The sequence below is a fragment of the Panthera uncia genome (assembly GCF_023721935.1).
Source record: "Panthera uncia isolate 11264 chromosome C1 unlocalized genomic scaffold, Puncia_PCG_1.0 HiC_scaffold_3, whole genome shotgun sequence".
NCBI classification, from domain to species: domain Eukaryota; kingdom Metazoa; phylum Chordata; class Mammalia; order Carnivora; family Felidae; genus Panthera; species Panthera uncia.
The window spans coordinates 32,701,107-32,845,285 of NW_026057584.1; the positions used below are offsets into that span (position 1 = coordinate 32,701,107).

A 144,179-nucleotide genomic window follows, 5' to 3' on the forward strand; every position below is an offset into this window, starting at 1 on the left:
TGGTGAGGACTTCCAGTACTATTTGAAGAAAAGTGGTTAGAGTGGACATCTTTGTCTTGTTCCTGACTTTAGGGAGAAAGCTTTTCCACTAATTTCTATTCTTTTAAATTTGTTAAGGTGTGTTTTATGGCCCAGAATGAGGCCTATCTTGGTGAATTTTCCATGTAAACTTGAGAAGAATATGTATTCTGCTGTTGCTTTGTGAAGCAGTTGATGGATGTCAACTATATCCAATATGATCAACATGGTGATATTGAGTTCAACTATGTCCTTAGGTCAGCCTGATGGATTTGTCCATTTTTTATATACTTGGAGGAGATTTATCTATTTCTCCTTCCAGTTCTATTAGTTTTTCTTCACATATTTTGATGTTTTCTATTTATTTATTTATTTATTTATTTATTTATGTTTATTTATTTTTGAGAGAGAGGGAGTAGGAGAGGGGCAGAGAGAGAGGGAGGCAGAGGATCTGAAGTGGGCTCTGGGCTGACAGCAGACAGCCCGATGCAGAGAGCCCCATGAGATCATGACCTGAGCTGAAGTCAGATGCTTAACCAACTGGACTGAAACACCCAGGCACCCCCCTCCCCCGCCCTTTAAAAAAAATATATTTATTTATTTTTGAGAGAGAGAGTGTGTCAGGAAGGAACAGAGAGAGAGGGAGACAGAGAATCTGAAGCAGGCTCTTCATTGTCAGCACAAAGCCCGACTTGGGGCTCAAACCCATAATGTGAGATCATGACCTAAGCCAAAGTTGGAAACAACCAACTGAGCCACCCAGATGCCCCTTAATGTTTTCTTGTTAAGAACATACACATTATGGGGGCACCTGGGTAGCTCAGTTGGTTAGGTGTCCAACTTCGGCTCAGGTCATGATCTGGTGGTCCATGAGTTCAAGCCCCACATTAGGCTCTGTGATGACAGCTCAGAGCCTGGAGGCTGTTTCAGATTCTGTGTCTCCCTCTCTCTCTGACCCTCCCCCGTTCATGCTCTGTCTCTCTCTGTCTCAAAAATAACTAAACATTAAAAAAAAAAAATTTTTTTTTATTAAAAAAAAAAAAAGAACATACACATTATGGGGGCGCCTGGGTGGCTCAGTCGGTTAAGCGTGTGACTTCAGCTCAGGTCATGATTTCACAGTTTGTGTGTTTGAGCCCTATGTTGTGTTGATGGGTTCGGTGCTGACAGCTCAGAGCCTGAAGCCTGCTTCAGTTTCTGTGACTCCCTTCTTTCTCTCCCTCCCCTACTCACACTCTGTTTCTCTCTCTCAAAAATTAATAAACATTAGTAAAAAAATTTTAAAAAAGAACATACAAATTATGAATTATTATATCATGGATAATTGGCCCCTTTATCATTATGTAATGCCCCTCTTTATCCCTGATAAATTTCCTTGCTCTGAAGTCTGTTCTATCTGAAATTAATATAGCTATTCCTGCTTTCTTTTATTTAGTGTTAGGATGGTTTATCTTTCTCCATACATTTATTTTTCATCTATATGGGTCTTTTTGTATTTAAAATGGGTTGCTTTTTGATGACATATAGTTGAGTCTTATTTTTTGATCCACTTTGACAATTAAAAAAAATTTTTTTTAAGTTTATTTATTTAGAGAGAGAGACTGAAAGTGCATGCATGAGCAGGGGGGAGAGGCAGAGAGAGGTAGAGAGAGAGCGAGAGAGAGAGAATATCCCAAGCAGCCTCCGAGTACTGTCAGTGCAGAGCCCAATGTGGGACTCGAACCCACAAACTGTGAGATCATGACTTGAGCTGAAACCAAAAGTCAGACTCGTAACCAACTGAGTCACCCAGGTGCCCCAACAATCTTTGTCTTTTAAATAGTGTATTTAGCCAATTGGTATTTAAAGTGATTATTGATATTGTGTACTAATATGTACCATCTTTGTTACTGGATTTTATTTGTTGCCCTTATTCTTTGTTCCTATTTTTCCTTCCACTTTTTCCTCCTTTTATGGTTTTAACTGAATATTTTCTTTTATTTTTTTTTTAATTTTTTTCAACTTTTTTTTTTTTTTTAATTTATTTTTGGGACAGAGAGAGACAGAGCATGAACGGGGGGAGGGGCAGAGAGAGAGAGGGAGACACAGAATCGGAAACAGGCTCCAGGCTCCGAGCCATCAGCCCAGAGCCTGACGCGGGGCTCGAACTCACGGACCGCGAGATCGTGACCTGGCTGAAGTCGGACACTTAACCGACTGCGCCACCCAGGCGCCCCTTTTTTTAAATTTTTTAACGTTTACTTTTGAGAGAGAGAGAGAGCAGGAACAAGACAGGAACAGAGAGAGAGAGAGAGAGAGAGAGAATCCAAAGCAGGCTCCAGGCTCTAGGTGTCAGCACAGAGCCCGACGCGGGGCTTGAACCCACAAACCGTGAGATCATGACCTGAGCTAATGTCAGACACTTAACCAACTGAGCCACCCAGGTGCCCCTAACTGAATATTTTATTCCTCTCCTCTATTTTTTTCTTTAGTGGTTGCCTAGAGTTTGCAATATACATTTACAACTAATCCAAATCCAGTTTTAAATAACCCTATACTTTTCACAGGCATTGCAAGAGCCTTATAATAACAAAATATTTCCCAATTCCTCTCTCCATCCCTTGCATTATTCATTTCACTTATACATAAGCATGCATATGCATATATACATAAACACACATAACTGAACATATTGTAGCTATTATTTTAAACAATTGTTAGATCAATTAAAAATAAGAAAAACAAAGTTTTATTTTACCTTCACTTATTCTTTCTCTGATGCTTTTCTTTTCTTTATGTAGACCAGAGTATCTGGCCTCTATCATTTTTCTTTTCTCTGAAGAACTTCTTTTAACATTTCTTGCAAGGGAAGAATTTCCCTTTTCTATTATTTATTTATGTATTTATTTTGTCTAAGAAAGTCTTTATTTCCCTTTTACTTTTGAAGGATAATTTCACAGGTACAGAATTCTAGGTTGGTGTTTTTTTCTTTCAGTGCTTTATTTTTTTTTTCTTTTTCCTTTTTGTTGTTTTTTTTTAATGTTTATCCATTTGAGCTTCATTTTGAGAGAGATAGAGAGCAAGAGGGGTAGGGACAGAGAGAGAGAGAGAGGGAGACAGAATCCCAAACAGGTTCCACGCTGTCAGTGCAGAGCCCAATGTGGGCTCGAACTATGATGACCTGAGCTGAAATCAAGAGTCAGACACTTAACCAACTGAGCCCCCCAGGCGCCCCTCTCTCAGTACTTTAAATATTTCACTCCACTCTCTACTTGCTTGCATGGTTTCTGAAATGAAGTCAGATGCAATTTTTATCTTTGCTCCTCTATAGATAGGTATATTTTCCCCTCTGGCTTCTTTCAAGATTTTTCTTTATCATTGGTTTTCTAATGTTTGAATGTTATATGCCTAGGTGTAGCTTTTTTGGGAGGGCATTTATCCTGCTTGGTGTTCTCTGAGATTTCTGGATCTGTGATATGGTGTCTGTCCTTACTTTGGGGAAATTCTCAGTCTTCATTGCTTCAAATATTTCTTCTGTTCCTTTCTTCCTCCTCTTGTATTCTCATTCCACACATTACACTTTTTGTTGTTGTCCCACAGTTCTTGGATATTCTGTTCTGATTTGTTCAGTCTTTTTTCTGTTTGCTTCCCATTTTGGAAGTTTCTATTAACATATCCTCAAGCTCAAAGGGTCTTAGCCATGTCGTCTACTGATAAAAGTCATGTTTCATTACTGTTATGGTGCTTTTGATCAGTAGCATCTCTTTTTGAATCTTAGAATTTCCATCTTTCTGTTTATGCTGTATATCTCTTTTTTGTACCTATTAGCATATTAATCACAATTTTTTAAATTCCCTTTCTGATCATTCTCAACATCCCTGCCATATTATGAGTCTGGTTATGATGCTTAGTCTCTCTCTTCAAATTGTTTTTTGCCTTTTAGTATGCCTTGTAAATTTTTAATATCCAGACGTGATGTGCTGGGTAAAAGGAACTGCAATAAATAGGACTTTTCTTTAGTGAGGTGGTAAGATGTTAGGGTAAGGGAAGCTTTCTATAGTCCTATCATTAGGTCTCAGTCTTTAGTGAGCTTGTGCCTTTGAACTGTGAACTTCATAAGTGTTTCTAAGTTTTTCCCCCACTTAAGTGGGAAAGGATGGCTAGAGTGGGCTGGAGTTGGGTATTTCCCTAACCCCCGGATCAGTTAGGCTCTGGCAAAATAATTTCTCTTGATGGTGGGCCTTGTTAAAAAGAAAAGAAAGAATGCTCTGGTTATTTGAAAAGGGTTCCTTTCCCCCTTCCCCTGCCAGAGCCATGAGGGGATTTTTCTGCAATATTTACTTTGAGAGGTTGGTTGAGCTCCTAGAAATAAAACTCACAAAATTATGCCCCCCACCATGACTGCACTCCCCTAGAGTTTTTAACTCTCAGACTTACCTGCTTTGAGCCCCCAGCAATTCATCAATTATAGTTTAGATTTTCCTATCACAGTATGGGTTCCAGTTGAGGGTTCTGCTCAGGATTTCTGCTCTGGTAAGTTGTAATTCTCAGTATTTGCCTGTCGCTCCAATTTTGGGGGTAGTTTTTTATCCTGTAACCTCACATCTCTGATGGAGCTAAGCTGTTTTGTTTGTTCAGCTTTTCAGTTGGTATTAGGATGGAGTGATGACTTTCAAGATCTTTACATGCTGATCCAGAAACTGGAAGTCCTGTCCATACCTTTTCGGTAGGTACCATAAAATTGTCTAAGCTTCAGTGTCAGACATGCTAATACAAACACTCTATGATTACACTGATTAGAATGTGGGTGTTTCCAAAATTCCTTAGCCACCAATTTATAATTATTTTATTAAGGTACATTACTTACGTATTCTCATTTAGAATCACAAAACTAGAAGTGTCTGGCTGGTTCAGTCAGCAGAGCATGTGACTTTTGATCTCAGGGTCGTGAGTTTAAGCCCCACATGTGACAAAGAGTTTACTTAAAAAAATTGGGATCACAAAACTGGAAAGCTGGAAGTTACATTAGAGATCATGTAATTCAATATGTCCGTTTTAAATATTGAAAAATCAAGGCCTGAATTTGAATGTAACCAAAATTCTTGACAAGCACTGTTCAACAGAAATTTCTGCAATGATGGGGGGGATCCTGGGTGGCTCGGTTGGTTAACTGTCCAACTTCGGGTCAGGTCATGATTTTGGGGTCCATGAGTTTGAGCCCTGCATCAGGCTCTATTGACAGCTCAGAGCCTGGAGACTGCTTCAGATTGTGTCTCCATCTCTCTGTCCCTCCCCTGCTCATGCTCTGTCTCTCTCTCAAAAATAAATAAAGGTTAAAACATTTTTAAAAGAAATTTCTGGAACGATGGAAACGTTCCACATCTGTGTTGTTCAGTGTAGTAGCCATTAGCCATATATTTCTATTAAACAATTGCAATCGGACTTGTGCAACAGGGAAATTAATTTTTAGTTTTATTTAATTTAAACTTAAAAGACACATGTGGCTAATGACTACTGTACTGGACAGATCCATAGCTAATTTACATTGTAGGAAGCACAGAGGATAGAGAAGTAGGTTAAGTGACTTGTCCTGCAGTGCACCACTTGTAGTCAACAGAACTGAAACTAGAACCCAGAACTCCTTAATCCTAGACTTTTGACTGTGCTGTCTTTTCAGAGTCCAAAGGACAATGAATTTAAAGCAGGGTTTCTCAACCTCAGTACTATTGACATTTTAGACTGGATTTTTTGTCCTGTTCATTATAGACTATTTAGCAGCATCCCTGGCCTCTACCCAGTAAATACTATCTTCCAGCTGTGACAAACAAAACTGTCTCCAGACAAAGCCATATATCCTGGGGGCAAAACTGGGGGCAAAATCATCGCCTTTGAGAACCTTAGGTTACTAGGATTTCCTAGTCACACAAGATGTCCTTCAGGACCCCCGTAAGAGGCAGGTTAGATCCAACTTAACAGTCAAATGAGAACTGTTTGTATATCAATTAAGAATATGATATAGAAAAAGGAGAAGGAACGAGGGCAGGAATGAGAATGGGATGGGGATCGTGACCACACAAAAGAGAGAGACCAGGACCATGATCAGATCAGAGTCGATCAAGAGAAAAGAGCAAGATCATGAAAGGGAACTGGAGCAGGTAAGAGAGAGAGAGAGAGAACAGGAGTGAGAGTGAGAAAAGGAATGGGAACGAGAGAGAGAGACAAGAAGTGGGACTGAGGAGAGGACAAAGAAGATGCTTATGAACAAAGAAAACTTGAAAGAAAACTCTGAGAGAAAGAAGCTGCTTACCAAGAGTACCTTAAGAATTGGGAAATCTGAGAACAGAAGAAAACCCAGGAGTATGAGAAAGAGGCTGAAAGAGAAGAAAGAAGAAGATAAATGGCAAAAGAAGCTAAAGGACTAAAAGAATTCTTAGAAGATTATGATGATGATAGAGACGATCCCAAATATTACAGAGGAAGCGGTCTTCAGAGAAGGTTGCCTGGTAGGCAAAAGGAAATGGAAGCAGATGAATGGGACAGAAAAAGAGAAGGAAGAGCTAGAGGAAATCAGGCAGTGCCTTTCTGGCTGAAGGGCACCTGGATCCAGATGATGGAACAAGAGGCTGAATTGTGCAATCACAGATAAAGCAAGAACCAGAATCAGAGCAAGAGGAAGAAGAAAAACAAGAAAAAGAAGAAAAATGGGAGGAACCAATGGAAGAGGAAGAAGAGTTGGAGCAAAAGCCCTGTCTCAAACCAACTCTGAGGCCCATTAGTTCTGCTCCATCTGTTTCCTCTGCCAGTGGCAATGCAACCCCCAACACTGTTGGGGATGAGTCTCCTTGTGGTACTGTTATTCCTCATGAAAATTCACCAGATCAACAGCAACTTGAGGAACATGGGCCAAAAATAGAGCTAAGTCTTAAACTGGGTGCTTCCAATAGTCCTGGTCAACCTAATTCTGTGAAGAGAAAGAAACTCCCCATAGATAGTGTCTTTAACAAATTTGAGGATGAAGACAGTGATGATGTATCCCCAAAAAGGAAACTAGTTCCCTTGGATTATGGTGAAGATGATAAAAATGCTGCCAAAGGCACTGTAAACACTGAAGAAAAGCTCAAACACATTAAGGTCTCATTGAGAAAATCCCTATGGCCAAACCTGAGCTCTTTGCTTATCCCCTGGACTGGTCTATTGTGGATTCTATATTGATGGAATGATGGATTAGACCATGGATTAATAAGAAAATTATAAAATACATAGGTGAAGAAGAAGCTACAATAGTTTATTTTGTTTGTTCTAAGGTTATGGTTCATAGTTCACCTCAGAGCATTTTAGATGATGTTGCCATGGTACTTGATGAAAAAGCAGAAGTTTTTATAGTCAAAATGTGGAGATTGTTGATATATATGAAACAGAAGCCAAGAAAATTGGTCTTGTGAAGTAAAAATCTTTTTACATGTAGAGTTTCGTTTCAGATTTCTTCTTTTCCACCCTTCAGAAAACTTTGACTTTTTCGGTCTTCAGAGACATTTGGAGATCTGTGCTTTTTTTTTCCAATGCAGAAAATGTGAATTTTTTTGTCCTTTAATGTGGTGATGCCCTGTGTACACCCTTGGTTGTAAAAGACACCTGAATCCTCCTTGGTTCTCTTTATACTCACCAGGTAAAAATTACTGCTATGTTTTGTAAGCCACAGCTACTGTACACAGCCTATCTAATCTTGTTTTGATTTTTTGTAAGTATTAAAATGACCCCCCCCAAAAAAAAGTGCAAATTAACTCAACAGGGATGCCTATTGGTGGCTACGACTTGAATGGGGATTAAAAATCAACTATGCATAATAATTTGTTGAGCACCTACTATGTACATAGTACCATATGCTTTACATATTTTATCTCTAACTATCAAACTAACATTGCAAGACAGATGGAATTCTCTTCATTTTACAGATAATTGTGGTATAGAAGTTTAACTGGCACAAGGTCACACAGCTAGCTAGCAAGAGGGAAATGCAAAATTCATACACACCAATTAGCTATATCTGAATTTAACACCCATGTATTTTCTACTTGAGTATACCTCTAACAATGTCTTTATTACTCAGGACTGAAGAGGCAGATCTGAAACATAAGATAAAGAACAGAATATAAATAGAATGAAGAGAATTCTTAAAGAGGTAAAGGTACATTCAGTGCGGAGAGTTGCAGGGAGATATTACTATGCTTAAGGAAGAAAGTGGTACTTGAGCTAGACCTTGAAAGAATGTCAGAATTTGAGTGTCCAGAAAAAAAAGAATTCTGAAAAGAGACTGCTTAGGTAAAAGATTGACTCCTCAGAAAATTCTCCTCTAAATTTTGAAGAGGCTGTGATTTACGTGAGCAGTCTAGCTAGCGTAGAAAAGGAAGGAGATGAGGTTGGGAAAATAAAGGTTGCAATTAGCTCACAGTGGGTCCTGAATGCTGGATCAATGATTTAGATTTCATTCTGTGTAAAATGAGAGTTTTTAAGCAAGGCCATGACAAGAATAAAATTATATTTGTTGTCCTACATCTTGTGATATCTTTCCCAAGGCAACATGTAATCCTACACTCTTTTCAACACACAGAATACAGTAATTAAAATTTAGTTGAAACATGAAAGAAAGCCACTTCACTTTCATGTAAAATAAACTTTCAATGGTGGCTGGAAAGGTAATTGAAAGTTAAGACTTCCAAAGTCTACAGTAGAGAAAAAATCTTTAATCAAGGAGAAAAAAGAAATTACAGGAAAATTTTACTTATAAAGTAGCAATTTCTCTTTCTAAAATTATTATTTCCTTTTACCTAAATATGAATAAAATAAAAATTTGAGGCTGGGAGAGATTTTCTAAGAAAGCAGCTTTCTTGAAATCCAATTGCTCTAATTCAAATTCAGGTATCTGAGATCTCTTTACTGTTATGTATCAAGGATTATTTCTTTCTTACAGCAATACAATACTATATGAATTAAAAAGAAAATTAAAAAAAACCCACCTCTATGTAATCTCTACCCCATGTATGCTCTACAACCACACATCTCAATTACTTTTTTTCCCCTACATTATTCACAGTAAAGAATGTATGAGGGGCCCCTGGGTGGCTCAGTTCATTGAGCGTCCAACTTTGGCTCAAGTCATGATCTCATGATTTATGGGTTCGAGCCCCACGTTAGGCTCTGGGCTGACAGTTCAGAGCCTGCAGACTGGTTTGGATTCTGTGTCTCCCTCTTTCTCTGCCCCTCCCCTGCTCTCACTCTGTCTCTCTGTCTCAAATGTAAATAAATATTAAAAGGAAATTAAAAAAAAAAGAATATGATATTTCTAACATTAATCTAGTAGTTCTTAGGACCTGCATCTGGTACTAGTTTTCTGTTTTTTTTATAATTCTTTTGATTTGTATATTCGTTTGATTTATTGGCTCCTTACATTTTTTCTGTTTCAGTAATAAAGTGGATTAATAATTATCAGTGTGTTTGGAATTAAGATTATGAAATCTAGAGTGTCAGGGGTAAACAACTACGACTGACTCATAGGGCTTTACTTTTTCATATTACCACGAAATTTTAATAGTAATCAAAAAGTAACACTTATTAAAACATCTGAGTTCAGGTAGTTTGTAAAGGTTAATACATATTAAAGGCAGTCAAGTCAACAATGATGAAAACACAAAATGTTTCACAGTTTTCTGAAGACATTTCTGAAAAAAGTTACCTATTTCACTTTTCCTATTTTATTGTAATGTATTTAATTAAGGAGAAAGATCTTTGCTTACTGAGCATTCCATTCCTGTATTTATTTCCTGCCAAAAGGATCATTAGCTTTTGTTTATCATATGATTCATCATGGTGACACACATTAGGAGATCAAGAAGATTATGGTTTCCAGTTTTGAATAAGCAGATGGAAAATAGTGCCCTAAAGGAATAAGTTGAATGAAACAAAAGCTTGTTTCAGTACAAATTAAGAGGAAGAATAGAAAACTAAAGAAAAAATTTTCCATTTAGCTTTTGGGTTTCCAGATAAGAAATCAAGCAGCCACTGTAAAGAAAATACCCTCAGTTGAATAATTTTACAAATAGAAGTGGCATACACAAGCCTACTTTCCTGGGGTACCTGGATGGCTCAGCTGCTTAAGTCTCTGACTGTAGCTCAGGTCATGATCTCGAGGTTCATGAGTACGAGCCCCCATGTCAAGCACATCCTGCTTCAGATCTTCTGTCCCCCTCTCTCTCAGTCCCTCCCAAACTCATGCTCTCTTTCTCTCTTAAAAAAAAAAAAATTAACATCAAATGCCCACTTTCCCAATTATATCTTATTGTTTGCAGTTATCCACTCAGTCTCATTAAAAGCTTTCTGATGTTTTAGTGGGTATTTTATTACAAAAAAGAGAACCACTTAGGGCAGTGTACAATGGGGAGTTATTATTTAATGGTTATAGAGTTAAAGTTAGAGATGAAGAAAAAGTTCTGGAGACGGATAATAGTTCTGGAGATGGTTGCACAACAGTGTGAATGTACTGAATGGCAAAGAACTGTACACTTAAAAATAGTTAAAATGGTAAACTTTACCTTATGTATAGTTTATCATTAAAGAGAGAGCAGAGAGAGAAAGAAAGAAAGGTGCAGTTATTTTACTTGACTAGGATATGGTAAAAAAGGCAAAAAATGTTAAAAGCCAAAATAGGCATTTATGTAATAATTTAGGCATTATAAATTTTATTTCTCATCAGAATGTTGTAATAGCTATTAAAAACAAGAGAGGTTATGGAAGGGAGTATAAATTCCAGATACTTAAGTGACCAATAACTGACCAAATGAGTCAACATATGATTAAAGACAGCAACCTCCTTTCCTTTTTAGATTCCTGATCTACCCTTTACAGATTTTGATTTAAAGTGGTATCTTGATAATTTCCAACATTGCCAACTTCCTAGGCTGTGCTCGTACAAATCCTATTATCTTTCGGTCTCTCCCCTCCTATTCTTAACTACCTGTGTAAGTTAAGGGGTGGAGGGAGAGTTTAATGTAATATAGATGTAAAATGCAGTGGATTAAATAAGATGGGAATTTTAAATCTTTCTAACAGTCTTAAGGTAGGTAGCGCACCTCGATCCCACAATGAGATTCAAAGGCCCCAGTTCTCCCCTTCTCATTGCTCTTTGAACTCACAGGATATTGTCCTTATCAACCAGCTTACAGGAAGGAAGAAAAAGTGGAAATGAAGGACCATTTCCTTTTGGTTACATAGAAGTGGCACTCACTTCTCAAATTCCATGAGCAAGACTTTAGTCAACACCTACATCTAGCTAGAAAGGATACTGGAAAATTCTATTTCTCACTAGGAGTCCATATACCTAGGTAATACTATGGAAAATGGATTTGGGGAGAACAATGTGTAGTCTGAACACTACCCTATTCCCAACATCATCAGGTGACTGAGCATAGTTTGTTTGGTTCTCTTATAATATCAGTATTTCCAGACACTAAAAACTGTTAGGTTGCATCTATCACAACATTTTTTTTTTAAAGGTTCCCATGGTCTTTTTATTCCACAATTCTTACATAACAAATCATCTTAAGACCTTGTGGTGCCCCTTGAAGGCATTATGCTCAGTGAAATAAGAAAGAGAAAGGCAAACACTGTATGATCTCTCTTTTTTTTTTTTTAAATAAATAGAATCCAAGTTCATAGATACAGAGAACAGATTGGTGGTTGCCAGAGGCAGGGGTTGGAGGGTGGAAGAAATAGATGAACTGTTGCTATTGTTTTGTTTTAACAAATTTAATAAAAAACAAATAATTGGAAAGATCCTCAGGTATCTTTAAATTTGAATGAAATTTCTCTTCCTTTCAGTTAACTTTGTGTCATTATTTGTAAATATGCATGATCCAGAGAAAACCATGACAACTCAGTTATGTGTATTTTCCCCATTTTTCTAAATTTATTCAATGATGCAAGTATATGTTTTTAACAAAATAAAATTATGCTATGCATTAAGCAATACTTAGTAAAACTTAGTGGCATAAAACAAAAATTTTATTGTGTTCACAGACTCTATGGACCAGGGATTTGGGTAGAGCAAAGAAGAGATGATTAGTATCTACTCCACAGTGTCTGGGGCTTCAGCTGGGAGACTCAAAGGCTGGGAGTGACTCAATGGCTGAGGGCTGAAATAATCTGAAGACATCTTCACTTATATGTCTGTGGTTGATGCTGCCTGTTGACTTGGAACTTCATTGGACTGTCAACATAAAATAGGTGGCTGGGTCGGATGGCTCAGATGAGCATCTGACTCTTGATTTCGGCTCAGGTTATGATCCCAGGGTTGTGGGATTGAGCCCTGCATCACACTGAGCATGGAGCCTGCTTGAGATTCTTTCTCTTTCCCTCTGCCCCTCCCCTGCTTACGCTCTCTAAAAACAAAAACAAAACAAACAAAAAACCCACAAAACCTGTTAAATGTGGTCTCTCTGCACAGGCTCGTTTAAGCTTCCACACAGTGATTTCTGAAACAAGAAACAAAGCACTAGCTATAAGGGACAAAATTGATAACTTCCAGTACAATAAGATTTAAAAAGCTTGTTCCTCAAAAGCACTACAGAGAGAGCAAAGACACCTTGGAAAAGGAAAATATATTTGTAAAACATATTTTTAATAAAAGACTCTTACTTGGAATATGTATAGAATCCCAACAAAAAAGTAATAGAAACTATCTAGAAGTTTTTAATTTTTTTAATGTTTTTATTTATTTTTGAGAGAGAGAGAGAGAGAGAGACAGAGCGTGAATAGGGGAGGGGCAAAAAGAGAGGGAGACAGAGAATCTGAAGCAGGTTCCAGGCTCTGAGCTGTCAGCACAAAGCCTGACTCTGGGCTCGAACTCATGAACCATGAGATCATGACCTGGGCTGAAGTTGGATGCTCAACCAACTGAGCCACCCAGGCGCCCCTAGAAGTTTTTAAATGAGCAAAATATTTAGATTGGCTATTCACAGGAAGGGAAATACAAATGGTGAACCAATATTGAAAAGGTACTCAAACTCAGTTGCAATTAAGGAAATGCAAATTAAAGCCACAATTAAAACCCACTATATATTTAGGAAGTCTGACAATAAAAAGTATTTTTAAAGATATGAAACAACTGTAATTATCATACACTGTTAGTGAGGGTATACACTGGTACAATCGATTTGGAAATCAGTTTGGCACTATCTAGTAAAGCTACATGTATATCCAATGATCCAACTACTTCGTATGGAGCTGGAGAAACTGTGCATGTGTGTACCAAAAAATATGTATGACATGTATCATTTAAACATCCATCTATATAGAGAACAAGTTGGGTTAACGTGACGGAGATCAAGGACTGCACTTTTTTTAAATTTTTTTAATGTTTATTCATTTTTGAGAGAGAGAGAGAGGCAGAGTGTGAGCATGGGAGGGGCAGAGAGAGAGGGAGACACAGAATCCAAAGCAGGCTCCAGGCTCTAAGCTATCAGCACAAAGCCCTATGAGGGACTTGAACTTCTGAACTGTGAGACCATGGCCTGAGCCAAAGTAGGGATTACACTTTTGATCAGCACAGGGTGATATATGGAAGGGTTGAATCACTATACTGTACACCTGAAACTAATATACACTGAATGTTAACTAAATGGAATTAAAACAAAACTTTAAAAAACCCATCAGTCTATGCATTTCACCAATTTAATAGACTAAAGGAGAAAAACCATATAATTATCTCAATAGATGCATTACGTGACAAAAGTCAACATCCACTTGTAATATAAATTCTTGACAAACTAGAAAAGATCTGGAATTTAGACAGCTCCAAATGTGTATGAATTACAGAATGAAATGCTTATTTTCCAATTTAAATATCCTCTGAACTATTTGGTATACAAAATCTAAGACAGTAATGGCTTAGAGCCAATGTTCCTTAAAGATTGTCCCTCAGGGTGCCTGGCTGGTTCACTAGGTACAGCATGTGACTCTTGATTTTGTGGTTGTGAATTCAAGCCCTATGTCGGGTGAAGAACTTACATTAAAGAAAGAAAACTTAAATACCGTCCCTCTATTAGATCTTTATAACAACTTTTTAATTAAATATTTTGTTTCAGGAGATTTCAAAGATCAAGGTGGGTTGAAAATAAAAGTGTTAATACTACTCTGAAAAAAATATTTGCTCCCCCATTAATATATTAATCTATATCCTACAGTCCCTTATCTTTTAATTTATAAACACTCTAGATTGGCAGGAAGCATACTCTTCCTCATGGTGAATTTTGATAGTTCATGAATTATTTAATTTAGAGTGAAATCTGATTATAACACAGACTTTGGAGTAAAAAAGTCCTGGGTTTAGATTTTTGATTCTTGCCTTCTTAGCTATGTATAATCTCGGGTAAGGTATTCAATCCCTCTGAGTTTGTTTTTCTTCCATAAAATTGGGATAATAAAACCCAGGCCAGGTGTGAGGATTAAATGATAAATATAAAGCATCTGGCACTCAATAAGTGTTGTCTATTACCATATTTTAGAACTAAGTAAAGTAAATATATGTTAATTGTTGCTGGGTGAATTTCAGAGACCCCAGGCCCTGGGGCCTCGACCCAGCCCAACCCAAAGAGGTTGCCAAAGGTTCTTGTTTTCATCCCAAGAAAGAATTCAAGGACAGACACAGCACACCAAAGGAGTGACACAAGCGGGAAAGTTCAATAAACTGAAAGTACACTCTTGAGATGTAAAAGGAGACTAGCTCAAGAGAAACAGAGAGAACAAAAATCACAAATGAAAGAGGAGAAGTAACAACCAATACCACAGAAATACAAATAATTGTAAGAGAATATTATGAAAGATTATACAAATTGGACAGCCTAGAAGAAATGGATAAATTCCTAGAAACACATAACCTCCCAAAACTGAACCAAGAAGAAATAAAAAATTTGAACACAACATGATTACTGGCAATGAAATCGAATCTGTAATCAAAAAAACTTCCAAGCAAATTCTACCAAACATTTCAAGAAGAGTTAATATCTATTCTTCTCAAACTATTCCAAAAAATAGAAGAGGAAAGAAAACTTCCAAACTCATTCTATGAGGACAGTTATCACCCTGATGGCAAAACCAGATAAAGACACCACAAAAAAAGAGAACTACAGGACAATATCTCTGATGAACATAGATGCAAAAATCCTCAAAAATTACTAACAAATAAAATCCAACAAAACATTAAAAAAAATCATTCACCATGATTAAGTGGGATTTATTCTTGGGATGCAACAGTGGTTCAATACTCCCAAATAAATCAATGAGGTAGATCACATCAATAAGAGAAAGGATAAAAACCATATAATCACTTCAAGAGATGCAGGAAAAGCATTTGACAAAAGTACAACATCAATTTATTATAAAAAACCTTCAATGAAGTAGGTTTAAAAGAAATATTCTTCAACATAATAAAGCCCCTATATAAAAAACCCACAGCTAACATCACACTCAACAGGGAAATGCTTTTCTCTCAGCTTTTCCCCTAAGGTCAGGAATAAGACAAGGATGTATACTCTCACCACTTTTATTCAACATAGTACTGGAAGTCTTAGCCATAGCCATCAGACAACAGAAAGAAATAAAAGGCATCCAAATCAGTAAGGAAGAAGTAAAACTTTCACTATTTGCAGATGACATGATACCATATAGAGAAAACCCAAAAGATGCCACCAAAAACTACAAAACTGATAAATGATTTCAGTAAAGTCACAGGATACAAAATCAATATACAGAAACCTGTTGCATTTCTATACACCAATAATGAAGCAGCAGAAAGAGAAATTAAAAAAAAAAACAATCTCACTGGGGCACCTGGGTGGTTCAGTTGGTTAAGCATCTAACTCCAGCTCAGGTATTGATCTCGTGGTTCCTGAGTCTGAGCCCCACATTGGGCTGTCTACTGTTAGCATAGAGCCTGCTTTGGATTCTCTGTCTTCCTCTCACTGCCCCTCTCTTGCATCTACTTGCATGCTTCTCTCACTAAGATGAAGGAAGGAAGGAAGGAAGGAAGGAAGGAAGGAAGGAAGGAAGGAAGGAAAGAAAGAGAAAAATCCCATTTACAATTGCACCAAAACCAATAAAATACTAGGAATAAACTTAACCAAAGAGGTGAAAGATCTTTATTCTGAAAACTATAAAACTTTAATGAAAGACACTAAAGATGACACAAAGAAATGGAAAGATATTTCATGTTCATGAGTTGGAAGAACAAATATTCTTAAAATGTCAATACTACTGAAATCAATCTACATATTTAATGCAATCCCTATCAAAATAGCAACACTTTTCACAGAACTAGAACAAACAATCCTACAATTTGTATGGGACACAAAAGACCCTGAATAGTCAAAGCAACCTTGCAAGAGAAAAGCAAAGCTGGAGGCATCACAAACCTGGACTTCAAGTTATGTTACAAAGTAATCAAAACAGTATGCTACTGGCACAGAAACAGACACATAGATCAATGGAACAGAATAGAAAGCCCCCCAACTATATGGTCAATTAATCTTTGACAAAGCAGGAAAGAATATCCAATGGGCAAAGGACAGTCTTCAACAATGGTGTTGGGGAAACTGGACAGCTACACATGCAAAAGAAAGAAATGGGACCACTTTCTTACACCATAGACAAAGCTAAACTCAAAATGGCTTGAAGACCTCAATATGAGACCTAAAACCATAAAAATCCTAGAAGAGAACAAAGGCAGTAATTTCTCTGACACTAATAACTGTAGCCACTTTTTTCTAGCTACATTTCCTGAGGCAAGGGAAACAAAAGCAAAAATAAACTTGGGACTACATCAAAATAAAAAGCTTCTTTCTGCACAGCAAAGGAAACAATCAACAAAACTAAAAGATAACCTACAGAATTGGAGAAGATATTTACAAATGACATATCTGTAAAGGGTTAGTGTCCAAAATAAAAAACTTATACAACTCAACACCTCAAAAAATAACCCAATTAAAACATGGGTAGAAGACATGAACAGACATTTCGTCAAAGAAGACATCCAGATGGCCAATAGACACATGAAAAAAAGCTCAACATCACTCATCATCAGGAAAACGCAAATCAAAACTACAATGCAATATCACCTCATACCTGTCAGAAGGGCTAAAATCAGCAAGACAAGAAACAACAGGCGTTGGTGAGGATGTGGAGAAAAGAAAGCCTTGTGCACTGTTGGTGGGGATGCAAACTGGTGCAGCCACTGTGGAAGACAATATGGAGGTTCCTCAAAAAGTTAAAAATAGAACTATTCTACAATCCAGCAATCACAGTTCTGATATTTACTCAAAGAATACAAAGACAATAATTCAAAGGGATACATGCACCCCTATGTTTATAGCAGCATTATTTATAATAACCAAATTATGGAAACAGTCCAAGTGTCCACTGATTGATGAATGGATAAAGAAGATGTGGTATATATACACAATGGAATGTTATTCATCCATAAAAAAATGAAATTTTGCCATTTGCAACAACATGGATAGAGCTAGAGAGGATATAATGCTAAGGGAAATAAGTCAGTCAGAGAAAGACAAATACCATATGATTTTACTCACATGTGAAATTTAAGAACCAAATGAGCAAATGGAAAGAGAGAGAGACAGACAAACCAAGAAACACACTCTTTAGTTATAGAGAATCAGTTGATGGTTACCAGAGGGGAAATGAGTGGGAGGATGGGTGAAATACGTGGATTAAAGAGTACACTTATCATGATGAGCACTGAGTAATGTATAGAATTGTTAAATCACTATATTGTACACCTGAAACTATTATAACCCTGTATATTAACTATACTCAAACTAAATAAAAAAAAGAGCACAAAAGAAAGAGCAAGCACAGGAACTGTGATATTGGGTTTGGGTTTCTATCTCTTATTGACAGTTGTTAACTAGGGCATGGGATATTGGTTGCTTGGGCTGAGGATTTCTTAGAAGCAGGGTTTTGAGCCTTCTCTTCCTTATTTGGTCAGGGGTTTTCTGTCATGGCACCTGCCATCTTGGATCTGTCTGGTCTGATCCAGCTTCTTGTGGAGTGCTGCTAGGACAGGCCTCTGACTTTCCAGATAGCTGTACTTCCTCTTTGCTGGCCTCTAGGCCTCCTGCTAGATCCTAACTAACTGCCTACTCTATCAAAATGAACAATGACTTTATGTTCCACCATTACTGACAGTATGCATGCTACATAATTTGGGAAAGGATAGGGCAAGCAAGTTAAAAAGAAAGTGCACATTGCTAGGTAGCAAATAATTATAATATTTTTCCTTTTTTAAAATGTTTATTTCTGAGAGAGAAGCATGTGCATAGTGGGGGAGGGCAGAGATGGGGGAGGGTCAGGGAGAGGTGGGAGGGGCAGAGAAAGAAGGGGAAAGAGGTTCGAAGCAGGCTCCACGCTGAGAGCTGAGAGCCTGATGAAGGGCTTGAACTCACAAACCATGAGATCACAACCTGAACTAAAGTCAGATGCTTAACTGACTGAACCACCCAGGCATCCCTAAACATTTTTTAAAAAGTACTAGGCCAACAGAAATGGATTTTGTTTAAAAACTAAATTGCAATATTAAAATGGGCTAGTGAAAGATTGTATTTCACATAAAAAATATACATGGAAAACACCTCACTAATAAAAAATGTTAATTTGAAAAAAGTAAAGTATTTCAAATTAGAAAAGTCTTTAAATTATCATATTTAATTCTCATGAGGACATGATCAGATGCACAATCAAAAATTACTTTGAGATAGGGTGCCTGGGGGGCTCAGTCAGTTGAGTATCCCACTCTAGATTTCACCTCAGATCATGATCCCAGGGTCATGGGTGGACCCCCCTGTTAGGATTTATGCTGAGCATGGAGCCGGCTTGGGATTCTCTCTATCTGTCTCTCTCTCTGTCTCTCTTCCCACCCCCATCCCTCTCCCTCACTCACACTCTCTCTCTCAAATAAAAAAAAATTACTTTGAGATAGACTAAAACAATATAACATTTATGGAAAGAAATTTGATAATATTATCAAGAGTAACAATGCTTATGCTGTTTAGTTACTTTATGTCTAGGAATCCAAACCAAAAACATAGTAGTCAGAGATGCAAAAAATGACATCTGATGTTAAAAATATTGAAAATATCTAAATGTTCAACAATCTGGGAATGACTAAAATAAATGTAAAAAAAACATATTATGCAATATTATGCATCAATTAAAAACAATTTTGAAAAAACCTTCAAACCAGTCCCCATTGACAAATGCTCATATCATGAGAAATATTATCAACATATTTGTAGGGCCCACGTGGATAGTTCCCACAAGTCCTGGTCTCCATACAGCCAAGCCATTTCACAGAACCATTGAATTCTTTTTTTTCTCTTTCAATTTATTTAAATTCAAGTTAGTTAACATACGGTTTCAGGAGTAGAATCCATTGATTCATCACTTACATATAACCACTGAGTTCTATCATTCAACCTCACTCTCTCAGGGTGCAGATGAAGAAATTGAGGGCCAGAGAAATGAAATGATTCACCTGAGATAATTCAGCTAAGTGGCAGAGCTAGTTCTCTGCTTTTTCTATTAAAATAGTTTCTGACAACTATTTTACTTATCTCACAAACTACCTATTTTACCAGCATCCATTGCTCAATTTTGCATTGCGGTTTTTTCCTGTGAAAATACTTTTACCTGAAGGGTATAGACAAAAATGGAAAAATTAATTGGACATAAAATTGTAGGGCAGGTTTAGGAGAAATTAGAAATAATCAATATACAGTTAAAGGTTGTAACTAAGTGAAATTCATCATCATTTTAAACCCTTTCTTCCTCCTTTATATTTTTTAAAGTGGAAATGGGTAGAGCTCTAGCTTCTGTGCTTGCTACTACAGTTAAAATCTATGGAACTGTAAACTCTAATGTAATTAAAAATTAAGATGATCTCAGTGTTTCCATGGAAATAAAAAGACTTCATGAATAAATAATTACTATTATGCAACTGATATAGAAGTCTGTTACTCTGAAAACCACAAATTGTTTTATATCTACCACATTGTTTTATTTTGCTCTTTCCTATATCCTTTGGTTAAATTCTTCTTGAAAGTTCAAATACACTCATAGTTTTGATTCATATAATTCTAATATCAAAACATTACAATGTATTGTCAAATGTTAATCAAATCTAAAAAGAGAGGAAGGATCTTCCTAAGAACAGTTAATATATTTATATAATTCTAATCATCTTTTAAAGCCAGAATTTATTACTGCCACCTAAAACCATATTTTAGGTAAAAGCAAAATAAGTTTAAAAAGTTTAATGTTTATTAAACCTAAAATTGAATGTATAAAAAAAACAAAAATTGATCTTTTTAGGTAGTTGCTTTTAGAAAGACTAGATAGAAAGCAGAAAGACTTTTCTGAAATATTTTTTTTTAATTTTTTTTTTTATGTTTATTTTTGAGACAGAGAGAGAGAGAGTATGAATGGGGGAGGGTCAGAGAGAGGGAGACACAGAATCTGAAACAGGCTCCAGGCTCTGAGCTGTCAGCACAGAGCCCGACGCGGGGCTTGAACTCACGGACCGTGAGATCATGACCTGAGCCGAAGTTGGCCGCTTAACCGACTGAGCCACCCAGGCGCCCCTTCTGAAATATTTTTATAATCAAGTCTAGAGATCTGATATCCCTCACTTGTAGGGGAGCATTACACATATACTTGGTATATTAAGGGTTTACTACCTTATATTGTAATGTCTTTTGAACACCACTGTTATAATACACTGAATATGTATTTGTTAACTAAAGGACTGAAGAATTTGCTTTAATTTGCAACTAATCTGAGATACTTCTTGCCCTGACATTTCCTCACAGGTTCCAAAGTGGACTCAACTGACCAGTTCTAAGCATTCGTGGTATTCCTTTTAACTTCTTAGTCATATTTCCTGCTCTAGCTAACCTTTATGTTGGAGGGCCTCAGGGCTAGATCCTGGGCATTCTTTTCTTCTTTATCTGCATTTTTTTTTCCTCAGGTGATCTCTCTGTTCTCTAGTTTTTCATTACCATCTATATGTTGATAAATCACAAAAATGTTTATGTCCAATCCTGACATCTAGAGTTGTATCTGTAAGTGCCAACTTAACAGTTCCATTTGGAATTCAAAACTAACTAGGTTCAAAAACGAGCTCTTGATTTTCTCTTCCAAGTCTATTCTTCCCCATCAGTCTTCCTCAACTCAGTAAAATTTACTACCATTCATTCACACAGTCACTCACAGCTAAAACCCTGGCTGGAGTCATTCTTCATTCCTTCCCTTCCTTCACACACATCCCCACATGCCCTCCCCAACAGCCAACCAATCAGCAAGTCCTGATGATTCTATCTCCAAAATAATCCTGAATTTTTCCATTTCTCTTTGCCTCCTGTATCACTATCACTCTAGATGCAAATCACCTAAGCTCTCATGTGTGTGCCATTCTAATAACCTCCTTATTGCTCTCCCTGTTTCCATTCATGTCCCTGTATAACATATTCTTCTACAACATATAAACCCAGGTATATCACTTCTCCAGTAGAAATCCTGTAATAGGTTCTGTTTTACTCAGAATGAAATTGACACTATGATTACCACTGACTCCACACCATCTTCTCTATTGCCTCTAAGCTAATGCCACACTGCTCTGCTTTCTGCCCTTAAATACCTTTTTTCCACATCAATGCCTTTGCATTTACTGTTCCTCCTACCTGTGAAGATCTTCTCTCTGCTTTCTGAATGATGGCTCCTTTTCATCTGTCGAATGCTATCTGCCTAATAATACCACCAAATAACCTGTTGATAAAGCAAAGCTACGTTTTTTGCTTATTATAGTAAGGAGAATACTACTTTGACAGATCTTAGCAGTGTGTCTGAGGAGAAAGGACAAAGATAAGATATTTATGAGGTTTTGGGGGTCTAATTTGAGTTTTTCAATGCACGGGCCCCATTAGTATTGTGTAAAGTCTACAAGGCTAATGGGGAAAACTCAAGACATGTTACCCATCAGAGTCCTCCTCACAGAAGTGGGACCATCTTAGTACCTTTGCCATGCCCAGTCATTGGCTGAGAGCAGCCTGTGAGAAGCATAGCTTCTGCACAGGCACCATGATAGATCCAGAGCAGCAGCTGTGGCCACTTATTAATCACTCCATCTGCAGCAGGAGCTCTGAGGGCTCATTTTCATTGCTGCCATGGCCTACCTCTTATGCTGAATAGATTTATCTCTCCCCACAGGTCAGATTGCCAGTCTCCCATAGTTCTTCTGGCCCATCTTCCTGAAATGAAGGAAATTCTGATGCTCAGAAGGAACCTCTGATGCTGCAGTTGATCTCTGGAGCTAAAACTGGTATTCATGCTCTCCCATTTTCAGGAGTTATTCTAATTTCCCTCACCCTCAGGTATTACCTCACCAGGTCTTGGAGCCTTACTTACTGGTGTTATGACTCAAATTTTAATTCCTGAGAGGACTGAGTGACCATTTTGTTCTTGTGCAGACACTGCTGCATGCATCCATTCACAGTTACAATGGGGCACAGGAGGACCAAAAGGTGTCCAAATGGATCATCTAGGCTCCACATGTAGTCCCCCTGCTCTAAGTCCTTCTGCTGATCTGGGTTGATCACTCCTGCCAGTATGCTGATGCCTCTTCTTACCTGTTGGTGCCTGGATACAAGGACTTTAAAGTGCACTGACAGCAGCCTTACCTTATAGGTGCATAAAAACTTTGTGTTCCCCCTGGCAAGAGTATGCTCGCTTTGGGGACCAGGACCTCCAAACCTACAGAGCCCAGAATTAAAAGGATGGGAAACAAAATCTCCCAGTATGTCACTGGAAATTAAGGTAAATGGGGCTACTCCTGCTTCTGTCCCATGGTTACTGGACCCATGTATTCTTCCTGTTGGAAACACAGCACTATACAGAGGTCTCTGATTTATGCATATATTACCTCTTCAAGGATGGTATCCACCCTTTCAGAATGTTGCCTCTGAGTTAATGCTGAAGCTCTGCTTTTAGAAGGCCATTTCAGCATCCTATCAATGTATCCTCCTAGGTGCAAAAATTTCTTTAAGAAACAAATGTCTCTCTGTAATTACACTGAATATAGTCTTACTTTCTCCATTTAACCTATGTGATCAATTTTTATTTCTCCCTAGACAAAACTAGAAGACAGAAAATGAGGAATTATTTAGTTTTTTTTTTAATTTTATTTTTTAATTTTATTTTTTAAAATTACATCCAAATTAGTTAGCATATAGTGCAACAGTGATTTCAGGAGTAGATTCCTTACCCATTTAGCCCATACCCCCTCCCAAAACCCCTCCAGTAACCCTTTGTTTGTTCTCCATATTTATGAGTCTCTTCTGTTGTCCCCCTCCTGTTTTTATATTATTTTTGTTTCCCTTCCTTTATGTTCATCTGTTTTGTCTCTTAAAGTCCTCATATGAGTGAAGTCATATGATTTTTGTCTTTCTCTGACTAATTTCACTTAGCAGTTTTTTCTTTTAATTTTTTTTTAACGTTTTATTTATTTTTGAGACAGAGAGAGCATGAACAGGGGAGGGTCAGAGAGAGGGAGACACAGAATCTGAAATAGGCTCCAGGCTCTGAGCTGTCAGCACAGAGCCCGAAGCGGGGCTCGAACTCATGGACCATGAGATCATGACCTGAGCCGAAGTCGGCCGCTTAACCGACTGAGCCACCCAGGCGCCCCACATAGTTATTTTTCTAATGAGCATGTTTGTCATATTGTCTTTATGAATTTTAAGGAAACTATGCATATAACAAAATCCAAAAATATTTTCATGTCCTATAAATGTATTCCCTCCTTCCTTCCTCCTTTCAATTTTTAGAAGTAAGCTCTAGGCCCAACATGGGGTTGAACTCAGAATCCCGAGATTAAGAGTCACTTACTCTACCAACTGAACCAGCCAAGCACCCCAATCTATATCTATTTTTAAATAGATAAGAATAACAATAAAGGGGCACCTGGGTGGCTCAGTCAGTTAAGCATCTGACTTCGGCTCAGGTCATGACCTCGCAGTCCACGAGTTTGAGCCCTGCATGGAGCTCTGGGCTGACAGCTTAGAGCCTGGAGCTTGCTTCAGATTCTGTCTCCCTCTCTCTTTGCCCCTCCCTACTCGTACTCTGTCTCTCTCAAAAATAAAATAAAACATTAAAATTTAAAAAGAAGAATAACAGTAAAATATAACTGTTTAGTGACCAATGTCACTCATTGTTTTCTTTAGATTTTGTCCAAGTATTCAAAGCCTATGTATCAATTAACTCAGTTTAACCTTTATCTGAGGTTTTTTTTTTTTTAATGTTTATTTTTGAGAGAGACACAGAGATAGAACACGAGTGGGGGAGGGCAGAGAGAGACAGAGGCACAGAATCCGAAACAGGCTCCAGGCTCCGAGCTGTCAGCACAGAGCCCGACGCGGGTTTCAAACCCACCAACCGTGAGATCATGACCTGAGCCGAAGTCAGACACGTAACCAACTAAGCCACTCAGGTGCCCCTGTCTGAGGTTTTTAAGTTAGCTGAGGAACTAGAAATTGAAATTTTAGTTAAGTATAAAGTTCTTAAGAACTCTGATATTAAAGTTTTTTTTAAGTTTTTTTTTTTTTTAATTTAAGTAATTTCTACACTTAACATAGGGTTTGAACTCATGACCCGAGATGCAGAACCGCATGCTCTTCTGACTCAGCCAGCCAGGCATCCCAAGAATTTTGATATTATAGAAATAACTTGAGATTATAAACTTTTTAAAGATATCCATCATTACAATTTTATCTAATTAATCATGAATCTAAATTTTTGTAAACTTAATTTATAGAAATAATGATAATAATAATTTGTCCCATAAAACCAATGTAAGATTAGAAAAAAAATTTAAAAAAACCAATGTAAGAAATATATAAAGTTTAAATTATGAGATATACAATCTTCCTGTATAACTAGCATACTGTGTTGGCATTAATTTCATATATTAAAGTCAGGAAGATAATTGTTTTTCAATCCTTTAAACCAATATGATTAACTCATTCTATCAGGAATACTTTATGAATATTTTCTGTATAATATATAAACTTTGTATTCATAAATGAAATTATAATAAAAACCCTTTAAATCCTGGTTCAGAGTCTTTCATCTTGGAAGCAAGAAGTTTTTTCTTCTTTTCTTAGTTTTAACCAAAAATATCTCTTAAAAGCAATTTTTTTTTAAATGTTTATTTGTTTTTGACAGAGAGAGAGACAGAGCATGAGTGGACGAGGGGCAGAAAGAGAGGGAGACGCAGAATCCGAAACATGCTCCCAGGCTCCAAGCTGTCAGCACAGAGCCCCATACGGGGCTTGAACTCACAGACCAGGAAATCATGACCTGATCCTAAGTCAGATGCTCAACTGACTGAGCCATCTAGGCGCCCCTCTTAAAAGCAATTTTAAAGAAACAGAAAAACAGTTTAATAATTTTTCTTTCTATTGTAGAAATTCATTAGATATTTCTAGATTGAGTACATAATGACAGAATAATTTTTTTTGTCAGTTAATCTCTAATGTTTCCCCAGGGAGGGAAAAGAAGAAAAGGAATATGAATTAAAAATGAGAGGGAGCCAACTTTAGTCAAATACAAAATTAGCATTGGAAAAGACTAATTATCTTTCCTTACTTAAAGACAGGGGAAAAGTTTAGATGCAAGAAAACCTATTTTGAAATACATGCACATAAGAGGGGGTGAGGAAGCAGGAGGAAGAGTCAGTCATTACAGCTGGTTTAAAGATTAATTTAGGCCCCCTAGACAATTTGATTTCTTTGATTAAAATGCCAGTAACTGTTAATACTTGAAGTATAAAAATGAAAGGGGTATTTCTTACATTAAACAGAGTGATCTTTCTCTTTTAGACCAACAAGACTATATCCTTATGGGGTATTTTGAAGGGAAGGAGAAAAAGTTAGGAGAGACAGTACAGAGGGAAACAGGAACACAGGATGAGGAAATAGAACAATCAAGGACATCATATTCAAATTGTGATTTGAAAGGATCTAGAGAAGACATTTCTAAATTTTTCACATTTTTTTCTTGCCTTTACCAAAGACTCTTTTAAGGAGGCAATTTCATAATCTCTTGACTATATTGGAAGTTTCCTCTTAAAATGTAGACAACTGTAAGGGCGCCTGGGTGGCTCAGTTGGTTGAATGGCCGACTTCAGCTCAGGTCACGATTTCATGGTCCACGAGTTCGAGCCCCATGTCAGGCTCTGTGCTGACAGCTAGGAACCTGGAGCTTGCTTCTGTGTCTCCCTCTCTCTCTGTCCTTCCCCCGCACATGCTCTGTCTCTCTCTCAAAAACAAATAAACATTAAAAAAATGTAGACAACTGTATATTTGAGATATTGCTTTCTTTTTGCTTCAAAGTACGTCCCCAAAAGAACAATTTTGTTTATATGAGAAGTTCCCCCAAAAAACAATTCTAATTCCAAATAATCCTTTTATCATTTTCAAAGTAATACACAGGCCACCTGGGTGGCTCAGTCAGTTGAGTGTTGGGCTCTTAGTTTCACCTCAGCTCATGAGGTGGGATAGAGCCCAGTATCAGGCTCCATTCTCAGTTGGGGGGGAGGGCTGCCTGGGATTCTCTCTCTCTCTCCCTTTGCCCTTATTCCCTAACTCACATACTCTATCTAAAAAAATAAAAATAAAAGAAAGTAAACAAGACACATTTTGATTCTAGTATAAATACATATAAGATGCAGGAGTCCAGCCCAGAATGGCTATAGAACCAGACTAAAGATAAACCTATGAGTCTGATAATATATAGTCAAATGTGAACCTTGAATCTTAGGGACCCTCTCCTAAAGAGAACCAGACCCTCACGGACAAGATAAAACAAGAGTGGGCAAAGTTCTCATTAAACTTTCATAAATTACTTGAGACAGTTTTTCCAAAGGATGCCAGTTTGAAGAGAAACCTTCTGAACCTACAAGTTTACACCCATTTTTATCCCTATGAACTTCCTCTTAATAGATGCACAATGCAGAAATTACCAGGACAAACAGTATTGACAGTAGTAATGCAGATTTCTACCAAATAAAAGTTTTTCAAACATGATCAATAAATGGAATTTATTCCTAGACACTACTCTCAAACTAAACAAAACAAACTTAAGCATTTGGAGTATTCGATAAAAAAATTAGAAATCAGAGCTCAAACCCAACATGAACTTACCTTACCACTGTTATTGGAGAGACCCTGTGTAGGAGGCTCAAAGGGCCTCAGAAAAGCATGCTGTTTCCAAGGTGACCAGATTTTGATAAGACCTCCATGACCGTCAAATGCTGGCTCCTTTAAAATACCTCCAAAATAACCTGTTGATAAAGCAAAACTGAGTTTTTTGCTTCCTGTGGTAAGGGAGAATACTATCCGGATAGTCTTAGCATTTCACAGGGGATATCAGAGGAGCAATAATTAGGAGTTCTGGGATCTAGTTTAAGTTTCAAAGCAGATCTGATTGGAATTACACAAAGTTTATACATAACACCTTTTTGATTGGAGACTGGGAAGTAACGCTTTGAAAGTGATTCTTTCACAATATTTTGCCTTCTTAGACTAATCTGTTGTTCCTTCCATAACCTGAATTGTTCACTTTGGAACTTCTTTGATTTACAATGTTTTTTCCTTTGTTTGAAATGATAGTACTTATCACACCATTTTACAAATTGATTAAAAAACTGTCTGCCACTACACTGTAAGCCCCCATAGAGCTAGGATTGGGTTTTATTAATCTTTTGTATAACCAACAGGTAACACAGTGTCTGATTCTCAATAAACACTCAGCCACTGTTGATTATGATTGGACAAAAGCACATAAACATGCTGACTAATCTGATTTTCAATTGATGGACATGAACTTTAAGTGAACCCTTAATCAAGTAGACCCATTCATAATACTATATTTCATTTGCCTAATTACTCTCATACTAGCTTTTCTCACCAACACACTTCCCCCCAACATACCCATATTTACAGTTACCTAAGGGCCTGGCTTCTTATCTACTGAGAAAATTGAAGCAATCAAAAGAGATTTCCACAGACTGTCACTTGTACAGTAGTAGCATCTTTACCCATGTAGTCTCCCTTGTCATCCACCCACAGATGAGGTATCCATGGTCCTATCTAGAGTCAAACCCTTTATTTGAACACTAGATCCCATCTCCTTTCTGCTACTCAAAGACATTTCTTCAGCAATTTTCTCCCCTTGACAACTTTCCCTTCTCTCTTTAGGTTGTTTTCCATTTATTTTCTATAAGGACACTCTAAATTCTTAAATGTGGATGGTCATTCATTCAACAATATTTTCTAAGCATCTGCCACTGTCATAGATCAATGAGCAAAAAAAGACAAAGATCCCTAACCCTGAATTTTATAATTTAGTAGAGAGAGACAAACTATAAAGTGTATTCTTAACACAATGGCCAAAATGATCCTTTTAAAGGGTAAGTCATATTATGTTGTCATTCTTCTGCTCAAAACATGCTGTGACTTCCCATTTCCACGCAGAGTAAAAGGCAAAATCTTTATGATGGATTGTAAGACCCTACATGATCTGATTCCCTATTACCTCTCTGACCTCATTTCCTAGTACCCTCTCACTTGCTCACTCCACTCCAGACACATTAGCCTTCTTGCTGACCTCCAGGCACAGCAAGCACTTCCCAATCCTGCAGTTCCCTCTTGCTGCACTACTCTACACGGTATCTGCATGACTCTTACTCTCTCTAAGAATTTGCTTGCATGTACCTTCTCAATGAGGCCCACTCTGGTTGTCCTATTTAAAATTGTAACTCTTACCATACTAACCCCATATTTGCCTCTTTCCCTGCTCCATTTTTATGGAGGCTGTCAACCTAACATATAAGTGTAAAACATACATATAACATACTTACATATAAATATATATATACTTACATATATGTATACTTACATATAAATAATATATATTACTACATATAAATATATATAATGAGCTTAGGTTTATATATACTTATTTACTATGTTTATTTTTTATTATCTATCTCCCTCTACTGGACTGTAAGCTCCAAAAGGGCAGGAAGTATGTCTGTTTTGTTGAATGAATGAATGTCCATATTTAAGATTTTAGAGTGTCTTTGTAGAATATAAATATAAAAAACCCAACAGCTTCTATAAAGCAATTATAGATGCAAGTCACAGCCAGAAACTTATTATACAATTTTATTATAGTCATCAAAAAATTACTCTATCACTTCCATTTGGTCATCATATCTACTTTCAGAAATCTGTAACATTTAAAGTTTCACCCAGATTTTAGGAAAGCTTTTTGACTCAATGGACTCCTTTAATGAATCATTTCAATAAGACTTTAAATGTAACACACACTAAGCAAAACGTAAAATTCTTAGTCTGGCCTTCTAGAATTTCTACCATTTAACCTCTCTTACCATTCCAATCTTTATCCCAGCTTCATTCCTTCATTGAATCTTAAAGTTCTGATCAAAATGAACTTTAAAATGTACTCCCAATGAGCTATATAATTCCATCTACTTGCTCCTTGAATTCTGGACATCTGCACTTTAATCTCATGTTCATATCCTGTCATTAAAGATCCAACTCAAAGATTCTATAATGAAACAATCACTTGTTTTCTGGACTGTGTGGCAAAAGGAATGTGGAATGGTACTGGACAGACCTTGCTACCAATATTATCACTTAATAGTTGTTTAATGACCTCAAGCAAGTTATTGAATTTCTGAATTATAGTTCTCCAATTTGTGGGAGTCACCATTAGTGGCCTCAAAATTCTGTCTTACTAAAATATATTTTTTCTTGGAGTGGTGCCTAGATTTTAAAAGAATTACGTTTTCTAGCATCCCCTGTAACCAGGGTGGTCATATAACAGTTCTGACCAATAAGATAAAAGGGGAAGTCACAGACGGGTCTCCTAAGAAAGACCTTTGGTTCATTCACCCAGCACAGGCCCTTTGCTCATTCCATTCTTCTTGTCTGAACTCTGATCAATGCCGGAGGTGGAACAACCACCATGGACAAAAAAGCAACAAGTATGTAGATGAAAGTCACATTAGAGATGCTTATATGAAAATATTAAAGGTTGCTGTGTTCCTGGTAGCCTATGGAACCACCATACATCCCTGGTGAGACTGTCCTCAGATCTGGTTTCATAAAAAAATAAGATCTCTTTATTTGGTTAAACCACCATAATCATGTCTCTGTTGCACACAGCCAAAGATGCTACCTAACAGACACATCACTTTGAGAATAAGGATAATGTTTACCTTTCAGCATTTAAAATTTCCTTGTTAATATTAATTATAAAAAGGAACATATACTGAGTGGCCTGTTACAGATTCTAAGATCTCAACATAGGTTAACTCATTAAACCCTCATAACAGTTCAATTAAGTAGCTACTACTACTATTTGTTCAGAGGAAAGAAAAATACTAAAAACTGAAAGTTCAAGTAATTTGTCCAAAGTTACACAGCTAATAAAGAGGAAGTGGGATTCCAATCTGTCTGACTTCAGAGCACAGGCTCTTAGCCACCAGTCCAAGCTACAATAATAAGAAACTATTTATGCCAGGTGAAATGCCAAGTGCTTTAACCAAACAATGTAAAGCACCAAGTACAATGTCTGGTGTTTACTGAAATGTCAGTTCTCTTCCTTGTAAGTAATGTCGTCACCCTCTTCTTAATTATTTTATTTTATTTTTATTTTAGAGAGAAAGAGAGAGCACAAGCAGGAGACAGGGGCAGAGGGAGAGAGAGAGAATATTAAGCAGACCCCACACTCAGTGTGAGCCCAACATGGGGCTTGATCCCATGACCCTGGGATCATGGCCTGAGCTAAAATCATGAGTGGGATGTTCAACTGAGCCACCAAGGTGTCCCATCTTATTCTTCACTCTTATATAATTTTATCCATATTCCTATGATCAAATTAACCATTTTCTTTTTAAGTTTATTTACTTAGAGAGAGTATGCTCATGTGTTAATATGTGTGAGCATGGGGAAGGGGCACAGAGAGGGGGAGAGAATCCCAAGCAGGCTCCATGCTGTCAATGTGGAGCCCAACATGGGGCTTGATCCCACAAACTGTGAGATCATAACTTGAGCCAAAAGCAAAAGTCAGACACTCAACCAACAGGGCCACCCAGGCACCCCTCAAATTTACCATTTTCTATCTTGTATAAAGTTATATATGTCATGTAATAGACACTACGTTCCAGTAAGGTAAACTTTTAAATCATTCATTTTGGTATCTTACATGGCCTATATCCTAAAGAAGGCTGAATCATGAGTGGTGGAGCCATGGCAGTGGACACTGGAAACTATACTATCAAAGGTGGTCCTTATACAATCAGACAGTTCTGGAGATTACTTTGGACCAATCCTATACCCTAAATTCCACAATTATATACCTACTTGTCTCACTCAGATTTGTTGTACCTTACTCCATCTTGTAATCTATCCTTGTGCTTCCCTCATAACCTCCTACTTATTCTCCCAACTCTACTGCTCCTGCAGAAACCCAAACGTGACATGGCATCAACATTGTCTGGAGAACTTCTGTATCTAGTCAAGCTGGAGTAAAAGTAACCAGATTTATCCTCCTGCCTGAAACAACTATAAAATTGGATAAAATATATGAAACAATGATTCTCAAAATGTTACACATGATGAGAGAGGACAGTGATCCCTGAGAGATATAAAACAGATGAGATGAGGCCTATGTTATCCCAGAGAGCTGTCCAAAGAGATTCCAGGCTGTGGCACATGGGGTAGAAAACCAGGCAGAACCTCTCAGGGCAGAGGAGATGAAACTTGGAATCGAGGAAGGCCAAAGCAGCTAAAGTTTGTAGGCCAAAGTACTGGAGAGGAGAGAGCTATATAGAAAACTCCAGAGATCTGCAGAAGTTCACTCCCTAGCATTCAAAATACTAATGATTAGTGCATGAGTATAAGGAAATTACTTGAGACTAGGGAAAAGAACAACCTGAAAGGATTTGGGAACAACCCTCTAAGGTTCATAGGGTTCAGAAGAATACCTCTTCCACCAGCCAGAGTAGAAAACCTCATTAGTTCAAAAGCAATGTACTCAGAAGGGATTTGCCTCAATAGTGAGACAAAATTAACACTAGATTAAATGCTGCGTGGTCCTACCTAGCAAAGCTTAAAAGCAAACATTAAAGGAATAATCTGTTTCCAAAAAACTCAATTGTGTCCCAGAACAAAGCTCAAGAATATTTATAAGAATACAAAAATATCCAGCACTCGAAAAAGGTGAAAGTTATGTCTGACATCCAATCAAAAGTTACCAGAAATGCAAAAAAGCAGGAAAATATATAAAAATAATATATACAAGATAACTGATTATTTAAAGTGTAAATAGTAACAATGCATTGTCAGGTTTGTAATCTATATGGAAATAAAATGTGTGACCACAATAGCACAACGAAGGGGAAAGATGTGAGTATATTATTATAAGATTCTTATACTGTATGTTAAATGATGGAATACTACTTGAAGGTAGACTGGGATAGTTAAAGATGTACAGCATAAACACTAAAGCAATAATTAGCTAACAAGTCAATAAAGGAGGTAAAATTGAATCATAAAAAAAGGGCAATTTCACCAAAGGACAGAAAAAAGACAACAAAGTACAGATGGAACAAATAGAAAGATAGAAGGGAAGACATAAACACAACAATTTCAATAGTAACATTAAATGCAAATGAAACCCAACATTTGTGAAATATGTAAAATATGTAAAACAGGATAATGCATCCTGATGAACAAGTATGATTTACTCCAGGAATGCAAGAATACAAGGCCTTTACCCTTCAAAATTTAATCAAATCTTAACATATTGAGAGACTAAAAAAAGAAAATGATCGTATCAATATACACAGGAAAAGCACCTGACAAAATCAAATATCCGTTCCTAATAAAAATTCTCAATAAGCTAAGAACAGAAAGAATCTCATTCAATTTGACAAAGGACATATACAAAACTTATGGTTAACACCATAACAGTGAAAGACTAAATGCTTTTCCCCTAAAATCAGAAACAAGGCAAGGATGTCTACCCTAAGCCATTCTAATCAAAATTGTACTCTAGGTTCTAGTCAGTATAACAGTTGAGAAAAAGAAATATAAGCCATCCAGATTGGAAAAGAAGATGTAAAATAGCACAACTGTCAACGTAGAAAATCTAGAAGAATCTACCAAAAAGCTATGAAAACTAATAAATGAGCTACCAAGGTTGCAAGATAGAAGATCCATATAAAAAATCAACTGTATTTCTATATTAATGCAAAAATAAGACATTGAAATTAAAAAACAATGTCATTTATAACTTCTTAGTGATAAATCTGATAAAAGACATGAGACCTATACGTTAAAAACTCTAAAACATTGCAGAGAAAAAAACAAAGTATCAATATTAAGATTTCAATTATCCCCAAATTGATCTATAATATTCTACATGATCCCAATCAAAATCCCATCAGGCTTTTTTAAAAAAAGAAACTGATCAGGTGATTCTAAAATTCACATGGAAAAACAAAGAACTAAGAATAGCCAAAACAAAGCTGAAAGGAAGAATAAGGTTCAAAGACTTTATTACCTGACTTCAAGATTTATTATAAAGCTATAGTAATCAAGACAGTGGTATTGGCATCAAGAGGGACCAGAGCTTCTCAGTCTCAGTACTACAGACATTTTGGGCCAGATAATTCTTTGTTGTTCAGGCTGTCCTATACATTGTACAATGTTGAAGAGAAGCTCTTGCTTCTATCACAAATCAGTATCTCCCTAGCTGTGAGAATTTAAACTGTCTCCAGACTTTGCCCCATGTTTTTTAGAGGCAAAATTGCCCTGGTTGAGACCATGGAGATAAATAATAAATCAATGAAAAAGAACAGAGTCCAGAAATTCACCCATATGTATGTGATTAGTGGATTTTTCATCAATGGTATAAATTTAATTCAATAGAAAAATAGTCTTTTCAGAAAATGGTGCTGAAACAACTGGATATTCATATGCCAAAAAAAGTCTTGTACTATGTATATAAAAATTAACTCAAAATAGATCATGCACCTAAATGTAAACTCAAAAGTTATAAAATTTCTTAGATGAAAACAGGAGAAAATCTAATCTTGGATTAGGCAAAGGTCTTTTAGATACAACACAGAAGTATGATCCATAAAGGGGGGAAAAAGGTACACTGGACTTAATCACAATAAGAACTTCTGATCTTCTACTCTTTGAAAGATACTGTTAAGAAGGTGAAAAGATAAGCTACAGATCAGGTGAAAATTCTTGTAAATAACATTTCTAAAATGGACTTATATCTAGAATATGCTTTTTAAACCTCTATAAGAAGAAAACATTTCCATTTAAAAATGAGATAAAGATCCAAACAGACACTTCACTAAAGAAAATATACAGATGGCAAATAACTCATGAAAAGATGTTTAACAGCATTGGTGACTGTAGAACTGGAAGTTAAAACCACAATGAGATACTACTAGACTACAAAGCATTGTAATATGCCTACAATATCAAAAGCCTGTCCATACCAAGCATTGGCTGGAACTCACATACACCCCTGAAAGGATCGTAAAGGGGTACAATCACATTGGAAAAACCATTTGAGAGTTTCTTAAAAAGTTAAATATATACCTACCATATGACCCAGCTATTCCTCTCCTAGATATTTACTCAAGAGAAATGAAAGCATCATAAGTTCATACAAAGACTTTTATACAAGTGTTCATAGCAACTTTATTTGTAATAGCCAAGAACTGTAAACAACCCAGCTGTCCATCAGCAGGCAAGTGGATAAGCAAATTATGGAATATTCATACAATGGAATACTATTCAGTAGTAAAAAGGAACGGACTATTCAGACATCTTGCGACACAGATGAATCTGAAAATAACTATGCTGAGTGACGGGGTGCCTGGGTGGCTCAGTTGGTTAAGTGACTCTTGGTTTCTGCTCAGGTCATGATCTCATGGTTTCATGAGTTCAAGCCCCACTTGGGGCTCTGTGCTGACAGTGTAAAGCCTGCTTGGGATTCTTGGTCTTCCTCCCCGCTCCCCTCACTCACACTGTCTCCGTCTCTCTCAAAATGAACTTAAAAAAAAAACAAAACATATGCAACATTTGCAACTCATATATGCTGAGTTACAAAAGTCATATATAAAAAGGTTCATACTATATGATTTTTATAAAATTATAGACAAAGCAAATTGATCTCTAATGACAGAAAGCAAATCAGTAGTTGTTTGGGGATGGTGAAGTGTGAGTGGGAGGCAGGGAGAGGAGGGGATTACTAAGAGGCATTAGGAATCTTTTCGAGGTGATGGATATGTTCATTACCTCAACTGTGGTGATGCTTTCATAGATGTATACATTTATCCAAACTTATTAAACTGTACACTTTAAATATGTACAGTTTGTTGTATATCAATTATACCTCAATAAAAATATTTTTAAAACCCTCTGCTGGTATCTGATTCCTACTTTGTACTGTGGTTTTAGAATTCTTTATTTTCTTGAGATATGATTGACATATAACATTAAGTTTAAGGTATACAATATGTCAATTAGGTAATTTATATTTTGCAATATAATTACCACCATAGTGTTAATTAACATCACTATCAGGACACAGAATTATTCTCTCCTTTTTGTGGTGAGAACAATTTAGATGTAGTCTCTGAGCAATTCTGAATTTTATAATGCAGTATTATTGACTATAATTACCAGGCCATACATTAGAATTCCAGGATGTATTTACTAATTGCAAGTTTGTACCCATATAATATTTTCAAAGGTTTTCAATATTAACCATACTATTTATTTTTCTAATGAATCAAAGTTAGAATTCCTTAGGGGCACGTGGGTGGCTCAGTTGGTTAAGCATCCAACTTCTGCTGAAGTCATAATTTCACGGTTCGTGAGTTCAAGCCCTGCATCAGGCACTGTGCTGACAGCTCAGAGCCTGGAGCCTGCTTCAGATTCTGTGTCTTCCTCTTTCTCTGCCCCTCCCCTGCTCGCATTGTCTCTCTCAAAAATGAATAAACGTTAACATTTTTTTAAAATTTAGAATCCCTTAGCGAATTTTTCTTTAATTCTGATTTATTCCTGAAGTTTTAAGAATTCAATGAGCAATGAATATTTGTATTTAATGATTGTATTCATAGCTAACATGTATTTGGCAAAATTACACTAAGGCTTTGCCATTACAACTAAGTTAATTAAGTAGAATTACTGATACTTAGATATCAAAGTAATACACCAATCAAAATGTCTAAAGCCTAAATTAGCTGATGGGGAATAGTTAATAGAGTGCCCCTTCTGGAGAGAGTCAGATTTTCTATGGTCCCATAAAATAGGCAGGGAAGAATAAAGCAAAAGAAGCAAAGAGGAAAAACATTAATGATCTCTCCTTTTAAAATCACATATTTCTGTCATTACACCAAAAATATAAAGCTGTACTTAAAGATGTCCAGTGTCAAGATGTGAGAAAAAAAGAATTACTAATATTACAGGGATTGTTTTAAAATGTTGATGGTTGGCTGAGCTGAGAGTACTAAATGTGTATATATACCTAATGTAATGATAATAGGAGTTACTGGTAGTTATGCTGAAAAACTTTCAGGTTCCAAATTGAACATAAATCTCTAGCCAAAGTTCTCAGGTATTTAAGGTGTTTATTCAGCATCTTAAAGATGAACAAAACTACCACTATCCCCAGAAAAAGTATTAAAAAGAAAACTAACAAATTTAAGAAAAAAAACCACAGGATTCTTTTAATGAAAAAATTACATTATAACAAAGACACTATACATTGTTACAATATATATATATATATGTATATACACACACACATTTTAAAACTTTTTAAAAAACCTGGTACAAATTAAATGACATCTTTCTCATACTCACATGATTAAGTATTTTGACAGGATGTAAAGATGAAACACAAGCTGGTGGGCCTCAAAATTAGAAACTCTAATGCAGGACCAGATCCCATTTTCTACCATTTTTGTGACTTTTAGAAAACATTTACCTTGGATAAGACAAGGTACTTCATGTAAAAACTTTTTCTTTTAAGCATGTTAACTGCTTGTGGAGAAAATTATTATTGAGGGAAAAGCCCACCATGGTGGTGTTTATCTATAATTCACTGTAGCATATATAAAATTCACTGGGAGGCTTTGGAACATGAAAACTACAATGATGAAAAAAGCTCAACTGTAATTATAAATTTCTAACTGCTTATTTTGAATGTCCAACTTACTACTACAGATATTACACCTTGTAATACATGACACAAAAGAGCATATATCAAACTTTGCTGTAGAGCTGTTAGGAGAATGCCAAATATAGATACTGAAAATTTTATGCACTTGTATTTAACACCCTGTGCATTTAAAAATTAATCAAATATTTAAAATATGTAAACACACTTTTATAAAAGCGATGCTAAGCACCCTTAAAATACAATACTGATATACTGTGACTGAACATGCACTTAGAGGGGAAATGAATTTTTAAAAATTTAGAAACCATTTTTAAAGAGCTACTCATTGAAATACTTACATGAAAATATTGATAGTTCCAGTTTCTACCTAAAAACCAAAAGAGTATACAATTAGGGATTTAAACCTTCCTTCATGCTCTTTTTTAATTTTGTTTTTTGTTTGTGGGAAGGATGCACTGTAACTTTCCTCCTCCTAGTGAAAAAAACAGTACCAGAAAGAGACATTCACATAGAATGAAGTGAGAGAAATATTTTAAAACTATATTTTGTTCTTGTTCAAATGTCAAAGTCTGAACTCTCTAACGTCTCTTATCCTCACAGGTAACTGACTGGAGTTTGTATCTTAACAAGCATTTCTCCTTAGCAACTCAACATCAAAAAAGAAAAGAATGTCTCCAAAGGAATATAGTTCAATTGGTAAAATATTTAATAATAAGCTATTGCCATTAATGAAAAGTGAATATTATTTAAAATCCTGAAAAAAGTTTCCATAAAAATTAGAAATAATAAATTAAAAGAATATTACCTACAAATGCAATAAAACTATAAATTCAGACTTATACCCTTTACATACACACAGACTACGAGAAAGCTGGGTTTGAGGTAACTAAGAGCTATGTTTAACTTAGAGTAACATAATCAGATTTGGCAGACTGCCTCTGAAATGCTGACATCAAATATTTTCAGTTCTTAGGAAAAAGAAAAGCTATTCTAATTAAAAATCATATATGTAACTAAATATCCACTTTGTATTAAATAGGGGTATAAATAATAAATTTTATATTAAATAGGGTATAAATCTAAAGAGCACGGATTTTTAAGAGTTCCACTCACGTCTAATTTAACAATGCTTTACTTAGGTACATGTTGTATACTTGCAACAATTAAAGTGAATTAAGAATGGGAGACTGGACTTTAGAAAAGCCAAAAAGGATTCAGTCATGTAAAAGAGTAAGGTTAAATTTCATATTACATTCCATATACTTTGAATATAAATATTAATATCCATTTGAAATCCTTATTACTTTTACATAAAGTCCTAAATATACCCACAAACGGTCCCTGGGGTGAAAAAAAACTTTAAATTGATTTCTTGACAGCTAATAATTGACATTTCTAGTTCACCAACCTTCCAGAAAACAGAAGCTTATAATGAATACAGTGATTAGTACTTATTCAGTATTTCAAGTAAATATACTTACTCAGCAAGCAAATATAACACATCAGTTGTTTTAAATATGAACTAAATTTTAAACTACAAATACTTACCTTGAAAATACCACTAATTCAGTAAGAGCTCTGGCATAGAAAAATAAATACAACTCAAATTATTTTCTAACCAGAGCTAAATCTTCAATACAAAGTAGGGAAAAAAAAATCTTTTGTGGATATCAAAAAGTTCCTCAAATTATCTGTCAACACCAGGGAAGTTTATTATTCTTTCTGAATTCTCTCAATTTCTATAGTTTTCTATCCACATGTAGTGTTTTACCTAAAATACTATATAAATCCATGCAATATGCATTTATTTCTGTTGCTTAGCTGATTAATTCAAATTAAAACTCTAAGTACTTACCAAGACATTTTAAATTTCTACTAGATAACTATTAGTATGCTATTGGTTTGTAGTTATAAGTATAAAAATTATAATGGAAGAAGCCAAAATGCAATTACAGTTTCCACAGATGTGAATACTGAGCTTTATGTTATGATGTAAAATCTACTATGGTTTTATCTTTCCTAATGAGACAGACTACAAATATTCTCTCCCCTGTGCTAATTTAATGAATTTCTTCACAACTTTAAAGAGGAAATAATTTCTTTTATAACTTTAAAAAAAAGTCAACACACATACACACACTCACACACACACAAACTCACACACTATTTTTGTTGTTGTTCTTGTTTGTCTTTCCAGAACCCAAATCAGATATTTCCAAGGGATTAGATAACTATTTGTGTTCAGACTATATTGTCATGGATAATTTCAGATGATCTTTGGAAATACTGGCCTTATCAGATAATCAAAAAGCATAAGAATTATACAAAATAAGAGGAATAAAATAGGTTCCAAAAATATGGACTTGGCAACAAACATATCGGTTTTAAATCAAAGTTGCTCATTGAACCGGTCTTCAGTTCACTTATCACAATGCTGCGCTTTGATAATATTCACCTTCTTTTTTATGACATTATAAGTCACCCAAGTTGTAAATCCTGAAAAGCTTCAATAATTTATGTAGTAGATAATTTCTTACAGTCCAAATTTTTTTTTGCTTCCATAGACAATGCTGGTTCTTTGGGTTCTTGCTTAACTTGGTTCACAGAAACGGTACCTTCTGGATTTTCTCCAACTTTAAAACCAAACATAAAAGAAAAACCCTAAAGGTTAATGTAACTTATAACACTGAAATCTTTCTATGAATTTAGAGGCAAAGCAAAAAATAGTAGTTTTCTGAAAAGCAGTGTATTTGAGAACTCAGTACTTCTGATATCTTAATAGTCATTCATAATTCTTTCAGTATATGTACACCTTAAATTAATGTAACAGTGTGTGTCAACTAAACTTCAATAAAAAAACTAAAAGAAAAAGAATAGAAAATTAAATGTTGAGAAGTAAAAAAAAAAATTCTTTAATGCTTCTGGTAGTGAAAAAAAGAAGAGACTAAGAAAATCATAGTTATTTTCTTCTAAAGATACTTTGACAAAAAAGCAGTCCATAATTTGATAAAATTATGAGGAGTATCTCATATTTAAACTTAATTGCCTCTGGGCGCCTGGGTGGCTTAGTCAGTTGAGCACTGAACTTTTGCTCAGGTCACAATCTCTCGGTTCGTGAATTCAAGCCCCACATCAAGCTCCACACTGGCAGTGTGGAGCCTGCTTGGGATCCTCTCTATCCCTTTCTCTCTGCCCCCCTCCTATTCATGCTTTCTCTACCTCTCAGAATAAATAAATAACTTAAATACTTTTTTAAAAATAAACTTAATTGCCTTTAATAAAAATATGTGTGAATAAAAGTCAGGAAGCCTCCCATTATTTGAAAATGATGTTCTGCAAAGAGCAGGCATATATATTACAAATTTACCAATATGTTACTACCCCCATATGGTTTCCATATGTGATCATATATCAAGGAAAATTTTCCCTCCTTAAAGAAACTCCACTACATTAGTACGTTAGAAAAAAATATGCCACATCTTAATGGATAGCTCTGACTTACCTACATAAGCTATGTGTTTGCTTACTTGAAACACTGCATAATGCACTTACCATTCTGATTTTAAATAAAGTACTTATGACCAAATTAATCAGAATGTAGCATACCAGAAACACTATTATCTTGAACAGGCAGGTGGGATATCTAAGATGAAATCTTTTTCTTTTTCAGGGATACCAGTTTTTCCATTGCTACAGGGAACTGAGATTAAGGGGACCAAAATTTGCTCTGGAAAGTGTGCTGAACACACCTAATGCTTGTCACATGTGAGTGTATTGGGAGAGTTTAGCCCACACCATAGAGAAAACCAATAGAAGATGGATTTGAGTGACCCTGAGAATTCATATGCAGGTGAGGGAGTCCCTCAGATCATGATCTAACTTGATAAATCATGCAGGTTCAGATCCAAAGAGGGTCTCCTTTAAAGCAATCTGAATTAGAGCTCTCAGAAATATCTTGGTACAACACAGAGGGAGGAAGCATGTTAGAATGTAAAGAAACTTTTGAGGCAGATAGATCTGGGTTTAAATCCCTGCTCTATCACTTTAGGCAATTACTTAATCTTCCTGAGCCTTGGTCTCCCTATCTGTAGCATGGGGACATCATCAACTATTTCATGCGGTTGTGAGGATTAGTCTCCATATATTCCTTTTCCTTCTCATCTATTGTCACAGCCCTCTGGATAAATTTTCTTAAAAGTAATGTTTCCAATAAATTTAAAATATAATGATTCTTTTCTGGAAGGAACTATTTTATACTTTTCCTTACCCAAAAGAATGATGACTAAGAATGGAAAGTAAATACTTTGTATGTTCTAAGGATAATTTCTATGAAAATTTATGTTCTTCAAAGTAAAATGCAAATCTTTTCCCACAAAAGTGCCCAATCCAGAACAATCTGTGTGAATGGAAGTGACACAGGTCAAGTAGGAGTCAGAATTTATTACTAGGTTGACTGGGTTTGTTACAAAGTGAATGTAACAAAGTCTTGGATTAAGTTAAGTCCTTAAGACTTAACTAGTTTCGTTTCAATTTCTACAGAACTCTGTATTTAAGTCTAGAACTCAAAATTTTAAAAATTTTATAGCTGCCCGCCCCATCCCATTTTTCCTTTTAACAAATTTTCCATAATAACCTTTACACTAAATCTTTTCCTTTTAAAGTTTCTCATTTTTTTCATACATTCTAAAATGACCCTCTGATTTCATATCACCACAGATTTTCCACGTAAACTGAGGTAATCAGAGAATGAATAACTTTGCTAGAGACAAAAAAATTTTTAAAGTTTAAAAATTATTATGCTCTTGACATTTTTCCCTTTTTCTGGTAGTTTTACTTTATCAACTTATGTATTATAAACCCCTGAGTAGAAATGACAGTTTTTTTCTGTAGTGTAATAGTAACGATACAATGGAATATTACTCGGCAATCATAAAGAATGAAATCTTGCCATTTGCAACAATGTGGATGAAACTCTAGTGTATTATGTTAAGTGAAATAAGTCAGAGAAAGACAAGTATCATATGATTTCACTCATTTGTGGAATTTAAAAAACAACATATGAACACAGGGGAAAGGAAGAAAAAAATAAGATAAAAACAAAGAGGGAGGGAAACCATAAGAGACTCTTAAATACAGAGAACAAACTGAGTGTTGCTGGAGGGGAGGTAGGTGGGGGGTATAGGCTAAATGCATGATGGGCATTAAGGAGGGTACTTACTGGGATGAGCACTGGGTGTTATATGGAAGTGATGAATTATTGGATTCTACTTCTGAAACCAATACTACACTGTTAACTAACTCAAATTTAAATTAAAAACAATAGCACTGATAGTCCATGAAGGTTAAAAAAAATAAAATCACAAGTTGCTTTTAACTTACTAATAGCTGGGTGGTTATCTATAATTTGTATTGGGATGGTCTGCACATTTCCCAACAGAATCCGATGAACACTTCCTTCCATATTCTCTGTATCCTCAACATCTCCAACTTGCACCAGCTGGTCCATTGCAGCTAGATTTTGATCTGGTCCTGGAAGGTTACCCATGGTAGAGGTAATAATGCTATTGTTTGGGGTCAGGCATGTATCTGTTTGAAGGCTATGACTTTGACCAAGCAGTAGAGAATTATTATTCATTACAGTACTTTCTAATGAGTCCAGAAGTCTTGAAGGACTGGAGGAAGGGTGGTTATTTACTGATATCAGAGTCGGTGATCCATCAGGAGAAGTGAATCTTGGTTGCAACTGCAAACCCTTTTAAACCGAAAAGAGTTACATCAATGTTTAAATTTACTAAGTATAATTTTTTCATAGGATATATTATTCTTTTCACACACAATTAGAATAAAATATAATGGCACAGCTACTAGCAAATATTGAGGACAGAAACAAGAATCAAAGGAATAGTAGTAAACTAAATTTTATTGCATGCATGGTCAACTCCAACTTTTTCAAAATGTATTGTTTAAATTATCTTATATCAAGATACAAAAAAGTCAGGAAATTAATAATAAAAACATCTTTGATCATTATTACGATTCTATAACAATTCTATAAAATACCTAGAAGAGGAGAGATTGAGGAAGAAAGGGAAAGGCTTCAAATTTGTTTATTTCACTGGCTACCTACCTGCAGTTGAGTGAATACTTTTGGCTGAAATGAGGAAAGTGAAGAGAGCAAGTGGGCTGGCTCTGGAGACAAAGAGCCCCTTGTCTGATTTGTTTCCACTTTGGTGCTAATTGATTCTCCTGGTGAATTTCCTAAGTTATATAAAAAAATAAGCCGTCAAAATAAAATAACATTTATAGCTTCTAGCATGCTACATTTTATTACAACACTTACTATCACAATTGGAATAGGAAATAAAGTCAAAGGTTTGGAAATGACTTTAAGAAGTTATTTTTTCCACTATGGGGCACCTGGGTGGCTCAGTCGGTTAGGCATCCGACTTCGGCTCAGGTCATGATCTCACGGTCCGTGAGTTCCAGCCCTGCGTCAGGCTCTGTGCTGACAGCTGAGAGCCTGGAGCCTGCTTTGGATTCTGTGTCTCCCTCTCTCTCTGCCCCTCCTCCACTCATGCTCTCTCTCTCAAAAATAAATAAATATTTTTTAAAAAGTTATTTTTTCCACTAAAAAAAAAAATTATTTTGTCCACTATTTCCAGAAACATAGGAAACAGTATTTTTCTTTCCTTGAAAGATTCTGTAACTCTAATCTAGACCATTTTCCGTGCTATGATGCTGAACTACACCTAAACTTCTCTAGATGTGTGAAACCTATTGAGTCTCAATTACAAAGACCAAACTTAATTCATCTTCGGTAGCCCTAGTGCCTGGATAATGCCTGACATAAAGTGGGTCCTCAATAATAACAGTACTAAATTTCTTTCAATAACTCATTTTGGAATAAATGAGGAGTACAAATCTCTGTTTTCTTAATACTTCAATGGCTAAAGTAATTGTCCTTAGGGAATGTAGTTCCTCTCATGTAATTTTTATGTACTAAACCCAAATAAATTCATCTCAATCAAAAACCAATTATCAGCAACTGTTTACTGTTTTCACACTAAGTAATTTTAAAAAATGGCCCTAATGTCAGACAAGGATGGATTTAAGCACTAGCTTTTCTCTGTAACTTTCAACATGCTACTTAACTCGGTTTCTAACTTCAGTTTCTTCATTTGCAAAATAAAAATCTTCTTCAAAGGACTGCTAAGAGGATTAAACAACACTCTCACATTTCTTGGCTTCTTCATTCCCTCTTTTTTAAACTGAAGTATAGTTGACACACATTGTTACATTAGTTTCAGGTGTAAAATATAGTGACTGAATAAGTTTATATGTTGTGCTATGCTCACCCCAAGTGTAGCTACCATCTGGCACCATACAATGCCATTACAGTACCAATGACTATATTCCATTTTATCCGCATGACTTGTTTATTCCAGAACTGGAAGCCTGTATCCCCTTCACCCACTATGCCCATCCCTGTACCACCCGACCCCCTGGCAACCATCAGTTTGTTCTCTGTATATATGTGTCTGTTTCTGCTTTTAATTTGCTTATTTGTTTTGGTTTCAGATTCCACATACAAATGAAATCACATGGTATTTTTCTTTCTCTGATTTATTTCACTTTTTGGCTTCTTCATTTCTAATTGTCATTCTACTTCACTCTGTTGCTACTACTACTGTCATAACCTCATCTATTCTACATCTAAAAATCTCTAATTCAAATATCCCATTCTTTGATCACAGCCTCTTATTTTTCCAAAGATTTTGCTCAAGTACTTCACTACAATTGTTGTTCAACCTCATGTGACCCTCCAGTCCATTGATTTCTCAGTTTTCTTCAGATCAACCTCTTCCTTAATAAAATTCTCTCTCCATTTAGCTTAGTAGAGTCTTAAGTTTATAATTTCAGTCACTCCTTGCAAATACCCTAAACTCCTTTGCCTCTCTGTACTTTGTTATAACCCCTGATAAAATCCTAACATTGAATGAAAATGGCTTCCAGTGCCTATATGTGCGAAGTTGAATGCCACTGAAAAAGAAACTTGCTACTACTACTAATACCAATTCATGATCATCAACTTCAACAGGACCTTCAGCTATACTGACAACCTTACAGTGTTCTTCTCACTCTATGTTATAAAGGATTTCAAATGTCCAATCTTGGCCACACTTCCTGAGATTTTTCATTCTTAGCACTTTTACTTAAAGAGAAAAGAAACTATCAGATAGAAATTTCCTCAGCTTCCCATCACCAAAGCTATCAAGTACCTTCATCTTCATCCATCTCTTCAGATATTTCTTATCTGAAAATCCCTTCCCTCAACTCCATATTCCCTTCACAGCACACTGTCTCTACTTCTTCATTCATCACCCATTCACTTTTCAACCATCCCAAGATGGCTTCTTCCTAATCCACTCCATTGAAATGGCTCTGATACCCAAGGTTTTCAAACCTGATCTTATGAGCTTCTTTTCTCTTCCCCTGCCACCACCAAATCCTATTCTTATGCCAGTGTTGCCTAACTCAGTAAATGTTACTATCAGTCAGTTGCTCTTGGAAGAAACTCACGAGTCATCCCAGATCATTCCCATTCTTTTTCCTCTCACACCTATTCAATCAACAATCAAACCTTTGAATTCTACTTTTTAAAAAACTCTTAAAATCTGTCCAATTATAGTATAAATGCCACCAACTGTGCACCAAACCACTATCACTTTTCATTTGGACAGCTTGAAAGGGCCTCCTAAGCCCATTTTGCATACCCATTTTTATCCCCAAGCATTTTCTACTCTTAGAACCATACCAGCTTTTTAAGTTCCTTGAACATGACCAAGCTCTCTGTTGCTAAGCTTTGAAAGCTATTTCTTTGATTGGCAGATTCCTAACCATTCTTCAGTCCTTAGTTTAAATTTTTTTTTTTAACTTTTTATTTATTTTTGAGACAGAGAGAGACAGGGCATGAACGGGAGAGGGGCAGAGAGAGAGGGAGGCACAGAATCGGAAGCAGGCTCCAGGCTCTGAGCCATCAGCCCAGAGCCCGACGCAGGGCTCGAACTCACGGACCACGAGATAGTGACCCGAGCTGAAGTAGGACGCTTAACCGACTGAGCCACCCAGGCGCCCCCAGTCCTTAGTTTAAAAGCCACTTTCTCAAGTGTCACTTCCCTACTCTCCAGATTAAGTTATATGTCTTTATCACTATTCCCACAAAATTTTGCACAACTCTCTCATGGCACTATTTATAACGGTAGTTAGAATATATTTGTTTATAGTGTCTTTTTCTCTTGCTAAACTTGAAATTCAATGGAGCAAGAAACTTGTTCTTTTTTATGTCCAACATTTATCACAGTGAGTAAAATATGTGCAGAACAAATGAATAATGTTAAGGAATTTGAACGTTATTCTCTATGCACAGGCTCTCTTAAAGGTTAATCAATCAAAGAATAAAGAAAAAATTGTACTGTATATAGCTATTCATTAATTTATTCTAAAGCATTTATGTAGATATTAACTTTGTAGCAGGCATTATGCTAGGAACTAGGTATGTTAACTTGAATAAAATACAATCTTTGCCCCTGAGAAGTTCAAATCATAACGAAAGATACAGACCTATAAACAAAAGGATACCATGTTAAATGCAGAGGTAAGTACAAAGAGTGAATGTCTAACTTTATACAGGGGTGAAGTTAAGAGAACACTTAAAGCCAAAGAGATTGATTTCATTGGTGAGAGAAGTTTGCCATATAGAAGTGGAGAAAACATGTTTTCAGAAGGGGAAAAAAAAGGTGAAATAAATCTGGACGAGTAAGAGAGTATAAGAGTACACATATGAGAAAAAACAAACCATACAAAATGGACAATAGCTTCCTGATCAAGGTACCTTAGGGTTATTACTACTGGAATTAGCCTAACTTTAGAGTAAACTGTACTAGTAGTCAGCCTCAAAATTTTAATCATAAAGAATAAAATTTTTTATTTTTTAAAGTTTATTTATATACATATTTTTTAATCTCTACACCCAATGTGGGGCTCAAACTCACAACCCCGTGATCAAGAGTCACATGCTCTTCCAACTAAGCCAGCCAGGCATCCTTTATTTTTTATTTTCAATTTGTTTTGGTATAGTTGACACACGATGTTACATTAGTTCCAGGTGTATAACACAGTGATTCAACTTCTTTATATGTTATGTTATGCTCACAAGTGTAGCTATCATACAACACTATTACAACATTATTGACTATATTCCCTATGCTGTGCCTTTTATTCCCATGACTTATTTATTCCATAACTAGAAGCCTGTATCTCCCACTCCTCCTCACCCATTTTGCCCATTACCTTACCATCCCTTCCTTCTGGCAACTATCAGTTTGTTCTCCGTATTTGAAGTCTGATTCTGCTTTTTGTTTATTCAGTTGTTTTGGTTTTAGATCCCACATATGAGGGAAATCATATGGTATTTGTCCTTCTCAGTCTGATTTATTTTACTTAGCATAATACCCTCTAGGTCCATCCATGTTGTCACAGAAGGCAACAGCTCATCCTTTTTTATGGCTGAATAATACACATGAAGAAGTTTAAGCAGCTGGAATTATTTTGACAAAACCTAACATAGTTGCTCTTGTCTCTTTTGGCCATGGTTTCCTCATCCATAAAATTTGATTAGATGAGATAATACCTTAAATGTCTTCCAGTTTTGGGGCACCTGGGTGGCTTAGTCAGTTAAATGTCTGACTCTTGATTTTGTCTTAGGTCATGATCTCATAGTTTGTGGGTTCAAGCCCCATGTCTGGCTCTGTGCTGACAGTGCAGAGCCTGCTTCGGATACTTTCTTTCCTTCTGTCTGCCCCTCCCCCTCTCATGCTCTCCTGCTCTCCTGCTCCCTCCCTCTGTCCCTCCCTCTCTCTCTCTCTCAAAATACATATTTTTTAAAAATTGAAAAAAATAAGTATCTTCCAGTTTTGACACTGATTTTATATTTTAAAGATATTCAGGATAACATACCTTCTGCAAATGTAACTGTCACAGTCTCTCTGAGAATATGCCCATTATCTGTAGTCCACTGAAGCTGAAATGGAAACATTTATTTCAGTAAAAACAATAAAGAATTTATATTGCAAAATATTTTAAAACATCAATACAACTGTCATATTTTATTCAATGACAGTACAATTGTGTTTTATTCAGTGATTACTCTCTTCACTTGTTTATATTCTTAAAGCACAAGTATACTTCACCATCCAAATACATAAGCTTCCCAAGTTCAGATAGCAAAAATTTGGATAGCAAGCAGAGATGGCAAAGATCATCACTAAACAAATCCATTTTACTTCCTGAACTTTGGACAGTGAATAATCAAGAGAGTTTTGGATGGAAAAGAATAGTAGGACTAGCTTAAAATCTGAATCTATTCAGTTAAGAAGACATAATTTGGATAGTAAAAACATGGAGAGCAAAAGGTATTGCTACTAGGATTTTAATGCCATAATTACTGTCTGTACTATAATTAGTTTTTGAGTAATTATATTATTCCCTTCAGAGTAAGCAAAATTTTCATAGAAATGACCAATATTCAGGGGTAATTAAAGCATCACAGTTGATGTAAAACTGATATCCGTAGATGGCATACAAAACCAATATCATCCCTTTGTAGATACAAAAATGCTGTGTATTCAAGTCTGAACTATTGTACTGAAAGTTGTCAACCTATTTAAAAAGAGAGGGAGATATACACAGTATATACTCAATAAATATCTGTTAGATGAATAAGATACACTTTATACAGAGATAAAATAATGTTGATTTTTAAATGAAGATTACTATTGTTATTATAGTCAGAGATGGCTATTCACTGATATTTCTTCTTGTGACAGTAATATACAAATTTCAGTCAAATCATCATCTGAGGGTTCACAGTGTTTACATTTTAAGAGACTTTTTTTTTCTTTCATCACAATCATTTATATGGCCTATTAACAACAACCACTATAAGGCCAAAGAAATAGAGAAAGATTCTATAATAAAACAAAGAATTACAGTTGTAATCATACCGTTGCTGGAATAATATCTGAGTTATACACATTATCTCCATTTCTCAAGGCTTTCTGTACCTCATGGATGTGATTTTTAATATCATTTACAGTTGGAAAAAAGGATAAGTTATGTCTTTCAGGCACCTCATCAGGTTTAAATAGTTCTCTTTCCACAAATTTTCTGTGGAGAGCATAAAACAAAATAAAAACATAAATAATCTAGCAATATACTTCAGATAAAATGAGAAAAAGTTCTTCTTTAGCATAAACTTCTGTAAAGCATGGTTTATAGCTTTAGAATTTATTATTTTTCCAGTTTAAATTTTTTCATACATTAAATCAAAGAAATCATATGGATTAAAAAAATGTAGTATTTTCATTAAACACCTACGTATCTTAGAGTGAGCTTTTTGACATTTTTATGAATTTTTAAAAGAATCACTATTTTCAGTTTAGGCATAATATGTTTTGAATGTTAATGATGTCAAGCAGTGTACTAAACATTTGACATCAAGGATCTCCATTAATGCTTACTATAATCCTGTGAAGAAAGTGCAATTATCATTCTCACTTTACAGATGAGGGAACTGAGGGCTGCTGACATTAAATAATTTGCCAAAGCTATACATCTAGCCAGTAAGTAAGAAAGCTTGGGCCTACATCACCTTACACTGTTGCCAAAAGGCATCACTTACTATATAAAATGTGATCTGCTCCAATTTTATAAGTAGATAAAAGACAGTATAGAAATAGAAGACATCACTGACATATAAATGTATACAAATACATAAAAGAAATGATAAAGTCCATTAAGATACAAAACAGATGAACACAAAGGAAAGGAAGCAAAAATAATATAAAAACAGAGAGGGGGACAAAACATAAGAGACTCTTAAATATGGAGAACAAACAGAGGGTTACTGGAGGGGTTGTGGGAGGGGGGGATGGGCTAAATGGGTAAGGGGCATTAAGAAATTTACTCCTGAAATCATTATTGCACTATATGCTAACTAACTTGGATGTAAATTAAAAAAATAAATAAAATGGAAAAAAAAAGAAATGATAAAGTGCAGTATTTATATGCTTCGTGCATTACATTCTATAGACCATACTGCAGAGCTGTATTATACCTCTGTTCTTAAGATTCAAGTTTAGTAAATAATGTATGGTTTTACCAAATTTGGGGTCTATTCTAACAATGCCCCAATGAAAATGAATATAAATGTCTAATAAAGTTGTTAAATAGGAAAAATCATATATTAATTAAGAAATAATCCTAGGAAATACTCACTGTGTTGTTCAGATCAGACTACTGTAACTAGTTATAACTACACTATAACTAGTAGGAATAAGGCCAGGAATAAATATCAGAAATCATGGTAAAGAGCACAGGCTGTAGAATTAGATCTAGATTTCAGTTCTGCCTCTACCTCTTAAGCCAATTATTTAACCACTCATAGTGTCCATTTTCTCATGTGAAGAATGGAGGTAAATATATCAACTTTATAGAGTTGCAGGAATAAGTGAGATCGTGCATATAAAGTGCATACAATATCTGTTACATACATAGTAAGCGCCACACAATAATTATTGTATCTTGAGTATCAATAACATTGGACCAGAGTGCTACATATAATTTCATCATACAAAGATCTATGTACTTAAATGAATATTGCTTTATAACTTCCGTTAATAAAAAGCTTTCTAGTAAAAAAAAAAAAAAGAACTATCCATGTTCTTTTGTTGTAATACAATTTAATTGCATTTCAAATAGCTTAAATAAGTATCTTGGCCTAGGTTTTAAAATCTTTGGTTCTACAAAGGTTCTTTTTAAAGGTATTTATTACATAATTCAATTTATATATCATTCAGAAATAGTCCAATTTGTTAAATCTGATTATGGAATATTTTAAATGAGTAATTTGAATCATTACTCATGGCTTGCCAAAGATCTGCTACAAAATGATCAGTTCATAATAAGATTATTTTAATAAATTAATAAATTATAATCTTTATCTACTCTGATAGCATACATCCTGGAAAATGTCTATGATAATAAAAGTGTTATTATTTTTTTACTTTTTTAATGTTTATTTATTTTGAGAGAGAGAGAAAGCATGCATGCATGCATGTGGGAGAGGGACAGAGAGAGAGAGAGAGAGGGAGAGAGAATCCTAAGCAGGCTCCACACTCAATGCAGAGACCAATGCAGGGCTCAATCCCACGACTGTGAGATCATGACCTGAGCTGAAATCAAGAGTTGGACATTTAACGAACTGAGCCACCCAGGCACCCTGGTAAGTGTATTATTTAAACCAACAAACAAAAATGAAAAATGTAAAAGAACAATTTGTTTTTACCATACCTTAGCTGTTTCCTTACTGCATACACTTGTTCTATTCCTTGTGACACTAATTCTTGAATCTTATGTGCTACTTGAGGATGTAGACGTGAGGGTAATGCGCAATTTTCATCCCTAATTGCAGTTTCCTCTTCTTCAAGAGAAGGCACAGGAAAAGGGGAAGGTGACAAAGCAAGGCAGGAAGTTTCTAACTCGTGATACTGATGAGCTTGCTTTGTAGGTAACTGTACATACCATCTGAGAAGTGGAAATATTTAAAATTATGCTATTAAACAAAGGCACGAATCATAGTTACTTATGTTAAACCTCATCAAGAAAAAGAATAACCTTTTAAGAAAAGATTATATATTAAATGAATATAATTAGCAATTTAAAACTAATAAATAAATCTTAAAATGTCCTCTGCTTGTTCTAAGTTGGTTCTATACTCAATTAAATAAAAATCTTTATGAACCTTTATAGACTTTTACTCTGGCCCTAAAGTTAAGGAGGGGTATAGGAGTTAAATATATATGAAAATCGTATTTTAAATTTCATGTTCCAGAATTCAAGCTGTATTACAAAGCTGTAATCATCAAGACAGTATGGTACTGGCACAAAAACAGACACTCAGATCAATGGAACAGAATAGAGAACCCAGAAATGGACCCACAAACGTATGGCCAACTAATCTTTGACAAAGCAGGAAAGAATATCCAATGGAATAAAGATAGTCTCTTTAGCAAGTGGTGCTGGAAAAACTGGACAGCGACATGTAGAAGAATGAAACTGGACAACTTTCATACACCATACACAAAAATAAATTCAAAATGGATGAAAGACCTAAATGTTAGACAGGAAATCATCAAAACGTTAAAGGAGAAAAGAGGCAGCAACTTCTTTGACCTCAGCTACAGCAACATCTTACTTGACATGTCTCCGAAGGCAAGGGAAACCAAAGCAAAAATGAACTGCTGGGACCTCATCAAGATAAAAAGCTTCTGCACAGCAAAGGAAACAACAAAACTAAAAGGCAACTGACGGAATGGGAGAAGATATTTGCAAACGACATATCAGATAAAGGGTTAGTATCCAAAATCTATAAAGAACCTATCAAATTCAACACCCAAAAAACAATCCAGTCAAGAAATGGGCAAAAGACATGGATAGACACTTCTCCAAAGAAGACATCAGATAGCCAACCAACACATGAAAAAATGCTCAACATCACTCATCATCAGGGAAATACAACTCAAAACCACAATGGCTAACATTAACCGCTCAGGCAACAACAGATGTTGGTGAGGATGTGGAAGAAGAGGATCTGTTTTGCACTGCTGGTGGGAATGCAAACTGGTGCGGCCAGTCTAGAAAACAGTATGGAGTTTCCTCAAAAAATTAAAAATAGAACTACCCTATAACCCAGCAATTTCACTACTAGGTATTTATCCAAGGGATACCAGTATGCTGTTTCGAAGGGACACATGCACCCCAATGTTTATAGCAGCGCTATCAGTAGCCAAAGTATGGAAAGAGACCAAATGTCCATGGATGGATAAAGAAGATGTGGTATATATATATACAATGGAGTATTACTCAGCAATCAAAAAGAATGAAATCTTGCCATTTGCAACTACTGGATGGAACTGGAGGGCATTATGCTAAGCGAAATTAGAGAAAGACAAATATATGACTTCACTCATATGAGGACTTTAAGATACAAAACAGATGAACTAAGGGAAGGGAAGCAAAAATAATATAAAAACAGGGAGGGGGACAAAATGTAAGAGACTCTTAAATATGGAGAACAGAGGGTTACTGGAGCGGTTGTAGGAGTGGGGATGGGCTAAATGGGTAAGGGACATTAAGGAATCTACTCCTGAAATCATTGTTGCACTATATGCTAACTAACTTGGATGTAAATTTAAAAAATAAATTAAAAAAAAAAAAGCCAGCTCTGAAACATGATAAAAAAATTTTCATGTTAAGTAAATTTTACCTCAAAATAACAAGACTTTTAAAGTCATCATCTTTTATTTATTTGTGCATTTAAAGTGTGTGTATTTATTTTGAGAAAAAGAGAACAAGTGAGGGAGGGGCAAAGACAGAGGGGGACAGAGGATCCAAAGTGAGTTCTTTGCTAACAGCAGAGAGCCCCATGTGGACTCAAACCCACAAACTGTGAGATCATAAACTGAGCCAAAGTCAGACACTCAACTGACAGAGCAGCCAGGCACCCCTAAAGTCATCATCTTTTAAATTGTGTATTTTCCCATTTTCCAATTTTGTCCCCAAATTATAACTTCTGTGTTCCACCTATAATCTGTCTAAACAAAGAGTGGCTATAATTCAGTGCCTATTGAGTTATGTGGGAGAATCTTCTCTGACAGGAACTCAATAAACTGCCTCTAACAGCACCCCATCTCCAATTGCCCCAATGAGCAAGAGAATTAACTAGAAGATGAATACAGATCTTCCATACAGCAGTGCAGTGCCCAAAAAACAGATGCTAGGAAAATGAAATGATCTGGTAGGATACTGTTTTAATTGATACTTTTGTACAAAGTGCTTGCAATGATTGATATTGCATGAAATGGAGCCTACTTAAAAATTATATGCAATGTTCTCTAACCTGGATGATCTAATTATTGACTACTCATTTTCTATACATCTGAAAGTTTTTCTAAAGTTCACACAAAAACTATATTCCGTATATTTAATCCCATTGCATTACTGTAAATTCTTCACCTAGACTGAATATGAAGGAAAGAAGGAAGGCTAATATTTCTTCTTATATAAAACCTGAAGCCCAATAAGTACAAAATGGAATTATATGTAGGGCTTAGAATTAATTTCTGGCTGTCATAGATAATCAAAGATGGGTAAAAAAAAATACATACAGGTGACTGCAAGTTCGGTTCCAATGAAGTGTCAGAAACAAAGTGTGAAATACATAATGATATGTGTTATTAAACCTGTATTTGTCATTTTGGGGGAAAACTTCCATATGGTATATGCAATTCTTTGGTCAGCATTATCCAAACATTTGGTTGATAAACTCAATGGCTTATACAGCAACAAACTGCTTTAATACCTAGGAAATCACTAGTGAGAAATGTCCCTTATAAAAACCTTTTCTTAATGAAATAATTAGAAAACATAATTATAGTTTCTCTTACAGCAAAAAAATCTTGTAAATGGAGCTAATTTGTAAAAATTAAAAAAATGATATAAATGTCATACCTAAGAACACCACCAGCATCTACCAAATTCTTCTTTAGCATGTTAAAGGCTTTTTCCTGCTCCATTCGGATTATTTTCTTGTCAATTTTTGGGTCTGTAGGAACTCTATATTCAGGAAACTTCTGTACCTTTTTAATGTAAATCCTTTTTATAAAAAAAAGAATTTGTTTCATTATATTATAATCTTAAGAAAATCTAACTTATCAAGCAAAGGTTTAAGTATTAAACTTTTAAAAAATTAAATTAAATTAAAAAGCATTCAGAAGATTATGTTGAAAAATAAGCCATATTTCAGTGCATAATACTTAGCAAATGAACAATACTCATGATGTCAGTAAAAGTATCTGAATATTTATGGATAGTAATTTTGTTTCTGGATTTCCCTCTTCTCAATTCTTCTGAAAGCCATAAAAAACTCCTGCCTGGGAGTTCCAGGAGGGTGCTGGGAGAGGTGGGGGTGGTGGCGGCAGCAGCAGCTGGAGGATGAATACGGGGCATTTCTCCATGTGGTATCCACTGTTCTGAAGCCTTACCATCAAGTGTGTCTTCTTCCACTTCCTCAGAATGTGAAGGATTATTTACTCCATGATGGAACTCTGGTGGTTTCAGGAAGAGAAGATCCGCCAACACATTCTCAGCCAGTGATGATGAGGCAGAAGAAATGTAGTGGTCGGATGATGAGAACATGGCTATGCTTATGGCACCAGGATTTCCCAAGTTTACCACTAAAGTCCATGAAGCTATGGATTCCCCAGGGTTAAGGGTGGGGGGGGGGGGGGGGGGGGGGGTGGAGGCAGTGTATTTCCTAGGCTTAACTGGAGTGCTCCAAGGGATGCAAACTGGATAGCAATGAACAGTTCTCTGAAATGTAAAACATTCAGTGACAACTTTCCATTGTTCAAGAGTTCTGATTTCATCATTCTTGACTTCACTCAACCATTTATTCATTGCACTGATGATTCTCCAGATCCTCGTACAGAATATGAACTTGTTCTTCAACAATGGTGTGAATTAATTTCTGGGGCTGAGTTCTGATGTTTTGTTAAGGAAAACAAGCTTACTGGTATTTTTCAAAGGGACTATACACAATACTATGATCATATTTCTAAACAAAAGGAAAAGATTTGCAGGTGCATACAAGAGTTTTCCAAGAAACACAGTATAAATTCTTAAATGAAGACTTCGCGTTGGATGTATCTAGAAACAGCAGTGGGAAGGTGTAGCTGATTGATTTTAATCCATTTGGTGAAGTTAACTGATTCACTGCTGTTTACTTGGGAAGAGCTGATATCTGGGAGAAACTTAAAAGGTGATTTTAGTGAAAGAGATGCCCTGGAGCAGGATTCTCCAGCTTTCAGCAGCACAAATAGTGAAGTAACAGTTCAACCCAGTCCCTATCTGAGTAACCAACTTCCCAAGGACTTTGTAGACCCGAATACTGGGGAGAATGCTCACAAACTCACAGATTTTCTTAAACTGAAAAGAAATCAGCAAAAGGATAACTGATTAGAGCACCAGAGTTCAAGTCTGAGGTAAAAAGGAACTACCTTGGCATCAAGAGGCTGCTCTGAGCTCACAACCTCCTCTTACCCCATTCTGTCAGGGTGGGAGGCAGGGTAAAATCAGTAGCTTTTTATATCCATGTATATTAAGCTAGAAAAAATGGAGGGACTTTGCTACTTGTAAAAATAAATAATAAATAGATCTTAAGCATAAAAATAAAACAAAAACTCATGCCTGGATTATTTTAATAGCTTCCTTCTGGGCCTCTGGGCCTTGTTCCTTAAACCTACTTGATATATCAATGCTACAATAATTGCTCACATTTGTAGTTCTCTGTTGAAGAATTTATCTGCTCTTTAATCAAGTACATATGTCTTGGCAGCATTCAAGGCATTCCATATGACTCTACCTTATTCACCTAATCTTTCAAGTACTTCAAACATAAAATTGCTTTTTCTGTGAAGTTTATCATTTCAATGTTCCTTCTCTGATACCAAAAATACAATCACACCATATCTTTATTTATAGAATGCTCCTGGTCTACAAACAATTATCTTCTCTCTAATTCTCTACCTACCTACCCAAATTCAATCTAAACTTCAGCATCCAGGTTAATTTGTACTTTTCCTGCTAATGAGTTTGCATGGATATATTTCTTCTCTGATGAGTTAGCTAACTGACACATTTGGTACTATATACTATACTATTATGTTCTCCAATAGTTTTTTTGTTTTGTTTTAATGTTTATTTAATTTTGAGAGAGAGGGACAGAGTGTGAGTGGGGGAGGGGCAGAGAGAGAGGGAGACACAATATGAAGCTGGCTCTAGGCTCTGAGCTGTTAGCATAGAGCCCGATGTAGGGCTCCAACTCATGAAATAGTGACCTGAGCCGAAGTCGGACACTTAACCACCTGAGCCACCCCTGTGCCCCTCCCACAGTTTTCTGTTTCCTGAGGTACCCCAACAATATTTTAAGTTTCCCAAGAGTAAGCGAAATCTTAAGACTCTTTCAGTCTCCTTCCTTCCCAATGTATTGCTGAGCATGGAGTAGATACCGAAAAAGTACTTGTAGAATGACAGAGAATAAAATTATTTCTTTATACACAGAGATTTTCCCTTAAGTTATACCTGAGATTTTATATTGCTTATATTTAAAAGCAGTTGAAAGTTTTGTTTCACAGTCAGGTTTAAATATTGCCTAAAGTTAACATTATCAGATTAAATATGAAAAGTCTTCTGAACTGGCTTTAAAAATTTCTTGAGAATGCAGAGGTTTGTGTATGACATGTGATAACGAAATAAAATGTTCCAAAGATCAACTAAACCCTGCCTTTATATGTTATCTTTTTAAATTTTATTTATTTGATAATTTAAAAATTTCAATGTCTGAAAAAGAAATATTAGAAAAGAACATAATAAAAACCTTTTATTGCTTCAAATTTTTCACTCTCACCCAGAGCAATGGCCAGTCTGTAGTCCTATTCTATTTAAAACGTACTGTGTTGATTTTGTACATTGCTGGTATGAATGTAATTCGTAAAATTTCTCTAAAGAACAACTTTCTTTACAATACCTGTCAACATTTAAAAGAATATAACCTTTGCTCTAGCAATTTCATTTCAAGAAATTTATTCTACTGGTATTCTTGCACAAGTATACAAACAGGCATAATGTTATACTGCAGTTTTATATACAATAATAAAGAATACTTTTCAGAGCTTACATGTCCATCATCAGAGGACTAATTTTGTAAATGACAATTCATCCATAAATGTAATATTGTATGGCTACTGAAAGAATCATGAAACTAACATAATGGTATCTGTCAGTTGTATTTCAATTTTTAAAATAAATAAATAATGGGGTGCCTGGGTGGCTCGTCGGTTAAGTGTCCGACTTCGGCTTAGGTCATGATCTCACGGTCCATGAGTTCAAGCCCCACGTCGGGCTCTGTGCTGACAGCTCAGAGCCTGGAGCCTGCTTCTGATTCTGTGTCTCCCTCTCTCTCTGACCCTCCCCCGTTCATGCTCTGTCTCTCTGTGTCTCAAAAATAAATAAACAATGGGGTGCCTGGGTGGCTCAGTCAGTTGAGCGTCCGACTTCAACTCAGGTCACGATCTCGCGGTCCGTGAGTTCGAGCCCCGCGTCGGGCTCTGGGCTGATGGCTCAGAGCCTGGAGCCTGCTTCTGATTCTGTGTCTCCCTCTCTCTCTGCCCCTCCCCTGTTCATGCTCTGTCTCTCTCTGTCTCAAAAATAAATAAACGTTAAAAAAAAATTAAATAAATAAATAAACATTAAAAAAAATTAAAATAAATAAATAAAAGGAAGGAATCAGTTCGTTTTTATGTACAAATATGGAGGCAGCTTTGAGACACACTGGGAATGAAATAACAAAAACAAAGCATAGAGTAGTATATGTCATTGCATCCACACTAGTATGAGGCAAAATAGTTGTGCAGTAAATAACCATAATAGGTATTCAGAATGGAAATAAAGCAATGTGAATTCACAGCAGGAAAGAATGTACACAACTACCTAACTTTAAGGAAAGAAAATATTATAAGTTTTACTGAGATTTCAACATTTTTGAGTGTAAAGGAGCATATATATGTATGCATATACACAGAATATCTTTGGAGGGTTACACAAGAAACTGTTAAGAGTTGTTGCCTTAAAAAGAGACATAGGGTTAAAGATAAAAGGAAACTTAGGTTTCACTGTGTACTTTTTGGCACTGTTTAAACTTAATAGAAATGTGTCTATTAGCTATTAAAAATTAAATATTTAAAAAAAGGAAATAAAAAAAAATAAAGCTTACCGGGCTGGACAAGTGGCTTTGTAGAGCTGACAAGACCTGCTTTCCTGTTCACTGATTTTTTTAAACTGGAAACCTTTTCTCCTTGGCCCATACTGACACTCCATTACCACAGCTCTACTCCCTGTAGGCCAAAACCAACTATTGATATTAATTGAAGTATCCATCTGTTCTGGACACTAGAATAAAAATAACTTAGTGGTGGCAATATCAAAATTTACACTTTCGATTATGCAACTTTAAGGAAAGAAAACATCAGTAAGTCTTACTAAGATGTATAAACATACAAATTTAAGAGTTTATTGTAATATTTACCAAATGTACATTATGGTAAAGAAATTTGATAATACCACATTTACTGAATGTTAACTGATATTTACATACATATAATTTTTAATAATAAAATTTGCCACCTTATAAGTAGAAATTAGTAAAAGGTACATTTGTTAGTAAATATTGTCATTTAAAGTTTTATTTCATTTTATAACTATTTATTTCCTTATTTCTATTTGTACTATTAGAATACAGTAGTCCCCCCTTATCTGCGGGGGATATGTTCCAAGACCCACAGTGAATGCCTGAAATGATGGACAGTACTAAACCCTATATAAACTATGCTTTTTCCTATACATATATGCCTATGATAAAGTTTAATTAATAACCTAAGGCACAGTAAGAGATTACAATAATAAAATAGAACAATTATAACAATATACTGTCATAAAAGTTATATGAATGGGGTTTCTCTCTCAAAATAATTTATCGTACTGTACTCACCCTTCTTCTTCTTGTGATGATGTGAGATGATAAAATGCCTATGTGATGAGATGCAGTGAGGTGAATGACGTAGGCATTGTGATGTAGCATTAGGCTACTACTGACCTTCTGACAAAACGTCAGGAGGATCATCTGCTTCCAGACTGAGGTTGAGAACAGGCAACTGAAACCTTGGAAAGTGAAACTGCGGATAAGGGGGGACTACAATAATGTAATAACCAGCCTATAATATGGCCCCCAATGATCCCTATTTTCCTAGTACTCATGTCCTTGTGTAATTCCCTCCCCTTGAGCATGGGCTAGACTTATTAACTTACTTCTAATGAACATGGCAGAAGTGACAAGATGCTATTTTTGATACTAGGTTATAAAAAGACTGTGACTTCCATCCTGGGTACTCTTTTGCTCTTGCTTGGATTGCTCTCTCTGGGCAAAATCAGCTGTCTGTGGTGAGGCAGCTCTGTGGAGACACCCATGTGGCAAGGAATAAGCCACATGAGCGAGCTTGAAAGCACATTCTGCCCCAGCCAAGTGGTGAGACGACTGCAGCTCCAACCAACACCTTAATAGCAAGCAGTCTTGTGACAGAACCTGAGGCAGAACTACCTTGCTAAGCAGCTCTTGGATTCCTGACCCAAAGGAACAATGAGATAAATGTTTGTTGTTTTCAGCCATCAGGTTTTGGGTAATTTGTTACATAGCAAAAGAATAAAAATAAGTGGATGTGAAAACTATAAAGTTTATGACTTTAAGTCAAATATCCAGTTCCATGTAGAGTATAGCAGAGCACAGAAAACTTTTCAAATTTAAAATAAAAAACACCAGTCATAAATAAAACTGTTGATAAAGCTGACATGAATTAAAAATTAAAATTTTTTAATTTAAAAGACACCATAAAGGTAAAAAAGTTTAAAAAACAGTATTTTACAACACATATAACAAAGAATATGCAGAATATAAAGAACTACAAATAAGCTTTAAAACTAAAGAACCAGGGGTGCCTGGGTGGCTCAGTCGGTTGAGCGTCCGACTTCGGCTCAGGTCATGATCTTGCTGTCAGTGAGTTTGAGCCCCACGTCGGGCTCTGTGCTGACAGCTCAGAGCCTAGAGCCTGTTTCAGATTCTGTGTCTCCCTCTCTCTCTGCCCTCCCCCACTCATGCTCTGTCTCTCTCTCTCTCTCTCTGTCAATAATACTAAAAAATTTTTAAAAAATAAAAATAAAGAACCAAACAGAATAATGGACAGACTATTAATAGGTAATTCAAAAAGAAAAAAATAAGATATTAAATGAACAAATAAAAAGATGTTCAACTTTATTACTAAATATGGAAATGCAAATTAAAGCAATAGTAAAATACCATCTCACACTCTTTGGATTGGCAAAAAAAAATTTTAACAATACTCTAAAATAACTGAACCCACTGATCAATCTTAACATCACAAAAAGGTGTTGCACATAGGTAGCAATAAGAAGTACACAGCACACCTATGAAGCATTTTTGTACAATACTTTAATGGAGATTAAATCCTCATTTAATCAAGCCTCTAGATCTAATAGTTCACTGGAAATAGAGGAGATTTAAAAAAAAAAAAACATGCTAAACTACATCACAGAGATGGGATCAGCAAAACTCAGAATATGGCAAACTCTACAGGACAAACTACCTGGGGGAAAAGAGAAAATAAATTTTTAGATGAAAAATTTAAGAGATAAATTAACACAAATGTGATCTGTGAACTCTGGAAGTGAATTTGAACAAACCTACAGAAAAAGAATTCTTAGATAAGTAAAGAAATGTGAACTTTGGACATTCTATGACACTAAGAAATTAGTTAATTCTTTTAAAGTGTTAATAATGTAACTTCACTTAACATATGCATGTGTATAAAGAGTCCTTATCTTTTAGAGATATATACTTTAGCATATAATATATACTTTAGTAATTACACATAAAACAATGGGATATCTGGAATTTGCTGGAAAATCATCTTGGAGGTAGGAATGAAGAAGGGGGATATAAATGAGACAAGATTGACCGTATGCTAAGTGTTGTTGAAGCTAGATGATGACTACATGGAATCATGGGATTTCATATATTGTTATATATGTTATATATATCTATCTATACATATATATATCTATATATATGTGTGTGTATATATATGAGAAAATTTCCAGAATATATAAAGATTTTTAAAGTCCACAATGCTAAGTCATAAAGTGAATGAAGGAAAGGGAAATTTTCATACATTGTTGAAACAAGTAAAAATTGGTACAGGTCGTCATTCCCTCATGTACAATTCTGAAATAGAAAAAGTTCAGAAAACAAATTTTTTGGAACTCATTTGACTACAAAACCTGACCTGAATTTTACAAGGCTATTTATGTTCTTTTGTTTATCCTTCCTAGTGTGACTATCCATAAAGTATTACTGTGTTTGATTATGTGATAGTGTCTACAGAATACTTGCTAGGACTATTCTGTAATAGTATCATGCTACATTCCAAAAATTCTGAAATACATGTGGCCAAAAAATTTTAGAGAGGAGACTTGGACCTGTACAGCCACTTTAGAGAACAACTTGAAATAATCTTGTGAAGGGCATACTTTACAACTCAGCATCTCCACTTTAAAGCATACACCATTATCTTATTTCCATCTTCTCAACAGAAAATGTACACTGTCAAGATTTGACTACAGCATTCTTTGTAATATTGAAAACTTAGAAACATCTTAAATGATCATTAGTGGCATTATTTTTTATATTACTGGTGATATGCTGGAATGTTATATATTAGTTAAATTAAGATCTGTAAGTATCAATATGTACAGATTTCAAGAAATAAGGGTGGAAAAAAAATAAGTGTGAGTGAAAATTTACATAAGAATGTCTGTAGTTTACTATTTATGAATATTTAAAAGTATTCAAAACAATATAATATATTATTATAAAGACAAACATGTATGGCAAAGTATATAAATATAGACTGGAAAGATACATACCAAATTTATGTGGTGGTTGCCTGTGGAGAGTTAACATGGGGATAAGATCTAGGAAGGGGGGAAATGTTGCGTTTCTTTTATAAGATAGTGATGAAACCTGGGCAGAAGAGGTTACATTTATCTCATCTTCTTCTAAGTATCTTTTTTTTACCCTCAGAGGTCCAGGATGAGACTGCAACTCCTCCAGCTGACTCAGTATTCCCATAGTCCTGAAATAAATCACTTATTTTTATGTTCTTGGGAGTCTGACTAGTCCTAGGATAAATCTCTGGGAATTGTTTGAAACCCTACCACTTCAGGGGTACCTGGCTGGCTCAGTTGGTAGAGCATGTGACTTTTAATCTCGGGGTTGTAAGTTCGAGCCCTATGTTGGGTGTAAAGATGACTTAAAAATCTTAAAAGAAACAACCAAAACTCTACCACTTTAATACATACTAGCCTGGTATTTGAGAATACCATATGTAACACATCTGATGTTTGAGTATCCTAGTCTTAGAATTCTGTTTAGTAACTCCAGAATGCATACAAATTCTATGTAGTAAGTCCAGAGTTACATAAAATGAACACATATTTGTCCCACAAGACAAATCAAGAGAAAGAAGAGAATATCTGAATTTCATAAAAAAAAAATTCAACAGATACACATATTTAAAATAATAAAATTGCTATGTTAATGTTTTTATTTTCTATTTATCAATACATCTAAAGAAAGCATTATTTATTCTAACATAATACAATTTTATAATAAAAATAATTGGTTATATTTGTTTTATTTTTAGTTTAATATGCATTTTCATCAATTAACATTCAGCTGTCATCCACCAAAGTGAAAAATTTGGTAGAAAACTTTTAGGAAAACCACATTTTCACAGTGTATCATGGGTGTTCTGAACCTTTAAAAAAAATTTCTTTTAAAAAGTACCTGCATTGACAAATGGGATTCCATCATATGGAACATATTGAGATTTCCACATCAAGCGTGTAGCTGGCTTGGCTGGACTTGGAGATTGGCGGGTCCCCCAAACACTCTGAGTTTGCTGCTTGTGAAATGTTAGGACACTTTCTAATTCAGTCTCACTTACACAGTAGCCACGGTAAGAATCTCCAATTTTCTGCATATTATAGAAATTAAATAACAAAATTATTAGCAAATGTTTCACTGTACCAAAAATTTAATGAAGTGATTTTCCAAGATAAAAGACTCATCAGTTTTTTTTTTTTTTAATTTTTTTTTTCAACGTTTTTTATTTATTTTTGGGACAGAGAGAGACAGAGCATGAACGGGGGAGGGGCAGAGAGAGAGAGAGACACAGAATCGGAAACAGGCTCCAGGCTCCGAGCCATCAGCCCAGAGCCTGACGCGGGGCTCGAACTCACGGACCGCGAGATCGTGACCTGGCTGAAGTCGGACGCCCAACCGACTGCGCCACCCAGGAGCCCCAAGACTCATCAGTTTTTATTTTTATTTTTTTTTAATGTTTATTTATTTTTGAGACAGAGAGAGACAGAGCATGAATGGGGGAGGGGCAAAGAGAGAGGGAGACACAGAATCGGAAGCAGGCTCCAGGCTCTGAGCCATCAGCCCAGAGCCTGACGCGGGGCTCGAACTCATGAACCGTGAGATCGTGACCTGAGCTGAAGTTGGACGCTCAACCAACTGAGCCACCCAGGCGCCCCAAGACTCATCAGTTTTTAAAACAGAATGTCATTCTCCTGTCAGATCAATGGTGTATTACAACCAGTGTATCTGATCTGATTTCAAGTAAATATTCTCCAAGTATTTGTTAGAGAATATTATTTCAAACTCATGGTCATACCATCAGTATCAAAATCTTGTTTGAGAGAAATAACAGTTAGGGAGGACAGCTTGAAGAATACATTATGTATCCATTCTTCCATATATTTAAATTTTACCCTTAGATCCAACCAGATCAACACAAACTAGCCATGAAGTACTGGCTCCCTGTGGAGCTTCTTTTATTGAAATTAATCTTGACATGACACAAATATTTTTGAAAATCTATGAAAATTGTGATGTATCTCCCATATTGAAATGATATCAAAGAATTTGCTCATTATATCAAGATTCTTTTTATGAAGATCCTTCTCTGAAAGAAAATCCTGTCTGAACCTAGAACCAAAAATAGTTAATGGTTTTATTTTATGGAAATCAACTTAATTACTTTTACCTAATGGACACAGAATTTAGTAACTAACTGGGTTTTCCCATTCTGAAATGTAGATGCTTATAGACAAGGGTGTGTGTGTGTGTGTGTGTGTGTGTGCGCGCATATGTATGCGTGTGTGTATGTGCGTATGTACAGTTCATTAAGATATACATTTCTTACTTCCATTTTATCGTTACATTCTTGTTTTTTATTCTTTTAATTTCTACCTTGCTAATATATTTTATGTATTTTTGTAGGCTGTCTTTATTCTTCCTAAAACAAGGAAGGTATAAGTAAATCGTGTAAATAAATTGATACTATCCACTCACAACCATGGGAGTATCCCTCAACAGAAGTAGAAGTTTTTTCTACACCAGTAGAGAAAATCTGTTAACTGTGATCTCTTACATAAAATGCATATATTCCATGAAATTGGCTCCATGAATATTTCCTCATTAAAGGGAATAAGAGCAACATTTTGCCTCATTGCATCTGAGAGTGCAAATTGGTTCACAAGCAGCTCTGCTGGAGCCACTGAGGAAATCTGGCCAGGGTTCTTGTTCTTGCTGTATCTGCTCAAACCAGCATGGTCTGATGTGTGAATACAGCCTCAACATGTGCCGCCAGTGTTTCTGTCAGTACGTGAAGGATGCAGGCTTCATTAAGCTGGACTACGTGAACTTCCTTGAATGGGTCATCCAACATACCTACTTTAACTGCAGATATCCAAGATAACCTACCTTAATGCCAACTCATTGTACATAAAATAAAAATACTTCAATTGTGTTTTAATGTGACAAAAAAAATGGAGGGAATAAGAGCAGAGATATGGGACTAGGAATCTTGTTACTGTATTAGACTAACTATTTCACCCTACAGGAATACATTTAACAAGACGAAATTATCACAATACTGCTGTGGATGTACTTTGGGCCATAATAAGAAGAGATAATCTGAGGCCAGCAATACATTATCTCCAATTTCCCCTAAAAATAATAAAATGTGTAGACTTATAAATTTTTTTCTAGCCTAGATATATCTTCACCAAAATACTGACTACCAATAAAAGTAGCAACTTGAAGTCCAGCTATGCCATTTTTTAAACAAATAAAATGAATAGAGTTCATAATATTGCCAAAAAAAAAAAAAAAAGGGAAAATTCAGAATTAGTAGAATATAACCAGGCCTCTATCAGGAGATAAAATTTAATACAGTTTTGAAATTCATCCAACTACTACATTTTGGTGAAATCTAATAAATGCCCACAGAAAAACATTCTGTTGGGCAGTTTTAACCAGTTTCTTACAAGATGTATGACATTAGAGAAGCCACACACAATGTATTGTGGTTGTAAAACAAGGTGATTTGGCCACATAATTGCTAACGCTTTAATTTTTGTAGCATTCTGTTAAGCTTATAATAATGTTTTAAAAACTGTCATCAGGGGTGCCTGGGTGGCTCAGTTGGTTAAGCGTCCGACTTCAGCTCAGGTCATGATCTCATGGTTGTGAGTTCAAGCCCCGCATCAGGCTCTGTGCTGACCGCTCAAACCCTGGAGCCTGTTTCAGATTCTGTGTCTCCCTCTCTCTCTGACTCTCCCCCGTTCATGCTCTGTCTCTCTGTCTCAAAAATAAATAAACGTTAAAAAAAATTTTTTTAATAAAAAATAAAAACTGTCATCAAAAACAATAATAGTTACTTTTGGAAACCAGTGAAAAAGTATGAGTAACAAAAGTGTGAGGGAAAAAAAAATCTATCCATCTATACATATACACCTAAATATATGACTTAGAAAATTAACAACAGTAAACATGTCCTAATCATTGCAATAGATCACATCGTTATACTTGACTATTAGGATTTTTTTCTGGGAGTGCCTGGGTGGCTCAATCAGTTAAGTGTCCGACTTCGGCTCAGGTCATGATCTCACAGCTTGTCAGTTTGAGCCCCAAGTCAGGCTCTGTGCTGACAGCTCAGAGCCTGGAACCTACTTCGGATTCTGTGTCTCCCTCTCTCTCTGCCCCTCCCCTGTTCACTCTCTCTCTGTCAAAATAAATAAGCATTAGAAAATTAAAAAAAAATTTTTTCGTTGGGATGGGGCACCTGGATGGTTAAGCGGTAGGCTTCGGGTCAGGTCATGATCTTGAGGTTCATGAGTTCGATCCTCACATTGGGTTCTGTGCTGACAGCTTGGAGTCTGGAGCCTGCTTCAGATTTCTGTGTCTCCTTCTCTCTTTCTGCCCCTCCCCCACTCACACTCTGTCTTTTTCTCTCAAAAATAAAATAAACATTAAAAAAAGTTAACAACAACAACAAAAAAGTAATTTTCTTGGGATGCCTGGTTGGCTCAGTTAGTTGGTTGAGCATCCAATCCTGATTTCAGCTCAGGTCAAGATCTCATGGTTTGTGAGATCAAGCCCCACACTGGGCTCTATGCTGATTATGTAGAGCCTGCTTGGGGTTCTCTCTCTCCCTCTCTCTCTCTGCCCTCCCCTGTTTGTGCCCTCTCTCTCTCTCTCAAAATAAACAAATAAACTTTAAAAAAATATTTTTAAAAAAATAATGGTAATGATAAATACCAAAGAATTTAAAGAGATATATAAAAGCTAAAATAATCATTAGATTATTTAAAGAAAAGATATATAGAACTTGCACTGGGATTTGAAGAATGGTTACAAAGGTAAACAGAAGAAAAGAAAACATATTAGGAAATGGAAATAAAGACAAGTGAAGGCAGAGTTAAAGAAAGATTCTGAAGTGTCTGTACAAAGTAGGAAGAGTAGGCTAACAAGAATAAAACATGAGGTAGAGGAAAAGTAGTAAATAAAATAGGACAAGATAAGGTAATACCAGATAATGAAAAACCTTAAAAGTTATGTATAGTGGTAAATGATATGGAAAAAATAACACTGAACCTGTTGGGCAGTGAGAAAAAATAATGAAAGCAATATTTAAAGCCAGGTAGTTTTAGAAAACTAGACAGTGGGGTCCAGAAATGGAAGAGTCAACGAGCTTAGAGGGAAGGCTGTTACTGTAATTGAGTTTGAAATAAAGATCTGTGGAAGAGGCAGCCCCAACTGCCTCACAAAAAGAAGAGAGAGGTTTTAAAGGAAAAACTGTGAGACTCAAGTGATTACTTGAATATGGGAAAGAAAGAAATTAGTCTAAAATACTGTGCTGGAATGTCTAAAGAAATGGTATTTGTCATTACAGGGACAAGGGATTTAGGAAGTACAGCTAGTTGTGATATGGTAATTTAAGTTTAGTATATGGTGAATTCGAAGTGAAACTCAAGTAAAGCTACAAGAAAGTAGCTGGAGATCTGAGACAAGAGCAAGGCAACAATTAAAGGACCAGTGATATATATTTGGAAATCATTTTTATAGAAGTGAGAGTCGGAAGTTAGTAAAGTTGATCAGCAGTTCAAAGGATAAAGTGTAGATAAATAAGGTCAAACAGTTTAACTTAAAGAATTTCCATTGAGAACATGAAAAGAAATAAATGCAAGCAAAGAAAGAGAAGGAATGGTCAAAAGATAAAAAGTAGAGAAACATGATAGTGAAGTTTATAAGACAAAGGAAAAGAGTTGCAAGAGAAGACATGATAGTGAAGCATGAAGGGATATGTATGATCTCTGTTTCAACAGAGCTTAAAATCTCTAAGGAATAAAAGAATAGGTGAGATCAGAGTTAGCATACACATGAACAAAAATTACAGAACAGATAGTCTCCATTAGTTGGACTCAAAAGTGGACATTTGGGGATGCATTACAATCAATTTAGTGAATCTAGGTAAGGATTATCTTTAACTCACCTCACAGCTCCTAAGACGGCAAGCCCACATAGGTGTGTTAGAAGAAAGTGGCTGGAGAGGAGCCAGAAAGGGCTCTTCAAGCATTCTGGGAAAAGGGAGGAATATGCACATATATAAACACATATTGTAAGTTGCATTCACACAAACACACATGACATTCAACTGCTTTATCCCCTTAGCCAGTGTTAAAGACAATATATTGAGGTCATCAATAAGAAACTGTAGGGGTGCCTGGGTGACTCAGTCGGTTGGGTGTTGGACTCCTGATTTCTGCTCAGTTCATGATATTTCAGCTCATGGGTTCAAGCTCTGCATCTGGCTCCACAGATGAATCCGCTTGGGATTCTCTCTCTACCCCTCCCCTGCTCATGCACGCTCTCTCAAAATAAATAATCTTAAAGATAAAAGAAAAGGAAAGAAAAGAAAAGAAACTGTAATAATAGGAGCACCTGGCTGGCTCAGTTGGTAGTGCATGTGACTCTTGATCTCAGGGTCATGAGTTCGAGCCGTACATTGGGTGTAGAGCTTGCTTGCTTACATACATACATATATACATAAATAAAATCTTTAAAAAATTGTAATAATAATGATAGAGTGATGGATGTATTGATTTTCTTTAAACATTACCATCTTATTAGCTGCTAAAGCAAAGGCCTAAGTTTCTTCTTCCAAATATCTGTAGTCCCAATAAATTTAAGTGGTTTATATACCTCCCTCAATGCTTACTTTGCTGTCTTCTCATTATATAATTTTTTTTTTCATTTACAAAAAAATGAATAAAACATCTTCACCTGATTTTTTAAGAGTTAACATATTATGTCAAGTTCTAAGACTAAATGTCATAAACATTGTGTTAATTTTTAATATTTTCATAAACAGTTAAAAGAATATAAATAATACAAAACCTATGTCTATATTTCCCTAAATTATTATAAACAATGTTAAGGCAAAAATAAAAGCTGAAATAGATATTAATAAGAAACATTTAAACACTTTACCACAGAGGAATTAAATGCATAAGAGATGATTTTAGGAACTAGAATGGATATTTCTTTCTTTCTTTTTTTTTTTAATTCTAAAAACCCTATGAGTGTCAGATATTTTCAGATTGCTTCAAAAGATAACGGGCAAGTGTCACTGAGGAAAGGTAATACTTCAGACACTATAGCTTCTAGGATAGCCTCCTTGTTGCCAAGATGCCATTAAAATAATTAAAGATATTTGATAATTAGGTTAATGTTTATTCTATTTCCTGAATTTCTGATCTTTTTTATAGCCAGCCAGCTTTAGATGTGGTAATTTCAAAAAAGATCTCCATGATGAATTCAAAAGATGAACTTCTCTCTCCCACTGACTCACCTGGCCACGGTCTTTTTGGGCAATGTGAGGGATGCTTGTGGATGAAGAGTATAATTACTGGTATTGTCTGCTAGAACATCCACTCTTATGGTTGGTAAGTTTCTGTCACCGGGTTTCTCTTCAGAGACATCTTAACAGCAATAAAAAGAACAAAGCAACATCAATATCTTGAAGAAGACAATGACAAGGTAACTAATTAGAACTCATACATTTGAAATAGGAAAGGCAAGATGTGCTCTAAAGATAAAGATAACAAAACTTATAACGCTTTATTGAGAATTTCTCTAATAAACTTGTTTAGTTTCAAATTATAATACTGACTACTGAAATTTTATAATTAAGTTTTTGAAGCTTAAATTGAACAGCTAGGATATAAAAGTGGTAGAACTGTTATGTTAATTGTTTCATAATGTAATGGGAAAATATAAAACTCATTTCTAAACCATGTTTATTTTTTTTCTGCAAACTTTCTTTTCTCTAAGTTTTAACTGTTAACAAAGACAAAGAATCATAACACTAAGGTAAAAATATCTACTCTAAATCATTAGCTATGAATGAACAATGAAACAGTGTAGCTATGGTGTTAGAAAAGAGAAAAGGAAGGGAAGCAAAAGACAAGAACTAACAGGGATATTACCAAATAGGTAAAGAATTAAAAAAAATGGGGAGCATGATTCTCCTTTCTGAATCTGAAGGAACAAAGAGGGAAACAGCAAAGAGGATGAAAAGAATAGTTAAACAAAAGAGTAATGAGTCACATGGCTAACAAAAGTATCGATAAAAATACAAAAGTAAAAATTTCTCCAGTAGCTATTAACATTATATTCTTGTTATTGTTGCTGTTATTATTACTGTTATTATAACTAAGAAGAATTTATTATGCTCACTGGTCATTTGGAAGGAAGCAAGAGTCAACCAGCTTCATAGAATTCCAAAATGAAATAGACAGCTAACCTAGACAGGGGTTGAAAAATGAACTTGAAATTTATTTGGGCTAAGAAACTTTTTCTAATTATTCAGTTCAAAATCTTACCCAAAGAGACCAATTAGCACTGACTTTCATGAGGTGATTTTCTGGAATATACATTTTTTAAAACATTCTAAAATCCCCTATATCCCAACATTACTTACCCTGAGGGCTATTTACATCCACAAGCTGCCCCTGAGGAATAATTACTTGTGCCATTCCTGTCTGGGTAGATGGAATTACATGCAGCACCTGTCCATTTTCTGATGGGCTAGGAACAATCATCTTGGAAGCATTAAAAAAAAAATGAAATGCATAAGCCAGCAATGATTTGACAGAATTATTACTTAAATAAATTATTAAAGACATGCCTACCTCCATGGTGGTTACTATTTATTTCCCTCATTTTATACATGAAAACACTGAGGTACACAAAAATTTTTTTCCAAAGTCTTACACCTGATAAGTGGTAAAGCCAAGTTTCAAAACAGGCAATTTAGCCATATGTCCTATGATCTTAACCACTTATGCTCTTAATTATTACACTTGGATGAGGTCTAATTACTTAGTAATATGAACAAGGCTCTGATTGGACTTAATATATTTACTTTTTTCTACTTACTGTATTATATCCCTATGTGTTTGAATTATTTGTGTGGTAATCATTTGTCACATGTAAAAACAGTACCTTGTTAGATGTCTAATTAAACAGAATTTATCTTTATATCTCTGAATTTATATATATATATCCTGTCTTGGCCCATGAGGAATACCATAGAATGCCCCAAAAGTCTGAAAATATAGGAAAAATCATAGATTTATTACTTTTTTCCTTCAATTTAACAATTGAATCCATTGTCTCAAATTTAGAGGTCAATGAAAAGGGTGTTTGAAGCAGAAGAAAAACACTTTACGCCTATCATCTGAACATAAAACTAATACATTATTTGAAAATAAGTTTATCCTATATTTCCAGACTTTTGGGACACCGTGTAAACTCTATTACCTAACACACCACTCTTCTATTGACATAGTGTTATTCTTTTACCCAAAGTCCACTAGCCTCAGTTCTCCCTAATACAAGTAACTCTTCATAATCATTACAACCCACTTTCCAAGACTGCCTTTTTGCTATATAAAACATGAAAACATTGCTGATGTCTGAGAGAGACTGTAGTCCTAATTTCAAGAGGGTCAATTGAAAAAATTTTAATTTGAGAAAAAATTAAATTGGAAAAAAAAACTTCAACAAGGTAGAATGCTTTAAATATAGTCATAAACATTACCCAGAAATTAAGAGTAGTAGTTGATTCCCTCTCCTAATGTTTATCGTTTCTTGAGAGAAAGATATCTTGCCATACCTTTTACCAATTCATTATGAAAAAGCAATTGTAAAGTCTGATGATGATAATTGCTTTACATTTGTTGAGAGCATACAAAATGGCAGGACTTTACATGCCTTACCAGATTTAATCCTTATCACATGTATATGAAGTATATACATTTTATACTTGAGGAAATTGTCACAAGAGGTTACACAACTCATGCAAAATAACACAAAGTTACATAGTGATGAGTTGAAATTCAAACCCAAATTCAAACAACTACTGCTTCCCATTATCTGATCATGTTATTCAACTTAAAAAAATGCAAAAATAATACAAAAACACTGGTGGACTTTAAAAGGCAACAGTAATAACATGGTTTTAAATTATTTTCTCCTTAGGGGAGCCTGGGTGGCTCAGTTGGTGAAGTGTCCAACTTTTGAGTTCAGCTCAGGTCCTGATCTCACAGTTTCATGGATTCAAGCCCCACACGGGGCTCTGTGCTGACAGTGCAGAGCCTGCTTGGGATTCTCCCTCTCTCCCACTCTCTCTGCCACTCCCCTGCTTGCTTTCTCTGTCCTTCTCAAAATAAATAAACTTTAAAAAACAAAATAAAGTAAAATAAGGTATATGTTATTTTAAAAATAAAGACTTTCCTCCTTAAATGAGATTAAATATTTGTGAAAAATACTTCATTTATTCTTAGAAAAGAATAGTGCTGTGGTTATTACTAAATCCTAACAAAACACATATATTTATAATTTATTTAATCATATGAAAATATCATAATTGAAACAATCGTGGGGGGCACCTGGGTGGTTCAGTTGGTTAAGCGTCTGACTCTTGATCTCAGCTCAGGTCATGATCTCACGGTTCATGAGTTTGAGCCCCATGTTGGGCTCTGTGCTAACCACATGAAACCTGCTTGGGATTCTCTCTCTCCCTCTCTTTCTCTGCCCCTCCTCTGTGCTCCTGCTCTCTCTCTCAAAATAAATAAACTTAAAAAAAAATGATCTGTGGAATATCTTCTTAATTTTGAAAATATATTTCCTATGCATGGTAGAGAAGAGTCTCCTCCTCCTCCTCTTAGCTTATTCTACCCGGTAGCTAAAAAACTATTTTCAGTTCATGTAATTTGATAATGGTGACAATATTACTTTTCCTATTTAAAAAAAAAGTCAATTATCTTTAATCTTTGCTATGAAAACAAAACCGTTTTGAAAAGTCATCTGTTGCAATACATTCTATTTGAGGCAGATCACGAATATTATCAGAAAACCTTGGCTAATAAGTAGTCATATTTACTGGGTTCTTTGTGTACTATACAATATTCCTAATAAATCCAAAATACCATCCCTACTTCACTTTATTTTTTTTTCCCTGCTTCACTTTAAAGCCTCCTCATATGTTACAGATTCACCCACTACAGAAGCTTTACTAGTTCCTTGATTAACTTCTACATTAAAAAAAATCATATAAAAAAAGTCATTTCTTTAAAAAAGCTCCACTTGGTGGGGGATGTTGAAAATGGGTAAGACTATGTGTGTGTAGGGGCAGGGGCTTTATGAGAAATCACTGTACCTTCTGCTCAGTTTTTCTTTGAACCTAAAACTGCTCTAAAAACTAAAATCTATTTAAAACAAAGCCCCCAAAAGCTCCACTAAGTTTCCCAAAACATCACCACTTTCTAATCTTTGGTTCCTTATACTCTATGTGTCTTACATTTATTTCCATGCTTCATGCTATGGGTTTCCTATTTCATAGCTTCAGGTAACTCTCTCCTACCCCTATCATCTCCTACCCCAAACAATGTAAAATCATCTTTAAGATCATTTTGTACAGAAAGTTTAATACAATTACAAAGAGAATGGGAACTCTAACACTTTTTAGACTCAAATAAGTGACTTTAATGTGTTTAAGACAACTACCATGTATAAAATGATAGCCCTTCATACAATAGAAATAGAATAACTCTAGAATTCTCCAGACTAGAATCAAAACAGGGATTAATTTTAGGTAAAATGGTTGCTCACCTGTGGTATAATTTATAACTGAAGCTATAATTTTTAAAATAATTTTTATTATGAAATTTATACCCGTTGTAGAAAATTTTAAAAATACAGGTAAACAAGAAATTCATTATTCTTCACATTATTACTAATATAAGGATATTCTTATTAATCAGAGAGCAACTGAGAAGTTTTGCTCAGTAATTCTCTCATTTCAATCAAAACCATCTTTTATTTCTTCTACTCAAACTATAAACTTAATCATAAATACTTTAGCTAATAGATTAAAGCAGGAATTTCATCTTTATACATTGTTATTCACATGACACACACATATCTGCCCATTACCAAGGTATGTCTGATTGCCAGTATATCATTGGTACTTCCATAGCTTTCTTTTGCTTCAAGAAAGCACAGTGGCACATGGCATGCAAGTTAGTGACTGAGATGTGGATAAAGCAATAACCTTGAATTCAAATGTATATACAAAAATAAATGTAAGTTACATGTAAACTCTGGCACTAGTTACAGGTTATGACACATTTCCAACTAATCTCAAAGTCACAGCATGCCTAGACATAGTGGCTGGGAAGTATTGGTTTAATGTACTGTTAGTAGTTCTAAAAGGAAATCTTTTAAAATCTTCACATAACTTAAAAATGAATGTCACAGAAATAGTATTTTCAAAGCAATGTAAGTCAAGTTTCAAGAAATTAGTAAGGTTAATACATTTGCTAAATAGGGTAAAACTTATTATTTATAAAATATACTCACCATTTGTGCATTAGAATCCCCCAATGACTGAAGTTCATATTGAATAGGCTGCCCATTTTGGTCCACTAGATGGAATTGTTCTGTAGAAAGAGTCTGTGTCTGAGTCAGGGTCCCTGGTATATTCTTTGATGTGAGTGAATTATCTACTTCATGAGAGGTGATGGGTAAAATTCTAGGAGAACCATTTTGTCCAAAGGAAGGATCCCTGGAGTCCATACAGGTTAGATGCTTTTGCAAAGAGAAAAAAAACACTTGGGTGTTTGTAAAACATAATGTCGCAATTAAAAAAAATTTTTTTTTCTAAAGATTTTATTTTTAAGTAATCTCTACACCCAATGCAGGGCTTGAACTCACAACCCTGATATCAAGAGTCACATGCTCTACCCACTGAGCCAGCCAGTTGCCCCTAATGTCACAATAAAAAAATAAATAAAATAGAATGTTTATCAGGCACTGTGGACAATAGTATGGAGGTTCCTCAAAAAGTTAAAAATAGAACTACCCTATGATCCAGTAATCACACTACTGGGTACTTACTCCAAAAATACAAAACCACTAATTCAAAGGGATATATGCACCTCTATGTTTATAGCAGCATTATTTATAATAGCCAAACTATGGAAACAGTCCAAATGTCCATCAATTGATGAATGGATAAAGAAGATATGCTATATATCCACAATGGAATACTATCCAGCCATAAAGAGAATGAAATCTTGCCATTTGCAACAACATAGGTAGAGCTAGAGAGGATAATGCTAAGAGAAATAAGTCAGAGAAAGACAAATACCACATGATTTCACACATATGTGGAATTTAAGAAACAAATGAGCAAAGGAAGAAAGGGAGAGGGAGAGGGGAAGAGGGGAGACAGAGAGAGAAACCAAGAAACAGGCTCTTAGTAAATAGAGAACTGATGGTTATCAGAGGGGAGGAGTGTGGGTGGATGGGTTAAATAGGAGATGGGGATTAAGGAGTGCACTGGTCGTGATGAGCACTGGGTGATGTATGGAAATTCTTGAATCACTATATGAATCACCTGAAACTAATATAACACTGTATGTTAACTATACTAAAACTTAAAGTAAAATAGCATGTTATAATAAAAATGGAAAGATTCATTTTCAGTTAATTATCCTCTTTATTTTTTGTAAGAGTTGTCAATTCACACAGACTAACATAGAAAGCAGTTTTTAAGTGAAATTGTTGATTTTTATGTTTTATTTCAATCTTACTGAAATAAAGTTGTACATGGGAATACAACTTGATATGTAATTCAACATATTTTTCTTTATATATAGATCTTTATGAATATATTACTTTGAGTAAAGCTCTATATTATTAAATCAAATATATGATAGCATTGTGGATAAATGTTAACAGTTGTGAATATATTAAACATGACACTATTTCTTACCCATTAAAAAGTTGTTAAATGTAATGGAAAAAAGTTCCCCGTTGAATTCCTACCTCAAATACCTGAGAATCTGTTTTTGATTCTTCAGAATCATTATGGTTGACTCTTAATGAATCATTAGACTGTTCCATGCTGATATATTCAATTCCATTTTCTTTTATTATTTAATAGCTGAAAAAATTTAAATATCTGTTTAAAACACTTAATATTTTTATGGAATGTTTGTCTTAACTAAATCTCTCATTTCCCCTATGGTGTTACCCCATACAATTTAGGTTAAATCATTTCCATTCTATAGATTAAGAAAATAAACATTTCCTTAAATGACTTGCCAAGGCACCAGAATACATTCAAGACAGAGCAAAAATTACCTTTGTATAGTTCCCTCATCCTACCCTTAATAACACTCATGTACTTTTTATAAGATTGTTGCTATGTGACAGGTACTGTTCACCCTTTCAAATACTTCTAAAATTCTCATTTTACAAAGATTTAATACAAATAAAGGTCTTAATTTTATGAATTGGGAATGCCCTACTGTACCATTAGATAATTTTAGAAAAGATGTTTTGGTATAAATATTGATTATATAAACATAGCTCTTACCATAATATACATCATACCACTTAATACTGGCTTGACAAGCTTTGAAAATTAAGAAATATATATTCCCAAAATTCTGAGCCAGTCAGGCCTAATACAGTGGTTAGCACTGGTATCAATTTTGTCTCTACACACACACACACACACACACACGCACACACACACACACAAACACACACACTACTGTCCCCTGAGGACATATGGCAGTGTCTGAAAACATTTTTGGTTGTCAAAATGGACAGGGAAGTGCTACTAGAATATAAGCCAGGGGTACTGTTAAATATCTTACAATGCACAGGACAGCCCCACAACAAAGATGTCAGTATGCTTAGGTTCAGAAACCCTGGCCTAATATATCATAATGAATACTGGATTCTCTATTAGCTAAAAGAAATGATGTTTTAAGTCTCAAAATTGGAGTAAGGACAAAATGAAACTAGTTAAGACTATCATTGAAAAACTTCTAAAATAAACTGCATAGAATCTTGAGAACACACACATTTTTCTTTAAATTTTTTTAAACTTTTAAATTTTAACTTTAATTTTTTTAATTTTGAGAGAGAGAGCTGAGCTGTCAGCACAGAGCCTGATGTGGGGCTTGAACCCACGAACTGTGAGATCATGAACTGAGACGAAGGAGGATGCTTAACCGACTGAGCCACCCAGAGGTCCCTGAAAATGTTATTTTTAAATTAACATGCATTAAATTGAACTTTTTCCTTTTTTGGTGTGTAGTTCTATGGATTTTAACACATGTAACCACCATAACAACCAGGATATATAATAATTCAATCATCCTAAACCCTAATTTAAAATTATACCTTATCGGGCAACTGGGTGGCTCAGTCAGTTAAGTGTTGGATTCTTGATTTCGGTTCAGGTTATGATCTCACTGTTTGTGGGTTGAAACTCCAAGTCTTGACTCCATGCTGACAGTGTGAAGCCTGCTTAGGATTCTCTCTCTTAGGATTCTCTCTCTCTTTCTCTCTCTGCACCCCGCCCCTGCACTCTCTCTCTCTCTCCTCAAACAAAAACTTTTTAAAAATGTTCTCTTACTATAATGCTGGAGAGTTTGTAGAGAAACGGGAACCCTCTTGTACTATTGGTGGGAATGCAAACTGGTGCAGCCACTCTGGAAAACAGTGTGGAGGTTCCTCAAAAATTAAAAATAGATCTACCCTATGACCCAGCAATAGCACTGCTAGGAATTTACCAAGGGATACAGGAGTAATGATGCACAGGGTCACTTGTACCCCAATGTTTATAGCAGCACTTTCAACAATAGCCAAATTATAGAAAAAGCCTAAATGTCCAGCAACTGACAAATGGATAAAGAAGATGTGGGTTATACATACAGTGGAATACTACTTGGCAATGAGAAAGAATGAAATCTGGCCATTTGCAGCAACGCAGATAGAACTGGAAAGTATTATGCGGAGTGAAATAAGTCAGTCAGTGAAAGATACCATATATTTTCACTCATATGTGGATCCTGAGAAACTTAACAAAAGTCCATGGGGAAGAAGAAGGGGGAAAAAAAAAGTTACAGAGAGGGAGGCAAACCATAAGGGACTCTTAAATACTGAGAACAAGCTGAGGGTTGATGGGGGTGGGGGAAAGGCAAAAGTGGGTGATGGACATTGAGGAGGGCACCTGTTGGGATGAGCACTGGGTGTTGTATGGAAACCAATTTGACAATAAATTATATTAAATAAATAAATAAATAAATAAATAAAATCATTTCCACCCCCCCCAAAATGTTCTCTTAAAAATAAGATAAACTTATACCTTGTAGTTAAGACTTAGTTGGTACATATTTGAACACACTGAAAACTTATTTTTCTGTGATAGCATCCACATATATATTTGTAAAATTAAACATTTCAGAAAATCTACAAGGTCTGCCATTTAATATTTCCACAATATTATAAATAGTTCCACTCAAATATAAAATGTAATAGGCTAAAAATCAGTCTTATTTTTAATATATAACTATATCTTAAAATTGTCTCTCGTTTTAAGATTTTAAATTATCACTTGTATTCTAATTTAACTTGTTACAAGAATTTCAAAAACGTGTAATTACCTCTCAAGTAAGAGCAATTCTATTTTATAATGTTCTGGTTCTGTTCTGTTTTTAATTTTTTAGATGATACGTATAAAACTTCAGAATAATATGTTTTATGAATGGTTTAAAAAATAAAAAGAGGGGTGCCTGGGTAGCTCAGTCGGTTGAGCGTCCGACTTCAGCTCAGGTCATGATCTCACGGTTCGTGAGTTCGAGCCCCGCACGTCAGGCTCTGGGCTGATGGCTCAGAGCCTGGAGCCTGCTTCCGATTCTGTGTCTCCCTCTCTTTCTGCCCCTCCCCCATTCATGCTCAGTCTCTCTCTGTCTCAAAAATAAAATAAACATTAAAAAAAAATTTAAAAAGCATAAAATAAAATAAAATAAAGTGCTCGCTTCGGCAGCACATATACTAAAATTGGAACGATACAGAGAAGATTAGCATGGCCCCTGCGCAAGGATGACAGCAAATTCGTGAAGCGTTCCATATTTTTAACAAACTGAGGGTTGATGGGGGGTGGGAGGGAGGGGAGGGTGGGTGATGGGTATTGAGGAGGGCACCTTTTGGGATGAGCACTGGGTGTTGTATGGAAACCAATTTGACAATAAATTTCATATATTGAAAAAAAAATAAAAAAATAAAAAAATAAAAAGCTACACTTCATAAAAAAAATAAAAAAATAAAAAAATAAAATAAAATAAAAAGAAAGCCCCACTAATGGCAATATAGCAGATTAGATAATATAGAAGGCTCTCTTGCTAGAAAACAAAAAAATACAAAGTTGATCTAAAACAAAATATTTTGTGCTACACGGAGCTACTATAGGAAGTAACAAAAATCAAAGGTCACTCCCTGTTCTCCCTTATGTCTCTTCCCCCTCCAAAACAAAAAGCAAAAGCTATGAGCTAAAACCCAAGTAATAAGCACAAGCAAAGAGGAAAATTTCTGCAAGAGCAGTGCTAATACACAGGTTTTATGGTTGGGAAACCCAGGCTTAGATAAGCAGCTCTTGGGGGAGAAGAACTCAAAAACTCCCAAAATAGGACTAGGAACCTGAAAGGTCCTGAGACAATAGTTTAGCATGGCTTCTAGTACAAACAAATAGAGTTATTATTTGGAGGAACACAAACCCAACCAAAGCATTAGTTTCCTTACACATTAATATTAAATATAAGCTTATAATCAGAGTGCCAAAAACACCAAAGACACTCCCTATGGACTTCAAGTATTGGGACAATCTAATAGTGAACATAAAGTTATCATTTAACGTTCAAAGAAATAAACATGAGTGAATCACAGGAATAAACAAACAAGAGACTGAAAAGTTTAATATGAAAAAGAACCAAACAGAACTTTCAGGAAAAAAAAAAAAAATGTAAGTTGGAAACATTAAATAGAAGGTTAGATGCAGAAGAAAGAACTACTAAATTAGAAGGCAGATTTTTAAAAAATTACCCAGAATGCATCATAGGAAAAACAGAAGATAAAAAAAATGAAAGAGAGACCTAAAACTAGGAAAAATAGAATAAGCATGGTAAATTTATAACTGGAGTCTCAGAAAAACAGAAAAGAGAAAATGGATCAGAGAATATTTGAAGAGATAATGGCTATCAATTTTTCAAAACTGAATACATGGATCCACAGATAAAGCACAAAATGTACCAAAATAAATCAGAAGAAATCCACACCCAGTGTAGTAAAGGCACAAAATTCTAAAGAGAAAGCAAAATCTAAAATGTAGCCAGAGAGATAGAGTGCCCGGGTGGCTCTGTCAAGGTCCAACTTCGGCTCACGGTTCCGTGAGTTTGAGCCCTGCATAGGGTTCTGTGCTGACAGCTTGGAGCCTGGAGCCTGCTTCGGATTCTGTATCTCCCTCTCTCTCTCTCTGCTCCTACCCTGCAGGGAGCTCACTCTCTCTCATATAAATAAACAAAAAAAAATTAAAATGTAGCTAGAGTGATCAGATCACCCACAGAGTACTGACATTAGATAGAAAGCAGACTACTCAGTAGCAACAATGGTGGAAGTCATGAGAATTAAAAAAAAAAGTGATAATCAGTATATGATTATATACCTTCAAAACTATTGTTTCACAAAGCAGGGGGAGAGAAAGATACTTTAAGATTAAAAAAAAAAAAAACAGAGAAGGGGCGACTGGGTGGCTCAGTCGGTTAAACGTCTGAGTTCGGCTCAGGTCATGATCTCACAGTTCATGAGTTCCAGCCCCACGTGGGGCTCTGTGCTGACAGTTCAGAGCCTGGAGCCTGCTTCAGATTATGTCTCCCTCTCTCTCTGCCCCTTCCCCGTGCTCACTCTCCCTCTGTCTCAAAAATAAATAATCATTAAAAAAAAAAAGAAAGATGTTTATGGTCATTAGTCATCAGGATTATGCAAATCAAAGCAACAATGAGATACCAGTTGACACCCACTAGAATAACTATATTTATTTTGTTTGAGCAAGAGAGAATGCGTACGAGTGGTGGAAAGGGGCAGAGGAACAGAGAGAGAGAGAGAGAGACAGAGAGAGAGAGAGAGAGAATATCCCAAGCAGGCTCCATGCTCAGCAGGGAGCTCGATGTGGGGCTCAATCCCACAACCCTGCCATCATGACCTGAACCGAAATCAAGAGTTGGATGATCAACTGACTGGGCCATTCAGGTGCCCCAACCACATATTTTTTTAAAAAAGAAAACAAGAGTTGATGAGGATATAGAGCAATTGGAACCCTCGTGCATTGCTGATGGGTATGTAAAATGGTGAAGGTGCTGTGCAAAAGTTTGGCAGTTCCTTAAGAAGTTAAACATAGAATGACCATATGACAGCAATTCCACTCTAGGTATATACCCCAAAGAAATGAAAATCAGTGTTCAAACATAAATTTGTACACGAACGCTCATAGCAGCAATTTTCATAAGAACCAAAAAGTGGAGGGGCACCTGGGTGGCTCAGTCGATTAAGCCTTCGACTTCAACTCAGGTCATGATTTCACGGTTTGTGGGTGTGAGCCCCGCATTGGGCTCTGTGTTGACAGCCCAGAGCCTGGGGCCTGCTTCGGATTCTGTGTCTCCCTCTCTCTCTGTCCCTCCCTCCTCGTGCTCTCCCTCTCTCAAATGAGTAAGTGTTAAAAAATGAAAAAAAAAAAAAAAAAAAAAAAAAAAAAAAGAACCAAAAGTGGAAACAACTCTAATTTTCATCAGCTCATGAACAGATAAATAAAATGTGCTATGTCCTTATAAATGGTATTCAGCCATAAAAAGGAATGAAGTACTGATACATGCTACAATATAGATGAATCTCAAAAACATACTAAGTGATAGAAGCCAGACACAAACTGTCATATATTACATAATTCCATTTATATAAAAATATCCAGAAGGGGTAAATCCATAAAAACAGAAAGCAGGTTAGTAGATGACAAAGGTCTGGGGGGTGGGAGGAGTATAGGGAAAAACTGTCAATTGGGCACAAGATTTTATTTGGGGTTGGTGAAAATATTTTGGAACTAGATAGAGGTGGTATTTACATAAAACTGTGAATGTAGAAAATGCCACTAAATTGTTCATCTAAAATGATTAATTTTAAGTTACATGAATTTCACCTCAGCTTTTTAAATTTATTACCAAAAAGAAAAAAACATATACATATATAAGTATATACATGTGTGTGTATGTGTGTGTGTGTGTGTGTAATGTATATGTGGCAGTCAGGAAAATATGAATGTGGACTAGAGATTTATTTAAAAAATTTTTGGTGTGTTTTTAGGTACAGGAATGATACTGTAGATGAAATTATATCATGTGATGATATCCAGGATTTGATATCTTCTCTCTTTGTGCCTGCTACTGACCTTGATATTTTCTTTTGTGGCCCTATGTGGCATGCCTACCCTCTTCTTTGGAACTGTGAGTAATAAACTATCTTAATTTTCAGTGGCAATCACCTCCTGATTCATTGACCTCACCATATCTAAAGAGAAATAAGAGTATTTTGAAACAATCATAAACATATAAATAAGCCTTAAATAAAATCTCAGTGAACAAAATCCAGCAACATATAATAAAAATAATGCATCTCATCAAATGAAGTATGTCATTGGCTTTAAGTAAATCCAATGTGGAGACTAAGTTAGAATTTTGTATAAATACAGTATGATACCAACTACCTAAAATAGCACAATGGCATAAAAAATATGAAAATTTTAGGGATAAAGTTAACAAAATATATGGAAGATGTATGCACTGAAGACTACAAAACTTAGATGGGAGAAATTAAAGAAGACCTAAAAGGATAAAAGTTACATACTGCATGTTTATGGAAGGGATGACTCAGTATTGTTAAAATAACCAAACTGATCTACAATCAATTGCCTACAATCCCAATCCCAATTCCAGCAGGCCTTTTTTTTTTTTTTAATTGACAAACTGATTCTAAACTTCATATGAAAAGTCAAAGGTTAAGACAGCCAAAACGACTTTGGAAAAGAATAACAGATTTGGAATTCTACCTGATTTCAAGACTTGTTATGAAGCTAGAATGATCAAGATGGTATGGTATTAGTGTAAAGACAAATAGATCAATGAGATAGAAGAATCCAGAAACAGACCTCCATGCATATAGTCAATTGCTTTCTGATAAAAGTGCCAAGGTACTTAAGAGAAAAGGGACAGTCTTTTCAACAAATGCAGCTAAAACAATAGCTATATGCAAAATAATAAACATTGACCAATACCTCAAACCATATTAAAAAAAATTGACTTGAATCATGGATCATGGCCTGTAAAACTATAAAACTTCTAGAAGATAACATATGAGAAAATCTTTGTGACCTTGGGTTTAGCAAAGATATCTTTTTTTTTAAGTCTAGTTATTTATTTTTGAGAGAGAGACAGAGAGAATCCCAAGCAGGCTCTGCGCTGTCAGCACAGAGCCTGATGTGGGGCTTGAACCCACAAACTGCAAGATCATGACCTGAGCCGAGATCAAGAGTTGAATGCCAGGGCGCCTGGGTGGCTTGATCAGTTAAGCATCCGACTTCGGCTCAGGTCATGATCTCACGGCCCGTGAGTTCGAGCCCCGCGTCGGGCTCTGTGCTGACAGCTCAGAGCCTGGAGCCCGTTTCAGATTCTGTGTCTCCCTCTCTCTCTGCCCCTCCCCTGTTCATGCTCTGTCTCTCTCTGTCTCAAAAATAAATAAACGTTAAAAAAAAAAAAAAAAGAGTTGAATGCCTAACCTACCAAGCCACCCAGGTGCCTGGGTTTGGCAAAAATATCTTAAACATGACTCAAAAAGCATGAAATATAAGTCTCCAAATTGGACTTCATCACAATTAAAAACTTTTGCTCATGACAGTTTGGGAGAAAATATTTGCAAAACACATGCCTGATAAAGGAATTTGTATTCGAACTCTGTAAAGAACTGTTTCATCCTAATTATAAGACAACAACCCAATAAAAAGTAGCCAAAATATTTGAATTAAACACTTTACTAAAGAAGATACACAGCTAGCTAGAGAAAAGCAAATGCCCTGTGACCTGTCTTATATGTGGAATTGGAAGATACAAACTTCCAGTTATAAAACAAGTCACACCCACAGAAAAGTCATGAGGATAAAAAGTACAGCACAGAGAATACAGTCAATAATATTGTAATAACTTTGTATGACAGATGGTACCTACATTTATCACAGTAAGCATTTTGCAATGTTTTTAATTGTCAAATCACTAGGCTATATACCTGAAACTATTATATGTCAACTATACTTCAATTAAAAAAAAAGGCTATTAAGCCACAAAAAGACATGGAGAAACCTTAAATACATACTTATAAGTGAAAGGAGCCACTCTCAAAAGGCTATATGATTCCAAATATATGACATTTAAAAAAAAATTTTTTTAAGTTTATTTATTTTGAGAGAGAGAGTGCACGAGCAGTGGAGGGGCAGAGACAGAGGGAAAGAAAGAATCCCAACCAGGCTCTGCACAGTCAGCACAGAACCTGATATGGGGCTGGAACTCACAAATCCTGAGATCATGACCTAAGCTGAAATCAAGAGTAGGATGCTCAACTGACTGAGACACCCAAGCACCCCAAATATATGACATTCTTGAAAAGGTATAGACACAGTAACATCAATAGTTGCCAGAGGTTGAGAGATTTTTATGGTGATGAAACAATTCTTTTTTTAAATTTTTTTTTTTAATGTTTATTTATTTTTGAGACAGAGAGAGACAGAGCATGAACAGGGGAGGGGCAGAGAGAGAGGGAGACACAGAATCTGAAACGGTCTCCAGGCTCTGAGCTGTCAGCACAGAGCCCGACGCGGGGCTCAAACTCACGGATCGTGAGATCGTGACCTGAGCCGAAGTCGGCCGCTTAACCGACTGAGCCACCCAGGCGCCCCAAGGTGATGAAACAATTCTGATGGTGGATACATGACATTTTGAAATGGATTTTGTCAAAATCTATAAAAATATACAACACAAATAGTGAACTTTAATGTAAACTAGACTATTGTTCATAATAACATATCAATATGGGTTCATTAACTTTATAAAATATAGGACACTAAGAGTGCCTGGCTGGCTGGCTCAGTAGGTGGAGCATGCAACTCTTGATCTCAGGGTTGTGAGCTCAAGCCCTCCAAAATAAATAAATAAAACCTAAAAAAAAAAAAAAGAAAAGAAAGAAATGTACCACACTAATGCGAAATGCTAGCAACAGAGACAACTGCGTGCTAGCAGGTAGAGGAAAGAAGTGGGCAGTGTAAGAATATGGAAATCTTTGTATACCCTGCTTGATTTTTCCGTAAGTCTAAAACTATGCAAAAAAATAAAGTCCTTTAGTTTAAAAAAAAAAAAGCAGAATGTAAACTAAAGCCAATAACAAATAACAGTACATGAATTCCAAAATTATCTTGAAACTTTAGGTTAAGTTACCACAATTTGGACAATGTTGGAATTAGGATATACAAGAAAATATATTTTCATTAAATTTTCAAATAAAAACAGAGTTTTGTTAGTAAAACTGTATAAAATAGTTGAACTGTTCCGTAGTTATATGGTAGGAATTTGAAAATCAACTTTACGCTTATTTGTCAAATTAGTTAACCACCCTGAGCTTTAGTTTTCTCATCTGCAAAATAGGAATAATATTCATCTACCTCACAGGGTTGTTATAAAGATTAAATAAAATAATGTATGCAAAGGGTATCATGCAGTTCCCAATACACTGTTCAGTGTTAAATAAATAATTTTTCCTACCTATAATCATGCAAATGAAGGCCAAAATTTCACCTATCTAAATATAAACCCGTTGGTTCTTTTTTTTTTTTTTTAAATGGTTATTTTATTTTTGAGAGAAAGAGAGCATGAGCAGGGTAGGGACAGAGAGAGAGGGAGACACAGAATCCAAAGCAGGCTCCAGGCTCTGAGCTGTCAGCATAGAACCTGATGTGGGGCTCAAACCCATGAGCTGTGAGATCATGACCTGAGCTGAAGTCGGACCCCCAAACCGACTGAGCCACCCAGGCACCCCATTTTTTTAAGCCTTATTTTGAGTAAGAGAGAGAGACCGAGAGAAAGAGAGAGAGCGAGAGAGCGTACACATGCAAGCATGCAAGCAGGGGAGGGGCAGAGAGGGAGACAGAGAATCCCAAGCAGGCTATGTGCTATCAGCGCAGAGCCCAATGCGGGGCTTGAACCCATGAACCACAAGATCATGACCTGAGCTGAAATCAAGAGTTGGACAGAGCAACCCAGGTGCCCCAAATTCTTTAGGGCAAAGATCTGTTAAACACCAGTCATCTAATTGATATAATCAAAACTTATCTGGGCTTAGTATGAAACTTTTTTTTTTTTTAGGTTTAATTTATTTTTGAGAGAGAGGGTGAGCAGGGGAGGGACAGAAAGGGGAAGAAAGGATTTGAAGCATGCTCTGCACTGACAGCAGTGAGCCAGTGCAGGGCTTGAACTCACAAACTGTGAGATCATGACCTAAACCAAAATCAGATGCTCAAACGACTGAGCCACCCAGGTGCCCCAGTATTAAACTTCTAAATATACTTTTCTATATAGTCTTTGAAAAAATTTTAAAATTGTATACTTTAAGATGCCTAATACACTCTCATTTCAGTATTATTTAAAAATTTACACATTTCATAAATGTAGTAGAGTACATAGAGTCAGTCTAGATTTGATGAAAAATATCCAAACTGAACTTTTCTGAACTTGAATTTCTAGTTCTTTAAAATGAAGAGTTGGTCCTGATGATCCCTAAGATCCCATCCAGTTCTAAGATTTTTGTTTTTAAAAGTTGATTATCCTGATAATGTTTAAAATTCATTTATTGTTGGGGCACCTGGGTGGCTCAGTCGGTTGAGTGTCCGACTTCAGCTCAGGTCATGATCTCACAGTTCGTGGGTTCAAGCCCTGCGTCGGGCTCTGTGCTGGCAGCTCAGAGCCTGGAGCCTGCTTCAGATTCTGTGTCTCCCTCTCTCTCTCTCTACCCCCTCCACCACTCGCGTTCTGTCTCTCTCTCAAAAATAAATAAGCATTAAAATTTTTTTTAATTCATTTATTGTTTATTGACTGACTTCCAATGTATAGAGTAGAAAAATAAAAGAATACTATTCAAAAAGAAAATTCTTATGTTAGATTCAACTGAAAATGAAGTCCTACTGAGAGATGTATTAAAACTGTAATAACTGGTGTCCAGAATACAATTTAATTTTTTAAAGCAAATTAAATATATTGAAATATTCACTGGCTAAATATGATGACATCAACATTAAGAAATATTTTAGAGGGGTGCCTGGGTGGCTTGGTCGGTTAAGCATCCGACTTCGGCTCAGGTCATGATCTCACGGTCCGTGAGTTCGAGCCCCGCGTCAGGCTCTGTGCTGACAGCTCAGAGCCTGGAGCCTGTTTCAGATTCTGTGTCTCCCTCTCTCTTTGCTCCTCCCCTGTTCATGCTCTGTCTCTCTCTGTCTCAAAAATAAATAAACGTTAAAAAAAATTAAAAAAAAAAATTTTAGAGAGTTTTTTGAGTTTAAATATGAAGCACTATCAATGACAAAATAGATGAAGATTATGAATTTGTCGTAGCTATAAAATTTAATGTCTATTGAATGTTTATTATACTTAATTACTAGCTAGGATTATTAATAATCACTCTACTATTCTGTGATGTAGAACCTATTATCACCATTTTACAGAAAAGGAAATTGAGGCTCACTGCTCAAGGTTATCAATTATTGAGCACTATGGTAAAACACTATGCTAAGTGTTTTCTATCTGTCATTTTATATAATCCTTTCAACAATCCTTTCAACAACCCAGCAAGTGATTCAGTTACTTGCTCCAATTTACATAAAAGGAAATAAAACTCAGGCAATGAAGTAACTTTCCCAAGATTACAAATACACTAAGTGGCTGAGCAAGGACTCAAGCCAACAGGTGCTGATCCCAAAGCCTACTCTTTATTATTACTATAGGAACTCTTTCAAGGTAACAAAACTCCTTCCTTCCTTCATTAGTCATGGCTTTAAATCTTTTTTCTTTTTTCTGATAGGTTAACAAATTCTAGATGGTAAAAAAAATTCTTTGTTCATTATTGTTCTCAACTTTTCTTGGTTGAAATTCAATTAGAGTCAGTCCCTAAAGCTCCAAAGCCCTCCTGTAAACAATCTAAACATCTCTGATCCCATGAAAAAGCTAGAGTTCTAATCTTGCAGGCACTGCAGTCACTGAGAAAACATTCTGCAAATAGATTCAAAAGTGGAGCTTGGGAAGAAGAAGTGCAAAGTGCAAATAGTTTAGGGGAAAGAATTCTAAAAACTTACTCCCAGTTTCCTAATAGCTGCCCTGATCCCATTACAAATTAACGCTATTGGCCTATTTTTTTTTTTCATTTTATTTACTTTCTCTTACCCTAGCTGAAATTTTCACTGGAGTTAATAAGCATTTTCTGTTAAAAAGAAAAAACTCTGGACAGAGTATCAGCCATTAACAAATTTGTGTAAATTTATATAAGGATAGCTTTCTTCCTTTAAGAAAAGTTAAGAACAGCTACCCTGCAAAGTTTAATTTGGAGATGAGAAAGCAAGTACACTTGAAGCTCAGAACATGTAAAAGGGATTTTGCAGAGGTCTAAGCTAAACGCTGCAATGAAGAAAGAGGACAGGATGGTGGTGGAGATGTTGTTAACAGAGGAACACTGTCAAACATAAACCACCTACTTCAGGGCTTTGCTCACACTGAGATTTTGCCAAAGATAATTTCTTTTTATACTATCTTTTGGGAACTCAAAACTCAAGATTTTCCTTTCAGTATGTACATCTACACGATAGGTTAAGGAAGTTTTTTTGTGTTACATTGGGAAAATACTACTTAGTTTCTACATGGAAAAATGGATGTCAGTATCTATTGACTAACCTACTACTGAACCAGAGGTTGAAAGTACATTTCTATGTTACTGACATCCTTTTCAAAAGACAAAATCTGAATGAAGCAAAAGTATTACTCCTTCCTCCCTTACTTGCCCCATCACTTTGCATTACACTTTTCAACCCTGACAACTGCAGGGTGACATTTTCCCAACTAACTTCAATGTCAGTACATGCTGGAAATTATCATCCATGGCTTTCAATTAACTATGTCAAAGTGAAGTTTTTAAGGATGAAGATATCAAGTAGCTAGGTATAAAATGCTTTCTTCCAACTGGTAAATACAAATAGAATGAAATACCTATATACAAAGTGCAATTTGACTTTTCATTAATATGTAATAGGTACAAACTTTTACACAGCTGTTACTTTCAATTAGTTGAAATAAAAGTATTACCTTCAGGCAGTCGCTCAAGTTTAAACTCAGGCCTCAAGCATTCTACTATTGCCAGAAATGCCCTCTCTTGTCCACTGAAGTTCTTCCTTTCGGGGACACTAAATCATGATAGGCTTCATTTGTGTGAGAGCTATAATTATGTCTTCACAGCAGCACTTTTTCTGTAATGAGAAGGTATTCAATGTATATTTTCTTTTTCTACACATAAAGAAAACTACTAGATTTTGTTATGCAGGTTTTATTATAAAACAACCGTAACCAGCCTAGTACAGCAGAACCATCAATTGACTCAGTTGAAGAAAACTAAAGATCAGGACTGACTTTACAGATAACTGCATGTGTCCAGGGGTAGATGACTTAACGTCTGATTCAGTTTCCTCAGTCCAAATCAGGGATTTGGACTAAGGTTTTGTTTCAACTCACATTCTATACCTACTACTAAAACAAAGACCTCCAGTAAAGTACATTTCTCCCATGAAATATTTACTAACAGGGCACTTTTTGTAACCATAAAAGCTTGAGAATAAAGGTCCCCCTCCCCAAACTACACCCTCTATAAAATCATGGAATTGATTTGACAAAGTTAGTTCTTAAGCAAATAGTATTGGGATTATATAAAGAGAACAAAGAATAAAGTATTACATGTGTACACAGTTTATGATTGGAGTTCAGAGCACACACATTTTGCTGGCAAATTGCTTTCTAGAATGTTTCACATCATGTTAGAAAAGTGGATTTTACCTTATACCAAAAGCAAAGATTAGGAAGAAAATTGTTAAATTAGAAGTTTGATGTTTTATAGGGAAAGGGGGAATTTTGTTGTTTATAAATATTGAATGCATGGCAGAGAGGAAAAGACTATTCAGACTGCAGTCACTCATATCTCTGTGGACCTTATTTGGGATACCGTTTTGATTTTGTTCAACAGGAATTTTATTCGAAACTTTAGAGGTAATTCTGTCTTAACAACTGATTATTTTGTTGAGTTTCCTCTAAAGACTTTTTTTTTTTTAATTTTTTTCAACGTTTTTTATTTATTTTTGGGACAGAGAGAGACAGAGCATGAACGGGGGAGGGGCAGAGAGAGAGGGAGACACAGAATCGGAAACAGGCTCCAGGCTCCGAGCCATCAGCCCAGAGCCTGACGCGGGGCTCGAACTCACGGACCGCGAGATCGTGACCTGGCTGAAGTCGGACGCTTAACCGACTGCGCCACCCAGGCGCCCCAAGACTTTTGCATACTAACATGTATCTGTTAAAACCAATTGCCTGAGAATAAATCCCCAAACAGGGTAACTGAAGGATGAAACCACTTTTAGTTTAGTCTTAAAAGATTTTCCTAATTCTAGGTACCTTGTTAGCATCCTAAGACTTAAAGGATCTTGAAATATATTCAATATCGGTGCCAGATCTTGTAACTTATTAACATTAAAAAATGTTGCTCAAAAGTCCTTTAGAAAATAAAATTATTCTTGTCTTTTAAAGTAAATGAATGCTCTTTTTATGCTCCTTTTATGATGTATATAAAATTACTATGAATCAGTGGTATCAAAAATTAAATCAAGACTCCTAGTTCACAAATATTTGATAGAACAATTTATTTTTTTAAAGGTGGATTTGGAAAGTTATAATGTGTTAAGTCAAAAATTTAAATGTATGCAAATATGTATAAACAATAACCTATTTTTAACTTTTCACTTAAACAAATTTAAAGCTAGTGTTCACAATGTCTCTTTTACTTAAGGTTTGCCCTCTTCTATAAACTTGCCTATAATCTTGGTATCTACCCATTTCTTACCCTGTAAATAATACCTCTTTTTACCTCTATGCTTTTTGAGAGCTATACAGATTATTTCATTTAATCCTCACAGTAACAGTTGGATCTTTATCTCTATAGAGAAGAAAGCCAAAGCTGTCAAGTAACTTGCCTAAAATCACAGAAAGCATTAGAGCTCAGATTCAAAACTAAGCTGGAAAAACCCAAAAAACAAACTGCACTGCAAAGCCCATACACAGTCTTCAGATCATACCATACCATGCCATTATATGTTGAAAAAAGAAACCTATAATAAAGAGACACAAATCTTCTAAGCTGTGATTTTCTAGATAACAATATGTCTTCACAAGGACCACAGTAAATGAATCATGTAGTAAATCATCAAGAACAAAAAGCTTGAAGTTAACGTTCTAAGAAAAACACTCAGGGGCACCTGGGTGGCTCAGATGGTTAAGCGTCAGACTTCGGCTCAGGTCATGATCTCCAGCTCTTGAGTTCGAGCCCCGCATTGGGCTCTGTGCTGACAACTCGGAGCCTGGAGCCTGCTTCAGGTTCTGTGCCTCCCTCTCTCTCTCTGGCCCTTCCCCTCTTGAGCTCTGTCCCTCTCTCCCACCAGAATAAATAAACATTAAAGAAAATGTAAAAAGACCAATCAAAGTAAAAGCATTAACTACCCTAAGTACTGCATGGAGGGAACACCAAGTATGATACAAGTCACTACTGAAAAAACACCAAAGCCATCATAGTGGATGTTGAGTTGCTTTGAAACACTTACAATTTTCCTTAACCAAAGGAAGGTCTCAAATGAAGACATGTATTTTAGTGAATTCAACATTTCTGCTTGGCAAATTGAAGTTTTATCTTATTAAGCATACTTAGGTTCTGTATCTTACTGGTCATATTTTTCAATTAAAATTAAGATCAATCTGTACCATCAGGTATTGTACTTTCTTATTACGGTAAATTTCAAAATAACAATCACCAAAATTTATTAATCTTACTATATGTTTTTTGCTGTTGTTTTTCTTAAGATTTTATTTTTAGCTAATCTCTACACCCAGCCTGAGGTTCTAACTTACAACCTATAACCCGGAGATCAAGACCTGCATGCTGCATCAACGGAGCTAGCCAGGCTCCCCTGCATGTTTTTAAAAGACATTTTAAACAATACTTTATCAATAGTAAAAAAATTATCTGAAAAAGAACCTAATTATTTGAAGATTATTTCAGGCCCTATGAATTTTAATTCAGGCAATTTTACTGCTGTAACTCAAAAATCACTTATAACTAAAGGAGAATGTTTAAAACTGTCAAATTTCTTTCCACGACTACCAGATTCAGAAAATACGAAGAGCAACACTTCAGTTAAGAAAGTGTTCAAGCTTCACGTGATCTAACTTATTTAAGGCATATCATTCTCACCATTACAATGAATCACATGGTTAAATGACCACAGTTTCTATTTGCAAGCTAGGATTTCAGCATAGAGGTTTTTTTTTTTTATTCCTCTAACCACGAGACTATTCTCTTATTCAGCAGTCAAACTGGACATGTAAATGATCGTGATGGTAATAATAGCTAACATTTACTATGTGGCATTTAATTCTCACAGTGACCCAAGTGTGGCAGAGATTTAATATGTACTTGAAACATTCAGTTTCGAGAGCCCGCATTCTAAAAAGGTGAGTGAATTGAAAATAGTCCTACTTTCATTATCATTACTTTCCAATAAAAGATTGTTCCTCACTTACAATTGTGTAAATACTTTCTCATAGTCTATGGGTGATTTAAATACCAGGTGTCTACTTAATTGTAGCACATCTTTAAGCAAGGTAAAGGAAAGCTTTAGTTGTCTTCACCTGCACATACTGCTCAGCCCACAAATTCTGCAATCCAGTTTTGCCTGATTCTAAACTGCTCTCTCTTGAAGTCCCCCTCTTGCAGCTTTTCTGGCGAACGACTTAAAAAGTGACTTTGAAATCTGGATAGTATCTCTCCATCCATCCTCCCACAGTGAAACAACTAAATTTAATTAGAGTAATTCTCCCGACCATTGAGAGTTAAGACATAGGCCTTTGGGTAACTTCAACACCAAAAGTCAAAAAGCGTAGTCTGAGAATGTACGGGAGGACGCCTTTCCCTTTCTAAATGGAAGATAAAATGGGGCTCATAAAGGGAAAACAAAAAGAACCAAAAAACCAAAAACAAAAAACCTAAAAATTGGGGCTCGTGGCTGCTAAAAGGACCACACACCGGGCGCTCCCGCCCAGGCGTCTGGATACTTCTCCGCGACGGTGGCGCGTCCTGAAGCTCAGCAACCCTCCTCCAGACACCTAACCTCCACCTTCTCCAGCCTGCTTTCCCGAGGCCCGCGTGAGCAGTCCTGGGAGAGGGGTAGTAGGCCTCATTGTGTGGGACTCCGAAAAGGCCCCGAGGCGGGGCGCGGAAGGCGCCACCCGGGCCCGGTTGGGGGCGGGGACCCGCGGTTGCTCAGAGAGCAGGAGGGTCAGGAGGTGACGGGAGGAAGAGGCAGGAGGAAAGAAATGGGGGTTGGGAGGCAGCGTCCGGTCGGTGGGCGCAGACAGCTCGGCCAAACCTCCGACTCCCTTAGTCCCGCCGCCTCCGAGAGCCCTACAGGGCGAGGAGGGAAGTCCACAAAGTGCAGGAGCAGAGGGGAGAAAATTCAAAACGAGTCTACTCAACCTCGTCTTGGCTCCGAGGCCCTGCCATGGAGACCAGCACAATGCGCAGGCGCATCCTTCCGAGAACGCGCAGCGTAGTACTATGAGACAAGAGCACAGTCGGCCACCGTCGTCCGTTTGTCTTCTGATTCGCTTTCCGCACGCGTATTCCTACTCTCACTGGATCTAGAGCCTGAAGCCGGAGGCCAGAGTACTGCGAAAGACTCGGTAGAGTGATTGGGAGTATACGTAAGAAAAAGCCGAAAAGTCTTTAGCAAATTAAAGCTGAAGGTAGAGGAAATACAATAGATATCTGGCTGCGGTTGGGAAGGTTTAATACGGATAAAATTTATCTTGAGGACAGCATGGCAAAAAAAGACTACCATTCCCAGTGGTTACTGCGTCTGAGAAGCGCTGCTTTCTGGGAATGGTAGTGTCTAGGAGTTGTGTTTGAAGTATCAGGTCTGAAGACAGCGTCTTACAATTAAAAAGATAGAGCAGCAGTTTAAATTGGGCCTTTTCTGTGTCTTCTTAATCGATAACAGTTCTAAATATTTTTTAAAAAATTAAAAAAAATTAGGGACACCCGGTCTTTAAGACATGCTTTACTATCGATAATTCCTGTATCTAGGAATAGGTAGTTGATGTTTGTGGGCTGGGTCTCGGTGTGTGAGCAACCTCGTGGTTGCTGAGGAGGCCGGAGGAAAGAAAGCGGAAGCCCGGAACACGGCAGCTTCTTGCGTACCTGTGCAAGCTAATTTTGAGTTACCTCTTTTTGTAGCCTTAAAAGACCAGAGCGCCTGTTGTCTATTACCCCCTTTCGTTTCGGTAGACAAGTCTTGTGTATACTCCTCGTCATGGCTCAGCTCCAGGCTCGCTTCTTCACTGACAATAAGAAGTAAGTGAGCGCCCTTTTCTTTCCTCTCTTCCTCTCGCCTCCCTGGGATCTTTTCCAAGAACTCCTTCTGTATGACTTTGTGGAGCCTCGGTTGTCTTTGCCCACAATTCCTCCCCCAACTCCTATTTTGTTTGTTTGTTTGTTTGTTTGTTTGGCTTTACTCTTGGCTTGAGCGCGTTTTCCGATTAAGCGGAAGCGATACCTTGCCGGGATTTCTCGGGGATCTACATCTGATATCACCGATCCTTTTTGCCTGGCTTCTAAGGCTGTATATAATTTGAATTGTGACTGTAGAGGGCTTTGAGGGGCTTCACCTTTGATTCCTGAATGAAGCACATGTGATTTTAAGAATGAACAATGGACCGAGTCCTTACAGGCTGCCTGCTAGGGATGTTTCACCACTTCTCAAAACACAAGTTTATTACTATTATTTTTTTAGGTAGATAATAGACAGTGCTTTTCTAAACCAGGCTAGAAAGTGGAGCTCTGAATGGGGGTTGGTAGAACTTTTTTTTTTAATGTCCGTTTGTTTATTTTGAGAGATTTTTGTATGTATGTATGTATGTATGTATGTATGTATTTTGAGAGAGAGAGAAAATCCCAAGCAGGCTCCATGTTGTCAGTGCAAAGCCCAATAGGGGCTAGATCTCAGGAACCATGAGATCATGACCTGAGCAGAAATCAAGAGTCCTACGGTTAACCAAGCGAGCCACCCAGGCACCCCAATAGAACTAATTTTTGGTAATAGTGTGAAGTTCTTTCAGTTACAGGTTTGTATATTCATATACATACTTACACATGTATGCGTGTGTGTGTCTGTATGTGTGTATGTATATACATGTATGTATATGTGAACGTTTTTACCAGTGGTCCCCAGGTCAGTAGCATTTGTTTGAAATCTAATTGTATTCAGTCTTGTGGTGTACATTACACTACTAACTTTTCTTAGTGTCTTTTCAGCTATATTGTAAGTCTCTTGATGGTAGGGACTGTATTACTCTTCTTGGATTGACGGAATCAACAAATGTTTGTCAAGTTCTTCTCATACTGATGATAAATAGTGAATATTTGTTGTATTAACAAGCTAACGCCAGTTGTAAGCTAGATAACTCCCACTTCAATTAAAATTATGTGTTGGAGCTGTATGAGTTGACCTAGTAAATCATATTCACTCTTGTATTCTTACTTACAGTATAGATAAATTGTATTATCAATGCACATGAGTATACATACTTGGTCTGCATATTTCTCAAGGAATGTGGTGCAATAGCATGACCGCCGTATTTCTTCTAATTGAAGTTTTTAATTGCGATAATTGGTGATTCACATGAAGTTTTAAGAAATAATAGACCATTGTGTTTTAACCCTGATATAGATAAACATATATGTATGTGTGTGTTTAAATTCTTCAAAAAGTTAACAAAACCTAAAAATTAAGTTCTTGCTTCTTATACATTATATGTTCTGGTAAGTAAAATGGAGAGGGGGATAATTTTTTCACGTATATGTATGTAATTTACATATACGCGTGTATGTGAATTATGCTACTCCCCCCACCCTCTCATTTTACTGACCAAATAGTAGGTGAAAGGAAAAACCGAGAACTTTAATTCTAGGTTTTGTTATCTTTTGGAAATCCTAAATTACTATTTACATTTTTTTTAAGCATGATACATATAAATAGAGCTGTAGTCTTACTACTCAAAGTATAGTTTGAAGATTAGCAGCATCAACATCACTTGGGAGGTTTTAGAAAAAGCAGAATCTCAGATTCCACCTCAGACCTACTGTTTTACGATGTACGTTTTGACAAGATCTGAAGCCCCCTTCCCTAACCCTACCCCATTGTAGTAAAAAGAGATTTATTATACCGTGTCTTGATGAGCCGTAGATTCTACCTTAACATCTTTTGAAACTTCCATTCCCCACAACTACAGCCTTAATTCATGCTTTAGACTTTTTTTTTGTGGTAACAACTTTATTGAGATATAATTCACTTAGAACAGAATTCATACTTTAAAATCTCCATTTCAATGGTTTTGAGTATATTTGCAAAATTGAACAACCATCAGTACAATTTTAGAACGTTTTTTATCACCTTTTAGGTATTACCCCCTAATCCTTTCAACTACAGCCGTAGGCAGCCACTAATCTACTTTCTATCTCTGTGGGTTTGTCTGTTTTGGACAATTCGTATAAAGGGAATTTTATAGTATGTGGTCTTTTGTGAGTGGCTTCTTTCACTTAGAATGATGTTTATAAGGTCCATTCACACTGTAATGTGTACCAGTACTTCATTCCTTTTTAGGGCCAAATAATATTCCATTGTATGGATATACCAATACCAAATTTTGTTTGCAATTTTTAAGTTGATGGACATTTGGATTGTTTCCACCTTTTGGCTGTTACGAGGAGTGGTGATGGGAACTTTTGTGTGTAAGTTTTTGTGTGGACATATATTTTCATTTCTCTTGGGTATATACTTAGAGTTGCTGGGTCAAATGGTAATTTCATATTTAACTTTTTGACAATTAAAAAATTTTGGGGGGGAGGCGCCTGGGTGGCTTAGTCGATTGAGCGGACTTCAGCTCAGGTCATGATCTTGTGGTTCGTGAGTTCGAGCCCCACATCAGGCTCACTGCTGTCAGCGTGTCAGCGCAGAGTCTGCTTCAGGTCCTCTGTCCCCCTCTCTCTGCTCCTCCCCCACTTGTGCACTCCCAAAAATAAGCATTAAAAAAAATTTGTTTTTTGATGTTTACTTAACTTTGGTAGAGAGAGAGGCAGAGAGCACAAGCAGGGGAGGGGTGGAGAGAGAGGGAGACACCGAATCCAAAGCAGGCTCCAGGCTCTGAGCTGTCGGCACAGAGCCCGATGCAGGGTTTGAACTCACAAACCACGAGATCATGACATGAGCTGAAGTTTGATGCTTAACCGAATGAGCCACCCAGACACCCCAGTAGTTAACTGTATTGGAGTTTTGTACTGCTTCATATGGCTTTTAGTTACTGTCTATGTCTGTTCATTTCAGCCTGAAGAATTCCTTTTACCATTTCTTGCAGGGCAGGTCAACTAGCCCAACATACTTCTAAATATGCTCAAAGAGCTAAAGAAAACCGTGGACAAAGAATAAGAGGAAACCAGGAAAATAATACATGAGCAAAGTATCAATAAAGACATAGAAATTATAAAGAGGAGCTAGGGGAACCCGGGTCGCTTCATTTGTAACCCCATGTAGCGAAATGTCTGGCATGTATTAGATACCCAGTAAATATTTGCTGAATGAATAAATGCACATTTGTTAAAATAATCCATAGACTTGACTTTGACATATCGTTTCCTTTTTATAGATATGTGGTAGATGATGTTCCCTTCTCAATTCCTGCAGCCTCTGAAATTGCTGACCTTAGTAACATCATCAATAAATTGCTGGAGGCCAAAAATGGTAGGTATACATGCTCTGAGAAATTAGGAGAGGGTGCATTGCCACTAACTACACTAAAATATATCACATTTATTTTGTTTCCTTTTTTGAAGCCTTATTTTAAAATACCGTATGCATTTTGTAATGGTAACATTTATAAATTACGAGTTTCCCTGCTACATGATACTTTTTTAAATGCTTTGAAATACAAGTTCTCAGGAAAAATTCTTTCTTATTTATTTCAGTTTAATCTGCTTTAAAGGCAATATGGATATAAGGTGGTTGGCATTTAGGAATACGATTTTGTTGTAATAGTTATGACACTGTGGTTTTCCTAGGGAGGTCTGGGATTGGTAAGCATAGAACAAGCATCTAGGTGCTTGAGCCCCAGTTGCTACAATCCTACAAAGCAAAATGACATTGTCACTATTTGAGTATTTTGTGTAATAATAGATGCCAATACTAATACTAGTATTTTTTTAAGTATTTAGAATTCATTGAAAAATTAATGGTAAAATTTTATAAACATGCAAGGGTATCAAGTAAAACATTTAAGAGATATAAATGTTAAACATGCTGTTGTATGAAAATAAATTATTAGCCCATAAAATTCATATGAACAAGGTATGCAAAAATATTGATGAAACAAGATTGGCCAGGAGTTGATAATTGTTAAAACTGGGTGATAGGTATATGAAAGTTTACTGTGTTATTCTCCACTGTTGCATATGTTTGAAATTGTCTATAATCAAATGTATATTGAAAAGTAAGGGAACCATACATAAAATAGAAGATTTAAACATGAAAGGTTGGAAATAACATGAAGCATGATCTTTAAAAATATAATTTGTCAATGAAGTCACCATTTAGAAACAAACATTTTTACCCAGATGTTTCTGTTGATTCTACCCCAGTTGGAGGAATGAGAAGTTGAGAGTTAGAAACTAATGCTTAATATATTCCTCTTCTCTATCTTCTAATAATCCTATAACTTTTTTTTTAAGTTTGAGGTTTTTTTGTTGTTGTTGTTGTTTTTTTTTGGTAATCTCTGTATCCAACTTGTGGCTTGAACTCATGACCTCAAGAAGAAATCTCATGATCTTCCAGATGAGCCAGCCAAACACCCCTGAGATGATGTTTATGAACAGTTTTTTGGTTTTTGTTTTTGGTGGGAGGGGGCAGAGTCTGCGGTCTTTTCATTACTAGCAAGCTATTGAAGCTATTGTTCTTGATTGAGAGATATTCACATAACACTTCCCATAGGTCCTTGCCTTTACTTCATCCAGTTGATGTATAAAGATTCTGATAAATATTTACTTCTGAATTACAACACTGCCATATATTCTTGTTGAAAAAGTCTTTGAACGAGAATAAGAATTATTCTTGTAATAGAATCTTTGAAATACCAGTGTATGCATGTTTGTTGTTACCCAGAGAGTTGTATATTTTTCTAAAGTTGTAGATTGAATGTGGGTTACTTTTTGAATAATCAAATAATTAAGTCATTGATTGCTCTTGAGTTGAAGATGCAAATGATTCAGATTTCAGATTTTTAAAAGGCAACAATCCAAATAATCCAATGAGAGAATTCTTCTTTCAGCTAATAAATGTAGAAAGAATGAATAATTTTTAGCATTTTGTAACTCCAAATGAAATAATGGGTTTAAGTAGTGATTATCAGTAGCTACTAAAACTATTTATTACGTGTTGAAAGGCTGACGGAGAATATTAGGATGGATGGGACCAGGCTGACAATATCAGAGTCCAGATGTAGATTATCACATCATAGAAAGACATACAACAACACAATGCATTTTCTGATGTGATGCAATAGGAAACACATAATACTATGTATAAATATTCTTGCCAGAAAAACAAAGCTAACCTGAAGTCTAATCAGTTGTTTAGGTCTGCCTGGTGTATAGGATGTGTAGGTGGTAGAGGAACATCTTATAGGACACCATGGAGATGTAATCAACCAGAATGTAAGAAATACTAGAAGACTGATGACCTAATTTCTTTTTTTTTGTTTGTTAAAAAAAATTTTTTTTAACGTTTATATACTTTTGAGAGACAGAGAGTGAGCAGGGGAGGGGTAGAGAGAGAGGGAGACGGAATCCAAAACAGGCTCCAGGCTTTGAGTGGTCAGCACAGAACCTGACATGGGACTCGAACTCAACAAGCTGTGAGATCATGACCTGAGCCGAAGTCGGATGCTTAACCAGCTGAGCCACCCAGGTGCCCCCCCAGTTTCTTTAACAAATAAATGACTGGGGAAAAAAGGAGGGGGAACTCTTAAAGATTAAATAAAACATATTAATCAGATATAATATGTGGACTTGGGATGCTGATTCTGAAAAGCTCACCGTAGGTCACTTCTCTGGCTCAGTCAGAAGAGCATGCAACTCTTCCTCTCTAGGTCATGAGTTCGAGCCCCACATTGGGTATAGAAATGACTTGAATAAATACACCTAAAACAAAAATAAAAAGCTCACTGTAAAGAGAAGGAAACATGAACATTGGCTATTTGATATTAAAAGCAATAATGATTAAATTTTTTAATATCACTTTAGGTCCTTTTATTTTAGAGATACATATTAAAACATTTACAGATAAAAATGATAGCATTTCTAAGGTTTGATTTAAAATAAACCAGCAGAGGAGTGGAGAGAGGTGTATAGATGATTGTCAGTGAGTTGGTAATTATCAAAGTATGTGATGGGGGTGGGAATTCATAATGTTATTTCTACTTTTATATATATTTGGAATTTTCCATAGAATAAAAAGTTTGTTTTTTTTTTAATTTTTTTAAAATCTTATTTTTAAGACAGAGAGAGACAGAGCATGAGTGGGGATGGGACAGAGAGAGAGGGAGACACAGAATCTGAAGCAGGCTCCAGGCTCTGAGCTGCCAGCACAGAGCCCGACGTGGGGCTCGAACTCACAAACTGTGAGATTATGACCTGAGCCGAAGTTGGACGCTCAACCGACTGAGCCACCTGGGTGCCCCAAAAGTTTTTTTAAGTAGAAATAACATCTTTTTAAATAGAAATAAATAACAGTAAATAAATTTTAAATAGAAATAATAGAAACAACAATAGTAAAAACTCACACCAACAGAACAAAGTCCTCTGTTCCTAAAAATCACGGTGTACTGGAATAGAATACATGGCCTGATTATGGCATGAAGAAATTCTGGAGAAACTCAGAAGCCACACTGAATAATAAATACCTGTTCGTTTTGGGGTTTCTCATATACCTCTGCCAATGTCACTTCAGGTTCTAAGAGTGATCATTTTATTATGCATTTTCTTTAGAGTTACACAAACATGTGGAGTTTGATTTCCTCATCAAGGGCCAGTTTCTGCGAATGCCCTTACTCAAACACATGGAACTGGAAAACATCTCATCGGTAAGTTCAAATGTTTACCTGCTCTGTTTTATGTAAGGTGTTCTCAGGTAATGTAGGAAAACATTTACAATCAGACTGAATCTTTAGCAACCAAGATTTTTTTTTTTTTGATTAGTATTTTTTTTCTAGAAATTTGAACTTCAGTGTTTGTATATTCAATTTTGAAATCCCCTCTTCTGAGAATGTTTTACTCAAGAAATGTAGATGAATGAATATAAAAAAAAAACCTTCATATTTGTGGAAGAATTATCAAGAAAGGGAATACCAAATACATGTTTATTACCAATAATGATGTACAAAATGAGGGGTGCCTGGGTGGCTGTCGGTTGAGCGTCCAACTTCGGCTCAGGTCATGATCTCAGGGTCCGTGAGTTCAAGCCCCACATCGGGCTCTGTGCTGATGGCCTGGAGCCTGCGTCGGATTCTGTGTCTCCCTCTCTCTGCTCCTCCCCCACTCATGCATGCGCGCGCTCTCTCCCCTCCTCTCTCGCTCTCAAAAAAAAAAAAAAAAAAAACCTTAAAAAAAAGATGATTGTGCACGTATAAAAACTTTTGGGTTAGACAATTGTGATTTATAGCGGTTCCCCCTTCCTCTAATTTTCAAAGTTCCTTGATACTGCTTTTATAATTGAAAATGTAATTTATACTTGCTTTTATAATTTTTTGACAAGTTTTAGAATTATGAAATATGCATAAAATTTATCATTTTAATCATTTTTAAGTGTGTAATTCAGTGGCATTAAGTATATTCACAATATTATGCATCTATCACGACTATCCATATCCAGGACTGTTACCATCCTCATTAAGTAGAATGCTTTTATAATTTTATTTTTTAAAGTTCCTTATATCCCCCTACCCCCCTTTCAGCATAAATTTTCCAAGGTTGTTAATATTCATTAATATTACTGTTTGCACACTGTTAGGTCAGATAAAGTTTTTCGCCTTTTGCATGGCTCCAAATTTCTGGGTTATGAAGGGGACTGACATGAAAGAGACGTAATAAACAAGGGGTCCTTTATGTTTGTAGTATACTACTTTGGAACTACTGCCTGATTGATTTCTGGTTTTTCTCTGTCACTAGGAAGAGGTTGTGGAACTAGAATATGTGGAGAAGTACACTGCACCTCAGCCAGAACAATGCTTGTTCCATGATGATTGGATCAGTTCAGTCAGAGGGGCAGAGGAATGGTATTGCCATTTTATTATGCCACTTCCATCAGTCTTTTTAATTGCACTATGTGAATATTTTTCTCTGATTGATTCTGTGTTATTTGTAAAAGTAATTTTGTGATATATGTATCAGTGTCCATGCCCAAGATCTTTACATTCAATTTATTCAAGAAGAAGCATATCTTTTCCTTCCCAAGATGTTGGAGTGACATTTGTCTATACATGAATAAGTCAAGTGTCTTAGAATATTTTATTTTTGTGTGTTGCTTATAAGACCAAAGATATAATTTGTTCCATAGAGGGGAAAAAAACCCTCTTATAACCACAGATCTCCTGGCTTACTACCATGAAGATGCAGATCATGGTATAGGGCTAAAAAGGGCAGACTGGATCTGAGAAGGTATGGATGGCTCAGAACAAACCCGCAGTGGCCTTACTTGTTGAAAAGCATCTTGAGACTGGATCGTAGTACAAGCTTACATTTTTAAAAGAATATCTTCCTGGAGTTGTTACACAAATGATGTTTTTACTGGTTTTACTTTTATCTTAGATGGTTGTACTGTTTTTCTGTTGAATAATTTTCAGTGGTTAAGTACAAAGGGCAGTTAGGCTTTACAAGCAATTTCCCTGAGTTGTAGTGTTTACAATAGTAATTAAAATGAAGTCTAGGGCTTTTTACTTATGTTTTTATTTTTAGGAGGTCAGAAAAAGTCACAGGTAAGATCTGATCTAATGTCTTTTAAAATCTTAGTCTTCATATTAAAAATCTTTTTAAAGTATAATCTCAAGATTTACTTAATTGCCTTAGAAATATAATTGGGGCACCTGGGTGGCTCAGTCGGTTGAGTGTCTGACTTCGGCTCAGGGCATGATCTCACAGTTTGTGAGTTCGAGCCCTGCATCCTGCTTTGTGTTATCAGCTCAGAGCCTGGAGTCTGCTTCAGATTCTGTGTCTACTTTTCTCTCTACCCTTCCTCCCCTCATGCTCTGTCTCTCTCTCTCTCTCTCTCTCTCTCTCTCAAAAATAAAAATAAACACTAAAAAAGAAATATAATTGGTTTCAGGATTTGAAAAAGCTACTTTTTGTATTTCATAAGGGTTTTTTTATTTTCATAGGATCTTGACTGGTTCTTATGATAAGACTTCGAGGATCTGGTCCTTGGAAGGAAAGTCAATAATGACAATTGTGGGACACACAGATGTTGTAAAAGATGTGGCCTGGGTGAAAAAAGGTTAGGACTCTCTGCCTGAATGGAAAGTAATCCTGAAAAGGGAACCGGAAATAAGCCATTTTCAGTGCTGGGGCACAATGGGGATGGGGTAGGAAGTGCCATGTGCCTTGGTTATTGTGAGGTCTTTCAAAAATACAGTGTTGAAGAAGAAAAAGATTATGTAAGAAAATCCATAAGTGGTAGAATTCAATCCATACATTTTGAAAATCATAGCAGATAATGTGCTCTTTCAAGTTAATATTGTGTTAAACTCATGTTTTATAGTATTTTTGAAGGATCATCCTTTTATACTGTAAGTTACTTCTTTTTCAAAGCTGGCATATAGCTCTTTTATCTTCTTAATGTCTTTCAACAACAAAAAAATCAGTTCTTCAGTTTTAGAACTTAATGTATTTAAAATTTTTGTGCTAATTTGTTCTTGTGTTCTCCTTTCTTCAGACAGTTTGTCTTGCCTACTATTGAGTGCCTCTATGGATCAGACTATTCTCTTATGGGAGTGGAATGTAGAGAGAAACAAAGTGAAAGCCCTGCACTGCTGCAGAGGTCATGCTGGAAGTGTGGATTCTATAGCTGTTGATAGCACAGGAACTAAAGTAAGTAGCTAGTGTGTTACTAGTACTGTTCAATTAGAATTTGAGCTTCTTATGCAAACAATTTTTTCTTCATTGTCCTACAATCATAACAGTTGGTAATTAAAGAATATGATTTCAAACCCAAAGCAAATACTCTTTCAATGAGAGAGAATTCACTTCCTCAGTCTGGGTTTTTCTGGTTACTGCAGAAATTCTAAGAAATCAGGTAAACTAGCAGTTTAACTTTAATCATAGTGATTGACATTTTCAATCTTCTAGCTACTCAGTGCTTTCATCAATTGAAAAAATCGAGTTGATCATCTAAGCCTTAGCATACTCAAGGTTTGTGTTAATAGAGATTGTTTTACTATTATTGCTGATTTACTCTTATCGTGACAAAATGGTAAAAAAAGAAAAAAACCTGAGTACAACACTATTGACATATGAGGAGTTATAAATTCTCTTGCTGTTTGAAAGTTTCCTAAACCACATTGAGTTGTGTTGGGTTTAAGAGTGTTTCTTCAGCATTTCTTTGCCAATTAGCATTAGAGGACCCTTGATGCATTCAAAGGTAAAGATTTATGATTATTCATATAGAGCCATAAAGAAAGTTTACCTGTTGTTGAGTCCAAACTTAAATGAATTAACTGTACTCTACCTTTCGCTATAAGAGATAGAAACTCATCTTGAACTTTTTTCAGCTGAAAAGATTGTGAGATCCAGGTGTGCCTGGGTGACTCGGTTGAACGTCGGACTTCGGCTCAGGTCATGATCTCACAGTTCGTGGGTTCGCGCGCCGTGTTGGGCTCTGTGCTGACAGCTCAGAGCCTGGAGCCGGTTTCGGATTCTGTGTCTCCTTCTCTCTCTGCCCCTCCCCTGCTTGCACTCTGTCTCTCTCTCTCTCTCTGAACAATGAATAAACATTTTTTAAAAAAGGAAAAAAAAAAGTTTGTGAGATCCAGGAAGGAATAAACAATCACATCACTAACTGGGTGAGGATGCATTTGAGTCTTAGGAACCAATGGAGTTGAGCTTGAATGTGGCTAGCACATTCCTCTCCCTTCCTCGCTCATCTCCCTAAGTTGACTTCTTCTCTTTCACTTCAAAATGGCTTTTTCTTTAAAAAAAATTTTTTTTAATGTTTATTTTTGAGAGAGAGAGACAGCGTGAGCAGGAGAGGGGCAGAGAGAGGGAGACACAGAATCTGCAGGAGGCTCCAGGCCCTGAGCTCTCAGCACAGAGCCTGATGTGGGGCTTCAACCTAGGAACCATGAGCTCATGACCTAAGCCGAAGTCAGATGCTTAACCGACTGAGCCACCCAGGTGCCCCCAAACTGGCTTTTTTCCACATGACAATAAAACCTGGCTTTCAATATTCCTAGGTTTCACACCCTTTACCATCAGTTCCTGGAGAAGATGAACTTCAACTCTCTGGAACATAGGCTTTCATAAAAAGGTCCTGAAGGAGGGAGAGACTTATTGGTACTCTGTAGATCAGTTGCCTACCTCAATCTATGCAACCAAAGCCAGGGCACAGGGCCATGTAAGAATGGCAATGCCTTCAGTTATGAGATTGTGGATACAACTTCCAGGAGACTAGAAAGCTATGCAGATGGTACAATAGTAGTAAAGGATTTCAGAGCAAAGTAAAGGTTTTAAGTTATAAATAGAAAAATCAAGGCAAATAATACGATAGGTTATATTATATACTCTTTCTCTTCATGTATATGTTTTTAGTTTTGCAGTGGCTCCTGGGACAAGATGCTAAAGATCTGGTCTACAGGTAAATATTTGTTTATTTTGACTTACTAAAAATGTTCCAAGAATTCCAGTGAAAGAAGACTTTTTAACCCCCATTTTGATCCATAAAAATGAATCAGAGCTTTTTAGGATACAAATAAAGGAACATATCGAGAAAAATTAGTATGCTTTGTGTTTCAAAATGTGTTTCTATCTATTACCCCCTTATTTACTGAACCATGTGACTGAATTGCTGCATGTAACTCAACAACATGATTGGTGCAATGGGGCATAACTGCTTAGTTCTCAGAGTTCTCTTATTCAGGAACCTGGAAATAAGCAAAAATAGCTTGAGTCATTTTGATAACACTCCACTGTTAGAGAAATTTTAGTTAAGAGACGCTTGGGTGGCTCAGCTGGTTAAGCATCCGACTCTTGGTTTTAGCTTAGGTCATGATCTCATAGTTTGTGAGATCAAGCTCCATGTCGTGCTCTGTACTGATAGCGCGGAGCCTGCTTGGGATTCTCTTTCCCTCTCTCTCTCTCTCTCTCTCTCTCTCTCTCTGCCTGTCCCTCGTCCATGCTCTCTCTCTCAAAAAAATAAATTTTAAAAAAATTTAAAAAAAAAAAATAAATTTTAAAAAAATGAAAAAGAGAAATTTCATAGTTAAGCTAATTTACTTAAAAAAATAAGTTTATTTCTGTTGAGAAAGACACAATGTGAGTAGGGAAGGGGCAGAGAAAGGGGGGAGAGAAGGGAAGGGGCAGAGAGAAGGAGAGAGAGAATCCCAATCAGGCTCCACGATGCCAGTGCAGAGCCCAATAGGGGGCTTGAACTCACAAAACAGAGATCATGACCTGAGCTGAAACCAAGAGTTGGATGCTTAACCAACTGAGCCACCCGGTGCCCCTTTAAATATTTTTTGCGGTGTAGTTTTGCCAAACTTAATTTTTTTACTTTGAAAACATAGAAGGGATAATTTGGAGGAAGAGTTGGAGGAAGGAGGACTCTTAAAGGAAGGTGCTTTGAGAGTAGTGAGGAGAAAAGAGAGGGAAGACCCACAGATTGCCTAGGTAAATAGAGCAGAATCCCTATTACTTCTGAGGGAATTGCTTTATTATAGTATAATACCCTAACTGCAGTTCACAAAGTAGAATTGGGGGATCAAGAAAAGCTTAAACAGTGTCAGTAGTAGGAAATAAAGATAAGTCATTTCAGTAGATTTCTCAGTAATGCTTAAAGCAAACAGGTTTGAGGCAGAAAGTTGTTTGGATAATTTTCCTTTTGTGGAATATTTTGTAATCTGAAATACTTTTAATTCATTGTTATAAAAGTGAAATAGTCAAGAAGAATAAGCATAACTGGATTGTATCTCCATGTAATGTGTTTGTTTACCTGTCATTCCCTTTTTTTTAATGTTAATTTATTTATTTTGAGAGAGAGTGTGCGTGTGCCTGCATGTGTGCGGGGGAGGGGCAAAGGGAGTGAGAGAGTGAGAATCCCAAGCAGGCTTCTTGCTGTCAGTACAGAGCCCAACACGGGCTTGATCTCACAAACCATGAGATCATGACTGAGACAAAACCAAGAGTTGTATGTTTAACTAACTGAGCCACCCAGGCACCCTGTTGTTATTCCATTCGTCATAATAAAAATACAATGTGTTCAGAACTTTCCTGGGGCGCCTGGGTGGCTCAGTGGGTTATGCATCTGACTTCGGCTCAGGTCATGATCTCACAGTCTGTGAGTTCGAGCCCCGCGTTGGGCTCTGTGCTGACTGCTCAGAGCCTGGAGCCTGCTTTGGATTCTGTGTCTCCTTCTCTCTCTGCCCCTCCCCTGCTCATGCTCTGTCTCTCTCTGTCTCAAAAATAAATAAAAACATTAAAAAAGTGTTTAAAAAAAAAAAGAACTCTCCTATAACTAATAGTAAGCAATTTTTCATAGATATGGTAAAGTGATGAATATTCATAATGATCTTAAAGACATAGCAAGATATCAAACTGGTTAGGCTTTAGGATTTTAATGTACTCTATTTTTTGCTTTCTCCTTTTGGAAGACTAATAACCCAGGTATTGTTTTTATATGTAAATTTCTTTAACCAAAATAAGGAGGAATATTTATTCCCTAACCAGTTAAGAAAACATATACCCAGAAATGTAAGAATTCTTTTAAGACTGTTTGCAATTAATATTTACCCTAAATTTTTAAAACATCAGATCTAATTCTCTGTGATACAGTTCCTACAGATGAAGAAGATGAAATGGAGGAATCCACAAATCGACCAAGAAAGAAACAGAAAACAGAGCAGTTGGGACTGACAAGGGTAAGAATTTTTGAGAACTTACTATATTTGGCTGAGGTCTGTACTAACAAATGTATGACAATTTAATCTTTTCTATTTAAATTTCCCTTTTTCTTGCCTTGCTTTGTCAACCATAATTAGGCTTTCTTATAGCAGATTGGTAAATTTTTATTACAAATACTGTAGTATGCTACATTTATCTGAGTCTTTGAACGTAGTGGTATTTAGCCAGGCTTACAGATTGGTAGGTCGATTATTTAGCTATTATATTTGATCCCATGATGCAGTTTTTAGTAGAATCTTTTAATTGTTAAAGCTTGAATCCAAATTAAGTGAAACATTTTAATACCTCGATTGTTTAATGATATTGTTTCATACACTGAGAATATAATTCTTACTAGGAATGCTAATTATATCTCCTAAATCAATAGAAAGTCAAAATTAATTTGAGTTTTGATTCTGTCATTTAGCTATTAGTCCAGTTAGATTAAAGTCAGTTCACCCATATTCTTATTTGTTCTGTTTTGTTAGGAAAATATTTGTTATAATATGATCTGACCCAAGTTAATACGCAAAATGAGAAGGACAATACTGAATCAGGTTTAGGAAGACATGTTTTCCATTCATTTTCTCACAGCTGTAATAAATGTACAGTAAAACACATTTGCACATTATTTCTTGTAGTTACAAATAACAAAATATTTTATAAAAACGGTTGAAAAGGAGGAATAAAGTATGATCATAAAATGATTAATCAGAGTCACATAAAATGTAATAAAAAGTAGCACTTAACCAGTTCCAACTGAAAGAAGTGGTTTATGATTTCTTAGTACATTTAAACATGGACTGCTGAATTGCAAGAGGAATGATCTGGCAGCTACTTAATTTCCTTATCACTTAGTCTTAAGTTAAAGCTATAAATGCCTCACCAATTGGATAAGTGGTAATTTACTGATGCATATCTCTGGTCAACCTTTAAAGAATATCTGAGTAGAAAAAGATTTCTTGAATTAGAGAAGTTAATCCCTCAGAAGGTAGCTTTTTTTCCTTTCTTTCAATTAAAGTTTGACATATGTACAATTAAGTGTACAGTGAAGTTTAACAAACATACACTCGAGTAATCACAACCCAAATAAAGCATAGAGAATTACCAACACCCTAGAAGACTCCCTCTGGACTGCTTTGCAATTGGTAGCCCATGAAGGTGATCACTGTTCTGTCTTGTGTCACCTTACATTAGTTTTTAAACTTCAGGTGATAATCTGTGAGATTCGCTTTATGTTGCTGCACGTAATAGTTCTTTTCATTAATGTATAGCATCCTCTTGCATTGACTATATCAGAATTTATCCATTCTTTTTTTGTTAAGTTTATTTATTTATTTTGAGAGAGAGAAAGTGAGAGCATGAGTTGGATAGGGGCAGAGAGGAGAGAGAATTCCAAACAGGCTCCATGCAGTCAGCACAGAACCTGATGCGAGGCTCGAACTCCGGAACCATGAGATCATGACCTGAGTTGGATGCTTACTCCAATGGATAGGCCGCCCCTATCCATTCTTCTTTTGATGGACATTTAGGTTGATTCCAGTTTTGGCTACCATAAATAACGTTGCTAAAAAAGCTCCTATACTTGGGGTGCCTGGGTGGCTCAGTCAGTTAAGTGACTTGATTTTGGCTCAGGTCATGATCTCATGGTTCATGAGTTCAAGCCCCACGTTGGGCTCTGCACTGACAGTGTGGAGCCTGCTTGGCGTGTTCTCTCTCTCTCTCTCTCTCTCTCTCTCTCTGCCTCTCTGCCCTTCCCCCCCATGCACATGCTCTTTCTTTCTCAAAAATAAACATTAAAAGAAGTTATTTTAGGGGTGCCAACTTAGGCTAAGGTCATGATCTCACAGTTTGTGGGTTCAAGTGCCAAGTTGGACTCTGCTGATATCTTGGAGCCTGGAACCTGGTTGGGATTCTGTCTCCTTTTCTCTCTGCCCCTCCCCCACTGGTGCTTTGTCTCTATCAAAAAAAATTAATAAACATTAAAAAAAAAAATTTTTAGGGGCGCCTGGGTGGCGCAGTCGGTTGGGCGTCCGACTTCAGCCAGGTCACGATCTCGCGGTCCGTGAGTTCGAGCCCCGCGTCAGGCTCTGGGTTGATGGCTCGGAGCCTGGAGCCTGTTTCCGATTCTGTGTCTCCCTCTCTCTCTCTGCCCCTCCCCCGTTCATGCTCTGTCTCTCTCTGTCCCAAAAATAAATAAAAAAAAAAAGTTGAAAAAAAAAAAAATTAAAAAAAAAAAATTTTTAGTCATTTTACTTTTCTTTTGGTGTACTTATACAGTAATTTCTGCATATGTAGAATTGGAAAACTAGAATTGCTGGGTCTCAGGGTATGCACAGGTTGAGTTTTTCAAATGTTAGATACTGGCAAAAAGTTTTCCAAAATGGTTATATCAGTTTATACTTCCACTGAAAGTATAAAAAGAATCAAAGTTACTCTACATCCTTACCAGCACTCAATATGGCCAAATTTTTAATGCCATAACTGATTTTATTTAACACATAATTTATGTTTACATTAGTTACTATAAAAAAGTGTGTATCATTTTTTCAATTTCTGGTGCTACATAGTGTAATTTAAGTGCTGGCCCTTTATTTTTTATTTTTATTTTTTATTCAAATTCTAGTTGGTTAATATATAGTGTAATATTGGTTTTAGGAGTAGAGTTTAGTGATTCATCACTTACATACAACACCCAGTGCTCAAGACAAGTGCCCTCCTTGTTAACCCATCACCCTGCTCACCTCCCTTCCAGCAACCCTGTTTGTTTCTGTAGTTAAGAGTCTCTTATGGTTTGTCTCCCTCTCTTATTTTTATCCTTCCCCTATGTTCATACACACACACACACACACACACACACACCATATCTTCTTTATCCATTCATCTGTTGATGGACACTTGGGTTCTTTCTGTAGTTTGGCTGTTGTTGATAATGCTGCTATAAACATCAGGTTGCATGTACCCCTTTGAATCTGTATATTTGTATCTTTTGGGTAAATACCTATTAGTGCAATTAATGGATCATAGGGTAGTTGTATTTTTAACTTTCTGAGGAACCTCCATACTGTTCTTCAGAGTGGCTGCACCAGTTTGTGTTCCCACCAGCATTGCAGAAGTGTTCCATTTTCTTCGAATCCTCACCAACACCTGTTGTTTCCTGAGTTGTTAATTTTAGCCATTCTGACAGGTGTGAGGTGGTATCTCATTGTAGTTTTAATTTGTATTTCCCAGATGATGAGTGATATTGAGCATCTTTTCATGTGTCTGTTTGCCATCTGGATGTCTTCTTTGGAAGAGTGTCTATTCATATCTTCTGCCCATTTCTTCACCGGATTATTTGTTTTTTGGGTGTTGAGTTTGATAGGTTCTTTCTAGATTTTGGATACTAATCCTTTATCAGATAATGTAATTTGCAGATATCTCTTCCCATTCCAAAGGTTGCCTTTTAGTTTTGCTGATTGTTTCCTTTGCTGTGCAGAAGCTTTTTATCTTGATGAAGTCCCAGTAGTTCATTTTTGCTTTTGTTTCCCTTGCCTCTGATGATGTGTCTAGTAAGAAGCTGCTGAGGCCAAGGTCAAAGAGGTTGCTGCCTGTGATCTCTAGAATTTTGATGGTTTCCTGTCTCTCATTTAGGTCTTTCATCCAGTTTGAGTTTATTTGTGTGTATGGTATAAGAAAGTAGTCTAGCTTCATTCTTCTGCATGTTGCTGTCCAATTTTCCCAAAACCATTTGTTGAAGAGACTTTTTTTTCCATTGGATAGATGTTCTTTCCTGCTTTGTCGAAGATTAGTTGAACATATAGTTGTGGGTCCATTTCTGGGTTTTCTAATCTCTTCCATTGATCTATGTGTCTGTTTTTGTGCCAGTACTATAATGTCTTAAGGACTGCACCTTTGTAATATAGCTTGAAATACAAGAATTGTGATGCCTCCCGCTTTGCTTTTCTTTTTCAGGATTGCTTTGGCTATTCAGGATCTTTGTGGTTCCGCACAAATTTTAGGATTATTTGTTTTACCTCTGTGAAAAATACTAGTGGTGTTTTGATAGAGATTGCGTTAAATGTGTAGATTGCTTGGGTAGTATACACATTTTAACAATGTCCTTCTGATCCGTGAACTTGGGATGCTTTCCCATTTCTTTGTGTCCCCTTTAATTTCTTTTGTAAGTGTTCCATAGTTTTCAGAGTACACATCTTTTACCTCTTTGGTTAGGTTTATTCCTATGTATCTTACTGTTTTGATGCAATTGTAAATGGGATCAATTCCTTGATTTCTTTTTCTACTGCTTCATTATTGGTGTATAAAAATGTAACAGATTTCTGTACATTGATTTTGTATTCTTGGTGTATAACTTTTGAGTTTTGATAAATGCATAGAGTATGTAACCACTGCATCATCAAGGTAGAGAACAGTTTATCATTCGCTAAAACTCGTGTTGCCCATTTGTTTTTACCTTGCTGTTTTCTTTCTTTAATTTTTTTAATGTTTGTTTATTTTTAATTTTTTTTAATGTTTATTTTTGAGAGAGAAAGAGACAGTGCAAGAGAGGGAGCGAGACACAGAATCGGAAGCAGGCCCCAGGCCCTGAGCTGTCAGCACAGAGCCAGATGTGGGGCTCGAACACACAAACATGAGATCATGACCTGAGCAAAAGTTGGACACTTAACCTATTGAGCCACCCAGGCACCCCTAATGTTTATTTATTTTTGAGAGAGAGAAAGACAGAGTGTGAGCAGGGGAGGCGCAGAGAAAGACAGACACAATTTAAAGCAGGCTCTAGGCTCTGAGCTGTCAGCACAGAGCCCAGTGCAGGGCTAGAACTCACAAGTGGTGAGATCATGACCTGAAGTCAGACGCTTAACTGACTAAGCCATCCAGGCACCGCTACCTTGCTGTTTTCTATCCCAGTGTCTCTGCTGGATTATCTTTCTTACCTTTTTATTTTGCTTTGGATCACAACCGAGGTCCTTCTGTTCCTCATTCCTCTATTATGCTTCTTTACTTCTCTCAGGAAAATTCTAGAGCTAGAAGATTGGACTTAGGGATCATTTGGTATAGGAGTTGGCAAAGTATAGCCTAACAGCTGATTTGGCTGTGACCTATTTTTGTATTACAGAGAGCTAAGAATGATTTTTACGATTTTAGGTGGTTTTAAAAACAAGAGTATGTAACAGACATTAGAAGGCTAAAATACTTAACTTTATGAACCTTTACCGAGAAACTTTGCTGATATCTGATCTGATATGTCACTCACATTACAGATGAGGTAATGATATTTAAGGAGGTTAAATATAGCAGTTACAAATGTAGATTAACTGTCTTCCATTTCAGAACTCTTTCTCTGTTTCACTTGTTCTTTAAGATAGATATTACACCTAGTTTGGGGATTTTAATTGAGAAAAAACATTAGAGATTTTGTAGTATTAATAAATGGACCATGGGCATTATTTAAAGATTGGACAATATAACTTAGAAGATGCTGAAGAAATGGTGAGAGTAATCTATTGAGATACTTTTACCTGGAAGAGTTAGGAAGAAAATGGCAGCACCTTGACTCAAACCTAGATCTCTTTGGCCCCAGATCTTTTTCAACTAACTTCTACATGTAACATGTACATATGAAAGAGTTAAGTTAGTGTTAATATTAATACTTCTTAAAATAAAAAGTAGAACAGATGGAAAAGCAGTAGAATGTAGAGGAAAGACTACAAAGCTTTAAGTAATATTTGGGTTCAAACTTCAGTCTGCCATGTATAAACTGTATGACCTTGAGCAAGTTATCTTTCTCACTTTCCCTGTCTTCATTTATGGAATCAAATCAGATATATGTTTTGGATGATTGTTGTAAAGAAGAAATAAGGCAAGATATGAAAGCTAAAGCATCTGCTGTATGGGCTTCAGAAGTAAATACTATTACTGTTGCAGTTACTCTAAAAATGCCTTTCCTTTGGGTATCTTTTCATTTCTAGACTCCCATAGTGACCCTCTCTGGGCACAAAGAAGCAATTTCATCGGTTCTGTGGTCAGATGCTGAAGAAATCTGCAGTGCATCTTGGGACCACACAATTAGAGTGTGGGATGTTGAGTCTGGCAGTCTTAAGTCAACTTTGGTAAGACTTCAAAATCCAGTGACTCTGTGGTTAACTCTGAGCTTCTAGAGATGGTTATTTCTGGCTCACCATTTAAATGTTCTTTCCTCCTTGTTTTTCAGACAGGAAATAGAGTGTTTAATTGTATCTCCTATTCTCCGCTTTGTAAACGTTTAGCGTCTGGAAGTACAGATAGGCATATCAGGCTGTGGGATCCCCGAACTAAAGGTGAGGTGTGTAAAATCCTAGAGGAGAAATATGGGTAAATAACATCAGTTTCTCCTATCACTAGAAATGTGTATAAAAAAAGATAATTTTCTACAAATATTGTTTTTGGTTCTCCTATTTCTCTTCTAAAATTCAATAATTATTATTTTTTAAATTTTGTTCAGATGGTTCTTTGGTGTCGCTGTCCCTAACCTCACATACAGGCTGGGTCACATCATTAAAGTGGTCTCCTACCCATGAGCAGCAGCTGATTTCAGGTTCTTTAGATAACATTGTGAAACTGTGGGATACAAGAAGGTAAATCCTATTTATGATCTACAAAGAAGATACTTGAAATAACTATTATATACAGAGAAAGTGAAATGAATGCTGAAAAGATTATCCAAAAGCAGAAGAGTAAAAAAAGTTTTGATTATGACCTGATATAAATATTGGTGTCAAAAAGAAAAGCCAGGAGCAAAGGAATTTCGTTCATGTTGATAGGTTATTTTTTACATTCTGAAAAAATTTATATTGAACCTTAATATAAATGTGATATTATAAAAGTAGAAGGCAATGGTCTCTAAATAAATGGCACTATAATCTATATAATAAATAAAATCTATAATAAATGGCACAAATAATAAATTATATATTAATAGAAAATTAAATAAAAATACATATTAAAATTTTTTTAAAATATTTATTTTTGAGAGAGAGAGAGAGAGTGTGGGCAGAGGAGGGGCAGAGAGAGGGAGACACAGAATTGGAAGCAGGCTTCAGGCTCCTAGCTGTCAGCACAGAGCCCAACGCAAGGCTCCAATTCACAAACTGAGATCGTGACCTGAAGTCGGGTGCCTAACCGACTGTGCCACCCAGGCCCCATAGAAATACATACTTTAAAAGATAACTAGATACTAAAGTTTTTTGTTACTAGTATATATGAGTGTCCCCAGTGAAATGCATACACAGTGTATTTACATATTTTTACAGGTAGAATGGAGAGGCATTAATCAAATACCTGTTCTTTGTTTACCGAAATCTGCATTTTAACATCCTGATACTACTACCTTATGATGCATGATTTGTTAATACCTAGAAGGTTATTTACATTTAGTTGGATACTTGATATAGCAATTATATAGTTTCTGATAGCAGTGCTATGAAGAAAGTAAAGCAGAGTAGAGGGACACTTCTTTAGGGGTGGGCTATTCTTGAAGGTGATTTTATAATAGTGAATTGAACATGGGAAGGTATCAGCCATGCACAAATCATGGTAGAGAGAACAGCAGATAAGGTAGGGAAAATCTTGGCATGTTGATAAAATACCAAGAGGGTCAGTGTTGATGGAGTGGAGTAAGCCAGGAGAAGAATGGCAGGACGTGAGACAGGTCGTACTATACTGAGCAAGACTTAAGGGGCCAAGCTAAGAAATTTGGGTTCCATTCTAAATGTTATGGGGAAGGATTTGTGGGTTCTAAATAGGGTAGGAAGAATGGAAGCAGTTCCTAGGTTGGATTCTAGGTATATTTTGAAGACCGCTCTTTGGCAGGATTGGCTTATGGATGGAATATAGAGATAGGAATCAAGGAATAATGGCCATATTTTCTGCCTGCGCAATCGGGCCATTAGTGGTACAACTTACTGTGATGGAAAGAGTAAAAGAAACAGGTTTATGAGGGAAGATCAAGAGTTTTGTTTTGGTTATTTTAAATTCGTAGTGCCGGGGGCTCCTGGGTGGCTCAATCGGTTAAGTGTCTGACTTCAGCTCAGGTCATGATCTCACGGATCATGGGTTCGAGCCCCACATCAGGCTCTGTGCTGAAAGCTCAGAGCCTGGAGCCTTTTTCAGATTCTATGTCTCCCTCACTCTCTCTCGCTCCCTCCCCTGCTCACGCTCCTGTCTCAAAAATAAATAAACATTAAAAAAAAATTTTTTTTAAATAAATAAATTCGTAGTGCCCATGGGATAACCACATGTCAGGCAATTGGATATACATATCAAAATCAGGGAGAAGTTTGGGCTAAAGATACAAATTTGAGAGTTATCAGCATACATATGGATGGACAAAGGATATATAAAGTCTTGATTTGAGGGTAAAAGGAAAATAGTCAAGGAATATGAAAATGGGCCTAATTATGAATAAATATTTGTAAATAAATAGCATTTTTCTTGAATATTTATTGCAATAAATCTCTGTATTCTGCTAACGATAGGGGAAAATCAACAGAGCCAATCAAGTAAATACTCAGGATTTTTAAGATTAACTGGTTATTGGGGCAACGATGGTAAAGTCGGTAAAGTTTTCAGAAAATTATATGTGATTAGTCATGTATGTTTTTTAATACTTTGAATTGCATATAACATGGTAATACTTTGATCTTTTAGTTGTAAGGCTCCTCTCTATGATCTGGCTGCTCATGAAGACAAAGTTCTGAGTGTAGACTGGACAGACACAGGGGTAAGAATTTGTTATTTGGTGAAAGGAAAAAAGAATAAATCTGGTGCTTATATTTAGAGAGTTACTACTTTCAATATATCTGATAATTATAATTCTGTATTCTAAGTTTCCCTTAATATTATTCATAAAATCTCACATCTCATTCAAAGAAGAAACATATTTGTCCTTTACTGTTAGGAGTAGTAAAATTTGGAAAGTTTTAAGCAGTTTCTTTCTCTAGTATTGTAATGAACTGCTTTAACTCCATAAACTTGCTCCTTCAGACTTACTGGATCTAAGTATTTTCTACTTACAAAAAATCTTATAGAATAAGTCTAGACCATAAAATCTGCTTAAAGGATTACAATTTACTTATTTTTACGTATAAATATTAGCTCTTATTGCCTAAGAATTCTTTCCAAATACAGATCCTAGAGCTACTTGAATAATTTGTAATATCCATTTACGTGCAAATAGTTAATATACTTTGCTATAAAACTTAATTTTCTTAAATAGGTAAACTATATCTTCCCTCAAACTTTTAAATTTTATTATATTTCTTAAATGTTTCTTGGAAAGTACAGTAGTAGTGTATCACACCCCAACCAAATTCAAGTGATCATTTTTAAAGTTTTTTTTTTTTTTTTTTAAGTTTTTTTTTTTAATATGAAATTTATTGTCAAATTGGTTTCCATACATCACCCAGTGCTCATCCCAACAGGTGCCCTCCTCAGTGCCCATCACCCACTTTCCCCTCCCTCCCACCCCCTATCAATCCTTAGTTTATTCTCAGTTTTTTAGAGTCTCTTATGGTTTTAATATAGTGTATTATAATATGGTAGTGAAAACTGATGTAATGGGTCCATTTAAGTATGAACTCTCAATGAGAGTTAATTGCTTATCCATTAAGTCCTTCTGTAAATCGGAATCATCGGTATTTAACTGTGTTTAACTATCTATGAAATAATTATATTTACTTATATGTTTGTGCTTTTTTTTTTTCTCTCCCTTTACGCAGTTACTTCTGAGTGGAGGAGCAGACAATAAATTGTATTCCTATAGATATTCACCTACCACTTCTCATGTTGGGGCTTGAAAGTGAATGATAGATTTGACTACAGAGATTGTGTCTGTAAATGAAATAGAGAATCCTCAGATTGCATCAGTGACGGTTCAGAAAGCAGTCTCTTAAAGTTTATAGTTTCATCCTTGATGATAACTATCACTATTTCTTTATTTTGTATTTATTATATAGTAGTGTGTGTTGTTAAAATGTAAAAGCGACCTGCCTTCTCAGCCATATGCAAACTCTTGAAACTAAACTGAATTTTTTATTTCCTTTTAGAGGTATTGGTTTGAATTAAGATTTGTTTTTGAAATGCTGTAAAAGCATATATTTAAAGTAATTGTCCAGATTTTCATTTCTGATGGGGACACTTACGTATTCCTATGTTAGCTGTTTAAGAAAAGTATCTTAAGAAAACTAATAAATTCTATTAGAAAAAATTAGAAATAACACTTTGCTTTGGGTAAAATAAGTGATGTCTAACCTATCATAAGATTTTGTGGGCATTCAGCATTAAAACATATAGATCCTGCTGCCAATTAAGAGTTTGCTGGAGTATTTTAAGTGAAGTGCTTTGTATTAAGGATATGTTAGAATCCTGGGGCTCCTGGCTGGCTTGGTCAGTAGGGTGTGTGACTCTTGATACCAGAGTCTTGATCTCAGGGTCATGAGTTCGAGCCCTGTGTTGGGCATGGAGCCTACTTTAAATTTAAAAAAAAAAAAAAAAGGTACGTCACAATGCTTTAGAAATTACATACATACAGGGGCGTCTGGGTGGCTCAGTCGGTTAAGCGTCTGACTTCGGCTCAGGTCATAATCTCATGGTTCATGAGTTTGAGCCCCATTTTGGGCTCTGTGCTGACAGCTCAGAGCCTAGAGGCTGCTTCAGATTCTGTGTCTCCCTCTCTCTCAGCCCCTCCCCTGCTTGTGCTCTGTCTCTCAAAAATGAATAGACATTAAAAAAAATTTTTTTAAGACATTGCATACATACAAATTTCATGGTAACCAGGAATCTTTCTCCCTAACTTATCCTGGTAAGCAGATAAGAATAGAATTTGTAGACAAAACCTTTCAGTCAGTATTAGATAATAAACATTCTATAAATTTTATATCCTTAGCATTTATCTTAATGCATTTATTATATACCAAATGTTTAAGGTAAATATCTTCTTAAAGTATGATTTCCATCTTTAATGGATTGTTATTCCTCAAGCAGAGCGCTTCAGCCTCTAAGTAATATATGGAAAATAAGTTTGGTCCCCTCACAAGACTGTAACGCAGTGTATCTCAGAAAATGTTCCTATTACAGGGGTCTAGGAAATAATACTTGGCTGCAGTTGAGAACAAAATTAACAGTGGATTAAACCAGTTAGGAGTTTAGTTCTCTCATAAGTTGAAATCCAGAGGCATTCCAGGGCTGGGAGAGTGGTTTTGTTCTACACTCATTAGAGACCCAGACTCCCTCTACCCCTAGGATATGGTTCTCATTTCACACAAGAGCTAGAGCTATAGTTCTTACATCATTTAAAGGAAGTATATTTTAATGTTAAAAAACTGAATAAAGTTAGCCAGAAAATGCAGACTGTTTTTCTCATTTAGTGCAGACTGGTATAAATTTCATGATATCTGTACTGTCTCGAAATCTTAACTTTTACAGGATAAAGAAGAATTTTTATTCTTGTTTTGGATGGTCTCTGAATGAGCCAAGGACAGGGTTATTTAAATGTCTTTCTTAACTTCCCCAATCTGGGCTTTTCAGTTGTAGTCCGCATATACAAAGTGATTGAAATAAAGGTAAAGAGGCCTGTAAATTAAATTTTTAGAACCGACCCTGATTCCAAGGCAGGATGCATTCATGGTTCAGGCACTCTCCTTTAGGACGGGCATAACATTAGTGAAACTCAAATTTCTCTCCTTGTATAACTCAGGCGATTAGATCTTACTCCTCAAACAGGAAAAACATGAGAGGCTAACAGAAGCCTAGAAGACTGAGTGCTTACAATATATTGCTCTCCTATCCCTAACTCGAAAGTAGGAGACTCCTTTTCAATGGTCCATTTTCCTCTATTTTAGTTCTACCAGAGACAAGGGCTTTAGATGCACTTAAATGCACCTAAGGTTCTCTTGGAAAATGAGTGTTGCTGCTTTCCTAGTGCAGGGTGAAGTTAGGAATGAGATAGTGCAGTGCTCAGTACATGCCGACTGGTAGAGGATTATTTATGCTTTGTTGCCATAGCAATGAGGTCCATAAACAGGTTGATGCTTGCTCTTAAACCTCATCAAACAAAGTTTTAAGAAATTCCTTTCTTACTGTTTAACAATAAACTTCCTAAAACTAAAAATTAGACTCAAAGTATACCTAATTGTTAGTTCAAGGAAAATGCCTGAACTTCTAACATGCACCAGGGTTTCTTTGGGAATGAAGGAAAGGGGAGGGGAAACGAAAAATGTGTAAGACATGGACACTACCTCCAAAAAGATAACACTCTTGCATGGAAATACTCATTTAAGGATTAGTTACAACAAGGGCACTTGGGTGGCTTAGTTGGTTAAGCATCTGACTTTTGATTTGGGCTAACATCATGATCTCACGGTTCATGAGATCTAGCTCTGTGTCAGGCTGCGTGCTGACAGCATGGAGCCTGCTTGGGATTCTCTCTCTCCCTTTCTCTGCTGTGTGCACATACCTGCATGCTCTCTCTCTCTCAATAAAGAGATAAACTTAAAAAAAAAAAGAATTGTAACAGTGACCTAAGTGCAGAGAAAGATGTAAAATGTAAGGTAGAGAGGTGCCATAGAGAAGGGAGCAATTAGCTTTGTGGGGAGCAAGTTGGATGTCAAGAAAGGCATCATAGAAGAGTAATATTTGAGCCAGACAGATCTGGACAGATACTGGTTGGGGGTGGAAATGCTCCCTCTGCCAGAGCACAAACCATCAGAAATGATAGCTTAGAAATAATGTGAGGAAAGAAGGAATCATATTTCTTCATATGCTAAGAAGTTTAATTTTGTTTCCTCTTTTAGGTAAAACTGCCTCCAGGTCTCATCTAAGACATCTTTTTTATTATTAAATTTATTGTCAAATTGGTTTCCATACAACACCCAGTGCTCATTCCAACAAGGGCCCTCTTCGATGCCCATTACCCACTTTCCCCTCTCCCCCACCCCCCATCAACCCTCAGCTTGTTCTCAGTGTTTAAGAGTCTCTTATGGTTTGCCTCCCTCTCTCTAACTTTTTTTCCCTCCCTTTCTTCTCCCCCATGGTCTTCTGTTAAGTTTCTCAGGATCCACATATGGGTGAAAACATGGTAAGACATGATGATCTTTTTGAGAACCATGAAAACAAAACCTGGCTATGATGATTACTCAGAGATTATTAGGGTAGAAACTTGAGTTATATAGGATTTTTAATTCTACATAGAATGCAGAAAAACAATAGATTTTCTATGAATAGATGACCAGTGTTTGTTTTGTCATATCCTTTTCTTTTGAATTTAGAATGACCATTTTGGAACTACTGTCATCAATGCATAATAATATATCAGAATGCTTCCTAACACTGTTGAGGAAAACAAATTAAAACTTAGTTTATATAAAATACACATAATCGCAAAATGAGCAAATAACCCTGCAAATGAAATACTATCTGGGAATTTCTGATAATAACATTGAATCTTTTCACAAAAAATCTTTTGATGTATTCTAATTTTGAAAAATCAGTTGCTTATATAAAGCAAATATAAGGAGAAATAATCTTTATACTACTATATCTTATAAAAGAAAAAATTTCATTTGGAGACTATGCATATACAAGCAATATTCAATTAGTATTTATTTTATTTTAAAAGCCACTGAGTGGTTGTGCCTGGGTGGCTCAGTTGGTTGAGCATCTGACTCTTGTTTTCAGTTTAGATCATAATCCCAGGTTTTTGGGGTTGAGCCCCATGTCAGGCTCTGTGCTAACCTGCACAGAGCCTGGTTGGGATTCTCTTTCTCTCTGCTCTTCACTTGCTCGTGCTCTCTCTCTCAAAATAAATTTTAAAAACTTAAAAAGATTCTCTCCCCGCCTCTTGCACTCATGCATGCTCTCTCTAAAATAAAAATAAAAAAAGCCACTAAATGGAATCAGGTTTCAGAAAGCAAGTAAAAAAATAAACCTTAAGGGGCGCCTGGGTGGCTCAGTCAGTTAAGTAGCCAACCTCGGCTCAGGTCATGATCTCACGGTCCGTGAGTTCGAGCCCCGCATTGGGCTCTGTGCTGACAGCTCAGAGCCTGGAGCCTGTTTCAGATTCTGTGTCTCCCTCTTTCTGACCCTCCCCCGTTATGCTCTGTCTCTCTCTGTCTCAAAAATAAATAAACGTTAAAAAAAAATAAACCTTAATGTGTAATTAATATTTTATCTCTTTTCCTTGTTTTTATTAAGCTTCTTATTTTAACTCCAGTATAGTTATCATAGTGTTATATTAGTTTCAGGTGTGTAATATAGTGATTCAACGATTCCATACATCACCCAGTGCTCATCACAAGTGTACACCTTAAATCATCACCGATTTCACCCATCCACCCAACCTCCTCCCCTATGGTAACCATGTTTTTTCTCTGTAGTTAAGAGTCAGTTTCTTAGTTTGCCCTTCTTTTTCCTTTGCTTGTTGGTTTTGTTTCTTAAATTCTACATATGAACGAAATCATGGCATTTGTCTTTCTCTGACTTATTTAACTCAGCATTATACTGTAGTTCCATCCATGTCATTGCAAATGGCAAGATTTCATTCCTTTTTATGGTTAAATAACATGTCATTGTGTATGTATATGTGTATATACACATCTATTTCACATCTTCATTCATTTATCAATGGATACTTGGGCTGTTTCCATAGTTTGGCTATTATAAATAATGCTGCAACAAACATAGGGGTTGCATGTATCTCTTTGAATTAGTGCTTTTGTATTTTGGAGGTAAATACCCAGTAGTGTGATTACTAGATTGTAGGGTAGTTCTATTTTTAGCTTTTTGAGGAAACTCCATACCATTTTCCACAGTGGCTGCACCAGTTTGCATTCCCACCAACAGTGCAAGAGCGTTCCTTTTTCTCCACATCCTCCCCAACACTTGCCTTTTCTTGTGTTTTTGATTTTAAGCTAAGTATATCTTTAATGTAACTTAGAATTGGGGGGGGGGGATGGTATTGCTTAATTGAATTAGACTATTTTTGTTCCATTATCCACCAATATTCACAGATTTGAAGAAGTAAATTATTTTCTGGCAGTGTCTATTAAAATGGCAAGAAAAAAAATCCACCTTAGCAATCCTTTGACATTAAAATGACCGATCTTTATTTTAAAGGAGGGGTGCCTGTGTGGCTCAGTTGGTTGAGTGTCTGACTTAAGCTCAGGTCATGATCTTGCAGTTTGTGAGTTCAAGCTCTACATGGGGCTCTCTGCTGTCAGCACAGAGCCTGCTTAGATCCTCTCCCCCCCCCCCCTCCCCGCCCCTTTCTCTGCCCCTCGCCCATTCATCTTCACTCTCTCAAAAGTAAGTATAAAAAAAATTTTTTTAAAGCAGGAATATATGTGTCAGAGAAGTCAAGTTACTTGACCAGATTTCATGCAGCCAGTAAATAGAGTCACAATTTGAATTTGGATGTATCGTTGTCTAGAGGTCAAGTTCTTAACTAGTACGTATATATTTTGCCAATTGGCATCCAGAAGAATGATGTATTTATAAATGTGAAGAATAAGTTTGGAGATGTCTTCATATACAAGGTTATATATAAATTTAAGTGGCATTTATTGGTACCAAATTACCAACTTAGGTTCAGCTTTGCATGTTCTTGCCTTTAAAATTAATTTCCATATTAGTATCCCACAAAATGTAATATATGCATAATAATTATATGGATAATAATATATGTGTTCTTTAAAGATCCATTTCTTTTCATATAGGAATTGTATGAGCAAAAGGAAACTTTAGAATTTATCCTGTTATTCATTCATGTCATTTGAATTATCACATTATTCATGTTATTAAAGGAAACCACAACCCAGCAGCTTAAATATCGAGTATGAAGGTGTACAGCCAATTGATGAATATAGGACACATGCCTCTGAGTAATAAAGACTACAGAGAAATGGGTGTGCCTCGGTGGTTCAGTCAGTTAAGTGTCCAACTTCAGCTCGAGTTATGATCTCATGGTTTGTGGGTTCAAGCCCCATGTCAAGCTCTGTGCTGACAGCTCAGAGCCTGGAGCCTGCTTTAGATTCTGTGTCTCCCTTTCTCTCTGATTTTCCCCTGCTCGTGCTCGTCTCTGTCTCTCAAAAATAAATAAATGTTAAAAAAAAAAAAAAAGACTACAGAGAATGATCTTGTTAGGTACAATCTGATAGAAAGTTGAGAAACATGTCAATTCTATGGATAGTTAGTAAAAGTATAGACAACATGCCTGGGAATTACTAATACCAAATTAAGTTCAATGGTTGTTTCAGGGGGAGGAAACCATACTTTTTTAAATCTGTCTATAACACTTCACATTTAAAAAAATCATAATGTCTCTAATTGTAGCCTTACTTGAATCAACACAAATACAATATGGGAGAGAGCATGTTTAGCTAGCCACATGTAAGTAAATACTAGTGTGGGCATCTGGGAAGATAGCTCACCATACCCTCACTAACTACCTGACTTGTTAACTGACCTGTTACTTCTGACTTCCTTGATAAGATCAAACAAATTACTGAGAAAGTAGAACACCTTGAAGAAATGGAGCTATTTCCATGGCATCAAGTTCAGTAAATCCCTAATCCTTAATGAGAGTAAAACAGTACAGGGGCACCTGGATGGCTTAGTCAGTTGAGCATCCAACTCTTGATTTTGGCTCAGCTCATGATCTCACAGTAGTGGAATCGAGCCCCACATCTGAGGGTTGAGCATGGAGCCTGTGTGGGATTCTCTCTCCCTCTCTCTGCCCTCCCCCCACAAACTCTCTCTCAAAACAAATAAGTAAAACAGTACAAAAGTATAGAATTCTTAGTATGTTTTTAAATATCAATTGAAGTTTTATTTAAGAGATAAACCAGAGGTTTGCTTGATAGTGCAAAAGATCGTTGCTGTTTATTGCTCTGGGATTGCAGATTTGTGAAGCTCCATATTCCAAGATATCTAATGGTCATCTTTTCTAGTTCACTTGTAGAAGCCTACCGTGGAGGAAAACACTTTATACTATGATAAATCTGTTGATAGAAAATTAAATAACACTTCTATAAATGTTTGTACATTTAATTTCTAGATGAAATTAAATCCTCCCATATAGGGGCGCCTGGGTGGCTCAGTCGGTTAAGAGGCCGACTTGGGCTCAGGTCATGATCTCGCAGTCCGTGAGTTCAAGCCCTGCGTCGGGCTCTGTGCTGACAGCTCAGAGCCTGGAGCCTGTTTCAGATTCTGTGTCTCCCTCTCTCTGACCCTCCCCCATTCATGCTCTGTCTCTCTCTGTCTCAAAAATAAATAAACGTTAAAAAATTAAAAAAATAAATAAATCCTCCCATCTAAAAATATTTTAATAGTGTTAAATTGTTTTCTAAAAACTTATTTATGAAACACTACATTTTAACTACTGTGGGCGCCTATTTATTTAAGGTACTAACTAGTACAAGGCATTTAAATATTTTCTTACCAACAGCTAAAGGAGGATTATTAATTCACTCTACAAACATTTATCAAATATATGATTAAGGAAACCTGATTCGAAGAGTGTCAGTAGCTTAACTTTGTTTGCTGAAACCATTCTTATACTCTGCTGCCACTTACCTGCTTTTCTTAGTGACCTGTGAAGGAAAAGTGATTATGTATGAATGCTACATTTTATGGTGTCTTGTGTATCTAAGTAATTTTCTCCAAGTAAGTGAACAAAGCCAACACCCCTTGCCCACAGTCACTTCTCTGACTTTCTGGTATATTTCTTGGAGGGCCTTTCTCTGCTTCAGATTGGGCTGAAAAACTATTTCATATCCTCTTAAGTTAAACTTCATCCTGTTTGGAACAAGCATTTTCTAAAATATCCCAAGTAACTTAACATATGTTTCATGATAACATTATGAAAGTCGTTTTGCTTACTCTATTAGAATAATTTATTCTTTGGGAAGAAAGGTATTCAATTCTTTTCAGGTATTCTATACAGTATCCTTCAGTTGTCAATTAGCTGTCTTTGCTTCTGTTCATTTATTGATTGAATGCACATTCAGAATGCAGTATGTATTAGGCACTGTGTTAAAAGAGATAAAGCTACTAAACAGCCTAAATGTACCTTGGAGGAGCTAAGGATCCAATGGGGAAGACAGAGAAATAATTACAATTATTGAGAGCAGAGGTATGTCCTTACGTGGGACGCCAAACTTAGCACGAGTTAGTCAGGAAAGATCTGAGGAAGTACAGCAGTTATCCTTATTGCCAAATGCTAATTCTTACCCTTTTTAAGGATCTGGACTTTGAGATTCTGAGGAAAGCTGTGGACTCTCTGAGGTTGCTGCCCCCCATGGGGTTAATGAGGTTGAAACTAACAGGAAATCTAAAGTTTTTCAGAGGCCTGTTTCTCCCTAATCAGCTATTGTTTGTTTTCAGACCCCACTAACAAATCCACTAGGGAGACCTGGGCTAAAAAGTCACAGATAAGTTCCCGCCTATGAACAGCAAGGCCGTCTTCCTTACCCTAGATAATGAGCCCAAGACCCCATCCATTTTGATCTAGGCTCTCTTGGAACATGCCCATAGCCCCTGTGTCCTAAGATGACCTCCTGACAGTAGAGGCTGAATTGTGCCTCATTTTAAGTCTCCAGCTCAAAGTGAGTATGCTCAATGTGCATGCCCCATCTTTCCTCATGAATTACCATAAATTTCTCCACCTTTTTCATCAGCATATATGTAATCACAACCCCTTCTAGGAGGCAGATTTGAAGCTTGCCCTTTTATCTCTTTGGCTGCCTCTGGAATAAACCCTTTCCTTGCAAATATGATGTCTCAGTGATTGGCTTTGTGTGCTTTGGGCAGTGGAACTTGGCTTTGGTTACATTGCTAACAATTAGAAAAAAAAAAAAAAGATACCGAAAGTTTGCTTATTATTTCAGGTATTCACCTGTTCGTTGAAACCCCATATATCTCAGTAAGAATCCCTGGTCTAAAGATATCTCAATTTTTTTCGATCCAAATTAACTCTTGTATAAATAGCCTATTCTTTTTCCTATTCTAAAACCACTTTCTGGTTTTTTAGGTAAGTATTTTGTAATATTCTAGAATCTCACTCCATCTTTCGTGATCTTACAGACTTTAGTTATCACCTGGAGTGTAAGGTTTTTTCCTCGCTAGCCTATGTCACAGTTGTAATTCATACTTTGTGGAGCTTTAGAAAAGTTGATAGGATTTTTTGAATCACCTTTAAAAAGAAAGCACTTTCAATTTATATTATCTTACACCAGTAACAATTTACTTTTGCCTTTTTCCATTTTTTTCTTCAATTTTTAGGCTTAAATTTTGCCTTTTACTTTTGAAGACTCATTTATGACAACAAATTTAGGTTATGTGTATGTGCATTTGAGGTCAGTTATTAACAGTTGCTAACTTAATCATCTTTAAACCTTTAAGAGTTAAAATATAACACATGAACAGTTACCGCGTGCGGGCACTGGTACTGAGAAGCGCCCTGATTCAGGAATGACTGAGGCTCAGAAGCATATAGCCCGGTAGAGATGGTCTCTCGGAGGGCCTGGCAGGTGCGGTGCCGCCCCGGAGGCAGGGAGGGACCCGGGCTTAGGAAAGGAAACAGGGAATGCCTCAGAGGTCTCACAAACAGTTCCTTAATTCCGATATTCTGACCGGTTTGGTATTTGTTAGTAAACGAATTTGGTAGCGAAGGAACAGAAAGGGTCTAGGAGTTCATCAAAAAACGGACCGAGAGCCGGGCTTCGGTGGGGTTCGGGAAAAGCCGGAGAGGGCGAGAACGCGGACGCCGGACGGAGATGCCGACGGCAGCGCGGCTTCCGCGCGCGCCAGGCCGCCCGGTTTAAATCTCCCGCCTCCCGCAGCCGGAGCCCGACACCTCCACGCACGGGTGCGGAGGGGCACGGGCTGCGGGAGTGGCCCGGTGGCGTCGCGGGGCTCGCGGGTGGCGGCGGCGGGAACGGGTGCTGTGACGGACCTCCGCGCAGTTAAGCGCGACCCGAGCTGGCGGAGGACCGGCGCGTCGCGGTTCCAGCGTCGCGGTGAGAGCCTGCGGCCTCCCAGTGGCGGTCAGGCCGCGCCCTCTCCGGGCCTGGCGGGCCGGAGGCCAAACCCTCGTTTCCGTGGCGACGCCCTGAGGTGGAAGCGCGGCGGGAGGCGCCTGCCACGCGCGCACGCTGTCTCTCGAGGCCTCGCCGGCCCCTGCGGCCTCCCCCTGGGACGAAGTCCTGGTCCGCGCTCCTCCGGGCAGAACCCGCAAGGAGTGGTTTCTGGCGAGGCTGGGTCCTCTCCGGACGAGAGGAGCTTTCCTTCACGCCGCCCCGGTAGCGAACGTGCGCACCAGCCTGAGGCTTATTTGGGTGATTTCTCTGGAAGGTGGAGATCGCTTCCATTAGAGGCAGGTGTTCACAGCATTTGGGTGCTTTCCTGCTGACCTCTTTTTTCTGTTGTGTTTATTTTTATGTCATTATTTTGTGATGGAAACGCCTTCTTTAGAAACGAAGTGGCAAGCGTTTGGTAAAAACAAAACATAAGTGTGCGGCGTAAGGCTAACCGCGGAATGCTAGAGCTCCCGAGGGGTTCCGCGCACAAATACTGCGGCCTGAGGCCGTGAACCCAGCCCCGTGCACCTATCCGGCTCTTGGAAACGCGGATCACCTGGTCGGGTGCCCAAATGATGTCAGTGGTCAGATACCTGATGCCTGAGAAAGATGGGAGAGGGGAAAAAAATCCGATCTGGCAACCAACCCGCGATGCTGTGGGTTTGCCGGTAGAGGGGGTGGGATTATTTTTCATGTAATAGATGATGTTAATGCGCAGAGCGTGAAAGCTGTTAAAAGCTATGGGTCACTGTGAAATAGCTTATTGGGAAGATCACGTTTGTCCATGGTTTTGGATTTTCTTTAAGCATTTATGTATTGATTTATTTAGTTTAGACTTAGACAACGTACTGTAAGGCGATATTACTTACATCATCTTAACATCAGTATTTATGAAGTAGCCACAGGTGCCTCATCTTTTAATAGGAGTTAATTACGCATTTATTGAACAAATAAACATCTGATGGTATGTATACATTTTTTATATAATGAAAAATTTTAACCGTTTTATATTTATCTGTGCCCATCATTACCAGTATTCTTTGAAATGTCTGTATTTAATAGCTCAGAATGATTGTGCATCTAGACATTGAAACAGCAATGTGCAAGACATTGTTCTAATTATCAGTAATTTATAATTGCTAGACAAATCATCATAATTTTGGAGTTAAATGGGTGCTCAGAGATCAAGTGTGAAAGCTGCAAACATGAGACTGGTTGGGAAAACTAGGAAGCCACGTTTTTTTTAGACATACTTATTATAAAGCAATTAATAAAACAAAATTTGTACCAGTGACTAAACTGGTACCAAATACTACACTGTCAGACTTCATGATTTTATCGTGTCGTATGTCCTATATTTACATTTTTGACTTTGTTGATTTTATTGATTTGCCTGTTTTCTATTTCACATATTTCATTCCTATTTTCATTTTTTTCTTTTACTTTGGGTTTAATTTGCTCATCTTTTTCTAATTTATTAAGGTGGAAGCATAAATAATATATTTTTTTCCCTTTTATGTAAGCATTTAAAGCTATAAGTTTTCCTCTAAGCATGCTTTAGCTACATCCCACAAACATGGGATATTTTCATTATCATTTAGTTAAAAATATTTAAAAGTTTAAGTTCTATGATCCCTTATTTATTTAGGTGTGCTATTTTATTTCCAAATATTTTGGAATTTTTTTAGGTAGTTCATTGCTATTGATTTCTAAATTAACAATGTCGTGCTCAGAAAACATGTATTATTTCAATACCTTTAAATGTATTGAGAATTTTTTCCTTGCCTAACCTATGGTCTGTCTTGGTGAGTGTTCAGTTACCCTTGGGGGAAAATGTGTATTCTTCTGGTGGTGGATGGAATAGTCTAAATGTCATTTAGGTCAAGCTGGTTGAGTGTTGCTTGAGCCTTTTATCTTCACATTTTAATGTCTCTTTATTCCATCAGTTACTCTGGGAGAAGTGTTAAGTTTTAGTTATGATTAACTATGATTGTAGATTTATCTATTTTCCCCTTCAGTTCTGTCAGTTTTTTAAAAATATTTGGTAGTGTTATCAGTCACATACACATTTAAGACAGCTGTGTCCTTTTGATAGATTGACCACTTTATCATTATTAAATGTCCATTTTATTCCCGAAAATACTTTTTACATGGAAGCCTGTCCTGTATGACCTTAATACAAGCTTAATGCTTGCCTCTTGCTTTTTCCTTTTAATACATCTGTGTATTTATGTTTAAAATGTGTTTGTTATAAACTACATACAGTTGGTTTGTAGTTGTTTATCCAGTCTCACAACAACCTCTGTGTTTTAATAGTGGTATATAGTTCATTTTTTATTTTTATAACTTTTTTCTGTGTTTGGGTTAAGTATATTGGTATTCTTTTTCCATTTTTTCATTTATTCTTTAGTCTTCTTCCCTGCCTCCTTTTTGGATGAATTGAGCTTTTAGAAAAATATTTCTTGTCCTGTCTTTTTAGTTTTGTCTCTTCATGTTATTTTTTTATTGGTGGTACTAAAGATTTCATATGTATCTTAAATTTATCATAGCTTATTTTCAAATCTATTTTAGTATTTTATGAGCAGTGTAAGAATATTATTTATACTTGTAATGACCATCTCACCTTATGTGCCCTTACATACTTTACTTCTACACGTGTCCTATATTTATAAAAATGTAATGAATCAATCTTTTAGTGAAATTTAAAGATGCATGTATATATGTAATGTTTAAAAATTCCTTTGTATTTATCAATATATTTACCCTTTTTTCTCTCTTGCTTCCTGTAGAGCTGAGTTTCTATGTTATTTTTCTTCACCCTAAAGAATATTTAGATTTTTTTTTTTGTAACACAGGTCACTGTGGCCTTTCAACTGTATCTGTCTGAAGTTTTACTTTGCTTTCATTTTTGAAGGATATTTTTATTAGATATAGAATTCTTGGCCAGCTTTTTTTTTTTTTTTCCAGGACTTAAAGATACAGTTTGCTTGTTTTTTGCCCTCCTTTATTTTGTGAAGTAGCCTCCTCTTCTTCCTCTTTTCTCCCAAGATGAGAGCAGCCAGGAATCTCTTCAGTCCTAGGTAGGGCTAAGCATTTTCTGGATTTTCAGATCATGAGCTTTCCTGCATCCTCAGCCCTCTGATGTACTTTCAGAAAACACTAAATTTTGTAGATTATCTAACTTATTCTCAGTGTTAGGATGGAATTAATTTTCTCTTGCAACTTTCTGAAGTGGAAATGGAAGACCAGTACTATACTGATTGAATTGATATTGCTTAAAATCTTTTTATTACTCTTAATTAGATTTTTTCTGGTATTCTTACAGTCGTTTTCCTAGTGAATTTTATTTTATTATTAAATTTTTTTAAGGTTTATTTTTGAGAGACAGAGTGTGAATGGGGGAGGGGCAGAGAGAGAGAGAGAGAGAGAGAGACAGACACAGAATCTGAAGGAGGCTCCAGACTCTGAGCTGTCAGCACAGAGCCTGACCCAGGGCTCGAACCCATGAGCCGTGAGATCATGACCTGAGCTAAAGTCCAGTGCTTAACCGACTGAGCCACCCAGGTGCCCGATTTTATTATTTTTTAAAATGTTTATTTGTTTATTTTGAGAGAGCATGCACAAGCAAGCAGGGGAGGGGCAGAGAGAGGGAGACAGAGAATCCCAAGGAGGCTTCACACTGTTAGCGTGGAGACTGACACCGGGCTCAAACTCACGAACCATGAAATGATGACCTAGCTGAAATCATGAGTCGGTCGCCCAACTGACTGAGCCACCCAGGTGCCCCTAGGTTATTTTTTTAAATAAGCTCTGTGCCCAACATGGGGCTTCAACTCATGATCCTGAGATCAAGAGTCATATGCTTTATGGACTCAGCCAGCCAGGCGCCTTTGAAAGATTAAAAAAAGAAAAAAAAAAGATGGATGTTAAGTTTTATTAAATACCTTTTTATCATGAGAGATGAATAATTTAACATACTTTTTGCTAATATTTTAATGGTATGTTCAGGAATTTTTTTTTTTCTTTAACGTTTTATTTATTTTTGAGACAGAGACAGAGCATGAACGGGGGAGGGGCAGAGAGAGAGGGAGACACGGAATCGGAAGCAGGCTCCAGGCTCTGAGCCATCAGCCCAGAGCCCGACACGGGGCTTGAACTCACGGACCGTGAGATCGTGACCTGAGCTGAAGTCGGACGCTTAACCAACTGAGCCACCCAGGCGCCCCATGTCCAGGAATTTTTATCACAGATAATTTTCATCAAATTTTTCTTATTTTTTACATGTACCTATTATTTTAATAGTTATAACAATTCTGTTTTGTTTGTTACAATCACATTTAGAGTTAACTGAATTAAATCCCTTTTTACCATTTCTCCATTTTATAAATTCTTCATTGTTAAATTTTTTTATTATTTATTTAATTTTCTTGAGAGACTGAGAGGGCACAAGTGAGTGAGGTGCAGAAAGAGAGAGGGAGAGAGAATCCCACAAGGGGCAAAAAGGGAGTGAGAGAGAAGTGGGGCTCATTTGAAGTGGGGCTTGTGCTCACCCATAACAGGGCTCAAACTCACGAACAGTGAGATAGTGACCTGAATCAAAGTCTGATGCTTAACCAACTAAGCCGGCCAGGTACTCCAATAAGTTCTTCATTTTTAAATACATTAAAAAGAAATTTTCGTTTTAGCATTTATTTTTTGAGAGACAGAGAGAGCATGAGTGGGGAAGGGGCAGAGAGAGAGAGAGAGAGAGAGAGAGAGAGAGAGAGACCGACAGAGTCCAAAGCAGGCTCCAGGCTGTCAGCACAGAGCCCGATGTGGGGCTCAAACTCACGAACTGTGAGACCATGACCTGAGCCAGTCAGATGCTTAACCGATTGAACCACCCAGCAGCCCCACATTTTTAAATACATTGTAGTTGTAAGGGCACCTGGGTGGCTCAGTCGGTTGAGTGCCTGACTCTTAGTTTCTGCTCAGGTCTTGATCTCAGGATTCATGAGTTCAAGCCCTATGGCTCTGCGCTGACAGTGGGGAGCCTGCTTGGGATTCTCTCCCTCTCTGCCCCTCCCCCACTTGTGCTGTCTCTCTTGCTCTCAAAATAAATAAACTTAAAAAATAAAATTAAAATAATAAAACTAAATACATTTTAGTTGTATGGATTGTGGCTTCAAATAATTTAGTTGTTGTTTTATTTGTTCTGGGAAGCATATATTTGTGCTGTATTCCTGATTGTTGCATATTAAAAAAAATCGTTTTCAGATACTCAGCCTTTCTCATATATCGTATCTCGTTGATTTTAAGAAGCACCTGTTCATATTTTCACATCTCTGAAATTATTTCTGAAATCTGAACTTTTTTTAATGTTTATTTCTTTTTGAGAGAGCGAGTGAGAGCACAAGCTGGGGAAGGGTAGACAGACAGACTCCCAAGCATGCTCTATGCTGTCAGCAGAGATCCCAATGTGGGGCTTGAATTCAAGAACCTGAGATCATGACCTGAACCAAAGACAGACACTTAACCAACTGAGCCACCCAGGTACCCCTGAAATCAGAATTTTTCATGTATTTGAAAATGGATGAGGGGCGCCTGGGTGGCGCAGTCGGTTAAGCGTCCGACTTCAGCCAGGTCACGATCTCGCGGTCCGTGAGTTCGAGCCCCGCGTCAGGCTCCGGGCTGATGGCTCGGAGCCTGGAGCCTGTTTCCGATTCTGTGTCTCCCTCTCTCTCTGCCCCTCCCCCGTTCATGCTCTGTCTCTCTCTGTCCCAAAAATAAATAAAAAACGTTGAAAAAAAAATTAAAAAAAAAAAAGAAAATGGATGATTAGAAAGCACAGTTTACTTTGTAGATTTTTTTCGTGTTTAGAGGTATGTAAAATAATGGCATACCTTTTAAATAATGGTGTCTTCAACTGATGAAATATGGTAAGATAATTCCAAATTATTAGGTTACCATAAAATAATTTAAAAAAAATTTTTTTAATGTTTATTTATTTCTGAGACAGAGACAGAGCATGAGTGGGGAAGGGGCAGAGCAAGAGGGAGACACAGAATCTGAAGCAGGCTCCAGGCTCTGAGCTATCAGCACAGAGTCCGACGTGGGACTCACACTCACAAACCAGGAGTTCATGACCTGAGCTGAAGTCGGATGCTTAACCGACTGAGCCACGCAGGCACCCCAAATAAGCTTTATCTTTAAGGTTGAAAAAGATCAGAAATCAAATGTTTATTTATTTTTGAGAGAGACAGAGACAGAATGTGAGTGGGTTGGGGCAGAGAGAGAGAGAGGCACAGAATCTGACGCAGGCTCCAGGCTCCGAGCTGTCAGCACAGAGCGTGACATGGGGCTCGAACTCACAGGCTGTGAGATCATGACCTGAGCCAAAGTCGGACGCTCAACTGACTGACTGAGCCACCCAGGTGCTCCGAAAAAGATCAGAAATCTAATAACACAATGTTCTGAGTTGCAGTGAGCAAGCACTTTACTCCATTGCTGGTGGGCAAAAAAACTGGTACAATCTCTTATACAGGACAGTTTAGCAGAATGAAAATTTTAAATGCATGTAACCTTTGATTCGGCCATTGTACTTCCAGGATTTTTATCTTATAGGTAAACTTGCATGTATTTTAAATAATATATGGTTTTTTTTCTTATTTTTTATTCAGCATGGTTTAAATGATATTCCAGAAACAATCTAAATATGTATCAATAATAGACCATAGTAGTAAATTATAGTACAACCATTAAATGGAATGTTAAATATCCATTAAAATTATATTCCACTAAGTAGAAAATCCCATGTCATATTCCTTTTCACTCTGTGTTGTACACAGTACTCACTTTTATCCGTTGTCTCATGTTGCTGAGGAGATGGATGAGGCCAACATAAATTATTTTATTTCTTCTGGATGCTAATAGCATCTTTTCTTTATCCTTAAAACTTGGCAGAATTCTATACAATATCTAAATTTTGATCATTCCCTGTTAATTTTTCCTGAAACATAAGACCTTTCAGTTTTTCACCTCTATATCCTTGAAAATTTTATGTTCCTATTGTCTTTCTGTCCAAGAAAGAGTATTACTTACATTAGATCTCAGTAGTCTGTCTTACAAATCGATCATCTTTGTTCTAACTACTTTGTTAGAATCTAGCCACCTTTATTTTGTAATATTTATTCTGAAGGATTTTCCATGGCTTGCCATCCAAGTTAACTTGGTTTTCTGAATTATCTATTCTACTCAGAGCTGTTTCTTTTTTTCTTTTTTTAATTTTTTTTTAACCCTTATTTATTTTTGACACAGAGAGAGACAGAGCATGAACGGGGGAGGGGCAGAGAGAGAGGGAGACACGGAATTGGAAGCAGGCTCCAGGCTCTGAGCCATCAGCCCAGAGCCCGACACGGGGCTTGAACTCACGGACCGTGAGATCGTGACCTGAGCTGAAGTCGGACGCTTAACCGACTGAGCCACCCAGGCGCCCCCAGAGCTGTTTCTAATACGATTTCAAGTTCTGTGGTATTTTTTTCCCCTTGTATCTTTTGCTTTTTCAGTTCTTTTCAAAAATCTGTTTCATCAAGTTATATTCTATATAACCATATAGTTATAGTCCATATAACTATATATATGTTATAGTTCGTATAACTATATAGTCTATATAACTATATATACTGTATATAGTCTATATAATTATATATATTATCTGATGCAAACCAGTTTTCTTTAAAATTCTATTAAGATTTTATTTTATGCACTAGCTCTTCAAATGTGTTTTTTTTTCTCTTTTCCACATATGGTCCCTCTTCCTTTTCTTGAAGAGTTACTTTTATATGTTATCTATTGTTGAAAAGGGCAGTTGTGTTTTGGCCTGCTCTTTGCCCAAGAATGGTATAAGGCATTGGAATAGCTACCTTAGAGACTGAGATAGGAGACTGAACATTGTTGTGATCTTTCTTCTTTAATTGGCTGTTGGCTGACAATAGTCGTCATATGCTATCTCTAAGCAGGTTCCCACAGCATGTGTTAATCATTCATTCCAGAGACAGATCAATGCTGATATAGCTCTGATTGATCTTCTTTAGTCTGCTGTGCAAGGTTGACCACTAGCTTACTGTTTTGTTTTTCTACAGCCATGCTTTGACTCTTGACAAGAAAAATTAAAAATGTCACGGCAACTGTAGGTTTTAGGGAGCCCAATACGTAATACTTCTTGCCTTTTTTTTTTAATGTTTATTTTTGAGAGTGGGAGGAAGAGAGAGTGGGGAGGGGCAGAGAGAGAGGGATGCAGAGGATCTGAAGTGGGCTCTGCACTGACAGCAGAGAACCCGATAAGGGGCTCGATGTGAGATCATGACCTGTGCTGAAGTCAGAGAAAGAATCAAATCTGGCCATTTTTTCCCCCCTTCCCCTCCCCCATGGTCTTCTGTTAAGTTTCTCAGGATCCACATAAGAGTGAAAACATGTGGTATCTGTCTTTCTCTGACTTATTTCACTTAGCATAACACTCTCCAGTTCCATCCACATTGCTACAAATGGCCAGATTTCATTCTTTCTCATTGCCAAGTAGTAGTCTATTGCATATATAAACCACATCTTCTTTATCCATTCGTCAGTTGATGGACATTTAGGCTCTTTCCATAATTTGGCTATTGTTGAAAGTGCTGCTATAAACATTGGGGTACAAATGCCCCTATGCATCAGCACTCCTGTATCCCTTGGGTAAATTCCTAGCAGTGCTATTGCTGGGTCATAGGGTAGATCTATTTTTAATTTTTTGAGGAATCTCCACACTGTTTTCCAGAGCAGCTGCACCACTTTGCCTTCCCACCAACAGCGCAAGAGGGTTCTCGTTTCCCCACATCCTCGCCAGCATCTATAGTCTCCTGATTTGTTCGTTTTAGCCACTCTGACCGGCGTGAGGTGGTATCTCAGTGTGGTTTTGATTTGTATTTCCCTGATGAGGAGTGACGTTGAGCATCTTTTCATGTGCCTGTTGGCCATCTGGATGTCTTCTTTAGAGAAGTGTCTATCCATGTTTTCTGCCCATTTCTTCCCTGGATTATTTGTTTTTTGGGTGTCGAGTTTGGTGAGTTCTTTATAGATTTTGGATATTAGCCCTTTTCTGATATGTCATTTGTAAATATCTTTTCCCATTCTGTTGGTTGCCTTTTAGTTTTGTTGATTGTTTCCTTTGCTGTGCAGAAGCTTTTTATCTTCATGAGGTCCCAATAGTTCATTTTTGCTTTTAATTCCCTTTGGGGATGTGTCAAGTAAGAAATTGCTGTGGCTGAGGTCAGAGAGGTTTTTTCCTGCTTTCTCCTCTAGGGTTATGATGGTTTCCTGTCTCACATTCAGGTCCTTTATCCATTTTGAGTATATTTTTGTGAATGGTGTAAGAAAGTGGTCTAGTTTCATTCTTCTCCATGTTGCTGTCCAGTTCTCCTAGCACCATTTGTTAAAGAGACTGTCTTGTTTCCATTGGCTCTTCTTTCCTGCTTTGTCAAAGATTAGTTGGCCATACATTTGTGGGTCCAATTCTGAAGTCTCTATTCTATTCCATTGGTCTATGTGTCTGTTTTTGTGCCAATACCATGCTGTCTTGATGATTACAGCTTTGTAGTAGAGGCTAAAGTCTGGGATTGTGATGCCTCCCGCTTTGGTCTTCTTCTTCAGTATTACTTTGGCTATTCAGGGTCTTTTGTGGTTCCATACAGATTTTAGGAGTGCTTGTTCTAGCTTCGAGAAGAATGCTGGTGCAATGTTGATTGGGATTGCACTGAATGTGTAGATTGCTTTGGGTAGTATTGACATTTTAACAGTATTTATTGTTCCAATCCATGAGCATGGAATGTTTTTCCATTTCTTTATGTCTTCTTCAATTTCCTTCATAAGCTTTCTATAGTTTTCAGCATACAGAGCTTTACATCTTTGGTTAGGTTTATTCCTAGGTATTTTATGCTTCTTGGTGCAATCGTGAATGGGATCAGTTTCTTTGTCTTTCTGTTGTTTCATTATTAGTGTATAAGAATGCAGCTGATTTCTGTACATTGATTTTGTATCTTGCAACTTTGCTGAATTCATATATCAGTTCTAGCAGACTTTTGGTGGAGTCTATTGGGTTTTCCATGTATAGTATCATGTCATCTGCAAAAAGTGAAAGCTTGACTTCATCTTTGCCAATTTTGATGCCTTTGATTTCCTTTTGTTGTCTGATTACTGATGCTAGAACTTCCAACACTATGTTAAACAACAGCGTTGAGAGCAGACATCCCTGTCATGTTCCTGATCTCATTTTTGAGAGACTGATAGATAGACAGTACAAGTGGGGGAGGGGCAGAAAGAGGGAGACACAGAATCCAAAGCAGGCTCCATGCTCTAATTTGTCAGCACAGAGCCCCATGTGGGGCAGGAACTCCTGAACCGTGAGATCATGACCTGAGCCAAAGTCCTATGCTTAACTGACTGAACCACCCAGGTGCCCCAATAATGGCTTTATTTTTTAATTTACTTAATTTTCTGAATACCAATTGCTCTAACATTTCTGCTATATGACTATGAGTAATATGCTGAAACATACCAGTTACATATCCCAGAGGTCTCCTTTCCAGAGTCCATCATTCTGCTTAAATTTGAGATGCTTGTTCTGTCCAGCTGTCATCTTGAGCCTTCCCTTCATAGCTCTTCTGGGTTCGATTTTTGTCTTTTATATTTCATTGCTACTTTTGAGAAATCTGCTCTCTTTCTGACTCTTAATGATTTGTATATAATCTACTTTCTATCTCTTAAAACTTCCAGGATCTCCCCTCCGCCCCCCCACCGCCCTGTTTCCTGAAAGTTCACAATGATGTATTTTGGAATAAATCTCTTTTTGGATGGAGATTTGGGTTCTTCAGTTACTTTTCAACCCTTCTATTAAATTTAAAAAAAAATTCAGCTATCCTGTTTTTTTCCTCAAGAGTCCTTTTTTATTTTATTATTCCTCTTTGAGGATATTAGTTGGAGGGTTGTTTTGTTTTGTTTCCTCCCTAAATTATATTAATTCCCTTCAGCTATTTTCTTTTTTCTATTTTTTGCTTTAGGTAAGAGTTTTTTTTTTTTTTAATGTTTATTTATTTTTAAGAGAGAGAGAGAGAGAGAGAGAGAGAGAGAGAGCGCGCGCGCGCGCGCCGGGAAGGAGCAGAGAGAGGGAGACAGAATCTGAAGCAGGCTTCAGGCTCTGAGCTGTCAGCACAGAGCTTGACGCAGGGCTCAAATTCAGAAGCCATGAGATTATGACCTAAGCTGAAGTCGGACACTTAACCAACTGAGCCACCCAGGTGCCCCAAGTAAGAGGTCTTTCTTGGTGGAGACTTCCCTCAGATATCTCTTGACATTTGGTTTTCCATTTATATTTAAGAGGAAGACTATAACAAAGCCAATCAGAAGATTTATATGTACAACGGGTAAATTTTGCTCTAGAGTGATTAGGCAAAGACCCATCCTTTTAGAATGTCCCAATGGTATCCTGCTTTTCTCTGTAGCTTTTAGTTCTTTCCAGAGAAAAGAATGTTCTAGACTTTTCTGAAGAATGGAAAGGTGTGTGTGTGTGTGTGTGTGTGTGTGTGTGAGAGAGAGAGAGAGAGAGAGAGAAAGCGAGAGAGAAAGCGAGAAAGAGAGAGAGTGAGAATGCTTTGCTACTGGTGAACAAAGAATGGGAAAAGAGCTTGACATTTAACAGTTCTGTGTGTAAACTTTCACTGAATTGTTTGGTTTTCAGGCCAGATCTTCTGTGTTGTCCAACTGCTGTGTTGGACTGTAGCCCAAGTCCAGCACCGCCTTGGTTCAATTTCTTCAACTCGCATTGAGTGACACAGATTAGAAAACGGCCTCAGGGTCTAGCCAACTGTATATAGACTTCAATGAATCCTCCTTCCACTTCCAAATGGTGAGTTTTTCAGATAGTCTGCAAGGTAATTGACTCACTATTCACTAACATTCCTCTTTTAGTTGCTTAGGTTACTACTTTCTCTCCAAAAATGTATTGTAGTCTTTTCATCTGCTCTTGTCACTGTATTTATGCTCCTTATACTTGTGAGTTAATTGGTTGCTTTTGTTTTATACTTTTACCGTTAGTAGATTAGGGAAGGGAAAGCGGGGAAGTGCATGTGGTCAGTCTGCATTTTTAACAGTGCACCCTGTATTTTAATATCTGCATAAACCTCTTCCAGGTTATTCTCAGTGTTGAGATTTAAAATTATGTCAGTTAAATAAAAAATTTTGTGTTTTAAAAATTTACATCATATATATTTTTTACAGGCTATTTGTTAATTAAAAGAATGTCTTATACTTGCATACAACTTCATCTGTTTTTTTAAGTAAGTGCTATGCCCAATGTGGGGCTTACATGGTCTACCAACTGAGCCAGCTAGGCCCCCCACAACTTTATATTTTTCAAAGCAGTTTTGCATATGTTATCCCATTTGATCCTCATAGTATGAGAGGCTCAGCACTTGGAAATTTTGGGCATAGCAGAGGACTGGAAGAGGTATTTGCCTGAAATCTGCAGTAAAGTTGGAAATATTCTTAAGTTTCATAGGAGATTAGCTTTAATACCATTTTAACATAAGAATTTAGTGTTGATACTTTATTAAAAACATTTGAAATATAATTTTTTAGCTACTTTCAAAAATATGATATTTTCTTTTGTAGTTCACTTCCTTTTCCTTGATACGTTATTTATAGTTTGAATGGTCTTTCTTACTGATTTCATCAACATTTTTCAAGTCTTATTTTCCAATAACCTATTTTAATTTTTTTAATGTTTATTTATTTTAGGGGGGGCAGAGAGAGAGAGGGGGGTACAGAGGAACTGAAGCGGGCTCTGCACTGACAGCAGAGAGCCCGATGTGTGAGGCTTGAACTCACAAACTGTGAGATCACGACTTGAGCCGAAGTTGGGACTGAGCCACCCAGGCCTTCCAATGATCTATTTTAAATGCTATTCATATGTTCTTTATGAAATGATATGACTAAAGTGGTATAAGTAAATTATATGATTATAGTAAATTCTTAAATAGAAAGTCGAAAAATAGATAATAATCCTAAAGCATCACTTTTGGAAAAAAAATGAGCTCTGATTTATCTTTTTTAATGACTTATTTACAGGTTAAAATTATGCTGACTACTGAAATTATAGACTAGTTATATAAAAATAAATTTTATTGTAACTAGAAATTTGAATGTAGTTTGCAATATAAACTTGTCAATTTTGTTAACGACATGTCTCTCTTGTTTTAATTCATATAAACAACGATTTTTATGTGCCTCGCTAATTCTTGGAGACCTATAGGTTTTTGGAAGTAGGTTACCTGAAAATTGGGAACTAAATAGTTAATCCACTATAAGATTAGGAAACAACTTTAATCTCACTTTTTCTTCCTTCAAAATGGAAAAGAACACTACTTGTGGAGTGAAAGACCTGGATGTGTGCTAAGTATCAAGATACTCTTTAAAAAAAATTTTTTTTTAAATTTTTTGAGAGAGAGAGAGAGACAGACAGAGCATGAGTGGGGGAGGGGCAAAGAGAGAGAGAGAGAAAGAGAGAGAGAGAGAGAGAGACAGACACAGAATCTGAAGCAGGCTCCAGGCTCTGAGCTGCCAGCACAGAGCCCGACATGGGGCTTGAACTCATGAGCCATGAGATTGTGACCTGGCCGAAGCTTAACCAACTGAGCCACCCAGGCGCCCCTCAAGATATTCTTAATGTATGTGTATCCTTGAGAAAGCTCCCTTCATTTCACAGAGCCTCCGTGATCTCCTCTCTGAAACTAGAATAATAAAATCTACCATTTCTAGCTCTCAGGGTTATCGTAAGGATCAAAGGTGATAAAATGTGAAAATGTTTTAAAAATTGTCAAGAGCTCTACAAGTATAATTACTTTAGTATGTAGTAATACTAAGATTATCAGAAACATCTAGGTATCTTAAGCCTCCTCTAAGACTTTGCCTTTTATATAATTTTGAATTCTTGTAGAATAATGATTAAGCTCTAGTCCTTTTATAAGAATATTTGGTCAAGGTGGTAACCTCTGTGTGTGCAACCTACTTGCTTAGTATGGGATTTTTGGGTCTGTGATTTAATGGTGGTAAGTAATTGCCATAATACTTCTGTTTTAGATAAACACAAGTCTGTATTTATTTATTTATTTATTTGAGAGAGAGGGTACAAGTGAGCAAGGACTGAGAGAGAGAGAGAGAGAGAGAGAGAGGGAAAGAGAGAGAGAAGTGGGACTCACCTACGAAGTGGGGCTTGGACTAATGAGCCATGAGATCATGACCTGAGCTAAAGTAAGATGCTTAACTGAATG

General features: G+C 36.4%; 4 protein-coding genes, 2 non-coding genes and 3 pseudogenes across 21 annotated transcripts in view; 8 read left to right on the forward strand and 1 right to left on the reverse strand.

The window, feature by feature from the left end:
• The first annotated feature begins 5,759 nt into the window (after positions 1-5,759).
• On the forward strand, positions 5,760-7,444 carry LOC125911299 (RNA-binding protein 25-like; annotated as a pseudogene).
• A 4,589-nt stretch (positions 7,445-12,033) lies between these two features.
• CARF (calcium responsive transcription factor) lies at positions 12,034-95,032 on the reverse strand. 13 transcript variants are annotated; one of them, XM_049615141.1, is made up of 21 exons: positions 94,123-94,785; positions 90,487-90,647; positions 77,033-77,150; positions 75,563-75,790; positions 71,619-71,739; positions 70,488-70,617; positions 69,129-69,213; positions 64,070-64,259; positions 59,369-59,489; positions 55,048-55,191; positions 51,829-52,062; positions 49,482-49,644; positions 48,436-48,499; positions 43,547-43,677; positions 42,799-43,171; positions 39,875-40,052; positions 37,758-37,786; positions 27,315-27,454; positions 21,798-22,364; positions 12,468-12,521; positions 12,034-12,256 (listed from the first exon to the last, which is right to left on the reverse strand). In XM_049615141.1, the coding sequence occupies exons 3-16, from the start codon at positions 77,108-77,110 to the stop codon at positions 39,934-39,936; spliced, it is 2,181 nt and encodes a 726-aa protein (XP_049471098.1). In that variant the 5' UTR covers positions 77,111-77,150; positions 90,487-90,647; positions 94,123-94,785; the 3' UTR covers positions 12,034-12,256; positions 12,468-12,521; positions 21,798-22,364; positions 27,315-27,454; positions 37,758-37,786; positions 39,875-39,933. The 13 variants fall into 13 exon arrangements, with proteins under 13 accessions (XP_049471098.1, XP_049471097.1, XP_049471102.1 ...); XM_049615140.1 differs by lacking the exon at positions 94,123-94,785 and adding an exon at positions 94,967-95,032 and having other exon boundaries at positions 37,758-40,052; XM_049615145.1 differs by having other exon boundaries at positions 37,758-40,052; positions 77,042-77,150.
• Positions 55,531-56,756, forward strand: LOC125910889 (cell division cycle protein 123 homolog; annotated as a pseudogene).
• TRNAK-UUU (transfer RNA lysine (anticodon UUU)) lies at positions 63,451-63,523 on the forward strand. Its single transcript has one exon. It is a non-coding gene; the product is annotated as a tRNA-Lys (tRNA).
• Positions 65,649-66,969, forward strand: LOC125910890 (40S ribosomal protein S29-like; annotated as a pseudogene).
• Positions 80,036-80,141, forward strand: LOC125912053 (U6 spliceosomal RNA). Its single transcript, XR_007454604.1, has one exon. It is a non-coding gene; the product is annotated as a U6 spliceosomal RNA (small nuclear RNA).
• Positions 95,033-95,076: 44 nt separating the features above from the next.
• Positions 95,077-120,077, forward strand: WDR12 (WD repeat domain 12). 2 transcript variants are annotated; one of them, XM_049615156.1, is made up of 14 exons: positions 95,077-95,235; positions 95,726-95,842; positions 99,190-99,284; positions 102,581-102,675; positions 103,760-103,866; positions 104,965-105,080; positions 105,519-105,673; positions 107,390-107,435; positions 109,628-109,713; positions 115,705-115,845; positions 115,947-116,052; positions 116,217-116,349; positions 118,421-118,493; positions 119,491-120,077. In XM_049615156.1, exons 2-14 carry the CDS (start codon positions 95,802-95,804, stop codon positions 119,566-119,568), a joined length of 1,272 nt encoding a protein of 423 aa, XP_049471113.1. In that variant the 5' UTR covers positions 95,077-95,235; positions 95,726-95,801; the 3' UTR covers positions 119,569-120,077. The 2 variants fall into 2 exon arrangements, with proteins under 2 accessions (XP_049471113.1, XP_049471114.1); XM_049615157.1 differs by having other exon boundaries at positions 95,079-95,172.
• A 9,193-nt stretch (positions 120,078-129,270) lies between these two features.
• LOC125911369 (uncharacterized) lies at positions 129,271-141,677 on the forward strand. The gene is made up of 3 exons (XM_049615249.1): positions 129,271-129,294; positions 129,432-130,139; positions 141,590-141,677. The coding sequence occupies exons 1-3, from the start codon at positions 129,271-129,273 to the stop codon at positions 141,629-141,631; spliced, it is 774 nt and encodes a 257-aa protein (XP_049471206.1). The 3' UTR covers positions 141,632-141,677.
• ICA1L (islet cell autoantigen 1 like) overlaps positions 141,593-144,179 on the forward strand; it is a 78,443-nt gene continuing 75,856 nt past the window's right edge. For all 3 annotated transcript variants that reach the window (XM_049615154.1, XM_049615152.1, XM_049615155.1), the window contains exon 1: positions 141,593-141,757. In XM_049615154.1, the coding sequence (XP_049471111.1) occupies positions 141,755-141,757 (3 nt within the window). In that variant the 5' untranslated portion in view covers positions 141,593-141,754. The remainder of the gene's footprint in view (positions 141,758-144,179) is intronic.

What these genes read in the sequence shown, in the direction of transcription:
- CARF (XM_049615140.1), bottom strand. Translation starts at nt 77,110, where the DNA reads ATGGAACAGTCTAATGATTCATTAAGAGTCAACCATAATGATTCTGAA. An exon ending in AATCCCATTTGTCAATGCAG is followed by an intron (nt 59,490 to 64,069) that starts GTACTTTTTAAA and finishes TTTGGCCTACAG; the next exon opens with GGAGTAGAGCTGTGGTAATG. An exon ending in GACAGTTACATTTGCAGAAG is followed by an intron (nt 43,678 to 48,435) that starts GTATGTTATCCT and finishes TATATAACTTAG; the next exon opens with GAAATTCACCAGGAGAATCA.
- WDR12 (XM_049615156.1), top strand. Translation starts at nt 95,802, where the DNA reads ATGGCTCAGCTCCAGGCTCGCTTCTTCACTGACAATAAGAA. An exon ending in TTCTTCACTGACAATAAGAA is followed by an intron (nt 95,843 to 99,189) that starts GTAAGTGAGCGC and finishes TCCTTTTTATAG; the next exon opens with ATATGTGGTAGATGATGTTC. An exon ending in ATTGCTGGAGGCCAAAAATG is followed by an intron (nt 99,285 to 102,580) that starts GTAGGTATACAT and finishes CATTTTCTTTAG; the next exon opens with AGTTACACAAACATGTGGAG.
- LOC125911369 (XM_049615249.1), top strand. Translation starts at nt 129,271, where the DNA reads ATGGTCTCTCGGAGGGCCTGGCAG. An exon ending in TCTCTCGGAGGGCCTGGCAG is followed by an intron (nt 129,295 to 129,431) that starts GTGCGGTGCCGC and finishes CGAATTTGGTAG; the next exon opens with CGAAGGAACAGAAAGGGTCT. An exon ending in GGAGATCGCTTCCATTAGAG is followed by an intron (nt 130,140 to 141,589) that starts GCAGGTGTTCAC and finishes TTTGGTTTTCAG; the next exon opens with GCCAGATCTTCTGTGTTGTC.